Genomic DNA, 144179 nt, shown 5'->3' on the forward strand with positions numbered 1-144179 from the left:
TAATGCACCAAACCCAAGAGCTGGAGGCTGCCCTATATTAAGATTAAAATGTCTGCATGTGCAAATCTAGATGTCAGAGGTCTTTTCTAGCCTCATCTTTGTAAGACTTGTTTTCTATGTGCAGTGATGTCTCTGTGTGTGAGAGAGAGGGAGGAGAGGTTCAAACATACACCTTCTAACATTACCCCTATAGTTGGACATCACAATTCAGAATTAGTTTGAGCACTTCATCTGCTGTGAACTCTTGATATTTATCTTCAGAGGTTTCAGAGATGATGATATTATGATTGGAGGGGACACTCCTCCTTCCCAGCCTTTTGGTTTCTTTGGTTGCTGCCACCACTCAAACTGAAAAGATCACCAGCTGTTTGGGAAAATGGTGAATCCTTAGACATGTGCAAAGTTCTAACAAATGGCCAAGCAGGAAGCCTATGGGTGAGGCTTGGACACAATAACTTAATAAAAAAAAAGAATATTAAATACTATGATGATATATAGGAGGTAGGGGCAGAGGCAAACCCCCTCTAGCGCCTTCCTTCCTCCATCCTTGATGAACCACATACACAAAAGGCAGCAGCCCTTTTTAAACGCTCTTCCCAGAGAGAGGAATGCTCTCTCCTTCCAGGTAGTTAAAAGTGATCCTCCATGGCTAGGTCCTAACCTAGTAACATCTCTTACAGAGCTTGTTTTATGATGGTACCCCAAAGGCTAGAACAACATATATTTATCTATCTCAGGATAAACAACCCGAGGAGAGGAGTCAGTTAGAGCAAATGGTATACTGCTCTGGCAAGCATTTATAGCCCCTCTTTCCTGAGAAGAGGTTCACTTTCTCAGAGCTGAATTAGAAAAGGTAAATATAGGCCATTTTGATATCTAAAAGCCCTGCCTTATCATGACAGATGGTAGTAGATCTGACAGAAGGGCTGTGAGGGAAGTAGATTTACGAGATGCCTGACAATAGTGGGCAATCCCTTGATGATCAGTAGGAATAGACAGGCCACTCAGAGAGTGCCTGCTGCTGGCAGGAACCTGGCAAGGAGGCTGGGGAAATGGACATGAACATGTACATGGGTTCTGATGACTACACACTAGGGGTGTGTGCTTCAGGTATCCAATTCGGGAACAATGCCCAAATTGGACCCGATCCGTAAAGATTCAGGAGTTCCGAATTGGGGCCAGCCAGCAAATCATTTTCCCGCTTCAGGTAAACCCAAAGTGGGAAAACCGAATCCCCCCCCCCTTGCACACCCCTACTACACACTTCTTTGGGGGGGGGGATGTAACTCAGTTCTCTCAGTTCCACAAACAATTTCTTCCACAGCTCAGTTCAACAAAAAAACTTTAAGTGCTTTCCCCAACTGTTTCTAAAGACTATTATAGCATATGTATATGCAGTAGCACATTCCTTGCATAGGCTTAACAATTTGTCTACCAGCCAATTACCAACTGTGAGGTAAAACATAAAGTAAAATATTTAGGAATAGAGCTTACTGCTAAAAATATTGACTTATTCAAGAACAATTATGAAAAGCTGTGGCAACAAATTGATAGAGACTTAATCAAATGGAATAAGTTGAATTTGTCGTGGCTAGGAAGAATAGCAGTAATTAAAATGAATGTACTTCCACGAATTATGTTTTTACTGCAAACAATACCAATAATAAGAGACAACAAGCAATTTGACAAGTGGCGAAGGAAAATATCGGACTTTGTATGGGCAGGGAAGAAGCCTCGAGTGGAGATGAAAGTCTTATGTGATGCCAAAGAAAGAGGGGGATTACAATTACCAAATATAAGACTATACCATGAAGCAATATGTTTGGTGTGGCTTAAAGAATGGATGTTGTTAGAGAATCTTAAACTCTTAACTCTCGAAGGATATAAAAAAATTTTTGGTTGGCATGCAACGATAAACTGATACGATAAAATTAAAGCAGACTCTATGTTTCTGCATCATTATATTAGGCGAAGTCTCTTCACGGTCTGGCAAAAATATAAAAAATATTTGGATGAAGGTATCCCGACGTGGGTGGTGCCAATGGAAGCCATTGACCCGAGGATAATTTATAATAGGGAACAATGTGTGTCATATAAAGAGGTATTGAAAATGGAGCAGAATATGATGAAGCTTAAAACAGAAGATGAAGTATCTTATTATGGATGGTTCCAATATAGGCAGATTAAAGATTTATATGATTCGGATCGTATAAAATCGGGAGTTTAAATGGAAAAATTCAGAATTGGAAGACTGTATACTACAAGAAGGCAAGAAAAAGATTTCTAAAGTTTATAAGATCTTGTTAAAATGGTATACAGAAGACGAAACTGTTAAAGTCCAGATGGTGAAGTGGGCTATAAACTGCAATAGAGACATAACAATGGAGGCATGGGAATACTTATGGAAAAATACATTGAAGGTATCGACTTGTACTAATATTAAAGAAAATGTTTACAAGATGATATATAGATGGTACTTAACGCCGAAGAAAATAGCATATGGGAATAACAAAATGTCAGATAAGTGCTGGAAATGCAAAAACCACGAAGGTTCATTATATCATATGTGGTGGACCTGTGAGGTAGCAAAGCAGTTCTGGGGAGATATTATAGAAGCTATGACTACAATTTTACAAATTCAAATAAATAAGAACCCAGAACTGCTGTTGTTAAACTTGAATATGGAGGGGATTCCCAGGCAATATAGAACATTACTATTTTACATGACAACAGCGGCAAGAATTTTATACGCCCAGAAGTGGAAGACAAAAGAAGTACCATCTATTGAAAATTGGATACAAAAATTGCTGTACATGGCAGAAATGGACAAAATGACAAGAAAGCTGAAAGAACAGAGTCCAGAGGAATTCTTTAATGATTGGGGGAAACTAAAACAGTATTTGGAAAAGAAGTGGGACATAAAGGGAGAAATGTGGGTGCTAGATAACTATTAATTTGGCAGAAGGGAAGAGAGGGTGATCTTTACAAGAGGAGAAGAGATAAGTTAAAAACATGTTGTAATTGTTAATTTGATATTAGGTTTTTTATAGTTTAACATATAATATCTATTTTAGTAGTATATTAGAATGAATAAGAAAAGAAAAAGAGATATAAGCAGTAGATTTAGACAGCGGGTTGGAAAACTGTTGGAAGTCTGAGATAAAGGGGGGAGGGGAAAGGAGGGAGGAATATGGAAATAAGGGTATTAATCAAAAAAATTGTAATATTAAATTTTACTCACCCAATAAAAAAATTTTAATAAAAAAACCCAATTTGTCTACCAGCCACTGAAAGGACAATGCAGCTCCATGGAGACAAAAAGAAGTTACAAATTTGCTTGTGAAGGTAGGAACATTGTTTTGAGGTGGACTTAATGCTCAGATTTGAATCAGAGGAAATGGCTCGCATTGGCAATTTAATGCTTTAATAATTACTCTTCACCTGCAAAACTATAATACTACTATGAGGATATAAATTCTCTTCTGTCTACTATTATTATGGTTTATGATATTTTTGTCACATGTATGAAGGAGGTTATGCTTTTCTTCCACTATCATTGTATGGACATGATCTTTATTCTTTGTTCAATCTGAAGAAGATATCAGAAGGATATCAAAATGAGTTTGAACCTTGGATGCCATCATATTATCCTGTATATTTCATTGTATATATGGGTCCATATTACTCTATTGCAAATAGATTTGGTAAATTTATACTTGTGTTTTGGTTCATACTTCATTGTCGTTCCATCTGGGATTTATATCAAATGAAATTTGGTTTATAAATTCCAGATGATTTTCATTTGATAACTCCTGCCTTACATTCTGGATGGTCCTGGCACTGCCCTAGTCTTTTGGCTTACCCAGTAGTATTTGCCATTAGCCCTTGGTCACATCAAGGATTGTAGGGAAGTGGCTTTACTTAAGTGATCTAATAGTTGGAGAACCCTGGGTATGGAATAAGTGTCAAAGTGCAGTGGGAATCATTTGGAGGTCTGTCACAGCAAGCAGGGACCAGGGAAGCTATTTGTAGGCTATCACGACTCTCGTACAGGTTTTCTCAGAAGTGCCTAGAGCACCCAACTGACCCCTTTTGGTTACTCTTTCCCAGTAGGTTTTCTGTTATGTGTAACCAAATGAGTCGTGAGGACCCAGGCAGAATAATAAACAACTTTATTTTAAAAGGTTTGGTGATAACTGGTGTTCAAAACTTTGTAAGATAAGGAAAACAGTAAAGGTTGGTGGACAAACAAAATAAAACATCCTAATGTGTCCAACTAGACTGTTCCTAGTAGTCTGGTGACTGACTCAACTGTCTCACCTCTTCTGGATGAGAGATCTCTCTGTCTGCAGCAGCATCTCCTCAGCTCTGCGACCTAGGAGTGAACACCCTCCCACTATGGTGAGGCCTTTTATCCCTTCTCTCAGCCACCATCCCTCTATTTCTCTATTGGTGCAATTTTTTCCTCCAAATCGCCTCTTAACCAATCACATGGTCCAAAGGGGACATGGGAAATGTAGGCCCTGTAATCATTTAAGTACAGGCTCCCCCAAAGCCACTAGGCCTCACTAGGCCCAGGCTCATAACAAGGTTTATCCTTAAAGTCCAGTCACAATCCATGAAGTGTCATTCTCTCTGGACATGCTGCAACTGGCTGTAAGGAAAATGAGTTCCTCTGAGTGAATTGCATCTTGGGAATGCCTGCCCTCCCTCCAGGCATCTCCACTGAAGGGTCATTGGATTCTTCCATCCAGTCAATTGGTGGGCCTACTGGAGATCTTTGAGGCAGGACATCTTGTTGATACATGGAGCCCTAACAACAAGGAGTGCAATCAACCAGTCATACCTGTCCTTGCTCATTGGTCAGACCATGTGGTCCTAAATGTTGGCATGGGGCTTCCAATCTTAGGTTACTCCTCTAATTCCCTCTGGCCATTTGTGACTCTCTCATTCACCAAAATTAATGGCTGCTGCTTCTGAAACCCAGTTAGGGTTTCCAGGTCCAGGTTGGGAAATTCCTGGAGATGTGAGGGGTGGAGCCTGGAAAGAGTAGGGATGGGAGGGGCCTCAATGGGGTATAATGCCATAGAGTCCACCCTCCAAAGCAGCCATTTTCTCCAGGGGAACTGATCTCTATGGCTTGGAGATCAGTTGTAATTCCGGGAGATTTCCAGCCACCACCTGGAGGCTGGCAACCCTAAACCCAGTAATAATTCATTAGGCCTGCCAACTGGCACAGCAATTTTGGGTGATGGCCCACACCCTGCTTCTAGGTGGCATCTGCTGTAAAAACTTCTGCTTCACTACTGCATCCATTACTGACTGACTCAGCTTGAGATCCCTTGGGTTTCAACTGTTTCTGGGCAAGCTCTTTTAATGCATAGGCAGTCACATATGGTGTCTGTTCTTTGGAATGTACATATGACCAGCACCATTACCTCTATCTCTCTGTGTTCACATGAACTTCTGAAAATGTCCTTCTTAAGTTTATCATAGTCTGAGGAATCAGCTACACTAAGAGACTGATAGGTGGCTAGGGCAGCACCCATCAAAGAAGGACCTAAGAGAGTGACCCACTGTGGCTTGAGTTGCAGCTCATGCAGCTCCTGTACAAGTACGCTCAAATGTCACTAGATTAGCTTCATTGTTGTTGGATGGAGTCATCTTTGTCAGGCAGAAAGGACCTGAGGTGAGTCCATTATGAGCAACAGATAGCAGTGATACAGGTTGAGGTTGTCCTTGAGGTAAATACAACTGCTGTTTTGGGCTGCTCTGGAGGGAAGTATAACCATGAGGAGGTGAGGTCCACCACGGCCCTTTTCACACTGCTTACCTTGACTCGCAACGACGTGGAACATCACGCTAAAAATGCGGAACATTGCATTTTTAGCACGAGATTTGCGCGACTTCGCACAAATCTCGCATGAGAAAATGCAATGTTCTGCGTTTTTAGCACGATGTTCTGCGTTGTTGCGACTGCGAGTCAAGGTAAGCAGTGTGAAAAGGGCCCAGGTCTGCCTCTCCTCCTTCCCCCCCTTTTCTCTTCTCTCTTTTCCATCTGTCAAAAGGCTGGCTTTCTCTCACTCTGGTCTCTCTGCCCTCCTTCCCTTTCCCCGATAAATTGTCTCCAGATTCTCTCTATCCCTGGCACTGAACCCTGAGGTCAGCCCCTCCTCCTCCTCCTCTCCCTTCTCTACTTATAGGTGAGCTGAGCAAATCTGGAGCAAAGCCTCCACATAGTTCCTGTCTCACACTAACACAGAATATACACTTAAATATACGCTTAAAACATGTAGGCCCAAGGACGAGCTGAGGAAAATGTAATATGTAGTTACAGCTCTGAGCTTAATATGTGGATTTCATCTGACTAAAATGTGTGCTGCAGGGCATTTTTTCTGGGAAAAGAGATGGTGGAACTCAGTGGACCAGCATGAGTTGCCAGCACCTGGGGCAACTCCTGGCAGGAGGGGGCACCCCTGGCGCCACATGTGTGCATGCGAAGCGCATGTATGCTCCTGAGACCATGCAGTGATGTCACGTCTGGGAAGTGATGTCATCACACAGGGCGTGGCTGCCCCCCAAGAGTGCTCCCACAATTTGGGCCCACTCACCTCCCCACCCCTTACTTGGTAGCCCTTCAGCACAGCCACCCACACCACCAGCTTGATGCACTCCTCAGCCAGCACCTGCTGTAGGAGGGCCAGTTCGGTCCCCAGCGAGCCAGCTGCCCTGTTGGTGCGGCAGGCAGCATGGGGTGGCCTCCCACGGATGTAGCGCAGGCTCTCCTCAGCACGGCACTCCCTAAAAATTTTGTGCCTGGGGCGACTGCCCCTCTGCCCCCCCCCCACGCTATGCCACTGGCCCAAGCAAGCCCATGAGCTCCGGTTGCCTGGATGCAGGGCTGGAGTGGAGGAGCACTGGGAAGGGGAAGTGCTAGTGCCTTGTCTTTGCGCCTGGGACAGGAATCTCCCATGCCAACTAGCCATGCATGCTGCTTCACTGCCCGGCATGCTCTTGTGGGCGGGGAGACTCCCTTCTGCCTCTGGCTGGGGGAAGCACTCAAGGAAGCAGTGGTAGAGGCAGCCCCTCTCCATCAAGTTGGGGGGCAGGGTCTGCTCCTGTTTCGTCAGCACTGAGGCTCAGCATGCCGCAAAACAGCTAGGTGCCTTGGGCTGCACATGGGTAGGAAATAGGATCAGGGGGTGGGGCCACCAAACACATAATTACTTTCAAGAGGTGCTGGAACTGCGTTCCACCATGTTCACACTGAAAAAAAGCCCTGGGGCTGCATTTCTATAGTGAGCTAACTGCTAAAAATATGTATATCTGGCAGCACTCTTAAAATAGTTAAATGTAACTGAGCATATTCTCCCTGGACACTGCATAAAAACTATTCCTTTCTCATCAATATGCCCATAATTAATGAACCAAACAACTATGATAAAAGTGTGGGATTGTTGACAGCAACAGAGAGCATAGAAAAGAGTGAGAAGAGTGACTTCTCTCTCTGCTTTTCTGAGAGCAGCATCAACTCAGAAGACGTTGATGGTAGGCTGTCAGTAACTGGAATACAGTTATCTGTACAGTTGCCAACTCCAGCTTGGGAGAATTGCTGGATATTTGGAGATGGTGCCTGAGTTCAGGGAGGGAAGGGAGCTCAGAAGAGGTGTATTGCCATACAATCCAGCTGTTACTTCTTTTAAGGAAGGGAACTGCTTTGTGTAGTCTGGAGATCAGTTATAATTCTAGGAGAACTGCAGGCCCCGCCTGAAGAATGACAATCCCAGCTATCTGGCAGAAAAGTTTGCCTGTAAATATTTTCATAAAATCAGCAATGTATCCTGCACTAAAAGAGTTAAAGAAATAGCACACATAGATAGAGAAATAGCATGCATGTATGACAGAGAGTAGAGATGCTGGATGAGTGTGCCACATACTCTGAAAAAGCCCAATGTAATTGTCTCCTACATTTGACCCTGCACTGTTCTGTCCCACTCCCAATGTAAGTGAATATCTGGAACATACACAATCTAAGTGCAATTAGAAACATTCAGGAGCATACTGTTTTGTCATAAATCTATCATGTCATGTCTATATACACTGAGAGAGTCCTAATCAGTACCTGATATAATGACAGCCACGAGAAAATTTTCTATCAATCCCACAGCAGTAAGAATAAGATTATAAGTATAGCAATACTCACTTTCAATTTCCATGAACTTTTTTATTTGTGAAATGCACATCTTGTTAAATACTTATAAAGGGGGAAAGTAGAGAGCAAGGGTGTACAAAATGAAACAAACGAGCCAGAAATACACCTGGAAATCGCTGTTTCATTTTGTCAAAGCAGCTTCCAGAATGCTGATCCAAATCTGGGAAACTAAATTGTAATGAGTTTCTTCCACCAAAAAGTTTGTGTGTTTCATTTTGGTTTTTATCTTGCAGCAGCAGGTAGGCACTGGGCTTGTCTCACAAGGCAGCCTCTTGTTTTTTATTCAGATAGGAGGGAAGTATTGTAGGGGGGGGTCTCAGATGCTTTGCTAATGAGTTAGGGACCATAGACTTCACCACTATGTTGCCTTGCATATTATCTGTTGCTTTGAATATGTGCTCCTATATACTACCTGTGCTTCATGTTGTCTAATGTCAGAGAACTGATTATGTTCTGTTTCAGCAGATTTTCAACTCTGTATTGCATCCTGGCTAATGCTATGTCTTTGTAAAATCCTATGACATTGTTTATGGCAATGTCCTTGACACTGTATGGAAATGTCTTTGATACTGATTGTACTAATCTCACACTATGTAATCCGCCTTGAGCCTCAGTGAGAAAGATGGACATAAATAAATAGTTTTCCTTAACAGCATTCACCAATCAGATCCCAAGGGGAGAAAGCCCTTACATTATTAATTATCTCTGTTGGTGTGAAGGGGAATGTGCACAATGTGCATGAGTGCATCTTTTCTGTCCATCACTACCCAGGCAATGGCATTGTATCCCTGCCAATCGTGTCCTCACAAGGGAAGACTCCTCCCTGCCTATCAGCTTTGGGGTGCATCTTGTTTTGTTTTGTGGAGCTTTTCAGATACTGACCTATCTTCCCCACTCCTATTAGGGCACTTGGGCACTTGGGCAGTCAATGTGAGGAAAAGTGCAACTGGGATGTGTGTGCAAGTAGTCTATTCAATCAATCAAACTTGATAAAAACTCTGGAACACTTCGATCAAAGGCTGCAATTCTCAATATACTTCCCCGGGAGTAAGCACAAGAAAACATGAAACAAACAGGCAATAACAGGCAATAACATTGCATAGGCACTCACTGGCACTGCACTAGGTTGGTAGGGAGGAAAGCCACAATCCGCCCATATCCCTCAAACCATGTTCATATTAACAACAACAGCAACATTCGATTTATATACTGCCCTTCAGGATGACTTAACACCCACTCAGAGTGATTTACAAAGTATGTTATTATTATCCCCACAACAAAACACCCTGTGAGGTGGGTGGGGCTTAGAGAGCTAGAAGCTGTGACTGACCCAAAGTCACCCAGCTAGCTTCAAGTGGAAGAGTGAGGAATCAAACCTGGTTCTCCAGATTAGAGTCCTACACTCTTAACCATTACACCAAGCTGGCTCTCATGTAGGGTTTGAGGTTTTTTTTTTAAATTAATGTATGGGGGTACTCACATTAGATTTTTGTTAGAGAAATCAAATACACACTATTTTATTTTGAAAGCTGGATCCAGATATCTGATGTGAACGACTTTGATAGACTTGAGGATTTCAGTGATATCAGACAGAATTCAACACTGATAATTTCCCCCAAAGAATTCATGATAGCCCTATTACCACTGAACAAGGATCTATACTGCCAAAAGCATTTCAGTTCTTATTTTACTTTTATTTATTTTTTTTATAAATTTTTTATTTTTCAGTATACTACACAACACTACAATAACACTACACAAGACTATCACAAGGAAAGGAAAAGGATGAAGAGAAAGGGAAGGGGCGGGGAAAAGGGGACATAAAGGGAAGGATAAACTACATTCAACACTACACTTCAATGTTTTCCCTTCATACTGCCATAATAGAAAAAAATAGCTCAATAAAATGATGATGGGGTGGTTAATCATACAGATTACACATTTCAAATTCTAATTAAACTTTCCTCCCCCTTCTGGGTCCCGGACGCAATTCTCTCTGTGCAACCGCAGCTGCGGTGCTCTCCTCCTCCCCCCCCCCCTCAGGCTTCTCCTTTTCTTCGTTCTTGGTACACTGGAATTCCGGGTTTTTACCCTCAAAATCCTTTAGTTGATCTTCTGATAGTATCTTATAGGCTTGATCTTTATGTCTAAACCATATTCCTTCCGGAAGTAACCATTTATACTTTATTCCATGGTCCCTCAGAAGAGCTGCGAACTTTTTGTACTTAAAACGTCTTTTCCGGACTAGAAATGGAACGTCCTTTAAAATCTTGACTTTAAGACCCATAAAGTCCAAATCCGCATTGTATGAGTTATATAGGATAGTGTCCCGAATCTTTTTAAATGAAAAGTCAATAATGATCTCGCGAGGCAACTGTCGCTTTGTTCGTTCTTATTTTACTTTTAAATGATAGTTTTTCCATCTGTTTGTTTAATGATTCACAGAAGCCTCATTGTTTCATTTTGCAACCATATATTTGGGGGAGAAGCAAGGATTATCCTACCAAGCTGAAATGGTTGCTTTATAACAATTGTGTGGAAGTTGTGGTCTGGAAAGAGGTCTAATTCCAGAAAATTATTCTTGTGCTTAACAAACCCATAAACATAGGAAAATCTTTCCTTGATGATGACAAGACCCTTTAAAGGACTACTTTTGAGAAGCCATTTTCTGATCTGACAGTTGTTATTGTTGTTTGGTGCAGAAAATACAATTTCTTTAACATAGTCTTCTTACTAGATACTGGGGTTAGAAAACCAAGTAGCTAGTCTCTTAGTGATGCATTAGAATATTTGCACCACTCATTGTTTACATTATTTATTGTCCGGGGCAGGCCTCTCCCGCCCCGGACTGGGCCCGCCCGGCTGTCCCGCCCAGCCCCCCGGGGCCCCGCCGCCACCTGCAGCACCCCCCACTCACGGGAGGGCCCGAGACAACGCCGAGCCCGGCCCGGGGGCAGGCCGTGAACAGAAGCCCAGCCAGCGCTCAACCGAGGGAATGGGCGGGCCTGCCGCCGTGGCCACGGCCACTGAAGCAGGAGACGAAGGGTCCACCGCCGCCACCGCCGGCAGAGCGGCCGGGGCCGAAGTGAAGGCCCAGCGCGCTGGCAGCGGCGGGGTGGAACGCCAAGAGCAGCGTGATGGAGCCGACGCCACCCCCGCCACCGGGGCCGCCCCGGGCTGCTACCTGAGGACAGGCGCGGTCGGACGCTGGCTGGGGGAGGGCCCGGGTGGAGAGGCCGGGGGCGGGGCAACGAACAAGCCGTCCCAGACCTGGGTTGGCTGGACGGCTCCTGGGAGGGCTCCCCTGTCTAAGACGCAGGTGGAGGCTGGCCTGCCTCAGCCAGGGATTGGCCGGGGACAGGGGAGGGAGGAACAGGGCTCAGGGGGACTGGGAAGCACGGGGGGTAGGAAGGACGGGCGGCAGGCCCAATGGGGGCAGGGAAGCCAGGTGCACAGGGCAGGGGCAGCGGAATCACTGGGGGGGATTGGGGCAGAGTCCAGGGGTGGAGCAAGGAGGGGCTATAAAAGGGAAGCTCCCAGTGACGCCGGGGAGGAATAGCTGACTGGAGCGTATACCAGAGAGAGAGCGAGTGACTTCCAGGACAGCAGGTAGGAGGCAGACCCTGGTGCCTAAACCACTGCCCCTGCCCAGTCTGAGGCAGAGGGAGCTCCCCACCTCCCCCTGGTGGCAGCTGGGAGGATGGCAGGACGAGGGGAAGGTGCGGTTGGCAGGGCGGGGCCTCACATTTATATACCACCTTTCTCTCCAATGTGGCTCACCCCGTTCTCACCTCCATTTTATCCTCACAACCCTGTCAGGTAGGTTAGGCTAAGTGTGTGTGACTGGTGGGGATTCAAACCTGGGCCTCCCAGATCCTAGTCTAACATTCTAACCCTACACTATTCTGGCTCTCTAGGTGGTTATGATTTTTATAGTACTGAACAAGGTCATGGCAATAGCTGCTAAATAAATAAATAAATAGCTGCTAACAATGATAAGTAAATCACGAGGCAGCAAGACTCTCAATAAAATATATTGTGGCAAAAAGCAGGAATCTTTATTACCTTCATGCTAGAAGTCAACATTGGAGGAAAGACTTTGGCCTCTGTACCCTGTTTGTTGGTCCTCCAGGACAGCTGATTATTCTCTGTGTTAAACACAATGCTGGACTAGATGGACTACTTGTCTCAACCAGTAAGGCTCTCCTTATATTCTTATGATTTCTCCATGAATTTCCAGCAAGGGCTGCTGTTGTAAACAGACAGCTGGATTAGACGGAGTGTTGTCCAATACAGCAAGACAGTTCTATTTTGTGTTTGCATAGGTATAACACAGGTGGTGAGTGACACAACACTTTTGAAGATTTGACTTGGTATCAGATAATTTGACTTTGCAGGTGTAAATATGCAAGTTAATGCCTATTTTAAAAAATATGCACATTTCTAAATTATAGTCCTTTATTATCCAGCTGAGACACAGAGATCTTACATGAAGGACCTGCCATTTTGTATTAAGTAAACTATGAAAAAGAGAGCTCTGGGCTGTGTTAATGAAAAACTATAATATGAATGGAACTGCTTAGCCTATCAACAAACATTTCATCATCCCAAGGAACCATAATTAAAAATTGTTCATTAGAGAACATATGACTCCCTACAACCAATATTCTGAATTATTATTGTTTAAATTACTGGCAGTACTGAAAAGGCTTATAGTCACAGTGATATTTTAAAAAAAGATGCTTTCCCAAAGATGCTTTCCCAGTAGCAAGTCTGCTACTGATGCTGATGGTACTGAGATGCTGATGGCACTAAGGGGATTCCCCACAACTGGGGGTTTAAACCATATCAATACATCAAAATTATCACAGACACAATGTACTTAATATTTATTTATTTTAAATGTGACCAAAAGCCAAGTGCAGAAATCTTAAAGTGCCAAGTGCTTACAAGAAATAACCTATCCTATTTGGGAAAAAAGGACTGTCCGAGGGAAAAAAATGGACAGTCCAGGGTTGGGAGGGGGGGGGGAATGGACTGTCTGGGGGGAAACCAGACACCTGACAACCCTATCTATATCCTTCCTATATTACCAATTAAACTGAAGAGGTCTAAGGCAAAAGCCTTTGGTGGCAATGGAAACTGTTTGAGGGAGTCAGGGAGGCAGCAATAAATCAGTCACATAAACACAAAAGGGATGGTGTTCTCGAGGTAACACCCTGAAAATCTTGTTGGTCTCTAAGATGGCACTGGACTCAAATCCTGCTGGCGTGAATGCATTTCCTATTGAAACCACTTTAAACAGCACCTAAATACAGCAATGATTCTAAACACATGACATAAGATTATTAATGTGTCTCTGATAGTGGCTGGGCATAGAGAACAAAATGGAACCTTGCATTATCTTCAAAACCATATCCTAGAGGGAGATTATGTCCCTTTTCTATTATTACCACCTTTTCTCAGCTTACCAGTATCAGCTAGCAAACTCCAGTCAGCCTGCCTCTCTTTGTTTCTATTCTATTCCATTCCTTCCTTGTACTATTTTAAATTATTTCAAAATGTTTGTTCAGGATGCAACATTGCAATGTTCAACAATATGTTATCTGAAATTTTACTGCTTACTAATATTTTCACATGATAAACATGGGGGGGGGTGGCCACTGAAGTTTTAGATATGAAAAGAAGGAAGAGACAAATAAACAATGCGCGGAGCTATTCTCTTTCTTAAGTATCACAACAAAATTATCTTTGCATTACCCAAATCATATTCCAAAATATATCTGACTGCGCACAATATTTAATCTACCCATCCCTTTTTTTTCTGGGCACAGAGGAAATCTATCTTTATTTGTCTGAAAGCTGGAAATTCTTTCACCAATATCTTCTCATCCTTTTAACCTCCCCCCCTTTGCATCTTTGTTATAGGAAAGCAATGACTCATAGCTGCTCTCAGTAATTCATGTTCATCTGCAGTTAACCGACTATAATCATGACATTCTCTCTTAGAAAAGGATGTGTTCTGTTTTTCTTTTCTATCTTTATTTAGACTGGCTGTCCTCTCTGCATTGCAAAAGGCTGTTACGTGTGTGATTCTGATCAGGAAGGAACCGTCTGTATACACAAAATAAATTCAGACACAGGACCATGGGCTCTGCTGCTTCTTCAGCACAGACCAGAGAGTGAAAGAGTATGAGCTGACAGAAGCATCTCAAGGGAAATACTCTCCCCTCCCCTCCTCACTTCATTCTTTTATTCATGAAATAATGTCAGGTTTATATGAATGAGGGGCTGAGCCTCATTCACAGGTTGAGTGAATAACAGATAAGCCAGAGAATGGCAAGTGGCTTCCTAGCTGCAGAACAGCCAGGAAATCCCTAACAGGGGATTTAGTTTTATTCATGATGACTCACCAGTATGTGACAGATGAAAGACTGCATGTTAAAATATGAAGGAATTAGGCCGTCTAGATTTTTTCATCTTTCAAGAGTGTGCATGCGGCACTGTTGGAAACAAAGAAAGAGAAATCTCTTTTGACAAATGCTGCTCTGTGAATTGTGGTTGCAAAGATGGAGCATAAAGGTCCCTAGCTCAATGAGGTGCATAAAACATGTGCTTGACTTTGAGCATTCCCATCACTGTTTATGAAACATACTGAATATTAAGCAGATGGAGACACTCTTGCAATGTCAATGGGCTGCAAACAAACATGCACTCAAATGCTTCCATGAACCAGGTTATGGAAAAACATTTGTACAACTGTATATACATCAGCTTGTGCATTTGTTGGCTCATGCATAAGACAACATTCTGTTCTGTTCTGTTCTGTTCTGTTCTGTTCCAAGTAGCCAAATAGCCCTGATCTGTGGATATTTAAACCTGTGGATTGGCTATAAAGCTTTTGCAGCCTTGGGGAACCCCCAGGGGTTGCAAAAAAAATCTGAAAACCACCTGAAATACATTGGGGGAGTTAATCCCACCCCCCATTATAGCTTTGTCTGCACAATTGCAGAACCAAATTAGCTCCGTCTTCTACAGCTCAGGAGGCAAAGTTGCTGCTGAAGACTTGAGTGTGGGGCCCAGCAGGGAGCTGCCACTGCCTCCACCACTGAAGGGATGAAGCTGGGGCAGGTGCCCAGCTGCCTAGGGAGTTGCTGCAGGTGGGACTAGTGTCAAGCCTGGCAGCAGTTGCCAGGAGCTCTCTCCCCTCACTCCTCACACTGAAACTATGTAGCCCCCTGGGAGAGTCAATGACACAGAGTAGGAAAGGGGCTCCTGGACTCAGCTGGTAGCATCAGTGCTGCTGAGGGAGGCAGGGAGCCCAGCATGACTCCTTGCAATTCACCCCCATGATTCTTGCCCCCCCCCCTCAACTGTTGGGAAAAAGTGGGTTAAAAATAGTTCTAAAAATCACAGCTGCAATGGATCTTGATCAATAGAGAGTCAGATGCTTGTTTGCTTTTAAGAAAACATTTAATCTGAAGGAAAAAAGGTACACGGGATTCCTACAAAAACAAAGAACTCTATTCCTTACACCTCAACTCTGCAAAGACCTTATGAGCAATATGGAGAATCTGCTTCTTCTTGACCTTTAGAGAGGAAATCACCTGACCTATTAACCAATAGTAGTTTCTCAGTTTCCCAAAATTTCAGATAGATAAGGCTATTGGCTGTCTCCCAGGTTTCCTGGCAGGGAGTACACTAGATAAACACATTAACCCCATAATGACTGAATGTCAGACCTTACAACCTATATTCCAACAGCAACTGCATGCCATTTTACAGAAGCTTAAAAATTGCTGCAAGGCCTTGATCCAGATTGGATACATGGCACGGCGCAGCATCAGGGCCTCACACCAACTTTTTAGCAGCTAAAAGCTCATGAAAAAGGCATTGCCAAGTGAAGCAGCATCGGGGTGCAACAACAGTAGCCAGCTAGTTCCAAGGGGTTGGTGGGAGGAGGTGATGTAAGAAGGGGATGGCACCAAGACTGTTCCATGCCTAGTGGGCAATCCAGCAACAGTACGTTAAAGGCAAGGGAGTGTGAGTGTGAGGGAGGAGAAGGATAATGGGAAAATTGTGGGGGACAGAGTAACAGGAAACGTTGGGGAGAGGAAAGGTAACAGAGGAAGGTTGGGTGCGGACAGATCAACAAGGAACTGTAGGTTGGGGGACCAAAGGGTAACAGGATAAAGTTGAGTGATAGAAAAATGGTATCAGGGAAAGGTTGGGTGGGTGGATAGAGTAGCAGGGAGATGTTGGGAGAGAAGAGAAACGGAAGGGACGGACAAAGCCAGGAGGAATTGGATTCTGCCTCCCTGCAAGTTCTCTTCCCCTCCGCTATCAATAATAATAATAATAATAACAACAACAACAATAACATTTGATTTATACACTGCCCTTCAGGACAACTTAATGCCCACTCAGAGCGTTTTACAAAGTATGTTGGTATTATTCCCACAACAATCACTCTGTGAGATGGGTGGGGTTGAGAGAGCTCTAGAAGAGCTGTGACTGACCCAAGGTCATCCAGCTGGCTTCAAGTAGAGGAGTGGGGAATCAAACCTGGTTCTCCAGATTAGAGTCCCATTGCTCTTAACCACTACACCAAATTGGCTCAACACTACCAGCACTCCAGGACCAGTGCGCTTCTCAGCATTGTCACACCTGCTGTGGCTTCCTTCCCACCCCAATATCACCATAACACAATCTGCAACATTTTGTTGCTGAATCCTACTTGTCAATAGATCTAATTCGCAACATGGTTAAGTCTGTGGATACCTAATTCAAGAGACTGGAGCCATGAACAGGCAAGACAGATTGTGCTGCAAACCTGAAAAAAACTGTAAAGCCTATAGAAAAATCTGAAAGAGTCCAGTAGCACCTTTAAGACTAACCAATTTTATTTTAGCATAAGCTTTCGAGAATCAAGTTCTCTTCGTCAGATGCCTGATACAGAGACTGGACAAACACAGAAGAGCAGAGGGCAGAGGCAATTAGGGGGGGAGGGGGAGGGAGCAATCAAAACATTCCTTTGCTAGTATATGTAAACATCTCCTTTTGGTGTGTGTATCAGTTGGCTTCAAAGGAGTTTGCCCTGTTAGTTTGTAGAAGCCAAACAGCTAGACCATCCAATTCCAATGCAGTATGGGCCTTTGATAACCACAGCTCTCCCTGCCAGATGCATCTGACAAAGAGATCTGTGGTTCCCGAAAGCCCACGCCAGGTACCACTGAGCTCCCCCAGACCCCACCTCTGTAAAGGAAATCTGTTATCTGTGGTAATGTGATAACCATTCATAGTCCCTATTCAGTCCCAGCTTGACAGAGTCAAATTTGCATATGAATTCCAGTTCAGCAGCCTCCCGTTGGATTTTGTTTTTGAAAGGTTTCTGTTGAACTACAGTGACCTTTAAGTCTTTGATGGAATGTCCTGGTAGGTTGAAGTGTTCTCCCACTGGTTTCTGGACGTTTCCATTTCTAATGTCAGATTTGTGTCCATTTATTCTTTTGCGTAGAGGTTGGCTGGTTTGTCCAATGTACAGAGCAGAAGGACATTGTTGGCACATGAGGGCATATATCAGATTGGAGGATGAGCAGCTGTAAGAACCAGAGACAGTGTAGTTGATGCCATTGGGTCCTGTAATTGTATTCCCTGGGTAGATATAGGGGCAGAGCTGGCATCTGGGTCTGTTGCAGGGCCTGGTACCTGTGCTGGTGACTCTGCTGGCTGATTCATGGTTGTGAGTGAGAAGTCGTTTAAGGTTGGGGGGCTGTCTGTAGGCAAGGAAAGGTCTTCCACCCAGGGCTTCTGAGAGAGAGGTATCATTTTCCAGGATGGGTTGTAGCTCACTGATGATACGTTGGATGGGTTTGAGCTGGGAGCTATAGGTGACAACCAGTGGTGTTCTGTTGTTAGTTCCTTTAGGTTTGTCCTGGAGTAGGCTGTTTCTGGGTACTAGTCTGGCCCTGTTGATTTGTTTCTTCACTTCATTTGGTGGGTACTGTAGTCCCAAAAATGCTTGTTGTAAATCTCTTAAGTGTGAGTCTCGGTCGAGAGCATTGGAGCAGATACGGTTGTAACGTAAGGCTTGGCTGTAGACAATAGACCGAGTGGTATGTTTAGGGTGGTAGCTGGAGGCATGTAGATATGAGTATCGGTCTGTTGGTTTCCGGTATAAAGTGGTATTTATTCGTCCATTATGTAGTTGTACAGTGGTGTCCAGGAAGTGTACCTGTTGTGTAGAGTGGTCCAGGCTTAGGTTGATAGTAGGGTGAAAGTTATTGAAGTCTTGATGAAATCTCTCAAGAGCTTCCTTCCCATGGGTCCAAATGATGAAGATGTCATCCAGGAATCTTAAGATGTCATCCAGGAAGATTCCAGGATGACATCTTCCACTCACAACCATGAATCAGCCAGCAGAGTCACCAGCACAGGTACCAGGCCCTGCAACAGACCCAGATGCCAGCTCTGCCCCTATATCTACCCAGGGAATACAATTACAGGACCCAATGGCATCAACTACACTGTCTCTGGCTCTTACAGCTGCTCATCCTCCAATCTGATATATGCCCTCATGTGCCAACAATGTCCTTCTGCTCTGTACATTGGACAAACCAGCCAACCTCTACGCAAAAGAATAAATGGACACAAATCTGACATTAGAAATGGAAACGTCCAGAAACCAGTGGGAGAACACTTCAACCTACCAGGACATTCCATCAAAGACTTAAAGGTCACTGTAGTTCAACAGAAACCTTTCAAAAACAAAATCCAACGGGAGGCTGCTGAACTGGAATTCATATGCAAATTTGACTCTGTCAAGCTGGGACTGAATAGGGACTATGAATGGTTATCACATTACCACAGATAACAGATTTCCTTTACAGAGGTGGGGTCTGGGGGAGCTCAGTGGTACCTGGCGTGGGCTTTCGGGAACCACAGATCTCTTTGTCAGATGCATCTGGCAGGGAGAGCTGTGGTTATCGAAGGCCCATACTGCATTGGAATTGGATGGTCTAGCTGTTTGGCTTCTACAAACTAACAGGGCAAACTCCTTTGAAGCCAACTGATACACACACCAAAAGGAGATGTTTACATATACTAGCAAAGGAATGTTTTGATTGCTCCCTCCCCCTCCCCCCCTAATTGCCTCTTCCCTCTGCTCTTCTGTGTTTGTCCAGTCTCTGTATCAGGTATCTGACGAAGAGAACTTGATTCTCGAAAGCTTATGCTAAAATAAAATTGGTTAGTCTTAAAGGTGCTACTGGACTCTTTTTGATTTTGCTACCACAGACTAACACGGCTAACTTCTCTGCATCTATAGAAAAATCTGAAATCTCTTTTTTAAAAGGGAGGTTAAAAACCCCTAAAATAATAGAAGCATCAACTATGCTTTTAAGAAACAAATGCCTTCAGTGACCATTGCTCAACAATTTTTGGTCTTCCAGCCATGGTTTTCTGTCAGTAAAAGGCAGGGGGAGGAGCCCTTTCAAGGTCTGTTTTGACCACTAGACAAGTTGCTACGATGCAACTTCCATAACTCACTCAGCTCTAGCTGCTTGCAACTGTTCAGCAGCAATTCCAGGAAAGTTAGTGCAGTAGAGTGGTTAGTTTCAGACTAAGATCTGGGAGATCTAGGTTCAAATCCCCACTCTGCCGTAGAAGCTCACGGGATGACCATGGGACAGTTACACATTTTTAGTCTATCCAACCATAGAAACTACATAAATCAACAGAAGGGATACCTGCCAGCTATGACTCAGAACAGTAACTGGTCTATTCAGGGCTTTTTTGTGACAGTATTCACTGATACAAGTACCAGCATGGGGAGAGGGGGTGGCTCTCCACTCCTGAGGGAGAAATTGGTGTAAATACGCGCAACCATATATTTTTTTAAAGCACTGGGTTTATTAATGATTCACAAATCAGAATGCAGCTACAAAAGCAATTCTTGGCATTGATGACATTTTGCTGGTGGTTAGGTGATTCTGAATCAGAATTTGCCTCATTATTAACTATTACCCCCACACACTCACACACTTTCTAAATAATTAAGTTTGTGCACAGTAATAATGAATTAGATCTTTTCATTAGGAGTGTAAACAAAGAAAAAAATGTTATTGATGAATAGAAGGGGACAGCAAAACAGTGTAAGGGTATTCTGAAGAACCTCAACAATAACCTAACAAAGCAGCTTCCACTTAGTCCTGTAATTGGCCATGATTATAACATGCTGAATTTATTTAGTTGTTTTATTTAAAACATTTATATGCTTCCTTTCCACCCAAAATAGTGTCCCCAAGGTGGCAAACAACAGATAATTAAAACATTAAAATAACTTTTGAAATGCATATATAAATACAGCAAAAACATATAGACACATAAACAAACATACACACAAACAACCAGGGAGGAGGACCAATAAAAGTTTATTGGTGGGTGGGTATGGTAGAAGACAATGACAGAGGGAGACAGCTGAATCTCCTTGGTGGGGGAGTTCCAAGTTCCAGTTCCACAACCAAGAAAGCCCTTTCTGAGGTTGCCACCTGTCTAACCTCAGAGCACCTGAAGCAAGGTCTCTGAAGATTACTGGAGTTGACAAGTTGGTTCATATGAGAGGAGAAGGTCCTTGAGGTATATTGGTGCCAAGCCATACAGGGCTTTAAAGTCCAATTCCAGAATTTGAATTGGGCCTGGAAGCAAATTAGGAGCCAGTTTAGATGGAACCAGTGCCGGATTTATGTATAGGCTAAGTAGGCTGAATCCTAGGGCCTCTAAATCTAGGGGGCCTCCACAGGCCTGCCCCCCCCCAGCAGGCCGTCTCCCCTCTCCCAAAATTGCAAACCAAGACTTCATGCGAGGGTAGGGGCCGGCAACTCGGGCCCAGCAACTATGAGACTCAGGGCCAGCCAGCGGGGCCCAATTTGAAGCTCTGGGGCCCAACTTGAAAATTTTTTGTGGGGCCCAGTTCATAGCCAAAGTCTGCAGAATCTTAGAGATATAAATAAAATCCATCTAGATTGCCCTGGTGCAGGGGCCCCCTTAGGAGTGGCCCGCAGGGCCCAATTTGGCCAAATTGCTCTAATTGCCTTAAGGTCAGCCCTGATGAGACTATGCAGGGGTTGGACTGACAAGCCCTGCCCCTTCTAGGTCCCTGGCACCACTATTCAGAGTACAGACTCCAGGACTCCAGAGCCAGTAGCCCAGAGTCAACAACCAGCTGCACAGCCTTCCCCAGCTCAAGGGTCAGGTCAGTAGTGGTATGTGCTGCACTTTAATCAGTGAGAGAGTGTGAGTGGGGGGCCAGCTGGGGCAGATAGACCAGGCAAGCAAACTCTCCCAAGTCCCTTCCCTCCTCCTTGGCTTGAACAGAGCAAGGCAAGCACAAGTGTCTGGCACTGGCCTCACTCCTCCCAGGCAGGGAAGTCTATCTTTCACACTTTAGAGAGCCCTGCCTGCAGCATGCACTTGCAATCTCTTTCTCAGAACTTCTTGAATATGAAAAGAAATATTGGTGTCAATTGTCATGCCAATAAATCCAAACAATACTGCTTCATACATTAATAGTAGATAAATTGTTCTAAAGCCATTGCAGAATCTAATCAAAGTTTTACATATTTATTTTATATAACATTTTTTGGCAGTTGGCTGTTTTAAATGGCTAGTATTGATTGTTGGATGGGAGACTGGTGTTTGCTGCTGCTGGAATTGTTAGATGAGAAATTATAGTTAATTATTAACCTATGTTTTTGCATCATTTTCAAGCCTCCTAAATGCATAGGAAGTTGGGCAAAACTCCAGGGTAGGCCTACAAATCCCAGATGCCTCTATGGCCAAAAAGTGCGGGAAAGCTGGGGGGCGGAGTCAGAAGATATAAATGCTCCAGCCAGCCAGGGAGAGGGGAGTCGTCCTGCAACCCTCAGAGAGCCCAGGAGGCTCTTGTTGCAGATTGCCCACAGGCAGAGAGAGGCCTTGGGGATCAGGGAAGGCAGCAGTGGGAAGGGATCCTCGGAAGGATCCAGAACTACCTGTAGAAGGCAGGAGGCCAGGCTGCAGGTTGGTAACTGAACCTCATCCTGAGGGAAAATAAGAATAGGGATCAGTTCAGGGACAGAGGAACTGCGTTTTGTCTTATTTTATTTGTGCCCGGTGGTGTTTTCCTTTCTGTGTTTTATTTAAAGTGCCTTTTTGTGTTTAAAATCCTGTTACTTGTAAATAGTCAATAAAATCTTTGTTCTTTGTTTAAAACCCCAGTCTGGCGCCCGCTACCAGTGCCTTAAGAAGGGTCTTGGGAGGGAAAAAACCCAAAAATGTGCAGGTGCCAAACAGAATTCTGTAAACCTTCAGCAGCAACCATCTATACCTTGTGCCAATAGCCACTGATGGACCTCTGATCCATGTGTTTATCCAGTTGAAGATTAATTTTAATTTTAATGTTTAGATTCTAATCTGAGCATGAGTAAAAGATTTGAAAGTGGTGCTAACAAGCGCAAGAGACAGAGACTTGAAAATGCTATGGTAATGAAGTTAAGACCAAGCACTGCTTTCGTGCATCAACCACTCATTGAAGCAACAAGAGCCAGCAGTGAAGCTATCCAGCCTGAGCCAACTACTAGCATGCAACCAGACAAAAACCTCCCTGGAAGAGAAACAGAGAAGCAGGATGTGGAACAGCAAGCTGACTACGAGGAAGCAGCCATGATGCTGGCTCAAACTGAAAATATAGAACTAATTCAAGAATCACTGGACAGGGAATCACAAGAATCACTGGACAGGGAGAGGCTAAAGAGCCACAAGTCAGATTCTGCTGATCACACCTGGTAAGATAGGCCAAGTCCAAGGTGTTCCAGATGCAGATAAAGATAATGCCAAACATAGATCTACTGTAACAGATGTTGATTTGTGGTCAGAATTATCATGAGGAAGTATCCTATTGGATAGAGAGGGGTCTCTCTCAAGTTCTGCATCATTGTGGACCATTTTCAAATTCTAATCGAGTGTACAAAAAGCAGTCCAGGTTTTGCACAAAAGCTTTTTTATTCAACAAAAGCAAATGGGGAAACATATAGCCGAGAGTGGCTTGTATATTCTCCCTCAAAAGGTTGGATTTATTGCTTTGTTTGTAAACTCTTTCCAAACCTTCCATCTTTTTCCACAGCTTTCGCTACTGAAGGGTTTGATGACTGGCAAAACCCCCATCTTATCCAAACTCATGAAAGAGAAGCATAGGAATGCCATGTTGGCCTACGTAATGAGGAAGCGAGGGCAAACATTAACTTCCAAGCTAGAGGAACAAATAAAAGCAGAACAGCAGTACTGGTGGCATGCCATGGAGAGAATTACTGCTGTAATATGCACTTATAGAACAAGGCTTACCATTCAGAGAAGACAATGAACACTTTGGATCTCCAAATAATGGCAATTATCTTGGTCTTTTAGAACTAGTGGCAAAATTTGATCCATTTTTACTTGCTCATATCAATCGGTATTGACATTCTAGATCAAGCAATCCCTCTTATTTGTCAAAAATTGTATGTGAGGAAATTATTCAACTCATGGCAAAAAAAGTTAAGGATGCAATTCTGGCTGATGTGAGAAAGGCTGGATATTTCAGCTTTTCAGTAGATTCCACTCCTGACATTTCACATATTGATCTGTTGACTTTAATTATCAGATATGTATCACATGAAGATGGTTTGTCAACTGAGAGATTTTTAACTTTCCTTGAGCTAAAAGACCACTCAGGAGAAAGCATGGCTGATTTATTGTTCAACTATTTCACTACTGAGCTTGAAATTGACTTTAGAAAATGCCGCAGGCAGTCTTATGACAACACTGCCAACATGACTGGTAAGTATAATGGTATGCAGCAAAAAATCATTGAAAAAAACCAATTTGCAAGATTTATTCCTTGCGCAGGTCACTCTTTAAATCTGGTGGGCCGTTCAGCTGTGGATTGCTGCCTTGATGCAGTGAACTGTTTTGGCATTATCAATAGGGGTGTGCAAAGGCACAGTGGTTCGGCTTTCCTGATTTGGGTATGCCCGAATCGAGAAGCCGATTCGGGAACAGCTGTACCCGAATCGGCAAGCCGATTCGGGTATAGTGATTCGGGGGTTCGGGAAAGCTTTTCAATGGGAAAAAGCCTCCCCAGGCTTCTCTGAAGCCTGGGGGAGGCATTTTCCCACCAAATCAAGCCAGAATTGGTGGGAGCCTTCCTCTAACTCCTCTCTAACAACCCCCCAAGATTCAGACCGATTGGACTTTGGGGGGCCATGTTATGGCCCCCCAAACCAGGTCTGCCTATCCTCGCCTATAAAAGGGCATAGCTTTAGGTTGCTGCTGCTAACCTCCTATTTTGTGCTTACTGCTGCTGATCTCCATTATTTCCTATGGGGGGAAAATGAAGAGGCAGGCTTCCTTTGCCAGGGGTGGCATTTTGCATGCAAAATGCCCCCCAACCCTCAGGGGCCCTTCTCCCACTTTTCCTCCCACCCCCCACCAAGGCTCAGCCTGCTCCCACTTGGGGGGGCATTTCATTGCCTCCCCAAGTAGGTGACCTTTTCTCTACAACCTACAGCTGGGGGAGGCTTGTCTTGCCAGGGGTGGCATTTTGCATGCAAAATGCCCCCCAACCCTCGGGGGCCCTTCTCCCACCTTTCCTCCCACCCCCCACCAAGGCGCAGCCAGCTCCCACTTGGGGGGGGCATTTCATGGCCTCCCAAAGTAGGTGCTCTCAGCCCCCAAAGTCCACCCCCTACAGCTTCACACATACCCAATACCCCCCCAGCTGCCACACAGACCCAAATTCCCATATTAGCCCCTCACAGACCCAAATCCACCCCCAGTAGCCCCACACCCATAACCCCAGGAACAGGCTTGCCAGCCCTCTCCCTTTGTTCCCTATGCTGGGATCTTCTAAACTCTCTTTCCCAGGGCAATTCTGCACAGACCAGGGGTGCCACAATGGTGGGCACACTTCTGAGTGCCAGCTTGTCCCTGGGAAAGGGCACCTGAACCACAGACACCCTCCCTCAAATTCCCCCACCACCTACAGAGATAGCTGGCCAGCCAGCCCCATTGTTCCCTATGATGGGAACCAACTGCACAACAAAGAATAAAACACGAACAACACAAAATAAAGTTTTTAAAAAATTATTTTCTCCCTTTCAAAGTACAAGTAGGCAAAGCATTATGACACATTACACCAGCAGTCCCCCACACAGAAAAATTAACACAACTCAGGCTTTTTCCCATTGAAAAGCAAGCAAAATGCTGCCCCGAATCCTTCCGAATCGATTCGGGGCATGCCGATTCGGGTTTCCCGAATCGATTCGGGAAACCTGAATCAATTCTGGTTTCCCCGAATCACCCCGAATCAGGGTGATTTGGGATTTTTTCAGGTTTCATTAACCCGAACTGCACACCCCTAATTATCAATGAAATTCATACCTTCTTTTCATCCTCTACAAAGAGATGGGCAGTTCTAAAATCATTTTTGCCACCACAGTCTAAAGAGCCTAAATATTTGTCAGACACTAGGTGGGACGCACACGCAAAAGCCACAGAAGCTGTTTTGGAAAGTTACAGTGCTATCACTGATGCCCTCAGTCATTTGTACTCTGATGTTAATGGGAAGGGGGAGACCAGGCTTCAAGCTAACCATCTTTTGCAGAAAATGTAAGAACTGGAATTTGTGTTTATGCTGCATTTTTGGACCCGTGCGCTAGGTCATTTTCACAAGGTCAGCAAAGCCCTTCAGAAATCAGACCTGTTATTGAGTTCTTGTGCAAGTTTGTACAGTTCACTTCTGGATTTTTTAAGGAAAATTACAGAAGATTTTGATGAGCTTGAGAAACAAGCAAAAGCCACCTTGCCCAATGTTAACTACAAAACAAGGAGACATAAAGTAAGGGAACGGCAAAGAAATGACAGAAGTGCACCTGATGCCTTGGATGCACTTTCTTCAAGAGACAAGTTTAGGATAAAATCCTTTATTCCTGTATTAGATGCACTTGAAGCCAATTTAAAGAGAAGAAGTACTGTGTACAGTGATGTTGCCCAATTGTTTTCCATTCTTGCTAATCTGACAGCATCTAAGCTAGAAATTCAGCAAGGTGTTGAACTGTTGATGGAAGCATACCCAGAAGATATTGACCTGAAACTTATTAATAAACATTTGCACTTTCACCTGTATGTGAGACAAAGCCATAGGCTTACAGAAGAGCACTCTGGGCTGAATCGGGTCACTGCGGAGCACAGGAGCACTCCAGGGCCCATTGCACCACCCCAGCAGCACTCTTGAGCTCTGCAGCGGCCCAATTCATCCCCTTGGGAGTTCTCCCAGAAGTGGCATGTGGCCTCTGTGGTGACATCACTTTCCAAGAGTGCATGTGTGTGCCCTCCCCAGCCTTCCTGTCCTCCAGTTTGGGCCCCGGGGGACCCAGTAACACAGATCCAACTTGTTAAAAAACTGAATGCATAGTTTGGCTATGGATGCCAGGCCTCCTGTGAAAGTGGGAGGCCTCCAAGGAACCTGTCTTATTGCTTGCGGGTGCTAGCAGTGCTAGCAAGAAGCAATGGGGGGAAGGAAAATGTGCTGGTGTCACACTGGCCCGCTTATATCACTTCTGGTAAGAAATGGAAGTGATATGGTAGGCTCTTTAACATTTTGCAAAAACTCTGGTATGGTATGGTATGGTATGGTATGGTATGGTATGGTATGGTATGGTATGGTATGGTATGGTATGGTATGGTATGGTATGGTATGGTATGGTATGGTCAACCTGGCAACCAATAGAAGACTTGGTGTGGGGGGGGACAACATGATGGGGGGCAGTATAGTGGGCATGATGATGCCACTTCCAAAGAAAACCTAGAAGTAACAGCAGGTAGCTCTAGGAAATGCCTGAACTATCTGCTGTCCTTCTGAGTTTTCCCAGGAAGTAACATTATCATGCCCATGATACTACTAGGTTTTTAAAAAAAATTCCCAGCCCACCGTTTTGAGCTTGAGGAACTCAGCAAGTTTGGGGCTGGGGATTCCCTGCCCCCAATTGGAGGGGTGGCAGCCCTAGTAGCAGGGCTGCCTGATGTTCTTGTACCCAAAGGCTTTTATAATTTCCCCTCTCTATTTACACTACAGAGCTGTCATTTTGTGGTTGCTGCTAGTAATGTGACTGAGAAGGAGAGGTTACACAAAGAACAAGAAGAGATTTAGTTTCTTTCTCTTTCCCATAAAACTATAGAAAGTTTAGGGGTAGTGATTCATTTAACCAAAGGAAGTCCATATTTGGTGTCTCAGCCCCAAAGTTAGAAGATAACCACCATGTAGGTCTACCACTTACACCAGAATGATCTTCTCTGACAAGACACGTCTTAATGATCCCTCATTTAAGATCCAAATTTATTTCTTCTACCACAAACCCTTCATTATGACAATTTTCTTGCCCTAAGTTATATGCTTTAAGAATACCCAACATGAAGCTCAAGTCCCAGCAAACAGGTGGTCAGGATTATGAAAGCATGAGGGTGTTTGCAACTATTTTGGTGCAACATGCCTGTTTTTTAACTCTATATTCATTAAGTTTGTACTATGCATCATTATGGAGTCTCTTTTTTCAAACCATGGAGCTATACCAGTAGTTGCCCTGGAGAGCTTCATTCATTAATTCTGTAATGATCTTACTAAGACGAGGTGTATCAGTTTTCCTAACCTTATTGCTTTGTTTATTGGATATCCCATCCTATTGATTGTGTTTGACTTACACTGTGTAATCTGCCTTGAGTTTTAGTGAGAAAGACAGACTATAAGTAATGTAAATAAATAATAAATGAATAAAAGGTAAAGACGTGTGCAAGCACCACGTCATTAGTGACTTGTGGGGGGGGGGGGGGACATCACATCACAATGTTTTATTGGCAGACTTTTTATGGGGTGGTTTGCCATTGCCTTCCCCAGTCGTCTACACTTTACCCCCAGGAAACTGGGTACTCATTTTCTGACCTCAGAAGGTTGGAAGGCTGAGTCAACCTTGAGCCAGCTACCTGAGCCTGGCTTCTGCTAGGATTGAACTCAGGTCATGAGCAGAGCTTGGACTGCAGTACTGCAGCTTACCACTCTGCACAACGGGGCTCCTCAATAAATGAATAAAATAAAGAATTCCTTTCCTTACTTCCTTTCCACTTTCTCTCGGGTGATTGTTTGCTACTTGTAACATGATAACAGTTGCTGAGAAGAATGATCATCTAGTAAACTTAGAGTGAATCAACAGTGAAGTACTTCTACTGACAACATATCTAAAAATTACAGGCTAAATATATCAGATGAGTATCTCATCTTCCAAGTAAATAGATTATTTATATGGTTTAAGTAAATGCAAACCAATTTTAGCATTTTATTTTATTTTACCATTTTATTTTATCTTACTATAATCTCAATATTTTGCTACTTCTCTGCATATGGGTTGCAACAATAAAAAAAGAAAAACAGAAGCAATTTAATGACACCTAAATCTTACTTTACCAAAGAAAACCACATTGCATAACACAGAGTAATTACTGTGTGGTCACTGGAGATAAAATTTTCGAAACTAGTATTCTGTGCAAAAAGGTGTGATATAGGATTTCCTGCAATACAACGTCCTGCTTAATATAACTTTTCTTGGTTTACATTAATGTTCTATAATTAACCATGGGAATAGTATCTCTTCAATTATTTGCTATAGAATGTTCCCGAGGAGAGGTTTTGGTCCCCCTTTGACTAACTCTTTGAATTCATCTTCCACCTGCAGATGTAGTTGGTGGGTCAAGAGCCAAAAACATATAGTTATCAGATATAGTTATCAGATAACTTCTTTGTTTTTCTAAAAGATGTATGTTTATCTTTTGATGTGATAACTAGACATAGGCACAAACGGAAAAAAAACCCGAACAAGCTGTTCATTGTTTGTTGCCATCGACCACGAACAATGAACAACGAACATGACCCTGTTCACAAACATGTTTGTTGTTTGTTGTTTGTGGCCCTTTAAAGATCCCTTGTCAGCTGGCAGGTGGCAGGGGGGATTCCCCCCTGCCGCCTGCTGATAGTTTGAAGGGCCCTTTCCTGCCACATGCAAGCGGAAGGGCCCTTTAAACACCCTATAAACTGACCTTCCCAATGTCCAATACCCACCAAATTTGCAGGGGACATAGTCGTCACTGTCCTCCGAAGACCCCCCAAGTTTCAGAGATATTGCACCCCAGGAAAGGCATGATCCATGGGTCTCCCCCTTTGTTGTCATTTTCTCTTCACAGTGGCAAAAACGGGATTCTCTGCTGGAGGCTACTTTGAGGGGTTACAAACTGACCTTCCCAATGTCCAATACCCACCAAATTTGCAGGGGACATAGTCCTCACTGTCCCCCAAAGACTCCCCAAGCTGCAGAGAGATTGCACCCCAGGAAATGCATGATCCATGGGTCCCCCCTTTGCTGTCATTTTCTCTTCACAGTGGCAAAAATGGGACTGCCTGTTGGAAGGCAGCTACTTTGAGGGGTTACAAACTGACCTTCCCAATGTCCAATACCCACTAAATTTGCAGGGGACATAGTCCTCACTGTCCTCTGAAGACCCCCCAAGTTTCAGAGAGATTGCACCCCGGGAAAGGTCGCTTTCTTTTCAGTGGCAAAAACGGGACTCTCTGCTGGAAGTACTTTGAAGAGTTAAAGACAGAAGGAAAGCCAGAAGGAGTACAGACAGAGTTCAGTCCCTGCCTTCATTGCCAGAGGAATTGATGGAAAGGCGCCAGACTGTCTGGCTTGATGAACAGCTGACGAAGGCAACGAACAAGGCTTGCAACGACCACTTGTTCGTTTAGAATGGGCCCTCATGAACGGCTTGTTCGTGAACAGATGAGTGGGCTGTTTGTGGGTTTTTCCCATTGGTAATGCTGTTTGTGCCCATGTCTACTGATAACCCACTCTGATTGGTAGCTTAAGCTTTTTAGGATGTCATCAAGATGGCCGAACCCAATTTTTGCTAACTTTTCTAATTTAATCTATAACTTGTGAGCCAAATTTCAAATTTTAAAGCACTGTTGTAAAGCTAAGATCCAAATTAGTACAAATAACTAATACTAATGCTTCTATCAATTACCGTTTTTGTCTTAAAAGGTATAAATCAATGAATAAGTCCATTTCCTCCACATTGTATAAGGTTTAATGGCATATGTTGCTTACCCTGATACAGTCACCTAAAGCATATTAGACAATTGTAGCTTATTCTTTTGCCTTTCTAGTGAGACACAGCATAAAGAAATTCATTATGATATGCCACAGTTAGGTACATGAGAATGGATTGCTCCCATATTTTCTTTCCTTGGCTCTTCCTTTTTCCCTCATGCATTTTTCTGTGACTTGCAACAATTTGCCACTCTCAGTCATGAATGCGAGTGTTTACACACCAGGATGTGATCTACTGCCGGCACCAATAGCAATTTCAAATGGTATTTTCTGGAAACTGATGAAAAGCTGTAAAAAATGATGGAAAATAAATATAGGCAAAAGGAGCAGAATGAAGAATTTTATCAGCATTATAAACAAAACAAAAAAAGGAAGGAAAAGAATCTTTACATTTGGGAGCAGGGAACAGACTCCTTTCATGCAACGATTTCAAACCAGAATTTGTGGTTTGGATATATTACTGATGCCCCTGAGAATCAAAGACCTAGACTGAAGCCCTCCTGCAAGGTCCCCTGAGGCTCACTTTGCCTTGCCCAGGATGTGAGCAGGTCACAGACTGTGCCAGGAGAGAGTTACGTAGTGCTCGAATTACAGAAGGAAACAACAGATCACCCACCTAAGTTTTGTGACAGTTCCTTTACATATTTTGTTTAGAAAAGTGGGGGGAGGATAAAGAGAGATTGTGGATTTCATCTCCCCCCCCTCCCAATAATTTAAGTACCAGACTGTCAGGTATGCAGGGTTTTTTTTCAGCGGGATCTCCTCGGATCTGAGATCCGGCACCTCTGACAAAAGATCATGTGACTGGTGGCCCCGAACCCGGCACCCAAAGACCCATCTCCTCAGGTGGGCCGTCTCCCCAGGTGGAGCTTCTCCCGAGCCACCTGCTTCCCCAGCCTCTTCCCCAGCCTTCCTCTTTCCTTCCCTTTCTCTTTCTTCCCTTCTTTCCTTGCTTCCTTCTTTCTTTCTTTTCCTCCCTCCCTCCCTTTCTCTTTCCATGTCTTTTCTTCTTCCCTTCCTTCTTGAGGCACCACTGCTGCCTGGCTGGCTGAGAGGCAGGCCAGGAGGGAGAAGAAAGGAAGAGAAAGCTGCCCTCCTGTTGCTCTTCCTGCCACCGCCACACCAAGCAAGGGGCAAGAGAAGGAAGGAGGCATGTGGCTGGCTGGAGACAGTAGCGAAGGAGCAGCTCAGTGGGGCACTGCCCTCTCTGCCATCCCACAGGGAAAGAGCCCCATCCTACCCACCAACTTCATGGAGGTGCTGGTGGAGGCACCTGCCAAGGGGGAGAAGAAGGAGCGCCCGGGGGGACAACCACCACTGCCACCCCTGGCAGAACCAGGCAAAGAGCTCAGCAGCGGGAGCCACACCAGGCAAGGTCACAGCGCCTGGCAGTGGCAAGCCAAAAGCAGCTGCGTGGAGTGAGGCGGGGGTGAAGGTGAGTCGCGGAGCTTCTGCACTACCTGCGTGGGGTAGGTGAGGCAACCACCTGGGCCGGCCCTTGTCAGAGTTAACAGGGCATGCAGCCACTTCCCTCCCCCTCCCCACCCCGGTCTTTGCGAGTGGAGTCCCTAATACCCTCTAGCAGTTGCCACTTCATGTGGCAGTGAACTCCATATATTACAGATGTATTCTTTAATATCCAGAGGAGTTAGCCGTGTTAGTCTTTAGTTGCAAAATAGTAGAGTCCAGTAGCACCTTTAAGACTAACCAACTGTATTGAGGCATAAGCTTCTGAGAACCACATGCATAACTGGGTGTCATAAAAATGTGAATCAGCACTCTACTGGTTCAAATCCTACTACTGCCATGAGCTCAGCATGTGGCCTTGGGTAAGCCACTCCTCTCAGCCCCAGCTCCCCAGCTGCATTGTGGGGATAATAATAACACTAACTTGTTCACTGCTCTGAGTAGGGCACTAATCTGTCTAGAAGAGCAGTATATAAGTGCAGTTATTATTATTATTATTAAAATATTGATGGCACCCAGTACCAGTGCCTCAGACAATCTAATTCAAAAGTCTTTTAATCAAATGGATTCTGGTTTTGGAAAAGGTGTGACCAAACTTGCAATTTGCTGCTCACAAAGTAGATTTCTGGTTCACACCGCTTAGAGGGAATATTGCAAGGGGCAGGGAGGCAAGTGGGCCCGAATCGAGGGAGCGCTCCGGAGAGTGGGTGCGCCCTGCACAATGACCTCGCTTCCCGGAAGTGAGGTCACTTCCGAAAGTGAGGTCACTTCCTGGAAGTGACATCATCATGTGTTTCCGGTGGTGCACGTGTGCTTTGCTCACGCACATGTAATAATAGAGAGATCCACCACCTCTTTTCCCAGAAAAAAAGCCCTGGGGGATACAACTGGAGGCAGGAGAAAGATGAAAAGATTAATTAAATCTGTAGCTCAATTTTCTGCCTTGCTTACTACCTATCAAGGTACAAGGGGCAACTGCAAAATGTTGAACTTTGGATGGAGTTTATTGTATAATATGGTTTGGAATACTTTCCTTTACAGTAGACTAGATTTTGTTTGAACTCTAATTGCAGTATAATGTATAGCTTGCACTTGATTATGTGAGAGAGGCAGAGCAGTTACAAGACTATTTCACAGTACGTGGAAGCACATGAATGATAATTACTGCATTTTCTTGATCAAATTACACTTTCTTTTAATAGCTTGTCTTCTTCCAACATAATCTTAATGCCTCCTATAAATTATAATACTAATGATATTGACTACCAGAATGGCAACCATTCAATGGAAATTCAGAGGAAACACAGTAGCCAGAATGACATTAATTTGCAGTGAAATCAATCTAATTCTTAACATGGCCAAATATGTGGATACTTAAATTTGGAGACTGGAACCGTGAATTGACAAGACAGATCTTTCTACAAACTCAAGAATAGCCCCAAGTTTGCAGAAAAATCTGAATCTACACACACACTGGGGGGAGGGGGAAGATCCAAAATAATAGAAGTGTCTGTAGCTTTAAGAAATGAGTACCTTTAGTGCTCATTACTAGGCAACGATACTAGTAGTACCAAACCTTCTAGCCTTGGTTTCTGTCAGTAAAAAACAGGGAAGGCAGGGCTCTTTCCAGGGCTTCTTGCTACTACCAGACTTGTATGACTAACCCAGGTCCAGCTGCTTGCTACTGTTCAACAGCAGATACCACATGCAAATCAATGTGGTGTAGTGGTTAGAGATTCAGAGTAGGATCTGAGAGACCCAAGTTCAAATCTGTGCTCTGCCATGAAAGCTTGCTGGGTGACCTTGAATGAGACACACTCTCAGACTAACCTACCTCACTTGGTTGTTGTGAGGATAAAATGGAGAAGTCTCCATTGTGGAGAATGTTAATAAATATACCTGAAATTGGGAGGTAGGGTTGCCCCAGGCACTGCCACCACAGCTGGTCACTTGGACAGTAGGGAGAAATAGAAAGGAAATGGGGGGGGGGGGCAGGCTGGAACGCAGGCCATTTCAAGCATGACCCAGAAGTGACAGGTCACATCAGGCCAATTCAGTAAAAATCATCCCCCAAAAACTATTTTGGAGCTGATTTTTATTGAATCAACCCTGGTATTACTTGTTGCTTCTGGGTCGTTAGGCTGGAAATGATGTCATCATCCAGGGATGCAGGAGCACATGCATGCTTCTCACACATTCGCAGGTAATTATCTGTTACCCCTGCCCCATCACTCCTCCCTTCATTTTTAGAATGGGGGACCTGGCAACCCTAGTCAGAGGGATCGAGAAAAGAAAGCATGAAAAAGTGAGGGAGGGGGGCTGCCAGTCAGAGGGGAAAACAGTTTGGGCAGAGGGAGATAGGAGAAACTGAGGTGACCTTGCAGATTCCCCACTGTGCAACTGTGCCCAACCTGTCAGCTCGCACTGCTCAATTTGGACATATTTTTTCCAAGGAAAGACTAGTGGGGTTAGAGAAGGAGGAAAAACTTAAGATAGGAGGGAGGATAAAGGTAGGTTGGCTGGTTTGTGGCAAAGAGAGGAGGAGGCAGGAAAAGGGGAGAAGCTATGGGGGCTCTGCTGGTAACAATACTTATGTTGTCAAGAGTCTGGGAGGCCTGGGCTCACTTCCCCCTCTGCCATAAAGCATGGTCCTGTCACTGTCCCTCAGACCATAGGTGTAAACTACGGGGGTGGGGGGCTGAGGGTTTCAAGGCACCCCAGGCAACTAGTGAACTACAGGGGGGCTGAGGGGATCAAACCTCCCCAGATTTGGCCAGGGGGGCAACCAGTGACAAACTCACATGAGGGACTCAGTTACAATGGCAAATGAAGCACAGGGCTGTCCACCTTTCCTGTTGTATTATAATACAATTTCCATGATTCTTTGGGGCTTTGTTCCTGTTTTTTGCTCGTATGTATTTGTGTGTTTATTAAGAAGTTATAATTTAAAAAAGGAATTGTGGTTAATATAAACAATTTACAAATAAATGTTACAGAAGAATTAAGAGACTGACGGAAGAGAGATAATTTTAAGTGTGTTTAATTATATAGAAATGTTACAATTGGTAGATGCTTGGAGGATCAAAAATCTGAATACTGTACTTTCTTTTGTGACAGACACCAAACACATTCAAGGTTTGCTATGTTCTGGATACAGCAAACCTGAGTTATTTATATTGTTTATTATATTATATGTTTACTTTCTTTTCTTTTTCTTTTGATGTAATTATAATTGTGCTGTCATTTTTATTTTCTTTTTTTTGTTCTGCTTATAGTTATAAAAATAAATTTTATATAAAAAAGAACTTATATGCTGCCTTAAAATAGCTATGGCTATGGCCCGCACTAAGTAGCTTAGTGCTTAACCCTGGCTGGCTCCACCCACTTTCAATGTAGCAACAGTCAGATTGCAAGGCCTCTGTTGGACATAATTGCAACATAATTGCTTGTCTGTAATTTACATTTGGAAAACAAAACAATGGCCTACAGACTGGAAATGCTCAGTTTATATTCCAATTCCAAAAAAGGGGATGCCAAAGAGTGCAGCAACTATCGGACTATCATGTTAATTTTCCATGCAAGCAAAGTGATGCTCAAAATTCTACAGCAAGGACTCTTACCATATATGGAACAAGAAATGTCAGATGTTCGAGCTGGATTCAGAAAAGGAAGAGGCATCAGAGATTACGTTGCAAATTTTAGAACATACCAGGGGATTTCAGAAGAAAATCAGCCTGTATTTTATAGATTACAGAAAAGCTTTTGACTGCTTCCTGACCTGCCTGGCCGATAACTGCCTTTTTCAAAAGGAGGAGGAAGCTACAAGGGGCTACCCAAGAAGATAGAATTAAAATTCAACAAGACCTGAATACTCTGGAGAAGTGGGCAGCTGTGAATAGGATGCAATTCAACAAAGACAAGTGCACAGTATTACATCTGGGCCACAAAAATGGGAAGCACAAATACTGGATGGGGGATACACTTCTGGGCAGTAGTATATGTGAAAGGGATCTTGGTGTAAGAGCAGACTGTAAACTAAATATGAGCAATCAGTGTGATGCGGTGGCAAAAAAGGGTAATTCAGTCTTGGGTTGTATCAAAGGGGCCATAGCATTGAAATCGCAGGAGGTCATAGCCCCTCTCTATACTGCCTTCGTCAGGCCACACCTGGAGTATTGTGTGCCGTTCTGGAGGCCTCACTTCAAAAAGGATGTGGACAAAATCGAGAGGGTGCAGAGAAGAGCGATGAGGATGATCAGGGGTCTGGAGACTGAGGAGGAAAGGCTGAGGGCCTTGGGAATGTTTAGTTTGGAGAAGAGGAGATTGAGGGGGGGACATGATTGCTCTCTTTAAATATTTGAAAGGCTGTCATTTGGAGGAGGGCAAGGAGCTGTTCCAGTTGGCAGCAGAGGGTAGGACCCAAAGCAATGGGCTTAAATTACATGTAGAAAGGTACCGGCTGGATATTAGGAAAAACTTTTTCATGGTCAGAGTAGTTCAAAAGTGGAATCAGCTGCCTAGGGAGGTGGTGAGCTCCCCCTCACTGGCAGTTTTTAAGAAGAGGCTGGATGAATATTTGTCAGAGATGCTTTAGGCTGATCCTGTACTAGGCAGGGGATTGGACTAGATGGTCTGTATGGCCCCTTCCAACTCTATGATTCTATGACTATGTGGATCATGAAAAGCTATGGAGAATGTTAAAAGAAATGGAGGTGCCACATCTGATTGTTTTGATGCGCAACCTGTACTCTGGGCAAGAGGCTACTGTCAGGACAGAATATGGTGAAAGAGGATGGTTTTCAATTGGCAAAGGTGTCAGACAAGGATGCATTTTATCTCCCTACCTGTTCAGCCTCTATGCAGAGTATATCATTAGGAAAGCTGGATTAGATCTAGAGAAGGTGGAGTGAAAATTGGTGGATGGAACATTAACAATTTGAGATATGCAGATGACACCACATTACTGGCAGAAAATAGTGAAGACTTGAAACGACTACTGATGAAGGTTAAAGGAGAAAGTGCCAAAGCAGGATTAAATCTGAACATCAAGAAGACAAAGGTAATGACTACTGAGGAGTTACACATTTTTAAAATTGACAATGAGGAAATTGAAATTGTCCAAGATTTTCTATTTCTTGGCTCAATCATCACCCAAAAGGGAGACTGCACTGAATAAATCAGAAGAAGAGACTTGGAAGAGCAGCTGTGAGGGAGCTAGATAAAATCCTTAAAGATAAAGTTATCTCTCCAGAAACCAAGATTAAAATAATCCAAACTGTGGTATTCCCCACTACTATGTATGGACATGAAAGTTGGACACTGAAGAAAGCTGACAGGAAAAAATTGATTTATTTGAAATGTGGTGCTGGAGGAGAGTTTTGCGGATACCATGGACAGCCAAAAAGACAAATAAGTGGGTGCTAGATCAAATCAAGCCTGAATTCTCCCTAGAAACTAAAATGACAAAAGTGAGGCTATCGTATTTTGGTCACATCATGAGAAGACAAGATTCTCTGGAAAGGTCAATAATGCTAGGAAAAATAGAAGGCAGTAGGAAAAGAAGACCTAAAACGAGATGGCTTCTCAATAAAAGAAGCCACATCCTCCAGTTTACAAGATCTGAGCAAGTCTGTTAATGATAGGACATTTTGGAAGTCTTTACTTCATAGGGTCACCATAGGTTGGAGGCAACTTGACAGAACATAACAACAACAACAACAACAACAACAACAAGACTCCACTTCTAAGGCTGTCCCTTTCCTCAGGTTTCAGAGGGGGAGAAACCAGAGAGTTAGAAAGATAGACAGGTCAGGGCATCTGTTTACAGTTTACTCCTTTACTGCCCTGAACTATCCTTTGATGTGTAGATTGCTAATCTCAGGACTTCCTCCTCAGAAATGGATCAGTAGATAGGAATTTGTCTCTCTACTTTCTTATCAAAGTATGGTGGTCCTATAATAAAGAACTCTTACTTCTTTTCTAAAACTAATGCACAGGTAAGTTTGTTATTTTCTCTTTCTCTTTCACACTCACACCAGCCAGCACTCTCCAACCAGCCATCATCACATTTTCTCTGCAATCAATGCCACTCTGTTAAGGACCAATTTCTGTTCCTTTTAATAGGGAAAAATGAGTCTCTATTTTATTTTACTTTTCAGTTACATTATCATTACATTGTATTTTGGAAATGGAACACGGGGAAAGGGTAGGCCCTATGGTTCCTTGTTGAAATAGCTTTGTTTGTTTGCTTGCTTGCTTGCTTGCGGCTCCTGGTTTGTTTGTTTATTGTTGTTGTTTTGGCTGGGTGTGGGAGAGCACTTAATTTTTTCATGGTAGTGGCGGGGGGGGGGCTCCTTCAGCCACTCCTAAGCTCCTCTTTCAATTTCCTTTCCATTTTTAAAGGGAGAGATAGTATCTATTGCAGAAAAGGACAATGCCTAAAATGGCAGCCTGAGTACTGTCTCTCTGAAGCAATGAGAAAGCTCATCCGCATGAACAAGGTCGGGGAGGGGGGATGCAGATCAGAGGCCTTTTTAAAATTTCCTTTTGCCCTGTGTGCAGCCCAGAGAGAACATTGGCAAGGAATGTGCACTTAATTATGTGATTTTGTTAATAATGTGTTCTGAATGTCTGTCTTTTTAAGGTAGAGTTTTTAAGCAGTGTGCTAAGAAAGCAAGGTATATAAAATCCTAGATAGTATAACTGTGAGTTTTCTTTGGGGTCATGACTAGCACTGTCCTAAATTGCCTCAAATTGTGCTCATATTCACTTACAGGATATGAGTTCAAAATGAGAAGGAGATTGCTACTACTCTGAACTCCGTACATTGATCAGAAATCGAGTACACAGCAACTGTTTTGTATTCTGCCCTGGTTCAGATTTCAACCACACATTTGCCACAAGAAAGGCATCTGCGATGCAACAATTTAGTAAATGTCAGTACTAAGTCATCCTTATGAATAAGGCAGAATCAAGACTCCTGTAAAACATCCAGGAAAACTTAAAAAATGTTTCCCTACAGGCTTTTCTGTGTTGCCTTTCTTAGTGTCAAATTGTGACCATTAGTTCGTCCTATACACATGATATGCATATTTGTAGATTTTAAAGTGACTATCCTAAGAGTAAATTTCAAAAACAGGACACAACAGGAGATTGCCGAGATAGCATTATAACCATTGGCCAATTCCCACTTTTTCCTAGGTTTGGCCCAGCCCCGGGGGAGTTGTTAGGGGGGTCCCCATGGGTGCCCAAGTCCCCCTAAATTTGTGGGGAGCCCCTCCCTAAATCCCCATGGCCCTGTCTCCATAGATGGTGGCAAAGAAAGCCCCCTGCCCCCCCCCCCTCGATCTGGCCCTGCATTTCCCTACAGCAAAGTCTCTAGCAATGCAATCCGAAGCAGAGTTACACCCTTCTAAGCCCACTGAAATCAAATGAATTGCAGTGTAAATTTGATACTTGTCTTCCTGGAAAGCCAGGCACTGGGACGAGTGAGTCATCAGTTTTGGCCTACTGTTCCAGAAGCTTCAGACTCAGGCAGAAGTAGTAACTGATGAAATGGTAGGAAGCCGAGTTTTGTTTTTGAGAGGCTGTACTCAAAGAGATTTCCTAGAAGAAAAGAAAAATGCTGCCTATGTTTGTGTTTCCATGTAAACCGGCACAAGGAAATCCACAGACACCATATGTGGTTGAGAAATAGTAGGTGTTTTTTATCCCCATGTCTGCATAATCTCTTGCCTTTGGTATGCAGTAAACATTCCACATGTTTAAGGGAACCTCCTACACAGCTATAGTAAGTACATTCTTAAAACGAAAGATCTGTCTTTTCACAAACAGTACTAAGTAACAATCATTCAATGTACAAGTAAATAAGCTGATATTTTACTTGCCCTGCATTCTCTGCAATTGGCACATACACACATTTTTGAAAAAGTGAATTACACATATTTCCAGGTCTTCCATAATGTTATAATGATATTCTCATATTAGCAGTGGATGAAGATGAAATGTTTTGCGTGTGTCCCTCCTGACATCTGTTTTTGCCCACTTTCACCCGTGAAAAAATATTTAAACATCTGTAAGTAAAACAAGAGAAATATTGGTGCCAAAGGACACCGGGATAGTATAGGAAATACTTCTGAATTCTGACAGAATTATAAATCTGAACAATGTTTGGATGAAAGGAACTAGCCCAGGCTTTGGTTATGCAGCAAAATCCTTCATGCCTAGATACCCACGGGCTAGCCCAAATCATCCAGATCGAGGAGGTCTAAGCAAATGTTACAATGGATTTTCTTTAAAACAAAAAAAACAAACAGGTGATGGAGGCTGCAGAAGGATAGATGGGAGAAAGGCAGTGATGAAAGGGTGAGGGGACATTCTAAGGAACCGCTTTTATAACTTGTTGAGAACACTAAAGCTGGGATCTGTTCAGGCACAAAATTAGCTAGTTATAGTTTAGTTGCCAACCAGTCTTGCCTCACAGTGTTATTTCAATAGCTACAATTCCATTCAGTTTGTATTATTAGACTGGGGGTCCCCAAACTCTTTGAGTCTATGTGCACTATGAGCACTTGAGTACTGGGTATTAACGCAAAACAGCTGTGTGGAGAGGTGCAATCTCCAGTTGATTAGGTAGAAGGTGATGTGAAAGACCTCTTACTAGACCCTGGTGAGGTGCTGCTAGTCTGAGTAGACAATAAAAACATAAAAACATAGCACTGGAAGGGATCAAAGAGTCATCTAGTTCAGCCCCCTGCACAATGCAGGAAATTCACAGCTACTCCCCCTCCCACCTCCCTCAGTGACCCCTGCTCTATGCCCAGAGGAAGACAAAAAACCTCCAGAATCCCTGGCCAATCTGGCCTGGAGGCAAATTCCTTCCTGGCTTCAAAGTGGCAATCAGCGTTACCCTGGGTATATAAGAAAGGGTCATCATGAGAGCCAAGCACTGGCTCATCCCTTCATGCACTCCCTCTCCTGATCTGTGTCCATTCTTATCAAGTCAGAGAATCATCATAGCTGTCAGGTGACCATCTAGCCTCTTCTTAAATACCTCCAAGGAAGGAGAGCCCACCTCCTCCTGGGGAAGCCTGTTCCACTGAGGAACTGCTCTGTTAGGAAGTTCTCCCCAATGTTTAGTCAAAAATTCTTTTGTTTTAATTTTAACCCATTGTTTCTGGTCTGATCCACAGGGGCAACTGAAAACAACTCTGCTCCATCGTTTATTTGACAGCCCTTCAAATTCTTGAAGAGGGCTATCATATTACCTCTCAGTCACCTCCGCTCCAGGCTAAACATGCCCAGCTCCTTCAACCTTTCCTCACAAGACTTCATCTCCAGATCTCTCACTATCTTTGTTGCCCTCTTTTGGACACATTCCAGCTTTTCAATATCCTTCTTACACTGTGGTGTCCCAAACTGTACACATTACTCCAAATGAGGTCTAAGCAGAGCAGAGTAAAGTGATACCATCACTTCACATAATCTGGACACTATACTTCTATTGATACAACCTAAAATCGCATTTGCCTTTTTAGCTACATCATCCCATTGCTGACTCATGCTATACTATTATCTACTAAGACCCCTAGATCCTTTTCACATATACTACTGTCAAGACAAGTCTCCCTCATCCTATAAGTATGCCTTTGATTTTTCCTACCTAAATGCAGAATTTTACATTTATCTCTGTTGAAATACATTTTGTTAGATTTAGCCCAGTTTTCTAGCCTATCAAAATCACCTTTTGTCTTCCATGGTGTTTGCAAGCCCTCCCAATTTAGTATTATCTGCAAATTTAATGAGCATCCCCTCTATTCCTTCATCTCAACCATTTATAAAGATGTTGACCAACACATGGCCGAAGACAGGTCCTGATGTCTATCCTAGGTGGCAATTCTCGTCCTTCCTCATGTGTTCTTGTTTTGCCATAGTTTGCAAGTGAAGACTGAGACAAAGTAGGAATTGAGCAGTTCTGCCTTCTCTTTATCATCTGTTAAAATATCATTCCTTTCCCCACAATGGATCTAAGATTCCCTTATTCTTTTTCCTGCTCCGAACATAACCAAAGAACCCTTTTTTCTTGTGTTTAGCATATCTCGCTAGCCTATGCTCATATTGGCCTTCAGCCTTTCTAACACTCTCTCTACAAGCACTGGCAAGTTGTTTATATTCGTCCTGGATTATACAGCTCTCCTTCCATTTCTTAAATGTGTCTTATTTAATTTTCAGTACATTAGAAAGCTATTTATGGAATGACACCAGCTTCTTTAGGTTCCTCCCATTTTTCTTTCTCATTGGAATAGTTTGTGATTGTGCTTTTAATATCTTGCTTTTAAGAAGCTCCCACCTATTTTGAACTCCTTTCTTCTTGAGTTTTTCTGACCATGGGATTCTCCCCAGCATGGCTTTCAGCTTGTTAAAATTAACTTTTCTAAAATCCAACCTATACGTCTGACTATGGTCGCTTCCACATGTACTTAATAGGACGGCCTGCCAACGGAACTCTGATGGGTTATCTCACTCATTACACATGTCATCGTTTCTCATGTGCGAATAAGTCATAATGATCCTGGTTTTTCAGCATTTTTGTGAGACCTGTTTTGGCTCATCTTTATTTTTGATGCAGCTTTTTCCATGTGATTATCTACCATATCAATGCATGTGGAGGCATTTTTGCACTTTTGAAGTGCCCTCCCACAAATATGCAACCCCTCCTCTCGCTATTACTCCTCCCACACATGCGCCTGGCTTGCATTTGCGATCATATAATTCCCCCCCCCCTTTTTTTACTTTTTCTAATGGTCCTTGCGCTATTACGCTATCTACGTATACAAAGGGAATCATACTGCAGTGCTTGCTACATTGGATTATTCAGCAATCAGACTATCAGTCTAGGAACAACATTGAGAACAGAATGCCATTTCTGGTTTTATTTTAAACTAGAAATAAGGCCTGTCGTTTGAGAAAATATAACGAGCCCTAGCAGCACTCCCCCCCCACGCCTCCCCCCACGGCATCAGTCAAGGGGGGATTGGGGAAGAGAGCAGGGGCTCCCTCCTCCTCCAGCCCCTCGGCTGCTGCTTGGCTTGTGCGTGGCCCTCCCAAGGCCCTGCAGAGGCGGTGGGGAGTCTCGCCCCCACTGCTGTGGGAACTTGAGGGAGCCTCGTGGCTGAGCCTTCCCGCAGCCACACTGGGCCCTTCTGGGCTTCTGGAGGCCCCAAGGAGGCGGCAAGGAGGCAAACCATTTTGCTCCCCACTTGCTTCTTATCCCTGCGTACAGTGTCTCTGTGGGGATAAGGAGTGAATGGTGGAGAACATGGTTTGCCTTTTATATAGTAAGATATGAAATCACACAATCATGCTAATCTACTGTTCGCATAATTATTAAACACTTTGAGCAGGAAATCAACAGTAGAGAACAGAGTACTACACGTGCTCAGTTTCTATGGAAGCTGAAAGACAGGACAACAGTATAGCACAATCCTGCATGTGCTCAACAAAAAAAAAAGGAAAGTTGGGCGGGAATGCGCCAATGTCATTTGTGGTGAGATGCACATAAAGAACACTTTTCTGTTTTGGGACCTTTTTTTCTGTGACAAATACCCACAAAACATGCATGCGGACAATGCATGTGAAAGATGAGTTCTCAAAGCGGATTGGGAAGACGTGGCTTTGGGACAGGCAAAACCTGAAAAAAATGGAATGTGTGGAAGCAGCCTATGTTCAGCTTTTCCCTTACCCAAGATCTTAAACCCCAAAATTACATGGTCACTACTACCCAGAATGCCCACTACTTTCGTTTCATCAATCAGTTCTTTCCTGTTGGTGAGAATTAAGTCCAAAATAGCAAACCCCCTTGCTTCCATCTCTACTTTCTGGAAGATGAAGTTGTCAGCAAGACAAGTTAGGAAATTATTAGACTTTATGTTTTTAGCAGAGTTTGACTTTCAGCAGATATCAGGGTAATTGAAATCTCCCGTGATGACTATGTTCTGTCTCTTTGAAAATTTTGATCTAGAAGTATATCAACCAAGTCCTCTGCCTGGCCTGGTGGTCTGTAGCAGACTCCCACCATAATATCACTATCATTTCTTTCTCCTTTTATTTTTACCCAGAGGCTCTCAACTGACCCCCCATGCTCAGATTCAGGTATTTTCTCACAAGTATATTGTGCTAGTTCTCCACCCTTCATTATTGGTCTATTCCTTTTAAACAAGTTGTATCCCTCAATCCTAATATTCTAGTTATGTGTCTCACTGTCATCCCACCAAGTTTCAGTAATGCCTATTAGGTCGTATTTCCCTTCCTGTATTAAGACTTCAAGTTCCTCTTGTTCATTTCCCATACTTTGTACATTAATGTAGAGACATAAGAATCTGCAGTTTATGTGCCTGGAGCGCTTCATATTTGTCCTTAGCTGTTGATCATTAGCAATCTTATCACCAGTAATTGTTATCATACTAGTTCTGAAGTTTTTTCTCCCTCCCCCACAGGATTTAGCTTAAAGCCCTCCTTATCAGATTTGCTAGGCTCCTTCCAAACACATTTTTTCCTACACTGGTGAAGTGCAAACCATCATCCTGAAAGCGTAGTCCATGGTCCAGGAAACCAAATCTTTCCTGATGACACCATTTGTGTAGCCAGTTGTTTATTTCTAATATTTTGCTCTCTCTTCCTAAACCATGGTCTTCAACAGGAAGAAGTGACAAATTCACCACTTGTGCTCCCAGATCCTTCAGCTTTCTACCCGGAGCCTCGTAGTCTCTTTTAATACATCCTGAACTGTGCCAGACAGTATCATTTGTCCCCACATAGATGAGCAAGTAGAGATAATAATCTGAGGGTTTGATGGGACTTTGCAGCCTTTCTGTCATGTCTTGGATGCAAGAGCATACCTCTCGAGATGACAGGTCTGGTCAACACACTTTACCCTGTACTCCTCTCAGCAGGGAATCCCCAATCACCACCACGCATCTCCTAATTTGTGGGGCAGAAGCACAAGCCCCCTCATCCAGGTTTCTCAGCCTGAGACACTTCCTTTTAATTCTGTGGAGTCTTGAATGGTAATTCTTCTTCCAGTAGTCCAGAATTATTCTCTATGGGGAGGACTTGGATCCAATTGCTCAGTAATAAAGGATCAGAATGTCTCCTGATTTTCATGTCCCTGAGGCTCACATTCTCCCACTTGCCCTCTTCTTGCATTTGGTGCTCTTTATTTTCCTGAGATATCTTCTCTTCCTCCTCTTGTTGTTCTCCCAAAAGTGCTTCATGTGTTTTTCCAAGAACTTTTCACACTCCCTGATAAGCTGGAGTGTGGATAAGCATGCTCAAGCCCTTGTATCTTCTCTTCCAGAAGAGCTACCAGCTTACCATTGCTATAAGTGTAATTACCATTACCCTCTGGTAAAAAGACAAACATGGAACAGACTTTGCAGGTCACTACTTCAGCTCCCTCTCCAGTCATGTTGTTTGGATCCTTATAAGAAGTAGACCAGACTTTCCTGCACTCCCCTCAAACTCTCTTACCAAAATTCCCTGTTCACTCACTCCAGATCACTCACTCCTTTGTGTGAGGCAATTTCTACAGCTCTGCAATTGCTAGCCCTGTCCTCAATTCAAGTCAGGTGACTGACCTTACTCAGAAGTCAGGTGACTACGCAACCACAAGAGAAAGGGGGGCGGGAATGAGGGAAAACACACACTATAGTGTGTGATCTTGATGGATCAACAGTCTGATTAAGTAAAAGGCAGCTTCATGTGTTCATGTAACCTAAGTATAAAATACTGAGAAGATCCAAACCACATGACCTCCTATTATGGCAGCAGTTGCTTCCTGAATGGGTGCCCCCTGCAGTCTCCCGGGCTGCCCTGAAGATTCTCCTTGCTTCAGGGGGAGGGAAGTCAAGACTGGCTCTTTGTTTGAGGAAGAGAAACAATGGGAAAGAAGGAAGCAGGTACCAAGAAACCCATTGGTGTGCACCATTGTGCCCACAGCTGCAACACTGGGGATCATCACTGTGCTAAGCTATTTCTAACGGGAGGGAATTAAACCATTGTATCTGAACCAATACATTTTCCTTCAGGCGCTAGTTAAAGATTCATATTTGTCTTTTAAGGCACTCTTTGGGAATTAAAGTCTTTTACTGCTTGGGCGTGGAAGCCAGAAGAAGGGATATAAAACTAGCAGAGTAGGATTCTGAACACCTTTCCCACCCGTTGAGGTGAGGCAGCGTTGTTTCATGGGTTGCTTAGGACACAAGTCTATAAGTACTGCTTTATTTCTGCTGCAACACAAAGCATCTTTTCATATCATCCTTCTGTGTCGAGGTTACACAGCAGTTGGACACTGTGCTATGAGCCTTTCACAATGTTTCCTAATTGTAACACAATTTATTATGTGTTGGAGACTAGTCAGGTGCTTTTAAGATGTCTGCAAATCCCAAATGCCGAACATTTACATTCCTCACACCCTGTGGAATGAAGATGATGTACAGAAATGCCTTCATGTGAGTATTTGTGGTCTGGAGGGACTGGATAAACAATGCAGGCATGGCCACCCTGGTAGCAGCTTGTTCCATGACTAACACTACACGTTTTCTACATAGTTTCATTATTGCAAACAGTGGGTGTCACATTTTTTGTGATGGAATAAAGAAGACAGACAAATATAACAGGAAGCTACAAAGAAGACCCAGGGGACTTTAAATAAATTGTCTGTTTAAGTCCACTTTCCTGTTTGTAGCCATAACAGCAAACAGCAGTTCTACCAAGAGAATCTCAATAGAAAGGCCAAGTTTTGTTCATTCCATTCTTCATTCTTTCAAAGAGGTTGCTAAAGTCTTTGAAAGGACAGTTCATGAGAAAATATTTTCGCAAAATAATTAACCGAAAATAAGAAACCATGTATTTTTGCTAGTGAATGGGAGGACCATTGCCCTTCATTAATTTGTGCCTGAGGGCCAAGCTACACATGACGAATGACACTTGAACGGCAAGTGGATTGAGTGGAGGGCAAGTGAACAGGGAGAAATACACTTGCTGTTCAAGTGTCATTCGTCATGTGTAGCTTGGCCCTGAGTGTCAGTTTTGCCATTTGTTCTCTGCAGAACATTGGCCAACCACTTGGGATGACCTTGGGCCAGTAACCATGCAGGCCATCCTGAGATTCTTGGGGGGGGGGGGGTGTAAAATGTACTTGGTCAGGGGTCCCCAACCTTTTTTAGACTTTGGAATTCTGACACAAGTTGATGGGCACAACCACAAATGGCTTCCATGGAAGTCAGGGCCAACCACAAAATATCAAGGAGTGAGGTTATGCATAACTCTAATAGTAGGTTTTCAACATTTTAGGTAGCAGTTCTGTTTAATGGGATGCTTTTAAAATTAACATGTTGTTTAAAAGTATTTTCTTGCATACATGCAAAAAACAAGTATACATACTGAGCTAAGAAGTACTCATCTGACAGCATCTGTCTTCACTTTGCAGGCATCTAACACACTTGAGCAAAATGAAAATGAAAAAATGCTTCTTCTCGCAGCTATCCCTTTATATGAGCCCTTCTCTCAAGAACCCAGCCATTTTTAGCCTGCACTATATTTGCCACACTGGCAGTTAGTACTGAAGGACTGGTGAGAGCTATTTGCGAGTGTATACAGTAAGAGACAGATTCTAACCAGATTTCATTAGGCGCATAAATGGTTTTTGAAAAGTGAACACAATTTGATGTATTGATGTTATTATCAACTTCCACCTAAATTATTAAATACATCAAAACTGGGAAGGTCTGATGATTTCAGTAGAAGTTCCAATTAGGTGCATTAAGCATTTAAACCATGCTGCTCAATCATGTTTAGTCAGAATCAAGTCCCACTTTGCACTGACTGCATTATGCCATATAAAAAACCTCAAAAAGATCCACCAGGCTAAAAAATGCTTAGCAGGTGCCAGAAAAGGTGCTGGTGGGCACCATGGCACTCATGACCCCCACACTGGGGACCCCTGTCCTGTGTGTGTGTGTTCTATATGCAGCAGAACCAGGTAATCCTTTTCATAGATATCAAATAGTGATGATGACTGCTTCCCATGATACTGCTTAATTGTGGAGAAGTTTCTAATTCATGCTGCTGAAATAGGCTTCTTTAGTAACAGGCATCTTTAGTAACAGTGGAAAATGCTCACCGTGAAGAGGCAGTTTAAAGTAGCAGCCATATTGTGCAAGGTGGCCCTAAGGCCATTTTTAATAAGCCAAATTAAGTTTGTGTGGTATAAGCGGAAATTATTGGAATAGTAATCTGATCTACAGGGCTGTGATGGATGTAAGAGAGACTGAAAGAAAGAAAACTTCATTCTAAGGATATCAATACACATCACGTTAAATTTAACCTGCGGCCCATTCACTAGTGCCTGCTGGTAGTGGGAGGTAGGAGGTCTCCCACCACCAGCAGGCAATTGGAACCCCTAGGCCGAATCCACACTTCCCTACCTTGTGCTTTTCATGTGCATTAATCAAGCTGGATTCTATCCCGTAATGTCCCAGTCTGTGTTCACATTCCTTCTCTTACTGCCGCTGCCTCGCGCTATACTTCATCCACATCCCTGGTAGAATTGCGCAATACGGGGCGGATTTAGATCCGACGTCGCCGATGACGACATCACATTCATTTTCCCCCCATTTTTTCATCAGATTTCCGCTATAGCATGTTTTTGCTAAATTGCTATGGTGCCTGTGATTGGTTAATGTTATTCTATGCCTTCTTCTCTGAAATCCATTGGACCATTATTCTGGCTGGCTAATTTGAACTGATATTTAAGGAGGGGGTGATCCAAACTCTCCAAACGGGCAGACTAATTATTTGACGTTTGAATGTAATATTAGAATGATGGATTTCCACTATAACGGTAATTTCAACAGTTTAAAAAAAATTAATTTTAACAGCTACCGATATTTCCGACTGTCTGGCATCCTAAAAATGACACAGAAATGGGAAATGATGCCACCTCTTGATGTCTCCATGGGAATTTTGGAGCACCCCGATTAAGATTTATGGCCAGGATTGTGCAACAATGCTGGGAAAGTCCCCTTTAAAAAAAAAAAAAAAGGGAACGGGCGGACAGGCAGGCATGCTGGGGAGAGAGTGGAAAAGTTTGATAATTGCACAGCAAAGAGGGATGGTGTTCCGGAAAGGCTGCAAACACGGAAGTGGGGTGGTTTGAAGGGGGCGGTCTCCTTGTGAAATGCTTCTATTTGTCCACATCCATGGTGAGAACCGCGTAAGAGAAGCGTTTGAATGCATGACAAATTCGTCTGAGGAGCACCGCGAAAGACGCGAGAGAATGGTGGGATTGAGGTAAGAGTATGTGAACAGCCCTCTGAGAAGCGAATAATGGGCGGGAAAAAAGCGGAAAACTTGAGATGTGTGGATTTGGCCCTAGTTCAGATGTTGGGGGAAGAGGAAGTGGTCTCTCCAAGTGCCTGTCTCCACAGAGCCTATCTGTCCCTAGCCCAGATCTGTAAATTGTTCTCCTCTAAGCAAGTCTAGATTAAATGGAACCCAGGCTATTCCCATCTGACCTTGCTAGAGGCAGCTTAATCTCCAAAAGGTGAAGCTTCACGTTCAGTAGAGTCTGTTTTCAGCAAGCCTTGACTATTCTAGCATGAGCCTGAAACATTTTCTTAGGGATTTTTTTTGGTGCAATCCTGGCCCTCACTGGAATGATTTTCAAGCTTTGGAAAAGAAGTAGGGTGGTTTGGGTGTTAAATAGTACAGCATCATGCCCCACTTTGAACACTGTTTATGTATGTAAAAGCTGCTTTCCAACACACTTTAAAGTGACCAAGATACATTCTTAAAGTTTAGGGATCATCCAGAGCAGTAAACAGGTTTAGCCCTTATCCTGATGGAACTCCTAAGTGGATCCTTCCTCACACATAACTGAATGGTTGCTGTTCATTCTAATGAAAAAAAGTAAGGCACAGCACTGACTATGGGGGAGGGGAAAGACAGAGGGAGAGTTTGGAGAATTTAGAGAGTAAGAATGAGAGAGAGCTTGTGCTGGGGAAAGAATGGACAGAATTAGTCACCTTTCTTACAGGTCAGCTAAACATTTTTATAGTACTTACTGCTATAGGATGCATTGATGCCAAATGACTCTTATCCAGCTGGACCCAATCATGAAGAACAGTGTGTGTGTGTATGGCTGTATTGGTTAAGGATTAAGCCACATCTTATAAGTGATCTCCCTTCTATTTCTATGGGTTCCTCTGTGAAAGTTTTTGCAGACCAACAGTGGGAACTTTGAAGCCAGATACTGTAATAGTAACTGTGGTAGTGCTGTAGTAAGTAAGTCATATTACTCACAGGACTAATAGAGGCTGAGGGTACTGTTAAGTTAAAATGTATATTGCTAAATGCAATTACAACTATGTAGAGATGGAAACTGAATAGAATGAACTCAAGAAAAAGAAACTGACAAAATGAGGGTAAATAGGTATGGTGTGTTTCGACTTTCCTGCCACTTGATTTAAGGATTTTTATTTTAAAATGTATATAATATTATGCTCCAATGTGAATTAAATATGTTATTAAATTAACTCTTGAAGATATATATGCCCTTTTATATATATTGCCAATGTGAAGGGACTCTGCAGTGCAAAAAAGACTGATCTTTAAATTAATTAACTTTATTTATTTATTTATTTATTCAGTCTGTATCCCGCCCTTCCTGTGAATGGGCTCAGGATGGTTAAAATTAATGATAGTAACAATAAATACAATTTTAAAAGCAGGAAACTATAAGAGCAAGTTACAAATCACAATAATTCAATCTCAATTTCAGGAGTCATCAACAGATTCCTTAGACCACTATCAAAAGTATAAAAAGCTAAAAATTCAGCAGAGGTATAGCATTCAGGGCAGGACGGAGCAGGGCAAGGTGGTCAGAAGGAGAGACAGAACACCTTCAACCAAAGGCCCTGTGGAACAGCAACAAATTCTGCAGGGACAGATCTCCAATGGGAGTGCATCCCACCAGGCCGGAGCCAGAGCCAAAAAGGCCCTGGCCCTAGTTGAAGCCAGGCAAACATCCCTGGAGCCAGAGACCACCAGTAGCTGCTTGTCCACAGAGCACAAGGACCTGCAGGGGACATAATGGGAAAGGTGATCCAGTAGATATGTCAACCCCAGTCCAGTCCACCTTTCTCCTTGATAAGAACCCTCTCCTCTCCTCCATTTTATCCTCACAACAACCCTGTGAGATAGGTTAGGCTGAGAGAATGTGACTGGTCTAGGTAGAGAAGGGCATGAACAGCAATACGAACCAAAAAAAGCCACGAACAGCCCAATCTGCTGTTCGCAAACAAGCTGTTTGTGAGCCCCCGTTCTAAATGAACAGGTGGTCGTTGCAAGCCTCGTTCATTGCTGTTCGTCAAGCCAGACAGTCTGGCACCTGCAATCAATTCCCTTGGCAACTTAGGCAGGGATTGTCTGTCTGAACTCCTGCTGTTGCCCTAAACCCCAATTTAGCTTGATAGGCAGGTCTTCCTTCCAAGTGTGGAGCTCCAAATTTGTTACAAGAGAGCAAAGACCATGGGGGAGAGGGGGGGTCCCAGCTCTGGCTAGTCTTTGCAGACAGTGGAGAGGGAGAAACAGCTGCTGTTGGCATTTTGATAGAGAGACAGGGAGAGTGCACTGGAGCTTGAATTTTCTTTGTGTGTGGTGGGATATGGATCTACCCCTTCAGGTTCCAGGGCTGCTGCCAGGCTCTAGGGCCAAGCTATTATTTACTATTGGTACCTTTCCTGCTGCCTGCTCAGGTAGGGTTTCTGGAAGTGGTGTGGTAGGGATCTTGACCAAACTTGGATGATGTCTGGAGGAGAGCTCACTGGTCCCTACGGCCAACCACAAACATGTTCGTGAACAAGGTCATGTTCGTGGTTGTTCATGAGTCCCTGTTCGTAGGTGGCAATGAACAACAAACATAATGTTCTTTTTTTTCTGTTCATGCCCATCTCTAGTCTAAGGTCACCCTATGAGTTTCCATGGCAGAGCAGGGAATCCAACCTGAGTCTAATGTGCTCTGCAGTTCTGAAACCATCATTAAGATATATGCAACATAAAGCTACTGAAGATAGTTGCTTAACTGAAAAGTAGCATTAGTTGTATGCTATAACAAATATTGTATTATATTTTTGCTTGGTCTTTAAAGGTGCCATTTATAATAGGATTTTATATATGGATGGAAATAAAATTCACCATTGGATTTTAAGGGCATTGTAATACTATATTTTACATTTTGATGTTTAGAGAATTTTTTTTATTCCTAACTTTAATTTCATACTGCTAAGAAGAAAAAAAAAGTGGCACCAGCGGAGTGTGGAGGGGTGGGAATAGAGACAGAAAGAGCAACATATTGGTAGGGGGAGAAAGAGAACCAGAGAAATATTTCCAGTATGGAGTTGGCAATCCTCCCTCCCTCCATCCCAGCCTTGCCTCCCGCCAATGAAATTTTATGAACCTTTTGCTAAAATATTAATAACAATATTGTTAATGCTCTAGGAACTTAGGAGATCTGGAGTTGCAGGTGTGTGAATAAAGGGAAGATATCTAACAATAAGATTAAGATTGCTTTTTCTGTTTACGTTTACATTTTTCTTTTCTTTTTTTTCTTTTGTTTAAAGAACTTCCTTGTACTTAGTCAATCTGTTTGCTTCTTTGTTTAGTCCATATATTCCGCTTGAACTGGCAGTGATTCTCAGGCTCGCAGGCTAGGGTCTTTCCAGCCCCGGGACCTGTGGAAGCAATGGAGAGGGGTCTGAGTTTGGGGCCCTTTCCATGCACTCTGTCCTCAGCAGTGTTCTGATTTGCTTCTCTTCGAACCTATCACTTTGTCCTGATGCCAGACTTGCCTTTCTGCTTTTAAAAGTAAACTGGCGCTTCAGACAATAGCAATAGGAAATGGGACTCCTTTTATCTTGTTCTTCTAAACCACTTGTAGATGCCAGCATGAGATAATTTATCTCCATAATGGTAGGATCGGAAGAGACTATATAATTCAGAACATAGCAATTGCTCCCCCGCCATACTTTTTTTCCAGTGTGGATAATAACATGTTAGAGACACAATAGCAGTCCAAAGCAGTACGCGATTAATAGCTGCCCACTGCCGAAAGTGCACACACAGAAGGGCCATTCAGCAAAGGCAGTTTCATTCTGTGTTCCACCTACTGCTTTTAACAGAAAGTGATCAGAAGAACAATGACCCATTTTGACAAGGGGACGACATGCACACAACATTCACTACTCCAATCAAGGGACATTGTGTCGCTTCCAGATGCTGCAGTTCTGGTTGCCCAAAGAGCTAAAGTACAAACCTTGGCTTGGCAGAAGGGGGGCGGGGCGGGTCTTAAAGGCTACCAATAAACTTAAAGTCTTTCCAGAACAAATGCCTTAATAGTGAATCAAAAGGCAGTCTCCTGCTTCTAGTTACATTAATGGGACTGTTGCCATTGTTTCTGCCTGGAGAACAAGGGAAGGCCAGTAACAGCTGTGATTGGTCAGCTCGCATTCTCTACCTGTCATCTTCTGAGTGGCAGCTTTGGTTCCTGTGTACAGGAAGTTGCTCTGAGGTCACTGAGAAACTGAGAAAGTCATTGACTATGCTATGCTCTTTTTTTCATCTTTTATATAAAATCATATTCAGACATTTTACATCATCTAGAGACCTATTATTTAATGTAATTAGTGCATCAAGAAAATGTAATATCTTGTTTGCATTCAAAACTCCAATGTAGGGGGACTCTCTTGAATCAGCAGTAAGACATTCAGGTACAAAAGCAAGTATTAGTTTACATGTTTGCTCTTAATTAGTTGCCATATGGAAGCTAACCACATTCTTACGGTCTGGAATCTTAAAGGCTGTCCTGAGAGGAGGGTAGACTGTGAAGTCTCTGAGCCAAGCTACAAGTGACAAATTACACTTGCATGGCAAGTGAATAGATTCAAGTGTATTCCTCCCTGTTCACTTGCCAAGTGGAGCGTAAGTGAATGGCAAGTGAACAGGGAAGAATACACGTGAGTCTGTTCACGTGCCATGCAAGTGTAATTTGTCACTTGTAGCTTGGCTCTCTCCTGACTATTATCTTTCCCTGTGCTTTGAGAGGAACAGAGTTCTAACTGTTGCATGTTGACCCTCAGAGGGCCCTTCTTGCTGGGTCTCATCTTTCTTTCAGGAGCAGTGTATCTTCTAGTCTTCCCTGTCCAAAGGGGCAGACAATGTGAGTGAACTTTAAGAATTCCAAGCAAGCAGAGCAAGGCTGATATCTCTTCAGTTATAAAGCTGTGCAATCTGGGGTTCTTGAACCAGGTAAATAGCTGGATTTATGCTGATCTGACATGATGTGACTGTGCCAGATCACACAGGAGAATCCTGGATCTGATCCAAGAACCCTCAGCCCTCACCTCATGGAGAAAAAAGCACAGCCAGCCCAGCAGAGGTGGAGCAGCAGCAAGCAAGAGGGCAGCAGTGCAAAGTGGAGTCAAGCTTTGTGCTGCAGCAGGAGAGCAGCACAAGGCTAGAGGGAGATAGGATGCAGCAGGCAGAGTGGATTCCCATCCCACCCCTCCACCACACCCAAGCTCCAGGAGCCCTTCAAGCTGCTACTGGCCATCTTTTAAACTCCACTGCTCTGGCAAGACTCACCCCCCCCCCCGCACACACGCACACACACAAGCTTCTGTTTAGGATTCTCTGGTTTGACATTGGGGCGGTCTCTAGTTTGAAATTGGTGTGACATGCATTCTCTTTGGTTCTGTTGGACTTTTTTGTTCAGCTTACATTGGGAGTGGGACTTGTATTTGGGACTGCCTAGTTAGATAAATTTGAAATTATCTAACTAGATTAGAGAATCTGACCTGGATGTCAGGATGTCCAGGGTCTGAGTCCCCGTCCCCGGACTTGCTGGGAGCCAAGGCCAGGAGGGGGCCTAGAGCCACTGCCCCTACCCCCTGCGCCTGTCCCACCTTCACCAACATCTCGGAAGTTGACATCCCTGCCCCCCATGCCGACACCTCGGAAGTCCACCGAAAAGCCGGATGGAGGGCAGCCACCATAACCGCACTTGGGGAGATCCAAGAGAAGGAGGGAAGAGGCAACACTCTGGACCGAGCCAGGCAGAGAAGCATGGTTGCTGACGCCTCTAGAGAAGATGGAGGCGAGGTAAAGGAGGACAACAACATGACCTACACAACAGCAGCTGGGACCGGCTGACAGCTGGACCAGGATGTGAGAGCAGGCTCCGGCCTAGGCACCCTGCCCAAGCTGCAGTGAGTCAGGTGGCGCAGATGGAGGCCAGCCAGCCCCGCCCTCCAATGGGATGCGAAGAGTCCAGGCTGAGTGAGAGAAGGCAGCCAACCACAGGAGGGAACCTGGGAGCAGCTGCAGCTGCCCATCAAGCCTGAGAAGGTGAGCTTGTGAGGTGATAGGGCAAGACTGGAAGGCTAAGGTGGGCACTCCTGCCAGAAGCCCCATAAAAAGGCGAGGGAAGAGGGAGATGGGGTGAAGAGTTGAGGAGAGTGAGTGAGTGAGTGAGTGAGTGAGTGAGTGAGTGAGTGAGTGAGTGAGTGAGTGAGTGAAGAGAGAGAGAGAGAGAGAGAGAGAGAGAGAGAGAGAGAGAGAGAGAGAGGACAAAGACCTGGGGCGAGATGGGGGAGGCTGCAATATAATTATGTGGAAAAATTCAAGGATACTTCAATTAATATATCTGCCATCTTATAATATTTATAGGACTTTTAAAACTCATGTTTGAACAACATATTATTATTACACTTTCCACCTCCAGTCCTACCAGTGATTGTAGAATACTGAATAGGTACAAGAAAATGTCATTCCTGCCACATCAATTTTCAGCTCCAAGTACTTTACTTCAAGACAAATATGAAGATAGCGTAATGCAGAGAGCCTACAGTGTTTATCTTGATCTCTAAAGTAAGATGTGACTCCAAAGGACATGTCATCAGTGACTGATATCTTTTGCCATTCCCATGTTCCATTCTTTCTACTTCTATGTTCTAGAAGAAGAAAAGTCATACAAAAACAGATTTTTGAACGGATTCTAAAACTTAGTCTGAATGAACGAGTAACCTCAAAATGTTCTTCTGTGCTTTATCAAGAAGCAGGTATGTCTGCCAAGTTCATAAGCTGTGGAAATAGTTAGTCCATGTCCTTGGTGATTCACTCTGGAAACTAAAAAAAACCCTTCTACTTTTAAATTATTAATTTGAAGAGTAAGTTTTTGTTTTCAAATATATTTTATTCACACAGATATAAAATAAAAATTATTGGAATACAAGAAAATCCTTCCAGAAAAAGTTATTTACTTATAGGAGTATACAGAGCTGGTGGTCATTTCAAGTTCAGTAAGTAAAAGTAAATATGAGAAATAAGTTATTTACTTATAGGAGTATACAGAGCTGGTGGTCATTTCATGTTCAGTAAGTAAAAGTAAATATGAGAAATAATCCTGTGTTTTCAGGATGAGTAAGGGAGTACAAAACAAAGGGTACAAAATTCCAGGGCTTGTGGTCATCTCAGGGTCTCATGGAACTGGACAAGAAGGGTAAGGTATAAATGATGTGATGAGGTATAAAGTCAAGTGATTTGCATTCAGATGGTGTTTTATTTGGGTCTCAGTGCAGTGTCCAATGGGGATTTTCATCTGGGAACCTATGGTAGTTGTCAGAAGCTCTATGTGTTCGTTATCATGTTAATTTTTATTTTCATGGAGACAATGAGTAAAGAGTGGAGGAAGAAGAAGATAAACAGAAAGAAAGGGCCCTTTCTGGCACTACCTTCACAGCATGGGGCTGTCCGCTTGCATCACAAAGTTAATGTCAGAAGCCTCAGGTGCCATGGGAGGAGTCGATGATGCAACTTCTTCTCACAGCAGCATTGTTCTTGCATTGTAATGGTCAGTGCTCAGTGGTGAGATCCTTGTTTACCAGGGAAGGATACAGCCAAGCATATCAGATAGCATGTAATTGATAAAGTTTGCTGCTGACCATAGACACCACCTGTCGTTGTAACATCACTGATGGAGCAGTACAGTGAATGTAGTGTGTTATTTGCTGAGTCTGTAAAATAGCCCTTTTCAAGTAGCAAATCTTATTTTCATTTGAGCTAAGTTAACTACTTTTAAAAGACAATAGGGTCTTTAACACAATTGCCAGTGAACTGTTTGGGAGACTTATCTGTCCACAAAGTCAAAGCTAATGGATGACTTGGATGAAATCCAATAGTTAAGGGGAAATCAAGTATAGCTTTTGGAAACCATACCCTTAGGTATGTAAGAAAGCACTTGCACCCGAAGATGGTGGTGGAGAACAGCAATTATCACTCCATGAGCAATAAAATATGTGATCCATTCTTAACCAATGAGGCATGTAGCTTTAGTGTACTTCACAGTGGATTATTTTTGCCTGAATTTTTCCATTATCTAGTAGCAGTTTTTGTAATCCACCACCAATTCTGTGGCGTTTGAGTGGCTTGTTCATGTATCTATAATTACTTACCAACAGTCTATCCTAGCCCAGCAGCGCCTTTCAATGCTCCTAGAAAATAAGGAAGCTCATACAACTCTTTGTTTGCCTTACCAATAAAAAGTGATGCTACTAAGACACTCAGCATGCTAACATAAAACATCAGTGTTCTCATACATTAGTTATTTACTTAGTTTACAAATGTATATTCCATATGCTCACAATTTAAAAGATTCCATGAAAGCTTACCAACATTGTTAAGAATAATAAATCCAAAACTTTAAAACATTCCAAATCACCAGTGGTTGAAACGCTTACTAATTAGAGAACCAGCATTGACCAGTCATGATGAGAATGTTAATATGAACATGTGGCCAGACAAATTTACCATGACCTCACTACCTTGCTTGTATAATTTGATTGCTTCAGTGTTTTCTGTTGAAATTTGTATTCAACACCATGCCAAGGTGCACAGGCACAGGTTTGTGCCTGTGCAGTAGCCATTTGTGCCATTAGATGACCAACTCTGGGTAATAAGTAAGAAAAAAGTTGCAGCTTTCAACCCTGATTTTTTTTTTTTGCATAGTAGCCCTAATCGCCCAGACTAACCTGATCTTGTCTGAGCTCAGTAGCTAAGCAGGGTCTGTCCTTTGCTGGGAGACTGCCAAGGAAGACTGCAGTTGCTATGCAGAGGAAGGCAACGACAAACTACCTCTGCTCATCTCTTGCTTTGAAAACCCCATGAGGTCAAACTTCATGGGGTTGCCATGATGAGTCAGCTGTGTATTGGCAGCACACTTTACTTTTGTGAGGCACATATCTCCTGGGGTCATGGCTGGGCCATTTAAATGCCATAAGGAGCAATCCTAAGCAGGTCCACTCAGAATTAAGTCTCATTTTATTCAATGAGGCTTACTCTAGAAATGTGTTCTCAGGATTGCTGTCATGGAATTAATCATGGAATCACGTATAGATCATCTATTTGTCCTTGGTTACTCAACAGTTCCTAACTCTCCCCACGTGAAGACAGAGCCACCAGAAGGCATGTGCAGCTTATCAGGCTGCTTTTAGGGAGAGCTGAGAGAAGGCTGATGAAGATAGCAGCCAGCTGCCCTCCATAGGCAGCAAGTGAGGAAGGCAACAGGAGCGGGGGGGGGGGGAACAAGATGATGGAAACTACTCCCTTTTTGATTCTGAAGCCTTTGAGGGTTGCCTGCAGGTGACATTGGGAGGCAGACCAAAAGAGGAGTGGAACCCCACTGTCCTCCCTCAAACACACACCTAACCTCTGAGCACACAGGACAGGGCCTCTGCTCAAGTATTCCATTTTTGTAAGTTAGTAGAACATATATATTGGGAAGTTACTTCTCAATAGTGATGAATATTTTAATAACTATAAATGAATTCCTACACTGAGGACAATTATACACATTGCTGTTTCCTATGTGAAAATAACACTTCCTCTATTAAAATCTATATACAGTGTAATATTTCATTGTGAGACCGCCATTTTTTGATCCTGCTAATATACCAGTTGGTAATCTGAGAGCGTAAAATGGCTGTTTGTCTGGTGTACTAAAGCTGGACAACACATTTTTACTGCATTTCAAATGCTACTTTCCACACCTGTTTTGCTAGCCTGAGAGAAGTTCTGAAAGGTTCAAATGACTCTTGTTAGTTCTTGGTGAGCTATTTATTCTCTGACATGATAATTTTCTTGTAAAACACACACCCAAAAAGATTTCAAACTGCAGTGAGCAATTCTACAACTTGAGATGTAGTTAATGCAAATCACTGATGTATTGTACTGGGGGGAGGGGGAGATCAGTTTAAAAACCCTGATCTACAGAAAAGGTGCTGGACCAAACTGTTTAAACTGCAGTGCTTGATAATGATGCTGTTTTTTCCACATTAAGTATCATTGAATTCAGTAGACTGAGTGTGTTCAAGTGTTGTGACTTCCCCAATGTCAAAACTTAACATGTGCTTGATTTTGTGGATCCTCCCAATAGATTTCAAGGCAGTGCCACTGCCCTGCTACAGCACATGACCATTCTTTTCAGACTATTTACTCACTGACTGGTAGATCAAGATGGGTAGCAGTGTAAGTCTGTCTGTAGCAGTAGAAAACAGCAAGAGTCCAGTAACAACATTTGTGGCAGGGTATGAGTTTTTGTGAGTCACAAAAGCTCATAGCCTACTGCAAATTTTGTTAGTCTTATAGGTGATACTAGACTCATTGACTGGTAGTGTGCCATCACGTTACTACAAGTTTATTGAGTCTGAGCTCTTGCAACAACTTGTACAGTCAGTGTCTAGCACAGCAGATCCTTTCTGAGCTTCTTGAATTCACTGCAATTCTATGATAATAAATTCATTATCATTTCCAGTGGACTAGAGTGTTCATTAGTGTTCATTAGCTAGTAATTGGTTACTAGGATAACGGTCTTAGCAGAGAGGCCACAATTTCAGCAGCTTCGTGAAAACTGAAGTAGCCTCTCCAGCCCTAGGTTATATGTGAAGTATCTTGCTTGTGCTGACCTGAATGGATACATCTATTGCATCAATTCTGTAGATGAATAAACCAGCCTCCATTTCTTGCTGTGCAATTTCTATTAGTTGACTTCAGTTAGAAAATAAAAGAATATATCAAAACTAAAGTAAATGTACTATTCTGCTTCCCTATTCAGGATCAGCACCCTTCCTTGAACTGCTGTGCACAACATCAAAAACAATCCTTAACTTGACAAAGAGAAATACAGCCTTCATGGAATAAAGAGCTCATGTATGCTCAGGGGCGGCGCAAGGGTTTACCTCGCTCGCGGCCGGCCGGCCGGGCGCCCCAACATGCGCACGAGCGCGCGCGCCCACTGGCCTGCGTGATGATGTCACGCGTGACGTTATCACGGGAGCGCACGCGCCGCCGCCGGCCCAATTGCTGCGGCGGGCGGCCTCCGAGCTCTCCCGCTCGGTTGCCTGCGCCGCAGCAGATGCCTGCCCGCGGTGGCTGCGCCTGGCCGGGGGCTTGTGCTGGCGGTGGCAGCGGTGCAGGGTGGGAGGGATAGGAAGCTGGTGCTTTGTGGCGCGCGCTCCCGCCTCCTCCGGTGCTCCCTCCAGCACCCCGCACCTGCGGCCACCGCCTACCTGGCCTCAATAGGCCCGCCGGCCCTGTGTATGCTATTTTATGCATGCACATCAGCCACCCTATGCCCCACCACAGCAGCTTCTCTCATCTGAACAGGACCTTCCACAGGTGCCATCCTGCAAATGGACACTATCAACAGCTGCCCACACATGCACCCACTTTATGGACCCCACTTTATGGAACTGCCTTTCTGAAGAGGTCAGGAAAGCTCCCACTCTCCTAGCTTTCCATAAACTGTGCAAAACCAAATTATTCAGGAGGGTGTTCTTTCACAGGTGAGAGGCTGAACCGGAAGGAAATGGCTCCGAGACGCATTACTGAATGTAGACTACTACAACGACGACTACTGTGTACTGTCTGCTACTGTAAATTAGAATTAGGGAACTATTAGAAGAGGATCACTGAGGTGGCAAATTTTAAATGAGTAGGTAGAGCCACACCAATAAATTGTGGTGCAATTGCCACAAATGATATATGAATGGTTCTAGATGATCAACTGTGGTACAATAGCCATAGATTGTATAAATAGTTATAACAGTGGTTCTAGATTATATCAGTTACGTACTGTTCTCCAGTTCTTTTCCTGTTATACCACCTTTGGTTCCAGGAAACCAATCTGGTATGTTTTTTTGTATTGTTGTGGAATAAAAGCACACTGTTGTGTGAATGGTCTTTGTACTATTAATCTACCATACCCTCACGGAATGACATATGATTAGATGCGACTCAGGGGCATGATGCCCAAATATGTGCCCAAATCACCCTATTTTCATATTGATCAAGTACTGCTTGATACTATTGGGTGGGGGAGAAGAAGAATTTGAGAATTTTAGGAATGAGACTGTCTGCTTGGCATGCAATCCCCAACATCTCCTGCCTGAGACTGTGGGAAACCACTGACAGAGTAAACAATAGTGACTTTGCTAGACCAGTGGTCTCACTCCGTAGAAGGCAGGTTCTTGTATTCATGAGCTGTGCTCAGGACATTGAAAGGACTGTAAAGTGCTTGTTAATTTGGACTATGTATTTGTGGATATATTGTTCATCTGATTTCTGCTTTTGTAATTTTACTGTGCCCAGGCTAGCCCAACCATATCTTGGAAGCTAAGCAGCATTGGCCTTGATTAATTTGGATGGGAGCCCACCAAGGAATACCAGAGTTGCTATGCAGATGCAGACAATGGCAAGCCATCCCTATTAGGCTCTTGCCATGAAAACTCCAGCAGGGATTGCCATAAATTAGCTATGACTTGATGGCACTTTCCACCACCAGTTTTACTATAGTCTCTTTGCTTGTTGCCTATCTTGAGTCCCTACAGAAAGGTGTAAAATACACTTCCTGACTTGTTAACTTTAAGCAGTGCAGCAACTGCTACCACAGTCTCCTTTGTAAAAAAAAATCTTTGCTACTAAGAACTAGCATTATTCCTCACCATACGTACAACTTTCAGGCATTACAATGACAGCTGCTGCAGTGACAATTTTTTTTGAAAAAAATGCAGTTGGCACTGTACTGCCATTGCAAACTATTTCTTGGTGTGGCATTTCCAATGGGAAAAATTAAATTTGAGAGGCAGAGCTTAGAGTTTCTAGCTTGCTGAAATGGAGAGCCAAAATTCACAATACATATGACCTTACACAAGTAAGGTCAACAGCCCCTCTTCCCCAGCCATTTCCACTGGTGAAAACTGCACTTGAGAAAAGCCTGAAAGCTCCCTCTCACAGCATTGCCAACCTGAATGGAGCAATGGGACATTTTGAAAGTGAGTTCCCCCATCGTACGTGTGACTATAAGTCAAGTTGGGTACTTAGGGTCATGTCACATGTATTGTGTATTTTGGCCCTGAGGTGCAGCTGAGACAGGGTTGTACAAGTTGCTCCCTGAGAACTGGATGCAGGGTAAGCTGATGACCACTTAATAGGAGTGTGGAGTTGGGGGAGTAGTGATATGGTGCCATGATGTAATAGCACTAATTGACTGACTAAAACAAAAACATTGGGGAGGCATACCTCCTCTCATATCAATGAGAAGGGAGAAGAGGCAGAATCCTGACCAGAACAGAAGCAGCCTCTGTGTAGGTAGAAAAATTCAGGAGGCAAATTATTTCAGTAGTACAATATCCACTGATGTGTGGATCCTCTGTTCCAATTTTACTGGCAGCTAATGCTGGAAAAACATTGACTGATTTCTGGAGAACAGTCCCAGTGTGGTACCAACATGAAAAAAGCACAATGATATGGCAAGCAAAATGTAGACTGATACTCAGGAATGCAATGCCAAATAGTTTTGCTCACAGTATTGCCTTTCTGAAATGTAGATGGAAAATCTATTGCTTTGGTAATTTAGCACAGGTCTGGACAAAATGGTAAGTGTGTACACTGGGGAGGATATACTGAAAGTTGGACAGAGTTGTACAGCATTAGTTTCCTTGTCTAGGTTTTTTATTACTTTTGTCAAAGAAAGTGGGAGACTTTCTATGATGGAAAAATCAGATGGCCAGTTTTTGCAGCTTGTGCTAGTACATAAAGCAGGAGCATTGGAGTGGACAAGCAAGCAATTGAATCAAACAAAATCCCTGCTATATATTTCCTTGGGTCTACAGAGATGGTGCACTTTCAAAGGAACACCTAAAAAGAAGAGACTTTTGCATATATCTTCCCCTTTTCTCTTTGAATGGTTTTAAATAATAAATGGACATTATACTTTAATTTAGTCTAAACGAAACACCTTGGGCATTGCGCTACGGTAGCCGGCTCAAGGTTGACTTAGGGCCAAGCTACAAGTGACAAATGACACTTGAACGGCAAGTGGATCGAGTGGAGCGCAAGTGAACAGGGAGAAATACACTTGCCATTCAAGTGTCATTCGTCACTTGTAGCTTGGCCCTCAGCCTTCCATCCTTCTGAGGTTGGTAAAATGAGTATGCAGTTTCCTGGGGGTAAAGTGTAGATGACTGGGGAAGGCAATGGCAAACCACCTCATAACAAAAAGTCTGCCAAGAAAACGTCGTGATGTGATGTCCCCCCATGGGTCAGTAATGAATCAGTGCTTGCACAGGGGACTACCGTTAACTTTTTAAATTCCTCCTGGTAATGTAGTTGTGCATGGTCAGTTAGCAGGATGGAGGTGCCATTTAGGAATGCATAATATGCATCTCTTCAGCCTTGCAGCACACTTGAGGCATCTCCAGATTCCAGAACCAGGAGTCTGTGTACAGGTTAATTCTACAATCTATGATCCACATTGTCTTTAGCCTCCATACTATTCATCCTCTTACAGTGCAATCCTAAGCAGAGTTACTCCAGTCTAAACCCATTGATTTCAATGAGCTTAGACTGGAATAACTCTGCTTGGGATTGCACTGTTAGTCTTCTACACAAGCAGCACCAAATTAATTGATGTCAATAAGAAGGAGCATTCAGTTATTTGGCCAATATTTTTGCAATGTCATGTCTTGTAGTGTGTTCTTTGTATTCAGTTCTTTCCTTACTTATGTTTGAGCTAACTTCTACTAAAGGCTAAAGTAATGTCCATGAGCTGTGTTTTTGAATCTTTTTGCCAAAGCAATGTTAATGGATGCTTTGGCTAGACTCCAAAAGCTCAGTCGTATACCTATTTGGACTAAACCTGAGAAATTTCAGCACTTAGTAACAAAATCCAGACTTGGTATCCCTACTGAGAGAGAGAGACTGATGCAAAGGAGAGATATATTGTGAAGCCTATTCTCTGAGAACTTAAATAATACCTACTCATCAAGCAAATCCTTTCAAAAACTGCAGGACATTCCAGGTACTAGTGGCCAACCCATATTTTTATCACAGAGAAAGGTTATGTTATGGTCAATGTTTTAAATGTTTAATTTAGTAGCTTTAATAATAAAAATATCTTTCAATGCTCTGCAGTGAAAAATCATCTTTCATTTCCAACTAATTTTCTTTGAATGCACCAGAAGAGTTCTGCATGTGTTGCCTGGTTTCTTGCCTTCTCTATTTTGTCACCTGGGCACCTCTGTAGATCACATAGACTTAGATCCCATGGGGGATTTCCCCAGATAGAAGGAGGGTGGTTTTCATTGGTTCTGCCCTTACACAATAAACCTCTTGTGCTGTTCTTGGGGTGGAGAGGTCTCTTTCCCCCCAGGAATAACATTTCAGGGGGTATTTTGGGCTGCAGCAGGAGGGGGGGAAGGGGAACCCACACTCCACATACAAAAATCTCTTCTATCCATTGAAAACCAACATGAGACCTAAGCCATACAACACTATCCTTAGGTTAGCATACCTAACATGTTCAGCAGCCAACTAGCAATTGCGACTCTGTGTCAAAGTCATTATTCTGTTAATGTGGGTATTATCCATGAAATGCTGATGGTCTCTTGAAGAGTAAAATGTGTGTCTAATACTCTTCTTATCAAGTTTTAATTTGACCTCAGGGAATAGATAGTCCTGGTGTACTGAGAAGTCTCTCTGTGCTGTTCGTGGCCAAGGATTCTCATGATGCCATCAATCCGCTGTGCCACAAGACTGCTGAGAGTCAGTGTGATAGACTCGTTACAGGGCAGGACTGTAACTGGGGACTTAGCTTCAGTTCCCTACTTGACCATAGACCTCACTAAGGGCCAAGCTACAAGTGACAAATGACACTTGAACAGCAAGTGGATTGAGTGGAGGGCAAGTGAACAGGGAGAAATACACTTGCCGTTCAAGTGTCATTCGTCACTTGTAGCTTGGCCCTAAGTGACCTGGGAACAACACTCATTCTCTCTGCCTAACTCACTTCATATGACAGATAAAGGGCAGGGAGAACCTTTTATGCTGTCCTAAGCTCCCTGGGAAAACGGCAGGATAAAATGATCTGAGTAATTTTTTTCAAACTGATTATTGTAAACATTTATTTATGTATTTGATTTATATCCTACTTTTCAACCATAAGGTCATCAAGTTGGAAGACCCCATGCAACATTTGGAACATTTCATTTTTTGTATTTCTTCTATACAAACGTACATACGTACAGTTTCAGGTGGGTAGGTAGCCATGTTGGTCTGCACTGCAGCTGAAGAACAAGGTTTGGGTCCAATAGCACTGTAAAAAATCAACTAGATTTCCAAGGTATGAGCTTTCAAGAATCAAAGTCATAAAGTTGGTCTTTAAGGTGCTATTGGACCTGGATCTTGCTCTCTATCTCTCTATTGCTGAGACTACTAGTAGAGTAACAAGCTTCAATGATATATCATAACAACGGTTGTGCTAAACACAAAATGAATGTAAAATTAACATTCAACCTATGGGGTTTTTTTTACTCTTTTTATTATTTTTAAATATAAACAAAATACTGATAGAAATGTGAATTATCATATAAATGCAATATAGTTATACAAAAACAATACAATGCTATATATAAATGCTGATAAATTCAAGGAAGGGAAACAACTTTACTTTAGTAATTATTTGTCCTAAAGACTCCTCTGGGTATACCAGCCCCTCCATACTCCCCCTTTGGAGCTTCTTCAAAGCCTAGCAATGGCTTTCATAATGTGGTTTGGAAGAGTTCAGTTTCCAGTGGGAAAAGAGCGAGTGGAAAAAGTGTTTTTAATTCTTCCCCCACCTTCCACTTTTTTCTCTCCTCCATCCTCCCCAAGCTACTTTTCCCTTAACCCAGATTCTTCAGTTATGTTTGCAGCAGAAGCACTGGTCCCTGAAATGGGGGGAAAGTAGCTGGAGTGGGGGAGATGAAGTGGGAAAGTGGCCAGTTTATCTTGTCTTTTCCCACGAGAAACCACCCTCTTCCAGCCTTACTTTGCATTGAAGAAGGCATGGCTGACATATGAAACATACAATTGTTCCCTGTCTTTGGGTTGGTCAGGATGGTGAAACAAGATACTATAACTGACTCCGCAAAACATGTAGGCTGCTCATTCAAGGGCTAGGATATTGGGTTGCTATTGCCAAGTGCCTCTGAGGATAAGGTCTACACTAACCTTAATTACTGGACTCATACTGGGGTAGAAGGTTTGAAGTTTGCAATAGCTATGGATGACTGAGCAGTGCCAGGTGGCAGCATTCCTTAGAAGCATATGCAAGCTGCTCTTAGCTCTTTGGCAGAAGAATGGAATAGAATTATAGCTAATAATAATAATGGCTTGGATCCACCAAAAGAGTTCTATAAACAGTAGGGCTTGCTGTCAATGAAAAACAAATTCTTTGCCTGCCCCTCCCACTGCAGCCCCAAACGCCTCCCAAAATGCTTCTCCTGGGGGACAGAGGACCCCCCCCCACTTCCACTTGTGGCATCTCTAGTGGATCCAAGCCAAAGACATATTTACTTCATTTATACCCTACTTTTCTTCCCAGTAGGAACCATCCTCCTTGCCTTATTTTATCTTCGCAACAACATGTGGTAGGTTAGGCTGAGAATGTGTAATTAGACAAAGTAAGTTTCCATGGCAGATGGAGACTTGAACCAGGATCTCCCAGATCTTTGCCTGACACTCTAACAGCTATGCAACACTGGCATACCACGAGTACAGCAAAGTGTATAGCACCATAAGCAAAGACATTTTACAATGCCATATGAAACCCACAATATAGTATTTGCACATTTTTCTACATTCTTACTGATCCATGTGGGACACAAGGTTTGTTCTCTTTAGTGCTATACGGTATTATATCAAGCAAATTACTCTTCAGTAAAGTAATTCAACATTAGAATCGGCTGCCTAGGGAATGTGGTGGGTTCCCCCTTGTTCACAGTCTTCATGGTACAGCTGGACTAATACTTGTTGGGGATGCTTTAGGCTGTTCCTGCATTGGGTGGGGGGGTTGGATTAGATGGTCTGTAAGGCCCCTTCCAATTCTATTATTCTATGATGCTAAGCTGGTAGAAAAATGTTGAAAGAAATGAAGTAGAAAAAGCATAGCAAAGTTAGACATAGGATAAAGAAAAGTTTGGCTATCTAGATTGCATGCACAATTTTTGGGTTTTGGTTTGATAGACATCTACCACTCTTGCTTTCTTGGCACATGAATGAGATATTGCATGCCTTTTCCCCTGTGGAAAGCTATGAGGGTCAGGTTTTTTCCAGGGTACTGGGGGAAAGTACCTACTTAAATCCAACCAGGTTGGCTGTTGTGGGTTTTCCGGGCTGTATTGCCGTGGTCTTGGCATTGTAGTTCCTGACGTTTTGCCAGCAGCTGTGGCTGGCATTTTCAGAGGTGTAGCACCAAAAGACAGAAATCTCTCAGTGTCACAGTGTGGAAAAGATGTAGGTCATTTGTATCTACTCAGGAGGGGTGAGGTTGAGCTGAGTCATCCTGTAAGAGTTTCCCAGGGTGTGGAATGCTAATGGCGGGAGGCTTCACTGTATCCTGAGGAGGTTCTTTTGCATATGGATTGGTACTTGATGTGCTAATCTTCTCTGCAGGGCTATTGTCGGGGATAGAATGTTTTGTTAGCCTGGTGTTTTTCAGAACTGGAAACCATGCTCTGTTCATTCTTAAGGTTTCTTCTTTCCTGTTGAAGTTTTGCTTATGCTTGTGAATTTCAATGGCTTCCCTGTGCAGTCTGACAAAGTAGTTGGAAGTGTTGTCCAGTATTTTGGTGTCCTGGAATAAGATACTGTGCCTTGTTTGAGTTAGGCTATGTTCAGCCACTGCTGATTTTTCAGGTTGTCCAAGTCTGCAGTGTCTTTCATGTTCTTTTATTCTTGTCTGGATGCTACGCTTTGTGGTCCCGATGTAAACTTGTCCACAGCTGCAGAGTATACGGTATACTCCTGCAGAGGTTAGGGGGTCTCTACTGTCTTTTGCTGATCGTAGCATCTGTTGTATTTTTCGGGTGGGTCTGAATACTGCTTGAAGGTTATGCTTTTTCATAAGCTTTCCCATCTGATCAGTAATTCCTTTGATATATGGCAAAAACACTTTTCCTGTAGGAGACTGTTTTTCCTTGGTTGTTTGATTCATCCTGGGTTTGATTGCTCTTTGGATTTCATTTCTGGAGTAGCCATTTGCCTGAAGTGCGTGGTTTAGATGATTAATTTCCTCATTGAGAAAGTGTGGCTCACATATCCGTCTTGCACGATCCACTAATGTTTTCATTATGCCTCTTTTCTGTCGGGGGTGGTGATTGGAGTTTTTGGTGATTGGAGTCTGACAACCAGTTACTTCCAATGGGACAATGAATTCTATGAACAGATGGATGGGGTGGCCATGGGGAGCCCACTCAGCCCAGTTATAGCAAACTTCTACATGGAACATTTTGAAAAAACAGCTCTAGAATTAGCACCCCACAAACCTAGTGTATGGTTCCGGTTTGTGGATGATACATTTATCATTTGGAGCCATGGGGAGGAAGAATTGATGGGGTTTTTGAATCATCTCAACAACATCCACCTGAACATACAATTCACAATGGAGAAAGAAATCGAGGGAAAACTCCCATTCCTGGATACCTTGGTCATCCGCAAAGCAAACTTTCAGTTAGGTCACAGGGTCTACAGGAAACCAACTCACACTGATCGGTACTTACACATCAAGTACCAATCCATATGCAAAAGAATCTCCTCAGGATACAGTGAAGCCTCCCTCCATTAGCATTCCACACCCTGGGAAACTCTTACAGGATGACTCAGCTCAACCCCACCCCTCCTGAGTAGATACAAATGACCCACATCTTTTCCACACTGTGACACTGAGAGATCTCTGTCTTTTGGTGCTACACCTCTGAAGATGCCAGCCACAGCTGCTGGCGAAACGTCAGGAACTACAATGCCAAGACCACGGCAATACAGCCCGGAAAACCCACAACAGCCATCGTTCTCCGGCCGTGAAAGCCTTCGACAATACATCCAACCAGGTTGCATTGTGAAGCCCTGCTACTTCTTTGTTTTTTCATCTTATATGCGTTTTTTTCCTTGAAAGTGACTTTTTATCCAATTGACAATGTGTTGGACAGACTGATATAGAGAGAGATCTATACTTCAATCGAGGTCTGTCGGTCTGTCTGTGTATTAAAACTTGGACCTGCACCACAAACTCTATCCACTAGCATTAGCCTCCTTTGTTTCTGTCTGCTCCTCTGCTGTCCATTCATGGTGCAATCCCAAAAATAACATGAGAAAATTCTTCATTTGCTATTTTTGGCATTGCCTCCCACCAGGGAGAGGGAAAGATTACACTATGGACTATTCAAGCAAATTGGCAGGCAGGCCACAAGAAACTTCCTAGCCCATATGGTTTTAATGATCATTCTTGGTCATGCTTAGCAGAGTCTCAACTTCAGAATTCACCCTTCTGCTACTCCTAAGGCCAAACATCCAGAATGTGGTGATTTGTTTATAAAACACTATGATAATGCCTTGTGTTGTGTGCATGGTGTCTCAAATATTCAAGTATCAGTTTTGCTGCCAGGCTGTATCCGTTGATTTGTTTCCTTTCAAAGATCAATAGCTTGATGGTAGCATTTGGTATTACACAGAGTTCTATATCAGCTCAGAGAGATGCAAATTCATCACATTTGACCATAGAAAGAAACCATATAAAGAAACAGCCTATTTCAAACCTGGAATATCTTGCAAATGCAGATCGGTTATGCAATAGAAAAATATCATTTCTTCCTCCTTTTTTTAGTAGGAGCTTCATCTGTTAAAACCTCACAATCTGTCTTGATATGGGTAATTTATCAAATTATCTGCTCTTAGGGAGATTGAATTGTGCTGATCTCTGTACTGGAGAAACATTGTACACAATTAATTCCCAAAGCATACAAGTGCCAATGTCTGCCTGATCATGTAACTAACTAAGAAACCAACCTCAAGCAAAGAATGTAGAGAAAGCTAATTTAGGACTAGTTTTGTCCCAGGTAATTTATTTGCAATTCCTATCTCAGGCTTTTCTCCAGAAAAATTATGGCAGGAGGGATTGGGGTGGGGGAACAGACCTGCAAAAGGGCCCTGCCTCCATCCCTGGCCTTCTGCTAGCATAAAGAGTCTTCCTCTAACTTAAGTGGCTCTTCCGCCAGAGAAAGAGCCACTTAAATTGGAGGAAGGCTTCAGACTTTGCTGATGGAGTGGTAAGATAAATAGTCATATTCCCATACACCGCTAGGCATGAACCCCGTAGTCTCTATGTGTAGTCACAATCATATGGTTTTGAAGAGCTGTGCTATTTATCAAGTTAAAAAAATTAAAAAACATGGAAATTATCTGCATACTAAGTGTAAAATATAGTTGAGCTTTTAGTGCCAACTATTATATCTCATCTCCAATTGACATGAACAGTAGTTGCTACAAATGGTCAAAGAAAAGTCTTAGAAGAAGCCATATATCTGCAATATGGCATACCATCAACTATCCAGGAAAAAGTGATGTGCTTATGATCATACTAGGAGTCTTTACTTGATTTAATTAGTATACCAACGTACATTCTTCTCTCAAGAGATACTGTGACATAAGACTGTTTGATAGGATTTAAAACTGCATTGGGAAAGCTGAAAGGGGAGGATTTATTTATTTATTTATGTCATTTACAGTCCATGTTTCTCACTGAGACTCAAGGCAGATTACACAGTGTGAGATTAGTACAGTCAATATCAGGAACATTTTCATAAACAATGGCATAGAGAAAATCGATAGAAGTTCACAAAGACATTAGCAGGTATCCAATACAACATAGTGATAAGATCTATGGTTCCTAATTCATTAAAAGATCACTTGAGATCCTTTCCCTACAATACAGCTCTCCTATCTGAGTGAGAAGCCTTTTTGAATAATTCAGTTTGCATCATTTGCGGAACGCTCGGATAGTGGGGTCTCCTGACTTCCTAAGGCAGGCCATTCCACAGGGTGGGGGCCACCATAGAGAAAGCATGTGTACGGCCTGCTGTCAATTTTGCCAATGTGCAGGGTGGCACCTGCAGGAGACCTTGTTCAAAAGAGGAAAGCTGCTGTAGAGGAGCATAGGGAGGGAGGCGGTCCCATAGGTATGCCGGACCAAGGCTGTGAAGACCAAGGCGTTGTAAGGTAACTAATGGGTAGCAATGGAATGACTGCAGGATGAGAGTGATGTTTATGCTCCTGCTTGCTCCTGATAACAGTCGAGCCACAGCATTTTGCACCAATTGGAGTCTCCGAGTTAGTTTAGATGGGAGACCTATGTGTAGTGCATTACAATAGCCAAGACTTGATTTTACCATAGCATGGATCCAGGTGACCAGGTTGAGGTAGAAGCCATTTTCCAGGCTAGGGAGAGGTTGTAGAAAGCATTTTTTGTGGCTGCCTTAACTTGTTTTTCTAATAGTAGTATTGGATCCAGTATAACCCCATGGCTCTTAACCGAGTCTGCAAGAGTCAAACAAACTCCAATGAAAGTGGAGAGTACAATGTCCTTCAAGATCTCTGCCTTCTCAATGAGCATCACTACCATTTTGTCTGGGTTCAATTTCAATCTGTTTGTTTTCAGCCATTTCACCGCAGCTGTCAAGCAGCGATCCAAGATCTCTACTGAATCTTGTGGGGACCTGGATAGTGAGATGTAGAGTTGAGTGTCATCTGCATATTGATGACATCCACCTCACCAGAGCTATATCTTTTAAAGTAACAGTTATCAGTTTGGATGTTCATTGATATTATTTCAATACAGTGGAATAAATAAAAAGCTATCATTTAAATAATTTGAAATCCTGTTTGGACCTTGTAGATGAACTGATTCACATTTTTCCACAGAGATCAGAGTTGCAGGGATCCGAAAATATGCCCCTCTCTGGAAATGGTTCCTTTATGTTTTTACTTCCAACCCAAAGACCCTGATCTAGCTAAAGGATATACATAAGTAACTTCCATAAGTGTATACCTAGCTAGAAGATATGCTGATTGGGCAAATCAGTGTTGCATGCAAAGTTCCTCCCTGGATTAACCCGAGAAGGCTGCGTTCATTTAGCTTCTTTAGAACATCAGCAATAGTGTTAATGCCTGAAACAAGAAGAGAGGATTCAGGATTTAGTCCTACTGCCACACTGTCCTTTAATACCAAACAAACATCTGTTCTGTGTGATTTGCTCTGTGTGCTGGACAGGGCTATATGCATGCAGCTTTAACTGAAGCTTGTGTTCACTGCTGATCAGGCCTAGGAATGATAAAATAATACTAATGAGAGTAAATTAATGGTTGTTGTGGATTTTCCAGGCTGTATAGCCATAGTCTTGGCATTGTAGTTCCTGACGTTTCGCCAGGTGTCTTTTGGTGCTACACCTCTGAAGATGCCAGCCACAGCTGCTGGCGAAACGTCAGGAACTACAATGCCAAGACCACAGCTATACAGCCCGGAAAATCCATAACAACCATCATTCTCCGGCCATGAAAGCCTTCGACAATATAGAGTAAATTAAGTTTATTCATCTTAAGGGTTGTTCCCAAGGGACAAGGGGAAAGCTATTACATACAAGCCCCAGTTGTGGGTTTCAAAAGATAACTCAGTGGCCACTGTAGCATATGCTGGACTAGATGACTGGGTCTGGGTCTAGGTCTGCGTCTGAACTAGCTGTGATATTCTTACATTCTCACAGCTACCATTAGTAAGGGGCTACAGATACTGCTGATAATTGAGCAATGTCTGAACAAAGCTTCTTAAAATAAACTTCCAGCTGTAAATAACTTGATTATCTTAAATTTAGATGATTCGCATGAAAATATTGTTTTACAAAAGAAGCTTAGTTACAGTTCGTAACTTGAGATATAGTACCAAATTATAAACATTTCGACATTAGCTGATTGAAATTATGTAAAAAGAAATTATAGCCAACCAAGGATTTCTGGGTTGAATTTAAACAAGAGCTTCTTTTAGTATATATTTTACAGCATGGTCCCAAAGTAGCTTTATTCTGAACAAAAGCACTATGTTTTATAGGAAATATAATTGAGAAAGCAGATGTTAAATTTATCACAAAAGAAACGCTACCATGGAACATAATCTGAATGAAAACATGAAAATGAACAGACTACTAAAATGCTTTACTTGGCTGGGAAACATAGTAAGTATGTGGAAATCTGTTATATTTCCTTCATATGAGTGCTATATCATGAAGTGTGTGTTGCAAAAACAAATATTAGCATTTTGGAATAGGCACAATTAGTTCCTCATAATTTTTCATTGACAAGAGTCCATTGATTTCTATGTGTGTTAAACTGATGTGTCAAATTTGGACTAATTATATTTGGCAGATGATTATTTTATAATAAGTAATTGAGACATAAACATGACTTTAATTAACAAACTAATGGTTGTAAATCTTTGAATATTTGCACCCTGTTAATGACTTAGTTGATAATCTTCCATATCTTTCAATATCAGAAGTTTATTACAATTATAAAGATATAATTATACAAAGATATACAGTCACACACATCCAGGATTGCTATATTTTAGTCTGTTTCTGATAATTTATTGTCATTAACTGTAGTTGTCCAACCCACAACACCCTTAATTTGTCTATATGGTGAACAGCTTTACGATCACTCTTGCCCTGAGAAGACTCAGATATAATGCTTAGTTGATGTTTCTATTTATCTGCTTATTTTCTTAGCTATTTAAATATTTATTTCTCCCTAAAAGTGGCTCATTATCAAATAAAATCACAATAAAATAAAAACATGCTATATCAAAGCTATATCAAAGTGATCATAACTTTTCAATAAACTGTCTTGGATAGGAAAAATTTCTGAAATTAAATTGAATATTTTACCAAAAATTAACTTTCTATTTCAAATGTTACCAATCAATATAAAAGATAAGACATTCCAAAGCTGGCAAAGACAGATACATCAATTTATCTGGAACGGCAAAAAACTGAGAGTAAGATTTAAGGTACTACAAGATGAAAAAAGAAGAGGAGGATTGGCAGTCTCAAACTTATATTATAAAGCAGCCAGCATGGTTTGGATCACAGACTGGATTAAAAACCCAAAGGACAGATTAATACAACTAGAAGTGTCTGATTTACATGAAGGTTTGCATAATTAACTTTGGATGAAGAGTAGAGCAAGGACACTACATAATAGTTATGTGATAAGAGACATCTTGATTCAAATCTGGGGCTCAGTAAGAATGAGGATAAACCCTCCGTTATCACGAATAATGTCACCAAATAATGCCTTTTGTGATAAGAATCAGAAAAAAGTGAATGATTTTATAACTTATCAAGCTATGATTAACTCTCAAGGAAAGATAAAATCATGGCAAGAAATTTGCAACGAAGGCAAGAATTTACAATGGCGGATAAACCTACAGGCAATCTCCAGATTAAAGGAAGATCTCAAGGATTATATAGGCCAATCTTACTGATTTTGAGAAGATAATTACGTGGAATGAGAATCATATTTTGGGCCAAATTTATTTTATAAACTCTTACTTCAATATGACACAGAAACAGAACAAGTTAAAACCTGTATGATAAAATGGATGCAAAATTTTGGAGAAGAAATAACATTTCAAGAGTGGAAAAACTTATGGACTAAGGGCATACAATTTACAGCAAGCCAAACACTAAAAGAAAAATGGTATAAGATGTTTTTAGATGGTATATTACGCCAAAAGATATTGAAAAAATTGATAAGAAATATGTAGGGTCATGTTGCAAGTGTAAGGAAGTACACTTTTATCATATGTGGTGGACATGTAAAAAAGGTAAAAAATTCTGGAAAGATGTATATGGAGAGATGCAGAAGATTTTGGAAATTAACTTTTTCATGAAACCCCAGACTATGTTGTTGGGAATAATACCAGATAATGTTGATAGAACATTACATGAACTATTTCAGTACTTGTTGATGGCTGCAAGAGTCGTAATGACAAGTAAATGGAAAGAAGAAGAATGCCCAGCCAGAGAAATTTGGAAGGACAAAATGTCAGAATACTTGGTGATGGCAAAATTGATGGATTACATAAATTACATAAATAGAAGAATTAAATTAAAGAATTAAAGAATTTGAAGAGAAATGGGGAAAATATTTCACTAATGGATAAAATCTGCAAGATGTTTTAGTCCTATAAATCTGAAATTTATCACATATCGATACATTTTATACTTTGATTATAGGACAATTAGTTATATAAAGATAATTGGAAGAATAGACTGTATAATATCAAAATATTGGCCAAAAGTTAACATTGTTTTTGTTAACTAAAGAATAAGTAAAAAGTAATGACAGAGGTGAAATTAAGATTTTTTTATTAATAGGTCAGAAATAGGTCAGAAGAATCTTCAATAGTACTTTATATCAATACTCTTAAAGGCTATGATAATCAGTTACATTAAGTAATAAGCAATGTTATTGTTAATAACTGTTATTGTTTAAAAATGGAAAGGATAAGTTGGAGCAATATTGAAATAATGAATTTTTATCATTAAAATAATGAGTAGAAATTGGTTTGAACCTTGTATGTGTAGTATATGTGGAAAAATATATACTAATCAGGCTTAAACAGGGGTCATTTCATAGAAAAAGAGCTGGAGGAACTCATTAGCATAACTCACTAGTATATACCACGCCCCTTGCCATCACCGGAAGTGTGTCATTAGTATAACTGATTTGCATATGCCACACACCCCTGACATCACCTATCCTGGCTGTTTTGGACCCAATCTTGGCCATTCAGGGCCAAAATTGGGCCCCAAATGGCAAAAAGGGGCTGAAAATGGCTGAAAAGGGGCCCCAAATGGTCAGAATCGAGCCGCTGCTGAGTGGGAGAGTGATCTGCCACCTGTCAGAGGCTAGATCCGGCCCATTTTGGCCCCAATCCAGGCTAAGATGGGCCCAAAATGGCCAAGAGTCAGGTGGGCGGGGTCATCTGGCATGTGACCTCTTTGGGGAACTGCTAGAACTGCATTCCAGTGCGTTCCCTCTCGAAATGAGCCCTGGGCTTTAATATTATTTTAATTACTATTCTAATATCAATAAAGGTTATGATTTTTGTACTCTATATTTTAACAAGCCTTGTAGCACGCAGCTTTACATTTGTCTTGTTTGTCCTCCTTCTCCCCTCTTTTTTCTATATTTCCCTTTTGTTTTAATAAAATAAAAAATACACAAAAAATAATTTTTCAGTAAACATAAACTGAAGTTTTAAGAGGTCTAGTATATGCCAAGAAAGGTGACTGAACCCATGAGGAATCAGTCAAGCTTGCTTTTTTATCATGAAAATAGGCCAGACTGTCAGCCCAACTATATAAGTAGGTGAGACCCTTTGTTTAACTGTCACTTGTATGGCTGCCAATATGTCTGTTGGTGCGTTCATATTAGCACCAATCAGTAGACATAACTCCAAGTCTTACAGTACAATTCTAAATAGAGTTATGCTTTCTATATCTATTACAGTCAATGAGCTTAGAATAGTATATCTTTGTTTAGAACTGTAGTATATCTTTGTTTAGAACTGCACTGCTAGAAAGCTTGTTCTCAAAAATCCTACTAACTTGAATAAAACTACTACTCTTATCATTTGAAAATTTAGGACTAGTTCACTCATGTAGCAGAATGCACTGTTGTCCCCACTACTGAATTCATTCCAGTGTCTGTGTTATAGCACGTTCTGCTATGAAAAAATACCAGTTGGCAGCCTGTTTCTTTTCCATAGTAGGACTTAAAAGAGTAGTCCTAAAGTAGCAGTAGCTATGACAGCAAGAAACAGTAGCTACTGTTACCTCCTCAACAAAGTAGCAGAGGCGCAGAAGTAAGGGTACCCATTGGGGTTGCTTTAAAAACTGTAGCCTGGGAGAAGAGAAGTCCTTCCCTTCTTCGAGCACATACCCTGAGCATGTGCCTCTATTTTCTAGTGGTGGGAAAACCTGTTTTAAAGTTTCTAGTTTGGACCACCAAGGCACAGGGGGAAAGGGGGCTCCTGCCTCCCTTCACACCATTTTTCTGACCCAAAGGGTGGGGGAAGGGAACTGCAGACACGCATCCCCAGTGCCATTTTGGTTTGTGCAAAAAACACAGGGGGAGGCAGGGACCCCTCCTGTGCCATAGTGGTCCCACCAGAATTGGGCTCCCACAGCACTCTTGGGCATTCCAAAATAAGCATTTCAAAATGGAAGCATATCCCCAGGATGAACTCAGGAATAGCATCGTGTTTAGAGGTATTCGATTCAGTATATCCACTCCAAAATTTTACCCCCAAATAGTATTTTTGTTATATTCCATAATTAGGATTCTCAGATAAACTGGTATCACTGGTCCCAATTAATCCCAAAAAGATTCAGAAATGACCAGAACCAGCCTTTTAAAGGTTGCAGGAGCTCTTCCCAGGCCAAAATATATATATATGTGGAGGAGTGAACAGGAGTCACACAAGCAAATGGAATCACACATTATGGAGAGCTCAACTGTCTCTCCACTCATGACAATTATCTCATGTGGTCTATGAGAGAATTGTTGTGATTGGACAGACAGTTGAACTCTCTGTAGTGTGTAATTCCATTCACCTGTGAGAGTCACCTCCCCTCCCCCCTTGTTTTGCTCAAGAAAGTGGCTTACAGTAAAAGAAAAGCAGCTGCAACTAGCAGTCAAACCAAAGCATTTTTGGAGTGTGTGCATTCTGCTGCCTAATCGATTCTGGGATTCCCTGGTTTGTTTTCTTGAGCTTCTTTGGTTCTGTTTACTCTGCATGTTTGTTTGTTTGCTAAATGCTTCTGTGCCCTGGATAAAGCATTAGATTTTTTCCTCATAGGAAAAATGGAGGATGGCTGGGGGCAACTTGCACAGTGGGCCCATAACATTGCACACCTTGACCAAAGAGGGGCTATAAATCTGTCTAAATTAATTAATTAAGTCCAAGAAATTCTGCTGGGGTTAAACCCTCCCCCGCCCCCGCCAGTGCCATGACTCCAGTCCAAATTCCCTCCCCCAGAAGCTGTTTTTTTGAGAACACTGGAGACATCAGGAGACCCAGTCACAAATGTGCTTGAGCTCATCTACTTAAGCTTTTATATGACTGCACCCTTCGATATTTAACTATGGAGACTACAAGGCCCATATCAGATGCCATCATTAATTTCTCCTGACTTATTGAGGTCCCTGCTTCAGGCATGGCTTTTCCAGGAAGATATTGAATTAAATTTATGAGTTCTATTTTTGTTTTTGTTTTGTTGGGACCATCCAAGCAATAATGCATTCTATTGAATTGCCATACTAGAGATTCTGTACCATCAGGAAGTTGATTTATTGTGATCTTTTGAATAACTAATTCTAGCTTGTGTGTGCAAATGCAATTGTCTAACAAATTGTATTAACTGTTGTTCATGGATCTAAATAGCAGCTGGTGGCAAGGGAATATTCTTTTCTAAAAATTATCTGTTTATTCTACATCTTTCATCAAATCACTTCTTATTGCTTTAAGGAAAGATCATACATAATTTGTTCAGTTTCACGTGTCAAAAGATGCTTCTGCCGTCAAAGCATGAAGACTCTGAAAAAGATTCTGTTGGGGTGATTTTATAAAATTAATTACAAATAACTCATGCCCCAATGATTTCAGTAAGACTTCAATGTGATCAACTTTCATTTAGATCAAAGTCAGAGACCCCCATATTGGGGGAAGGGTACACTTTACTGGAGCCCGGAAAGCACACACGTGCTCCTGGCCTGCATGATGATGTTACTTCTGGAAAGTGACACTATCACGCAGGCCATGTGCCATCCCTGGGAGCGCTCCCACGCTCCACAGGGATCCAAATCAGGCCCAATTCAATCTGAATTGGGCTGCTGTGGAGCATAAGAGTGCTGCCAGGGTGGCACAACAGGACTTGGTGTGTTCCTGCACTCTACAGTGGCCCGATTCGGCTGGAATTGGGCTGGAATCAGGCCCATTTCTAACCAAAATTAGTCTACTGCGGCACGCAGGAGCATGCTGTGTCATGCAGGAGCACAGCCTGAGAGGCGCATTCCCCCACCTTTTCCCCCGCTGGCCAGGTAAGCGGGGGGTGGGGTGGAGGGTGGGAGCAGGGGATCCCCTGCCCCCAGTGTGGGACTGCCAACCCTATAGAGCTAGCTCTTAAAACAATGTTGTTCTTTAGAATGCATATGTTTATAGGTTCTCTCCTTATCAGAAACACTGTTGCTGGCAAATACAAATTTTAATATGAGAAAAACAAAAAAAGGCCATTTAGCTACTGGCTTCTCATTTGACCTTTAACCTGACTGATCAGTCTGCACTTGCTTTTGGGTTCCAAATATTTCCCCCAAATTCCAGTACCAACACATTTTAGGACTTTTCTCCATGCATTATTAAATTCCAAAAAGAGATTTAGTGCTTTGAAATACATTCTCATTAACTATAATTAAATCTTAAAATATTCCTCCAAGTCTGGTTCAAACATAAGTCCTCATCAATTTAAGTTCTTCGCATTTTTTTAAATGGAAGTTCTACTTTTCATAAATTGACCGTACTCCCGTACTCAGAAGAATTTGGGAACTAATATCCTCTGCAAAAGGCCGAACCAGACATGGCATTGGGAAACCTATACAGTGGGACTAAGCTTCCCAGTTGCCCACCAATGATGGGCAATCTCCCAGGGGTTTGCCCCATTGCCTAAAGAGAGGTGGCAAGACCTCTGGAGATCACCCACCATTGGCAGGCAACCTGGAAAAGTGCACACCATGTGCACTCTCAGTGGGGCACAATGACTTCACTTCCTGAAGTGGTGCTGTCACACTGCCTGTGGACATGCCACCACACTTTGCTGGGGCCATTTTTGTCCCCAAATGGGTCAGAATTAGCCCCACACAAAACATGGGAGCACACCCATGGCCAGATTGATGACATCACTTCAAAGAAGTGACATCATCACGCAAGTGCCAGGAGCACATGCATGTGTGAAAGAACACGAACAAGGCACAAGGTAAGTGCTGGGAGGGTATAGGGGCGTGGCAACCCTAATTGGGACCACAATGCTGTGAAAGGGCATTTAACACTAGCCCATTCTTGGGGTTTTGCCAGGCTCTCTCAGAGGACAAGAGAGGCCCAGCCCACTTCTAATTTTTGAAGCCTCTAGCCATAATAAAATTAAAAATGCCTGCTAGGGAAATGCATAAAAACAAGTTGTAAAACTTATTTAAATGCCAAAATATTAATGTGTCCAAATTTGAGGCCCTGTTTGAGCTAAAGCCATAGGTCAAATAGCAATCCTGCTGCCTCCCCCCCCCCTTCTGATTGGCGCTGTGTTTTGCTGATAGAAACTGTCCATCCCTAGCTGTTATTAATCCTGGAAGGAAAAGAAAAAATGTCCTCTCTGTGAATGTCTTTATTTTCTCTTCCAGGACTAACAGAAGTGGGGGACAGTGTTGATCAGTGAAACTCTGCAGGAACTCTTTGGTTCCTGAGTACCACAGCATTTCCAATAGGGTTGCCAACCTCCATGTGAGAGTCTGGAGATCTTCCAGAATTACAACTGATCTCCAGATTACAGAGATCGATCTCCCCCAGAGAAAATGGATGCTTTGAAGGATGGTTTTATGGCATTACACCCAGCTGAAATGGGGAAATGTCACCCCTCCTCACTTTTTGCACAGGGCAAAAAACTTCAGAGAAAGGCAGGAGCTCTCCATTCCCTGGCAGCAGCTTTCCGAGCCCATTTGCACTCTCTTTTTTAAACAGAAGCCAATTCCCAGACCTGACGTGTGTCTGCACAGAGCACGAGTTGGCTCCGTGGAGAACTTGTAAAAGAAGTAACATGGAGAGTGACCCAAAGTTTATGCACAGAAGATTCAGGACAAACAAAAGGAAAATACATTTTCACTCAACCGGTAAGGAATTCCATGCCAGAAGGTTTAATGATGGCCACTAACATAGATGGCTTTGAAAGGCGGTTAGGCAAATTCATAGACCATAAGGTCCATCAGTGGCTACTAGCCAAGATGGCTAAAGGGAGCCTCTACATCCAGAGGCAGTGAACCTCAGGAGGCAATATCAGGGAATGCTTTGGCTTGTGTGCCCTGTTTGCACTCTCAGGTAACTGGCTAGAAACAGGATGCTGGACAGGATGGACCACTGGTCTGATCCAGTACCTTTTATGTTTCTATAGGCTATAGACAAAATTGCTCCATTTAGGAATAGAGTTGTCACCTCTGAGTTGGGAAATCCCTGGAGATTTTGGAATGGAGCCTGGAGTGGGCAGAGTTTGGGGAGTGGAGGATATAATGCCATAGTCCACCCTCCAAAGCTATCATTTTCTTCAGGGAAACTGACTTCTGTAGTCTGGAGATCAGTTGTAATTCCAGGAGATCACCAGGCACAACTTAGAGGTTGGCAACTCCAGGAAAAACATCTTTTGCATTAATTTTATGAAGTCTTTCAGTTTGTGGTAAATTCTTCCTAACTGGCTGGTTTGTGGCAACCCTGAGAAAGAGCAGCATATAGCAGAGAAGCTGGTAAAACACTGACACTGTGTTTAGTACATTTCTGGTATTCAATCTGAAATGGAATAAACTGCTGCCAAAAGCAGAATTATATCTTTTTATAAAGTGAAATGTGTAGCTTCTTCCGACTAGAAAGACTGGAAACAAACAATCATTCGTTGTAAGTATTCCTGTCATGTGAATGACTCTGGGACTGTTTCGTACATAGATTTCCTGTTCATTCATACAAAGAAAGTTATGCTGAAAATGCCTCATTTACATCATTCCCCATGTATGCACCATGGGCTATTTGTGAATTACACAATAAATAAAGTAGAAAAAATATTCCATGGTAACATCTGTCTCTATTTTTACTGAGAAATGGAACAATCCAGTGTAACAATTTTATCAGCTGATGTAAATCAGCATAGCTTCGTTACAGTTAATTTTGGTGGTTGATATCAAATGAAAATCTGGCCCTGAGCCAATTAAAAATCCATTGTAATCTTTGTACTGCATAAAGCTTAACCAATCTCCCTGGAGTTCCCTTGTTTAATCTAAGGTACGTTCATGTCCATATAAGGACTCATCATGATCTGGGTATTGTGTACTGAACCTGAAGCTCAAAATGATTGCAGCCCAGAGTGATTTCAGCCAAAACAAGGTTCTTTATTGCAAGCCAGAACAGACAGACGACAGCAGACACTACTCACTAGATGACACACAAGTTGAACAGAAGCCCTCAATATATACACAGAAACCCCACCCCCAGAATAGCCAGTAACCAATAGGAACATGTACTTTACGATATCATCATTTGCATGAACTATATACAATGTATAAGATAGGCAGGCCAGTGATTGGTCTTTATTCCTCAGGACCGATTGGCTACTGCCTATGGAATGTAACCAATGAAGTGCAGGCAAATGTAACCAATGAGAGTGCAGGCATTAGGAACCTTGACATAACCTGAAGCTAACAGTGCATAACATTCAGTACAGTAATTACATTAGAGGCCTTGCTTGGCCTAACTCAACTCAATACACAACACCAGATATGACAGAACCTTACAAATTGTTTTGCTGGCTATCCAGCCCAGCATTTTGTTTTGAGCAGCACCCAAACCAGCCAGGTGCGTTTTTGTGCTCAAAAGCAGAATATGAAGGGACTTCTTTCATGTCATTCTTCCCCAGCATCTGATATTACCATAACACATGGTATTGTTCAGAAATATTATAATCAGGTCTGGATCTTTAGCAGTTCATTTTTCCTGTCTTTCTCCTTGCTTAGTGAAAGAAGCAGGATTCCAGTTTTGCCTTATTGCCAGAGACGTGGAGAAAGCAAACCACTGCAGCAGCAGAGTACGGATTACCATTCCAGAATAATTTTTTACTGCCCAGAAGCTACTAAGGGGTCAGGTATTGCCTTTGATTCAGGAACTGGCAGCCCTAAAATCCCATCACTGTTGTATCCTGTGTGGACTTTGTTTAATGTAGCTACTCTGTTTGAAAGGGCTATGCATCAGAATTTTAAACTAAGGCCAAGGCTGTTGAGGAAATCTGACTGTGACTATAAGGAGAATCGTCTGTATGTCCATCATTCACTGTTCCATCCTGTCTACCTTTTGATACACGTGAACTTTTAAAATGCTGTGTTTTCCATTTTTTAAATGAGGCTAGTTGAGTCATTTGATCTATACCAGCTGGGCTCTGGGCCTCTAGTATCCCCCCCAAAATCTTTGTTTTAAGTATTTTCATTTGTTCTAATCTAAAAGTATTAAGAATCCAAAAGGGCATTCCACATCTGAATTGGAAAAAAAGCTTCAAATCCCTCAATGTTATTGTTTAACCAGCTTTTGTATTATTTTAAAAGGATTTATGGACTGCTCCTGATTCACAAGGTTTTCCCATAAATGAACATTCCACTGTTTCTTGAGGGGGTTAAGGTGGCAGCCTAAAAGGAGTATGGAAAAATGAAAAAAAGTTTAAAATAAGATTCCCCCCCTCCCCGTCTGCTAAAATGCAGGATTGTGGCAGGAAATAAGGTTTTGCAAGTTATATGAGCCAAAGTTTTCACTGTAAAGTATGTAGTCTCCAGGCTCAGTAGAAACCAGGACTCAGCCAACTAAAAAAACTGGAAAAAACATTATGCAAACCATAATGACAAAATTCAAACTTTATGTCCAGGCCTTCTGACTAAAGGTATAACCATACCTTTTGCAAGACCTCTGGACTATACTCTAGTTCCTTGAATATTAAACAAGAAAATAGCCCATGCCATTTTTTAGCCAAGCTGTTCCAGAATTTTTTTCTTTCTCTGTTCTGTGGGTGTTTAGAATCTTTCACTTCTGTGGGCAGGAACTCATCAAATCTTATTACACTTCAGAGTTGTTGTTTTTTTTAAAATGTAATATAATTCTGTGATGTTGACAAGTGGTGGGCTACTGCCCAGCACTTCAAATAATGAAATAATAGATGTCAAGCCCCCTTTTTGTGAAAAATGGGCAGAAATATGGTTTCAAGCATTGTGCTGTATGTCTTTCCTAGAAGACCATCTTTTGGAATGTACTTTCTCTGAGCTGTGTCCTCCCCCCCCCCCCCCCCGCTTTTTGGCAATAATTTACAGTGTATCTCTTCTCATTCTGATTTTTTAAAAAATAAAACAATGGCATAATTAAAAAGATAAATAGAAACATAAAATTCTATGGTTTGTTTTCTGTGGTCAGGGGGAGATGGATTGGGGACCACATTAGGGTTGCCAGCTCCAGGTTGGGAAATTCATGGAGATTTGGGGGATGAAGCCTGGAGAAGGCAGGCTTTGAGAAGGAAAGGACCTCAATGTAAGATAATTCCATAGAGTCCTCCCTCCAAAGCAGCCATTTTCTCCAGAGGAACAGATCTCTGTGGCCTGGAGATCAGTTGTAATTCTAGGAGATCTCCAGCCACCTGGAGGCTGGCAACCCTAGACCACATGGTTGCTTGGAGACATGTCATTCTCACAACCGTCGGACATTTGCTTCTGAGACATGATGCAGTAGATCTCAGTCAGGATGGTCTGAAAGGCAGTTTACGTGTTTGTCGAGTCCAAAGCTGAGGTCACAAAAAATGCTCAGGTTCCATCTCTGGGAATGGCACACAGTGACACAAGTCACTCTTGTTTCCCACCAGCATGATGATGATGTTGTCCATGTGGTCCCTCAGCTCTTTCAGCCACTATTCCACATTCTCATAGGTGAGGTGCTTGGCAATGTTGTAAACCACAGCACCAGGATGTCTTACTGTCCCGTTGTAGAAAGAATATCGGCTTGGATCCACGTGATAGTAGGATTGCCTGGTTCATCAGGGCTGAAACTGGGGGACAGGGGAGTTGGAGGGCATGTGCCAGGAGGACACTAGCTTGGAGGCTGATTTTTTTTCAAATCACCTCCCCCCCCCCCCGCACAACCCATTGATTCCATGTTGAGCTGGGAATGACATCATTCCTAGAGTGACAAGAAAGTGCTCTGAAACTTGCCAGAGCACACTGCAGGGCTCTCAAGCCCGTTTCCACACCTTTTATCCCTGCCTGCCAGGTGAGAGGTGGCAGCTGGAGGCAGGGAATCCTCCACCCCCATGGGGGAATGGGATCTCTACCTGAAGGAACTGTTTCTGTCCGTGGAACATGACTTTTTTACCTCCCCATTATGCTGCAGCCGAAAATGAATCATGCAATGGGGTTCCTGCCAAGGGTCGCCAATCTCCTGCTGGGGCTGGAGATCTGGAACTACAGCTGATTTCCAGATGACAGGGATCAGTTCTCCTGGAGAAAATGGCTGCTTTATGACATCACATCTCCACTGAGCTCCCCCCTCGATTCTGCTGTCTCCAGGGTCCACCCCCTCATTTCCAGGTGTTTCTCAACCTGGAGTTGGCAAACCTATTCCTACCCCAGAAGCAGTATTTCTGGGCACATTTTGGGCTGCAGCAGGAGTGGGCGTGTGTGAGAAAGTCATACTGCACAGGAAAAAATCATTCCACCCATAGAAATACGTTGATCCAAACCAAGGTGTTCAGCAATATACACATATGTATTAATTTGCTTATCTGAATAGCTGCAGCTTCCTGAGGGTTTGTGGTTTAAAAAAACACTCTCTGTTGATAATTTAGAGGATAACATATCTGTCACTGTGATAGACATTTTTGAACCAAAGCAGTATTGTTTTATCTAAAATGACCCTTACCTACAGCAACAAATTCACTGTCTCAGTAGTAGAGATGGGCATGAACAGCAATACGAACTTTAAAAGGCCACGAACAGCCCAATCAGCTGTTCACGAACAAGCTATTCCTGAGGACCCATTCTAAATGAACAGGTGGTGGTTGCAAGCCTTGTTCCATTGCTCATTGTTCCTCAAGCCAGACAATCTGGCACCTGCAATCAATTCCCTTGGCAACCAGAGGCAGGGACTGCCTGAACTCTGTCTGAACTCCTGCTGTTGCCCTGGAAATCCCAATCTAAGCCCAATTTAGCTTGATAGGCAGGTTTTCCTTTCAAGTGTTGAGCTCCAAATTTGTTACAAGGTGGGGAGAGGGACTCCCAGCTCTGGTTTTGCAGACAGTGAGGGAGAGACAGTTGCTGTTGGCATTTTGAGAGAGAGACGGGGGGAGTGCATTGGAGCTTGAATTTTCTTTGTGTGTGGTGGGATAGGGATCTACCTCCTCAAGTTCCAGGGCTGCTGCCAGGCTCTGGGCCAAGCTATTATTTATTATTGGTACCTTTCCTGCTGCCTGCTCAGGTAAGGTTTCTGGGAGTTGTGCAGTAGGGATCTACTCCTTCAGGTTCCAGGGCTGCTTGCAGGCAGCCCTGTTTTTAAAAGTTTATTTAGGTTTTTATTGTTTTAAACTGTATGTTATCAATTGTATGTTGTTACACCGCCCAGATCCTGTCCAACGGGGAGGGCGGTCTAGAAATGTAATAAATAAATAAATACGCTATTATTTATTATTGGTACATTTCCTGCTGCCTGCTCAGGTAGGGTTTCTGGGAGTGGTGCAGTAGGGATCTTGATGGTTGGAGGAGAGCCTGCTGGCCCCCACGAACATGTTTATGAACAGGTCATGTTTGTCAGTGTTTGTTGTTCATTGTTCGTGGATGGCAACAAACAATGAACACCATGTTCATGATTGTTTTTCTGTTCATGCCCATGTCTACTCAGTAGCCAGAACAGCTCAGGAGATGAGACTATGTTAAGAGATCTGGCATGTCAGGACAGAACCCTGAGGTTGCAGCTAATAGAAAAGTCTCTCAGAGACCCAAAGATTAGTTTCATGCCAGCCCCTTTTGGCTAGGTAGCCATAATCTTTGCCCCTGAACAAAAAGATTTCATGCAGACATAGCTCATTAAGGTGACTGAGTGAGATTAGCAGCGCCTATCTGTGCTACTCGTTGCCATGCTCAGTCTGAGAAAATGGAACAGGCTTCAGTTACCAATTCTGTTTATACATATGATGGCTCCTGTGCTCTTTGATTTCTTGTACCAGAGAGCTGTGCGGCATTACTATTACTAAACTCTAATAACAGGGTAGACACAGCTTAAGGCACCATAATAGCTTCCCTTTGGGGTTTGAGTTTAATTTTCCATGCAAATCAAACACATGAGAAAACCAGATTTTAAAATAACAGTGATAATGAAGCGTGAAAGTGTAGCAGGGGAGATGTGTTTAGTAGAAGCAGGGATAGCATGCCCACTTTGTGGCTACCTCAAAAGGCCTATTACAGTGGTACATCATCACTATCTAATTGGGCAATGCCTTCTTCCAATTACTTTACTCAAGGGGGTGGGGAAAAGCAGGGCCTTTCTATTTTAAGGCACTTTGCAGTCAGTCATGCCATCTATGCTGTTCTATATTGATCAGCATTCAGCAGCCAAGCACTTTAGCAGGGTATTGCCAATATCAGGGGCTTTGTCAAAAGGAAACCAAAAGATTTCTTCCTGACCTCGCTCTTGGAAGAAAGTGTAAATCATTGATGAAACTGCCATTAAAAAGCATCTGTTCTCCAAGAGAATTTAACTGCATCTTGGGGCCTCGACTGTTGGGCTTCTACCAATAATGCATTTTTACTTGAGCACTGTAGGTTTGCCAGACAATATGAGTGCCAGGTCAGTCTGAAATTTAACTCTTGCTCAGTTTGTTACAGGGGCCAAGGAGGTTGTGGAGGCATGGCATTGGTCCAGGCCCCATAACTTCAGAGGTTCTCAATGGTTTCCTCATATTGGTTTAAGGTTAATTAGAATCCCTTTTATACACACAAACTTACATGTGTATTCCTCCTGAAATAAAGTACATTCTAATTTGTGTAAGACACAAGGTAAGCTTAACATTTGCTTGCTTATAGTGGGCAAATTCTCTGTGGGTCATCCCTTTACCCACCACCACTCCAAGTGGCAGCAGAATAAAAATAAAGGGGAAAGGCTCCAGCCTATTTGCTGGCCCATTACTTCTAGAAATGACAGTGGGTAGCTCTAGGAATTGCCAGAAAGGCAATAGCTCCAGATTCCTGGAGCTATTAATTGTCACTTTTGAGTTGCACAATGGCACCCACTGGCCCGTTTCCTGGCAACCACCAAGTGTTTTTGGAAAGAGAGCAAGGCTACATGAGGCTTTTTGAGTTCTTGATGTTTATGGTATAATGCAGACGGTGAATGGTGGGACTTGATTCTGACTAGACACAATTGAACTGCACAGTTAAAATGCTTAATTCACTTAACTGGAACTTTTACTGAAATCATCAGAGCTTCCCAGTTTTGAAATATTTTAATAATTTAGGTGGAAGTTGATAATCACATCACTACACAAATTTTGTTCACTTTTCAAAAACCATTTATGCTCCTAATGAAATCTCGTTAGAATCTGTCTCTTACTGTATACACCTGCAAAGAGCTCTCACCAGCCCTTCAGTACGAACTGACATTGTGACAAGTATAATGTAGTTTAAAATGCCTGAGAGAAAAGCTCAGGTAAAGGGATAGTCAGAGAAAGAAGCATTTTTTCCCTTTTTCTTTTCTGTGTGTTAGATGTCTGCAAAATGAAGACAGATAATGGGTTAGGGTTTCTTAGCTGGCTCAACATGTATACTTATTTTGTATATAGGCAAGGATATATTTTTAAATAATTTTAAAAGGCATATGATTGAACAGAGTTTCTGCTTGAGATTTTGTAGACTTACTATTAGAGTTATGCATAATCTCACATCTTTATATTTTTGGTTGGCCCCACCTCTTTTGACAGCCATTTTGTTGTTGCTTCCACTTCCTAGAACAACCATTTTGTGATTGTGCCAATCACCCTTTGTCAGAATTCCAAAATGCCTGCAGACTGAAAAAGATTGGAGACCCCAGTATAAGATTTTGTAATCATTCAAAAAATGTAAAACAACCAAAGAACATTTTCACATATCTAAAAATGACATTATGGAGGTTGTATATGGCAGTTCAGCCCCATGTTTACTCTGCCTCTCTCCTCTAGTAGCATCTAGTCAACTAGAACTTTTAAATATGCCATCCTTGAATTATAAGTTTCCCCAGTTGCACAACTGATGAATTGGAGTGGGGAAACTTGGAAGGCAGTAGTGTCACTTCACACCTTTTAGCTGATTTGATGTTAGGGGTAGAGTAGAAGAGACTTGGCTTCTACTTTCAGTAGCTACTATACAATCTTCTAATTTTTACCCAAAGAAAATTCAAGCTAAAGGGAAACTAAACACGAAAATCATGCATGCCTTTTAAAGTGCAGAAAAATGAAATCTGATTATGTATCAGCCTTCCTCCTTGGCCAACAATTGACTGAAAAATCCTGGCATACAAACAAGCACATTCAAAACTACTGTGAGGTTCAAAAGCATCCAAGCCCCTGTTCTTAGCAGCTCCCTTATCTGTTCCACTTGGGCTTACAGAGCCTCAGAACTGGAGAGGGGAGGAAGTTTGCACCACCTAGTTCCTCCTCTTCTTTGCTGGGTGTCTCTTGCAGATAGGGTTGTCAGGTCCCCTGGAGCCCAACCTGGGGGGGGGGTCGTGGGGGGGTTGTGGGAGGGGGAGGGGGAACTTCTATCAAATCAGCCCTGCACAGGGAACTTCCCTTCCTTATCATGCCGAGAATTATGTTATTCCCAATGCAACAAGGAAGAGCTCCTGGATGCTCCAGACCTCCTGGGCCCATTCCCTGTACTTTGCCCCCTGCCGGCCAGGTGAGTGGTGAAGGAGGGCAAAGGCTGGGAGCGGGGGATTCCCTAATCCTACCAAGGCACTGGTAATGCTACATGCAGACCTGGAACGAAAACCTGGCCACCTCCTCATTGGTCTGCTTCTACATAATGGACAGGTAAAGAACACCTTATACCAACTCCACCGACCGATACTCATATCAACATGCTTCCAGCTACCATCCAAAACATACCACTTGGTTGACTGCCTACAGCCAATCCTTACATTACAATGGTATCTGCTCCAATGCTCTTGATTGGGACTCTTACTTAAGAGATTTAAAACAAGCATTTTGGGGGCTACAGTACCCACCAAATGAGGTGAGGAAACAAATCGACAGGACCAGACTAGTACCCAGAAACAGCCTGCTTCAGGACAAACCAAAAAGAACCAGCAACAGAAGACCACTGGTTGTCACCTATAGTTCCCAGCTCAAACTTATCCAACATATCATCAGTGATCTGCAGCCCATCCTGGAAAACGATGCCTCTCTCTTACAAGCCCTGAGTGGAAGACCTCTCCTTGCCTACAGACAGCCCCCAACCTTAAATGACTTCTCACCAACAACCATGAATCGGTTAAAAGAGTCACCAGCCCAAGAACCAGACCCTGTAACAGACCCAGATGCCAACTCTGCCTACATATGTACCCCAAAAAATACGAATATAGGACCCAATGGCATCAACTACACCATCTCTGGCTCTTACAGCTGCTCATCCTCCAATGAGATATCTGTTGTGTACTGAACCTGGAGCTCAGAATTATTGCAGCCCAGAGTGATTTCAGCCAAAACAAGGTTCTTTATTGCAAGCCAGAACAGACAGACGACAGCAGACATTACTCACTAGATGACACACAAGCTGAACAGAAGCCCTCAATATATATACAGAAACCCCACCCCCAGAATAGCCAGTAACCAAAAGGAACATGTACTTTACAATACCATCATTTGCATGAACTATATACAATGTATAAGATAGGCAGGCCAGTGATTGGTCTTTGTTCCTCAGGACCGATTGGCTGCTGCCTATGGAATGTAACCAATGAAGTGCAGGCAAATGTAACCAATGAGAATGCAAGCATTAGGAACCTTGACATAACCTGAAGGTAACAGTGCATAACATTCAGTACAGTAATTACATTAGAGGCCTTGCTTGGCCTAACTCAACCCAATACAGGGGTCGCGGGGGCGCAACGAAGAGGCAAGAACATCTTATAGGATGTTTATGAAAGCCTATGAGGTGGCAGTGAAAGCAGCAAAGAGGGATTTCTTTGCTACTTCCATTGCGTCCGCTAGCTCACATCCAGCTCAATTATTTCAAACAGTTCGGTCCTTGGTCTCCCTCTCTCAGGGAGACCACCAAATTCTTAATTCAACGATTGGCTGCGAGGCTTTTGTGAGCTATTTTGCGGGCAAAATCCTGTCCCTTCACCGTGGCCTGCCACCCACAGTTGATACAGTAAGGGAACTGGAGACCCCTTGGCTGTCTTCTGGGTCCGTATTAGATCATTTCAGGCTGCTCTCCCGGGACGATGTTGACAGGATCCTGCAGGGGATGAGGCCAACCACCTGTCCTCTGGACCCCTGCCCATCCTGGCTGGTGAAGGCCAGCTCAGAGGGGCTACGGGACCATTTGGAGGCCATTGTTAACATCTCTGTCACGGGCTGGGCCAGCCCAAGCAGGGTGGTTCAAGTCCAAACCTTAATGGCAGAGTCTGAGGGGAGTTCCAAGAGCAAAAGCCAGGTCAAACCGGTGGTCAGAGCACAAGATAACGCCAGGAGTGAGTCCAGAGTCCAAGAGCAAGGTCAGGTACAATCCAAGGTCATTTACCGGTAGTGTCAGGTCCAAAAGCAGGCACAGGCACGGGCAAGGTTCACAGAACACGGAGTGGTTGCAGGCAATAGACATGTTGCTTCCACGCCCGGCAGTTCCTCCAGACTGGCTCTTATAGCCAGGCGTGGTTTTCAGCCAGCTGCTGGGGCTCCATCCTGACACTACTCCTCATCACTCTCCAGCAGCTGGCGTTGGCTCAAGAGGCGAGCACTGCGCCGTCTCTCCTGCAGTTCCAGTCTCTGGCGCTGCCTGCGGCGTTCCTTGGGCGTGGGTGAACCTGGGGGGGTGGAGGCTCTTGGCTGCGCTGCACCTGTAGAAGTCCCTGGCTGAGCTTCCCCTGTGGTGTAGGAGCTAGAGGGTGCTGGTGCCTCAGCTGCTGGCTGCAAGCTCTGATCAGCCAGCAGCTGTTGCTCCTGATTGCTGGCTTCTGCTGAATCAGGGCTAGGGCTGGCTACACAGGGCTCCTCTTCTCCTGAGGAGTCCTGGCTGGCTACACGAGGCTCCTCTCCTCCAGAGAAGACCTCACTCTCAGACTGGGCCATGACACCATCCCCCCTCCCAAGGCCCCCCCTCCTCTGTGGTCCAGGCAGCCCCGGTTTCTGCGGATAGGCCTGATGGAATTGTCGGACTAGGCGGGGGGCATGGATGTTCACCGCAGGCTCCCAAGAGCGGTCCTCCGGCCCATACCCCTTCCAGTCCACCAAGTACTGTACTTGCCCCCGCCGGCGACGGGAGTCTAGAATCTGGGCAACCTCATATTCTTCGTGCCCCTCAATGGTAACTGGAGGCGGAGGGGGCGGTGGCCCGGGATGGTGCGGGTCTGGCGGTGAAGCTGGGACTAGAAGGGACCGGTGAAACACAGGATGGACTGGGAGGGTTGGTGGTAGTTGCAGGCGATAGGCCACAGGGTTCACCTGGTCTGTGATTACGAAGGGTCCGAGGAACCGGGCATCCAGCTTTTTGGAGGGCCGTTGGCTGTGGATATGGCGGGTGGATAACCAGACCTGATCGCCCACGGACAGGGGAACACCAGGTTGCCGTTTCCGATCCGCAGCCTCCTTGTAGCTTTCCTTGGCAAGCTGGAGTTGCTCCCGTAACAGCTCATGCATGGATTGGAGTTCTTGGAGGTGATCATCAGCGGCTGGGATTCCCGACAAGGTTGCTGCGGTAGGGAAGAAACGAGGGTGGTGACCATAGTTTGCCATGAAGGGGGTCTGCTGGGTGGAGGAATGCACTGCATTATTATATGCAAACTCGGCCAAAGGCAGTAGAGCTAGCCAGTCATCCTGTTGATGGTTTGTGTAGCATCTCAGATACTGCTCCAGGGTCGCATTGGTGCGCTCTGTCTGCCCGTCAGATTGGGGGTGGTGTGCTGAGGATAGGTGAACTTGGGTGCCAAGGAGGGAGTGCAGGGCCCGCCAGAACCGAGAGGTGAATTGAACTCCCCGCTCAGAAATTATATGATCTGGACGTCCGTGGAGTCGAAAGACGTGCTGAAGGTACAGGTGTGCTGTTTCCTGAGCAGTGGGGGGTCCGGAGCAGGGAATGAAATGAGCCATCTTTGTGAACAAGTCCACCACCACTAGGATGCAGGTGTGGCCTTTGGAGCAGGGCAGGTCTGTAATGAAATCCATGGAAATAGTCATCCATGGGCCAGTGGGTGTGGGGAGTGGATGCAAGAGACCAGAAGGTTTGCCGGGGACGTCTTTGGCCCGTCTACATGTTTCACAGGCTGCCACATACCGGGCCACATCCGATTGCACCCGGGGCCACCAGAAGTCACGGGTCAAGAGGTGGGTTGTCTTGTGGCAGCCGAAGTGCCCGGCAGGTCTAGAATCGTGGACCAGCTGCAGTACCTTTGTTCGTAATGAGCCTGGGGGTACATAAATCCGGCCTCGGTGGGTCAGTAGCCCCTCTTCCTCTGCAAATTCATCTGCCTGGGGCTGGGGAGACCCCCGGACGTTCTGGAGGTATTTCTGGGCAACTGGGTCCAGTAACTGTTGAGTCTGTATCTCCTCCACCAGCCCCGGAGGGGGTTGCGTGGCGGCGAAAGTTTCTGGAGCCAGGATGGTCATTGGAGGTGGTTCCAGGTCGGGGGATGTGTTGTACTCCGGCTTCCGGGACAGAGCATCGGCCTTCTTATTCTGGGAGCTGGGAACGTAGGTGATCCTGAAATCAAAACGGGAGAAGAACAACGACCAGCGAATCTGTCTCTGTTTGAGACGGCGTGCAGTTTGGAGGTGTTCAAGGTTCCGGTGGTCAGTGAGCACTTGGACTGGGTACCGAGCCCCCTCCAGATGATGCCGCCAAACCTCGAAGGCTGCCTTTATTGCCAGCAGCTCCCGCTCCCAGATGGTGTAGTTCCTTTCGTTGGGGGTCAGCTGGCGAGAGTAGTAAGCGCAAGGCTGTGGAGTGCTGGAGGGGGTTGCCCGTTGGGAGAGCACTGCTCCGATGGTGGTGCTGGAGGCATCTGCTTCGACTAGAAAGGGTAGCTGGGGATCCGGGTATCGCAGGACTGGTTGCGTGGTGAAGCGAGTCTTTAGGGTCAGGAATGCCTCGCTGGCTTCCGGTGTCCAACGGAAAGGTTCTCGAGGCCGGAGAAGTCAAGTGAGAGGGACGGCTATGGCTGCAAACTGGGGGATGAATTGCCGGTAGTAATTGGCAAACCCCAGAAACCGCTGTACATCCTTCCGAGAACGGGGGGCTTGCCAAGTCTGTACAGCCTCGACTTTAGCTGGGTCCATTTGGATTCCGTGGGGTGATAATACATGGCCAAGGAATTCCACAGTAGGCCGGTGGAATGCACACTTTTCCAATTTGGCGAACAGGCCATGCTGCCGGAGTCTTTGCAGCACCGTGCGCACATGCCGAGTATGTTGCGACGCGTCACGTGAATAAATTAATATGTCATCCAGATAAACGATGACGAACTGATCCAGGATATCTCGAAAGATGTCGTTCATCAGTCTCTGGAACACAGCTGGTGCATTAGTCAGGCCAAAGGGCATTATCAGATACTCGTATTGCCCATATCTGGTACTGAAGGCGGTTTTCCATTCATCACCTTCCCGGATGCGCACTAGGTTGTAGGCTCCCTTGAGATCCAGCTTGGTGTAGATCTGGGCTCCTTTGACTTGCTCCAAGAGGTCAGGGATCAGAGGCAGCGGATACCGGTCTCGGATGGAGATTTTGTTCAGGGCCCGGTAATCATTACACAGCCGGAGTTCCCCGTTTTTCTTTTTAACGAAGAGGACTGGGGCAGAGGTAGGTGAGGTAGAGGGGCGGATGAACCCTCGCCGCAGGTTGGTGGTGAGAAAGTCCCGGAGTGCTGCCAACTCTGGCTCAGACAACGAGTACAGGCGTCCCACCGGCAGAGGGGCATCAGGAATCAAGTCAATGGTGCAGTCATACGGCCGATGAGGGGGGAGTTGGTCTGCTCCTTTTTCCTCGAACACATCTCTAAGATCCACGTATTCCTCTGGCAGTGCCGAACCCTCCGGTGCAGCGGCCACCATAGGCCTTGGGCACGGATTTTCATGTGGGCATGGTTCCCGGAAACGAAGGTCTAACTGGCCCCACCGAACAATTGGATCATGGCGGCAGAGCCAGGAAAGTCCCAAGACCAGCGGAAACTGGGGAATGCCCACCACATCAAAACAGAGCCGCTCCTGGTGCCGCTGGATCTGCAACAGGAGGTCCTGGGTTTCCTCAACCACTGGCCCAGAACGCAGGGGCCGCCCATCGATGGCCTCAACAACAGTGGGATTCTTCTTTGCCCGCAAGGGAATCTGGTGTTGTGCAGCGAACTTGGCGTCCATGAAGCAGCGGGAGGCCCCCGAGTCTATCATGGCATACACGAATAGCCAACGTCCATCAGGCAGGCACAACTTGACTGGCACAAGGAATGGTTCGGGGGGGTCACCGGAGGCACTGGCTGTTCCCACAAGTGGTTTAGGGTACGCCGACTCCAGGCTTATGGCTAGGGTCCTTCTTTTGGCAGGGCAGCCATCAGCATAATGGCCCACCCCACCACAATACCAGCAGAGGTTGTGGTTTCGGCGCCTCTCCTTTTCCTCTGGGGGCAAGCGGTTACAAGGTACCCCCACTGGCGTGGGCTCAGCCGGCTTTTCAGGCAAGGACCGGGGTGGAGGTGGATGCCTTAGCGCACGCGCTTGTCTCCGGCTCTCCAGCCATCCATCTATGCGGAGACATAGAAGAATGAGCGCTTGCAGTCCTCCTGGTCGTTCGGATCGGGCCACTTCATCCAACACTTCATCAGACAGCCCTTCCAGGTACTGGTCAACCAGGGCCGCTTCATTCCAGTCCAAGTCCTGTGCCAGTAACTGAAATTCGGTGGTATATTGGGCTACAGTCCCATCCCCCTGGGTGAGGGCACGGATCCTCTGGTTAGCTTTGATGGCTTTCAGGGGATTAGCAAAGGCAGCAGTGATGTGAGCCACAAAGCTTGGAAAATCCCCTAGCAGAGGGGATTTGGCCAGTAACAAGGGTGTGGCCCATCTTGCTGCCTGCCCCTTTAACAGACTGAGGATGAAGCAGACTTTGACTTTATCCGTGGGGAAGTCTCTGGCCCGGAGTTCAATATATAGCTGGCATTGGGCGAGAAATGCTGGGAATTCCTCCACATCACCCTCAAAGCTGTCAGGAGGCTTCACTGGGCACTTTACAGGCAGAGGTGCAGCAGGTGCAGCAATCTGCTGCTGCAGAGTCACCAGTGCATGAGTTAGTTGCAGTACCTGGTCCTGCAGCAGTGCCAGGCTCCCCGGGGTGGGCGTTGCCGCATCCATGCCGGGAAGTTTGGGTGGAAGCAATCTGTCACGGGCTGGGCCAGCCCAAGCAGGGTGGTTCAAGTCCAAACCTTAATGGCAGAGTCTGAGGGGAGTTCCAAGAGCAAAAGCCGGGTCAAACCGGTGGTCAGAGCACAAGATAACGCCAGGAGTGAGTCCAGAGTCCAAGAGCAAGGTCAGGTACAATCCAAGGTCATTTACCGGTAGTGTCAGGTCCAAAAGCAGGCACAGGCACGGGCAAGGTTCACAGAACACGGAGTGGTTGCAGGCAATAGACACGTTGCTTCCACGCCCGGCAGTTCCTCCAGACTGGCTCTTATAGCCAGGCGTGGTTTTCAGCCAGCTGCTGGGGCTCCATCCTGACACTACTCCTCATCACTCTCCAGCAGCTGGCGTTGGCTCAAGAGGCGAGCACTGCGCCGTCTCTCCTGCAGTTCCAGTCTCTGGCGCTGCCTGCGGCGTTCCTTGGGCGTGGGTGAACCTGGGGGGGTGGAGGCTCTTGGCTGCGCTGCACCTGTAGAAGTCCCTGGCTGAGCTTCCCCTGTGGTGTAGGAGCTAGAGGGTGCTGGTGCCTCAGCTGCTGGCTGCAAGCTCTGATCAGCCAGCAGCTGTTGCTCCTGATTGCTGGCTTCTGCTGAATCAGGGCTAGGGCTGGCTACACAGGGCTCCTCTTCTCCTGAGGAGTCCTGGCTGGCTACACGAGGCTCCTCTCCTCCAGAGAAGACCTCACTCTCAGACTGGGCCATGACAATCTCCCTGAGCTCTGGGGTTTTTCCAGGAGTGTTAAAGGAGGCGGTAGTGCGGCCCCTCCTGAAAAAAACATCTTTGGACCCCACCAACCCGTCCAGTTACCGCCCAGTGTCAAACCTCCTGTTCCTGGGCAAGGTGATTGAGCTGGCGGTGGCGGTACAACTGCAGGAATTCCTGAATGATGCTCTAGTCCTGGACCCATTCCAGTCTGGCTTCCATCCTGGCCATGGGACGGAGACAGCCTTGGTTGCCCTCACAGACGACCTTCGCAGGCATCTGGATCGAGGCGGGTCAGCGCTGCTTGTGTTACTTGATCTCACAGCAGCGTTTGACATGGTTGACTATGATTTGTTGGCCAGCCGCCTTGCCGACGTGGGGATTAGGGCGACAGCCTTACAGTGGCTGGTCTCCTTTCTCCAGGGTCGGGGACAGAGGGTGGCGCTCGGGGGAGATCTATCGCCCCGTCACCCTTTGGTGTGCGGGGTTCCCCAAGGGGCGATACTCTCCCCGATGTTACTTAACATCTATATGCGCCCCCTCGCCCAGTTGGTGTGGAGATTTGGGCTGGGTTGTCATCAATACGCGGATGACACCCAACTTTTTCTGTTGATGGACACGGCCCCAGACAATCTGGCCAGAGCTTTGGAGGCTGTGACAGCATGGTTGAAACAGAGCAGGCTGAAATTGAACCCAGTGAAGACGGAGGTCCTGCAGCTGGGACGGGGGCTGCCAGATGTTGGGATCCAGCTCCCTGCCCTGGATGGGACACCACCGGCAACTTTGCCAGTGGTAAAGAGTCTGGGTGTGCTCCTGGATGCCTCCCTATCGATGGAGGCCCAGGTCATGGCGGTTGCCAAGTCTGCATTTTTCCATCTTCGTCAGATCAGGCAACTTGCCCCCTACCTGACGCCCCAGGACCTGGCTACAGTGATCCATGCAATGGTCACCTTCAGGCTAGATTACTGTAACTCACTCAACGCTGGGCTACCCCTGGGCCTGATCCGAAAACTACAACTGGTCCAAAATGCAGCAGCGTGGGTCCTGACTGGTATATCTTACCAGTCACATATTACACCTGTCCTGCGCCAGCTGCACTGGCTTCTGGTTGAATTCCGAATCAGGTTCAAGGTGTTGGTTCTTACCTTTAAAGCCCTGAGCGGGTTGGGACCGGCATATCTTCGGGACCGCCTCTCCCTGTATGTTCCCCGGAGACCGCTTTGATCAGCGGATAAATGTTTACTGGTGGTCCCCGACCCTAAGGAAGCCCACCTCGCTTCAACCAGGGCCAGGGCCTTTTTAGTCCTGGCCCCAGCCTGGTGGAACGCTTTGTCAATGGAGACCCGGGCCCAGCGGGACATATTATTGTTCCGTCGGGCCTGTAAGACAGAGATGTTCCGCCAGGCGTTCGGTGTTTGAAGGGGGCGGTGCCATGTCAGCCTCCCACCTTTGGGGTGGGGGAGGGTTCTCCCCACCATTGCACTTGGTTAATTTATTTCATTATTGTTTTGTATATTGATTTTAGTATTGTTGTTTTCTTGTTTTTATCGTTTTTAAACTGTTCACCACCCAGAGCCCCTGGGATGGGTGGTATATAAATTGAAATATAAATAAAATAAAATAAATAAATATATACCCTCATGTGCCAACAATGTCCATCTGCTCTGTACATAGGACAAACTAGCCAACCTCTGTACAAAAGAATAAATGGATACAAATCTGACATCAAAAATGGCAATATCAGAAACTGGTAGGAGAACACTTCAATCTACCAGGATATTCCATCAAGGTCTTAAAAGTCACCATAGTTGAACAGAAACATTTCTAAACCAAAATCCAACGGGAAGATGCTGAACTGGAATTCACATGTAAATTTGATTCAGTCAGACTTAGATTGAATAGACACTCTGGATGGTTATCTCGTTATCAGAAGTAACTGCCTTCAGGCATTCTATTCAGATTCAGCAATGGAGGGAAGGGATCACACCCAGTCTGTCTGGATTACAACTGATTTACATTTACATGGCCCTAACTCAGGGCCGGCACCACCGTTGAGGCGGTGAGGTGGGGGCCGTGGGCGCCACGGGTGCCACGGGGCCAGAGGGGGCACCAGAGGGGGTGCTGGGGACAGAGGCGTGTGTCCCACACCACTGCCAGCCAGCCTCGCGCCGCCACTGGCCAGCCCCGTGCGGCCACCACCGCCCACCCCTGGGCCAGGGACGACAGGCAGCCGGGCGGCGTGCAGCATGCGGGAGGCCTCCTCGCTCCGCCCCAGCCACCTGCCACCTGCATGATGATGTCATCACGTGATGACATCATCACGCAGTCCAGGGAGCACGCGCACAGAGCGCGCGCGCGAGGCTGGCCTCCAGCACCAGAAACCCTGGCACCAGGGCTGCCCTCACTCCTGCACCCTCTCCCCCCTCCCCTCACCACCTATATATCTTTGGCCAGTTTCTTCATACCCTCCGGCACCAGAAACCCTGGCACCAGGGCTGCCCTCACTCCTGCACCCTCTCCCCCCCTCCCCTCACCACCTATATATCTTTGGCCAGTTTCTTCATACCCTCCATGCATCTAATGAAGAGAGCTGTGGTCGATGTATTGTCGAAGGCTTTCATGGCCGGAGAACGATGGTTGTTGTGGGTTTTCCGGGCTGTATTGCCGTGGTCTTGGCATTGTAGTTCCTGACGTTTCGCCAGCAGCTGTGGCTGGCATCTTCAGAGGTGTAGCACCAAAAGACAGAGATCTCTCAGTGTCTCTCAGTGTCTCTCTGTCTTTTGGTGCTACACCTCTGAAGATGCCAGCCACAGCTGCTGGCGAAACGTCAGGAACTACAATGCCAAGACCACGGCAATACAGCCCGGAAAACCCACAACAACCATAGAGCTGTGGTCCTCGAAAGCTTATGCTACAACAAAGTTGGTTAGTCTTAAAGGTGCTACTGGACTCTTTACTTATATATCACAGAATATATAAATGATGGAGTGTTCCTCTCCTCCATCCCTTTACTTACTTATATTAAAATACATTAAAATACATTATATTCAACATGTTATAGGCCGTTTTGTTGGAATAAGACACTGTGGCCTAAGAGTAAAGAGTGTTTGCAGGTGGAGAAGGGGCTTGATACTTTGTATAGTTTCAGTACGGTGTCTGTTTATCTGTTGCTATGGAACTGGCCCCTCCCTGCAGGGAGTGAAGATTCTTTTCTGTGTCAGTTAAGATGTCTGCTGCTGTAACTGCCTCTCTCTCCTGTGTACAAGTCATGAATATGTATCTCTCACAGTTTGTTGTTTATTTTACTGTAAATAGTTATTAAATGAAGTTTCTACTTCTTACATGATTTCACACTGGATTCTTCTGCTACACAGCTGTATATCCTGAACTTGGTGAGTGAAGGGATATTGCCCCATCATGAGGGTTGTCAGGGATATTTAATTATCTCTCCCCCCCCCTCACAGTTTTCACACGCCCATAACCTTTAGAAAGTCGCACAAAACTCACGGCACAAAGCATCTTCCTAGTGCAATTTCCCATCATAATCCCGTTTAATGGCGCGATTTCTGACATCAGTGCACCATGTCGTGAGTTTTGTGTGATTTTCCAGAGTGTTACGGGGGCATGTGAAAACAGACATAGTCAACATTTGAAATTACTGATTTGATAGTTAATCCATTTTACTGATAATTGTTATTAGTTTCTCTTAATTTTCAGCTACACAATCAAAAAAAAGTACCCCATTTTTTCTAAATTACTAGGATTGGCCTATTATGTATATATAAGATGTTAATTTTGCCATTGATGCATATTCATATAGTTTATTCATCCATTCTGTTAAATCTGAACAGGATTTTCTTTCCATTTTGTTGCTGTCACCATATTTTTAAATAGTTTGCTATGTATTTTACAATGTTACCTGGTAAGATGTTTAATAACATATTTTTAGGATTCAACACAAAGCAAACCTTTAGTATCTTTTGCATCTCTTCATGTATTTTATCCACTATTTCCTCACTTTTTTACATGTTTACCACATGTGATAGAATGTTGCATCCGTGTATTGACATTTCCAGCACTTTCCACTGTAATCCTTATTAGCTTTTGCAATGTTCTTAAGAGTAATATACCATCTAAAGAACATTTTATACCAATTCTCCCTTAATATTTGGAAGTCTGTAAATTTGATTTCTTTAATCCATAAATTGTCCCACTGACTCATAGATATATTTTCTCCAAAGTTTTGCATCCATTTTACCATACAGTTTTTTAACTTGTTCTGATTCTGTGGCATAAGATTTTACATACTTTTTCTAATAGGTGTTTTGAATCTCCAGTGATTAGTTGTTTAAACGCTGTGGCTCTGTAGTGGTCAAAGCAATTCACCACTGTGCTTTTCGTTGCATAAACTCCAGATTATCCAAGTAAGACAAGCCACTTGTTAGAAGGGAATGTAAAAAAAGGGAGGGTCTCCAGATAGAGGTGCACATAGCAGCTGCTGGAAGCAGTGACAGCTGTAGGTGAGCAGAGCAGTCTGTGCTCCATGTGCTAAAATCTTGATGAACTTTTGTTACTTGAGACATTTTAATTGCTCTTTTTTCTTCTACAATAGCTCTCTTTTCTCATCCAATGGGAAATTGGCTATACTTTTGCCCTTGGCTACTTCTCCTGAAAATGTATCTATACTCTGTTCAAGTTGGCAAAACACACAGCACCTTCCTTCCTTCCTTCCTTCCTTCCTTCCTTCCTTCCTTCCTTCCTTCCTTCCTTCCTTCCTTCCAAGAATGGCTCAGATTCCCGTTCTCCAATTTTTTCCTTAAAATGTTTTTTTAAAAAGGGATGGAGAAGGGTACTCCAAAATGAATTTTAAACAGAAACGTTTCAATTTAAAATTAGTTTGTATGTTACATACCAGTCTAATCAAAGTAGGGCTGCCAATCCCCTGCCCGGGGCTGGCAATCTCCTGTTTCCACCTCCTTCCCCCCAACCCCACTTACCTGGCCAGTGGGACGTGCGCCCTCCGGGGTGCCCCCTGGGGGTGCAGCGCACCCCCGCACCCCACAACAGCCAATTTTGGGCTGAATCAGGCCCATGGACGGCAATTCAGCCCTTCAGCAAGCGCGGGAGCACACGCCAGGCCGCCCTTTGACCCGCTTGATGATGTCACTTTGCACATAGCATGCATGTGAAAAAGGACACTGGACACCATGGAGGGTAAGTGCAAGGTTCCCAGTCCCCCACCATTGAGTCTCTATTTTCTTTTCTTTCCTACTGAAGATGCATGTTGTTCCTTTAAAAGTTCAGATATTCTTTAAAAAGTTCTTTAAAAGTGCTGAGACATTAGTATTTGATGTGCATACTTCTCTTGGTCTTAAGTGTTCAACCTTATCACTGTATAATTCACTTCCCTGTAAAATTCTTTTGTATATGAATGTAATATCTAAAACGGGAGAATACAGACCACAGGACCACAACTTAAAGGATATGGCATTCAACGTTATTTAATAGTCTCAAATGCAATATCTTGGGCTCCTTAGATGAGTCTTGGATCTCCATACCACAGTGACCTTGACATGAGACTATTTAATGCACTTCATATAGATCTGCTGTCATTAAAGTTGATTCATTGGTACAGAAGAATGGTGTGCAACTAGATATTGCTGTGTGATGTTTCTCCCTTGCCCGACCCAGCAGCTGGCCTTCCACCATCTTGTCAGATTGCTCTTGGGCTCCCTACATCTCAGAATCACCTTATTTTTCTCTTCCCAGTATATCTGCCTTTCCAGCTGCCAGGTAGCCTTCACTATTTCCTTCCCAGCCTGTTGTAGGAGCGTACCTTTTATGGGGTGTGTCCAGCCACTCTCTTCCTCCTAATCTTCCCTCTTGCACTCAGTCTGTTGGTTATTCCTGGAAATGGAAGGTATCTATTGGGAAAGTGTGACATGGACTATTATGTGCATGTAAGTATAGAGAATGCCATACAAAATTATATTATGAAGCAAGGGTGGTTTATAATTATTAATACCTTTATAAACAGAGAGGAGGCCAGGATGAAGGGAAACCGAAACGAGCAACTTTAAGCTGGAGGGCTCGTTGCCACCTACCTGGAGATCCAGAGGGATCCTATGAGGCTCTTCTGAGTTGGCTGTTTTGAAATACTTATTGTCGATTTCTGACATTGACCATCTTGTTGGTGTTCCCACTTATACGGATTGTGTGGACAAGACGAAGATTTAATCCAGGAACTTTTACCCCTCCAGTAATTTTCATAGTAATTTTCATAGGAGGTTATACAAAAGAACTGCCATTGATTTTTTGCAGCAACTTTGGGACACATGTGTGTATTTATATATATGTATGTATTGTAAGAATTTTGTATGATTGTACACCTTTTGTATTCACATGGTGAACTAGACGCAAATAACAAAATATTTTGATATCATAAGTGAAGATTTATTGGGTTCCTAGGGCGTTTGCCTGCAGTGGAGTTAGATATTCCTGAAGGTCGCCTGAACTGGGGTGCCCAATCAACTGGCACAGCCCTGTTTCCTGTGGGCCCACCCTTACCAAGAGATCTCTGCTGGGCCTTTATCTTTCCTGCCAATGTCCTCCTAACTACTCTGGAGGTTGCAGTCCCTGCTGCCCTGGCTGTTATTGTCTTCCCTTTTGTCAGGCTGGGGTCTGAGGCCCATGGCTGAGGTTCGGCTCATTGAGGTAAGCACAGGCCTGGGTCTGCTACAACCTGTTCCAGGCCCAGGTGCTGTTCCTGGGGATAAGGTGACTCTGGGCCAGTGTCCTCACTGTTGACTCATATAGTTGTCTAACTTTCAAGTCATGCAATCAAAGCAGCAATATATACTCAATGAAAAGTTTCCAGAATTGGATTGGAAGGTTTATTCTCAGTAGTAGACCTGTAGTTTTTGTTTCCTATATAGAGGAAAGAGAGGCAGGTCTCCTAGCCTAGCCAGTCTGATGACAGGGGGGGGGATTAATAGAGCTGCCCTTAGCTAATCACACTGTCTTGTACAGCAGTTGCCCTCCAACTGCTCCTTGTATATCTCTGGCTTTTAAAGCCTTGGGTTTACTTTGAAGGCCCATGCCTGGACCTTGGTTGGTATGTGCAGACCCTGACCTGTATCTTAAACTCCTTCTCTGGAGCCTCATCTGGACTACAGACTTATTTAATTTAATTTGAATTAATAGTGCTAGCAAGTATTTCATAGATAGGAAGGAGTAGGGTTATGGAAATTTTGATGTCATTTGGTAGGGGGGAAAGCTGCTCCAGAAGCCTGTTGAACTTCTGTTACTCTGTAAACTGTAAAACAGAATTGTTCAGAAACATATTTTTATAAATAAAATTGGACTGTAGTATAATGGTATAGTTCAGGAGGACGTTTTATGATGAGAATAGGATTGTAGTCTATTCTACTGTTTATTGTATGTATTATCTTGGTTTTACTGCATTGTTTTCTACTTTTGTCATTCCATTTCTTTGCATTGACATATAATAACTGATCCTTTTTTTGCATTGTTTCTAATTTTTGTAATACTGTTGTATTGTTTATTTGATGTCTCATGCTATTTGCATTATTTTAGACATGTAATTTGCCTTGACTTTCAACAAAGAAGGTGGAATATAAATATAGTGGCTCAATAAAATACATCGGTTTAAGGTAAAGTGTATGTGTGTACCACTGAGATTCACATCAGGACCATGAAAGAAAGCCACAATTTAGACTAGGGGTGTTTGGTAAGGAAAGAAGAGATTTAATCCGTAAAACATCACTGAATGTTGCTAATTGAAACCAGTTCCCCATGATACTATTAACAGCTCTAAAGGAGGAAAGACACATCCTTTAAAAACATTTTTTCCTTTGAAATGTATACTAATAGTAATAATATTAGTTGAGAAATTTGGTTTCAGTTAGCAAAACTGAGTGATTTTAAAAGGGTTAAATTTTCTTCCCTTCCTCTGCAGCCCAATATTAATTGCAGCTGCGTTTGCACATTTGATTTACATTTAACAGACTGAAGGCAATCTGTGATTTCCGACACATCTGCTTTGGTCCTGTTCCTGTAGTTAGCACCTGAGGAATAACTGGCAAGTTTGTCTCTGGTATTAAGCGCAATCAAAGACGTCAGACAGACCTCTTGCATTATCTGATTTGTGCAGTGGTGATTGAGGGTTTTGTTATGATTTATGACAGGTGACTTCAGAATATCCTTGTTTTCAGTTGCTATAAAACTATGCACTAAAAAGAATCATGGTTTATTTATGTGCCTGAGGTGTGTTCTGTGCCATCTAGATTTACTTGTTCAACAAGCTCAGAAACAAAACAATGACTTGTTCAGAATCTGATTAGCAGATTAGCAGTTTCTCACCAACAGCCAGTTACCAATAATTAAGCAAAACGTCCTGGAGGCTTTGACTTTACAGCACCCAATAGCTGACTTCCAAACTTTGTAGAAAAGACTTTCATTGCATTGACTTTTACAGTGCAATCCTAAGCAGAGTTACTCCAGTTGAAGCCCATTGAAATCAATGGGCTTTGACTGGAGTAACTGTGCATAGGATTGCACTGCCAATGTCTCTGTTGCCTAAGTGTATGAATGAAGACAAAACTTTAGTGGAACCAGTGAAAATTATGTCATCAGTAGCAGAGATTTACAGGCTGGCTGTGTGTGCGTATTTAACATGGATTTTCAGTCAGGGAACTTCAGATTTGAAACTGAAGGACTTTGTTTCTGTCTCTGAAAAGCTTAGCCCAGGCTACTGTATTGAGTGTGTTCCCAGATACATAGTGAAGCCAGCAGCCTATCTGTCCCTCTTGGAGGTGCATAGTCACAAGAGGGCCTTTACACTTGCAAGGTGTGCTGCACTCCCTCTGCTGTTTTAGATGGGCGGTTTAACAGAATTCCCTATGAGAAAAGGCTTTGCCCGTGCAATGAAGGCGGAGATTGTAGATCACATTATTCTACGTTGCCCCTTCTATCAAGATGCTTACTCACATCAAGCTCATTACGCCTTTGATCAATAGAATACCTGGAAGAACGAGCTTGGAATATGCTAGGCTACTTCTAGAAGACAGAAATCCGACAACTACAGCCTCAGTCGCAAAATTTTGTGCAACAGCCTATAAAATCCATCAAATACTCTCATTACCAGGGTTTACGTAAATACCACCCTTTTATATTACTGTTTTAATTAACTATTTTAATTTTGTGCTATTTTTACTAATAATTTTAACTCTGTAATTTTGTAGTATTACCTCTATGCTGATCTTTGACCGTATAATAAATTTGATTTGAGTGTGTTCAGTGTTTTATGAACTTGTCTCTCCCAGGACCAGGGCTTTTTTTCCGTCGGAACGTGGAGGAACGGTGTTCCGGCACCTCTTAAAAATGGTCACATGGCCGATGGCCCCACCCCCTGATCTCCAAACAGAGGGGAATTTAGATTGCCCTCTGCACCGCCGAGCAGTACGGAGGGCAATCTAAACTCCCCTCTGTCTGGAGATCAGGGGGCGGGGCCATCAGCCATGTGACCATTTCATTGAGGAAAAATTTAAACTTTAAAAAACTCCCCCCTTGTTCCAGCTGACCCAAAGTGACATCATTGTGCGGTCTTGAGTTCCGCCACTGAGTTCCACCACCTCTTTTCCCCGGAAAAAAGCCCTGCCCAGGACCTTTCCATTTTAGCTACTTTGAAACGAAGGGAAATCCTACTTACTATTATGTCAAAAGAACCATATACTCTGGTCTAATAAATTGCTCTTCTACATGCAGGATGGATGAACATGCCAGACAAGCAAACCCTATGTAAAATAATGTTAAAGTACTGCTGTGAAATGAAAATGTTTGCTTTTAAACTTTATGACAATAACAGCAATTTAAGAAATGTATGTATTTTAGGATGAAGTATTTCTGTATCTGCTTTACTAATAGTGTGTTTTTTTGGCTTTGAATCCCATGCCAATGAGGTTTTAAATAGCTAATTCTTGATTTCTCTGAAAAACAGAAAATCACCCTGATCCTTTCCCATCCTTCAAAGTCACATAAATCATTTGACATTTATGTAGATAACTGATCATTAACTGGTAGAGTCAGGAATGGAAAATTTCCTCAGGCAATTTATTAAGCGCTGAAACTGAAAAAAATGTAAAGGTTATAATTTTAAAACTAGAAGGGTGGAACTCACCAGCTTTAGATACTGAACAAAGAGCCAAGTAGTTTAAATCAGGCAAAAAGGCTTTCCCACAATAATACCACTTTTGGATACAGGTTATGCATTTTATGCAACAGGTAAAAGTGCTGGTGGTGCAGCTGAGGGCCAAGCTACACATGACGAATGACACTTGAACGGCAAGTGGATTGAGTGGAGGGCAAGTGAACAGGGAGAAATACACTTGCCGTTCAAGTGTCATTCGTCACTTGTAGCTTGGCCCTGAGATTCAGATTCCCACTCACTAAGGAACTGATTGGAGGGCCCTGCACCTTCAGTATCCGTCAGCCAAATCTACCTCTCAGGTAAGGATGTGCCATTTTTAAAATCCTACTTTTAATTTCAAAAGCTTGGTTTCTTCTCATTACATTCATTGTTACATGCATTCGTTTTCTTATACTCCATAGCTTTCAGTGAGAAACAACTTTTTTTTTGTTTTCAACAGAATTTGAAAGAAATTTTCAAAGATTACAGCTCTTATTGAAGGGATTCACTTTTGTAGATGATTAAAGGCAGAACAAGTTTCTAGCTGAAACTTTTTTTCCCATTGTGGTTTCAATTCTCAGAGTTTTGACTACTCAACTGAGGTATCATCTATGCCAAATTACAGAAAGGTTACCAATTTTATAAGTGATTAAAATTGTGAGACTTAGGAATTTGAAAAAAAAGGATATTGTAGCATCTAAAAAAGTTACTTATGTAATAAACATGAATTGTAGGGAGACATTTGCATACACCCAAAGGAAATTATTGGATGGCTGAGATGGCACACGGAGGTATTTAGTTACCCAAAGAAGGTAAGCAGCATTACACAATAGGCAATGGCTTTTATTTGTCACCCAAGGCAGCCCTGTTTTTTGCCTCTTCTAAATGAAATCATTTCAGTGTGACAATTTAATGGAAATAACTTTTCTAACAGAAAGAATTTTTGTGTCTGTCTTCACTATGAAAGATGAGAGGTGGTTACCTACCCTAGAACCACTGTTTTCAGAGATGGTGTCTTAAGAACTGAGTTAAATAGAGGTGACAAGAGATAAATTTACAGAGCTAAATGAAAAAAAATAAAAATTAGTCATTGGGTATTGATGGTATACAAAATGAAGGGTTCTTAAGGAACTCCAGTGTGAAAATGTTGATCTTGCAAGAACAATATGCAACTTGCCAATAATATCTGTTTAACTACTGCCTTTAAAAAGAAATACAGGAAATTAAAGGCCAATTAGCCTAATATATGTTCCAGGTAATCTGGTAGAAACCACTATTAAAGACAGATCAAGGCCTACTAAAGAGGAATCAACATGGCTTCAGCAAAGAGAACTATTACCTCTAACCATTTGGAATTCTTCAAGGGTATATGAATAAAGATGATCTGGAAAAGGTCACAGAAGGGCAACCAAAATGGTTCGGAATTTGGTCTTTTCAGTCTATAAAAAGGAGAGGATATAAGAGAGGTTTATAAAATTATTCATAGGATGAAGAAACTGGAATTTTTTCATTCTCTCCCAGAGTGCTTTATGCTCCATTTCCTTGTATTTTTTTTAAGTTTTAAATTTTATTTGAAAGAAAAACAATAAACAATAAAGACAGTAAATGACTGATAAATAATAAAAGCAAAATATATAACAATACACAAAGACAATAGAAACAGAATATATAACAGCCTATTATAGTTCAAAATTATTTCTCCTCTCCATCCCCTTACATACATACACTCAACATTTATAATCAAAAATTTAAAATGTGAATTTTACTGTTGGTCTACTTTAATAATGGCTATTCTCAGTTTTTCTTAATTTTCAGCTATGTAGTCAAAAAAGTCTTTCCATTTTCCCCAAAGGGGAAGTGAAATTGACAGAGCCTTTGGGGAGGCGAAGATGAAATTAACAAACCCTCTGAGGAGCAATCTCTTTGTAAACTACCCTAGTGTAGAGAGGTTAAATTGACAGAGCCTTTGGCTAACATCGCGTCTCCACTTGAGCATCCTCATGTAAGATGTCTCATGTAGAGAGACTCAATTTCAGGGTCTTTTAGAAGAGACTAATTTTCAAGACCCATTCCAATCTGGCTTCAGGCTTTTGACTGATGACTTTTATCAAGAACTAGATGGGGAAGTGTGATCCTGCTAATCCTGCTAGATCTTTCAGCTGCCTTCAATATCTTTGACCATGATATCCTACAGAGTCACATCTCAGTGCTGATACTAAGGGGCACCATTTTATGATGGTTCGAGTCCCATCTGGGTGATTGGTCTCAGAAGGTGGTTTTGGGGGACTCCTGCTCTGTCCCTTGATCATTGGCCTGTGGAGTCCCATAGGGCTTGATTTATCCCTCATGATATTTATTAGTTACAGGGAGCCACTGACAGAGGTTATCAGGAGGTTTGGGCTGCAGTGTCACCATTAGACAAATGATATTTAGCTCTACCTTTCATTTCCATCTAATTCCATCTATACAATGTTACACAGTGATTACTGAATGGATTCATGAATAAGCACTTATCAATAAGATTTATGAAGGATTTACTAACTGTGTACTCTTTGACAAAGATTATATGAAATGGGTCACATAAGGAACTAGATAACCCGTTGGAGGACCATACAATTTCCCATTGGACTCGATTTTGCACAGCCATTTTGGAATAATATATGACAAGGACTGATTTTATTAGAATTCTCACTCACTACTTGGACCTTTGCTATCTAGGACCTGTAAATAGAGATTATGCTGGGTTGTTACTAAGCATTTGCACCTTATGGATTGTACGTGCAATGAACTTATGTAGCACTTTGTAGCACTAGCACTTTATTGTCTCGAGGTACCTGCATTTTAGCAATTGTGTTAATGGTCTTCCATGTATGAGGTGAGGAATTACATGTATAAGTAGTTCCTTTACTGTGTGATTTGTGTATAAATGAATGTGTAAATAAATGTACTATTTGAATTGTTAGTTAGGCATACACGTGGTTGTTGTGGCTATATGAAACCAGAAATGACATCATCATAGTGGTGCAATGCTCCAAGATTCACCCAGGACTCAACATCAAACCCCTTGTCTCCATCCCCTGAATTCTCCCGCCAGGGTGCATCTCTAAATCTTAGTGAAGGGTTTGGATTACCACACACAGATTGTTACTGTATGTTTTCCATTGAGTAGTTCAGTCTCCCTGTCTTATACCATTATTATTTTTAGTCCCTCTTTTTCTGTTCTGTATCGGGATAAAGTAATAAATTTACTTGCTGGCTAAACATGGATTTCTCTTCTGTCTTTCCTTACTTGGAAGATTTTTGTGCTAAGCTGGGAACTGTGTATGCAAATAGACTCTAATGGGTCTTACCTAGGAATCCATGTTCTAGTTCTTATATGTAACAGATGTTGTTCATATGACAATCCTGACGCAAGAACTGATTAGGAGAATGGTTGATGGTTCTGGAGCTACTTCATCAGATTCAGGGAAAAGGCTACTTTCCCAGGAGCAGTTGGGAGGGAACCTGCTTCCTAGGAACCTGCTTCCTAGGTTCTTCCTGTCTTCAGGAAGATCTCCAGAGGAGTGTTTATTTTTTCCTGTTCTGGTTCCTGGACTCAGGCTTATTTGGCCTCAAGTCTTCACATCCGCTCTCTGACAAAGAAGGACCAGAGTCTTACTTCACGACAGAATGATACAAACATAACAGATAAATTAAGCAAGACCCTCTCTGAACTGCATATTCTTGTGCTAACTTCCCACAAGGCAATGGTTCTTTTCTATGAAAGAAGTTTCATGTTTGAAGCAGCTATTTGTCAAGTTATAGATAATACAATGTATACTAAAAAAGAGAGAGACTGCAGCAGTTTGCAGATTACCAATCTGTCTTTGTAAAAGATAGATGCTTCACTGAAAACAGAACACTTATTTTTAGCACAGTTAAGCAGATTAACACAATATATGCCTTTGAAGGAATCCTGAAGAACTGACAGGCATAATACTGGGAAGTTCAGTGTCCAAGCTGTAAAGAATGTTACTGTCTGATTTTCATTGGTTCAGCACCTACCGTTTTGGACAAAATTGAGCCAAAATACTAGTTAGAGAGTAGAAAGTGGAGGGAATATAAAACAATTCAAGCATAGACATTGCTTCTTCTAGCACTCAGGATCTGATCCCAGTTTAGAAATGGGGACTTCAGCTAATTACCTCATGGCATCAAAAGACATATCCAGCCAGTTCAGTGGGACTTGATGCAGATAGAGATGTCTGTCAAGATCCACATTCAGCTCTAGAATGTGTTCTTGTATACAACACGAATCATTCTTGTACAGAGATGGCAATATTTATAGTGCAAGCCACAGCAGAGTTGCATCCTTCTAAACCCAAAGTCTTTAATGGAGTTAGAGTGGTATAACTCTGTTTAGGATTGCACTGTTAATATAACTGATGGAAGATTTCAAGGCACTACCTTTATTCTGTGTCATCAAACTATTTTTGCCTGATCCTATGCAGCTGTAGGAGGTTTGTCTTGGTTTTTTTTAAATCCAAAACTGTATTGTCTCAAGTCAGATGCAGATAAAAGCAAAATAAGATTAGAAGAATGATTTGACATTTTTATATATTACATTTAAGCATATGATAAAAACAAAATTGGTGGTGACTCTTTCAGTTTTGGTGAAAAAACTCCATTTATAAAACAAAACAAAAATGTCGATTATCATAACTGACTGGTTATTTTCTGCCTTTGCTTACAGAAACCATTTTACTGTCATGCATTGGCTGAAAATTATCGGTGCAACATAACTTTACTCAACAAAATACAAAATTCTTACATGGAAGAAAGTTCAGGTGTGTGTGTGTGTATGTGTGTTTGTGTGTGTGCGCGCACGTGCTGTCAAGTCACCTCCAACCTCTGGTGACCCTATGAATGAAAGACCTCCAAAACGTCCTATCATTAACAGACTTGCTCATATCCTGCAAACTGAAGGACTTGGCTTTTTTATTGAGTCAAGCCATCTCATTTTAGGTCTTCCTTTTTTCCTGCTGTCTCCCACTTTTCCTAGCATTATTGACTTTTCCATAGAATCTTGTCTTCTCATGATGTGACCAAAGTACGATAGCCTCAGCTTTGTCATTTTAGCTTCTTGGAAGGATTCAGGCTTGATTTGATCTAGTACCCACTTATTTGTATTTTAGTTAAGGTAAGACATAGGTACTTCATGTGTGATTATGGTACAAACTCTTTTTGTTCCCTGTAGATATGCTTGGAAATTCTGTTTTGCCATGTTATAGCAATATAAGGGAACTAGGTTGTGTAATTCAGTATATCCATCCAAAAATATTTTTAGGAGTATTTAGGAATCCTGATCATATCTGAGATTCTTGGATATACCATGTTGACAGTCCTGAAAAATCCCAGAAATATTTGGGACTAACCAGGGCCACCATTCCAAAGTTTGCAGCAGCTTGTTTTTCTCCTTTTGCAAGTTTTCTGGGCAAAGTAAAGGAGGGGGAGGGAGGAGGATCTCACAGGCAAATGGCATCACACGTTAGGAGGAGCTAAACCATCTGTCTAATCACTGCAATTCTCTCATAGCTCACAAGTTGCCCTCCTGGCAGCAGCTTAAGGGTGATATGTTTTGAAGTGCATGCTCTTGGCTGCTCTAGTCTGGTCTGTCTGAGCCTTACTTCTGGTCTGTCTGAGGCCTGGGCTGTTCCCAAGTTGATTCTGCTGGGATTCTCTGGGTTGATATTGATTCTGTTGGGCTTTGTTGGTTCTTTTTGCATTGGGTGGCTTTTGGTCAGTGGTTGCTCTTGTGTGTTTGGCTAAGGTTTCTGTGCCCTAGAGAAGACTGGATTCCCGCCCCCCCCCCCCCCGGGAAACAATGGAGAGCATCTGGGGCATTTTGTAGAATTGGACCCCATGACTCAATCTACTTGAAAACTGGAGTTCCTTAGAGGACAGGTAGCTCTCTCTCTGTTGTAATTTGCATGAAAAACAACCCCTCCATCCCCCCTGGAAAGATTCCCCTATAGGGAAAAATGAAGCTAAATAATTACTTAATCCTGAAAAAAACGTATCTGAATACAAAATTGTTATGGGAGGACTCAAATACTGGATGGGGGATACACTTCTGGGCAGTAGTATATGTGAAAAGGATCTTGGGGTAAGAGTGGACTGTAAACTAAATATGAGCAGTCAGTGTGATGCGGTTGCAAAAATGGCTAATTCAATCTTGGGTTGTATCAAAGGGGCCATAGCGTCAAAATCGCAGGAGGTCATAACCCCTCTCTATACTGCCTTGGTCAGGCCGCACCTGGAGTATTGTGTGCAGTTCTGGAGGCCTCACTTCAAAAAGGATATGGACAAAATCGAGAGGGTGCAGAGAAGAGCGATGAGGATGATCAGGGGTCTGGAGACTGAGCTCTACGAGGAAAGACTGAGGGCCCTGGGAATGTTTAGTTTGGAGAAGAGGAGATTGAGGGGGGACATGATTGCTCTCTTTAAATATTTGAAAGACTGTCATTTGGAGGAGGGCAAGGAGCTGTTCCAGTTGGCAGCAGAGGGTAGGACCTGAAACAATGGGCTTAAATTACATGTAGAAAGGTACCGGCTAGATATTAGGAAAACCTTTTTCACAGTCAGAGTAGTTCAAAAGTGGAATCAGCTGCCTAGGGAGGTGGTGAGCTCCCCCTCACTGGCAGTTTCCAAGAAGAGGCTGGATAAATATTTGTCAGAGATGCTTTAGGCTGATCCTGCACTGGGCAGGGGGTTGGACTAGATGGTCTGTATGGCCCCTTCCAACTCTATGATTCTATGATTCTATGAAATGTCAGGAATGCCAATAGTTATGGCCTTTGTAAAACCCAAATCTGAAAAATACTTTTTTAAAAATGCACATCCCTAAAGATAACTTTACTTTACTGGTGAGTGTAATAGTCATACATTATAATTCATACGCTTTTGTTAATTCTTATGGTAGTGTTTTCTGTTAAGTAGCACAAAGCCTTTTGTCTGGGCTAAACCCTGCCTCTTCTTGTACTTCACCTAACCCATTTTTCTTGCAGCCTGACAGACAGCTTCTAATATCAGAGCCATTATGTGTGTCTGTGAAATAAACTGTTAAAAATTTTCCTCACAATTAATAAGTGAAATATTTAGAAGGTGCTAGAGGTTTAATGAGTTAAAAGCTATAGCAAGTGGTGATCAGCTGGGCTGAGAACCTCTTGAAAAGATAAAGTGGTTCTGCCACAGGAGAAAGTAGAAATGGAGAAATCTTCCTCCAGAAGTGTGAAAAGAGGAGGGTTTCATCACAAATGATGTTGGTGGTGGTGGGATATGAATAAAAAGAATAGAAGAATTCTTAAAGAAATAAAAATATTAATGTAGTGATTTTAGAGTAATTTACAAGTAAAGTTCCAAGGGTAAAGTAAGACCCAAGAGAGGGATCTGAGGTAAAGTTTGGAACATCAGTAACAGAATGCTACAATAATAGTGTAAGGTAAAGGATAAAAAAATCTGAGCTAAAACTTAGGGAAATGGTTGAGTTTACAGTAATGAACAAGGCAAATCTAAAAGAACACTGTAAGACACAGAAAATCCAATTTGAATGGAAGACAGTAAAAGAACTTAGGCTCAAAGTAGACATGCAGGTTTTTAAAGAGTTGGGTCTGAGGAAATGTGTTCCCTGCAGCTGTGGGGAATGACTATTAAAAAATAAAGGAGAGTCCAAAAGGCCTCAGAATGCCATTACAGGGAGAGAAAGAGCTCTTGTCTCCCTTCTCCAAGCCATTTTCCCATGTCAGAATAGTATTGAGGGAAAGTATTTCCCTGTTTTTACCATTTCATGTGCAAGAATACTCCACATGGAGCAACAAAAACAGAGACCACCCCCACTTGTTATTTTGGAAAATGGTTTAAGGGGGAAGCAAGGTTAGGGGCTTTCTGGGAATAGGGAAGGCACATAAGAGGCTACAAGCTAACTTTCACTGCCCAGGCATAGGATGGAATGAGATTATATACTTTTGCTGTAGCACGGTGGTTAAGTGGTTCGACTACGAATCAGCACTCTACTGGTTTGAATCCCACTACTGCCATGAGCTCAGTAGGTAGCCTTGGGTAAGGCATTCCTCTCAGCTCCAGCTCTTCAGCTGTATTGTGGTGATAATAATAACACTAACTTGTTCACCACACTGGGTGAGGCACTAATCCATCTAGAAGAGCAGTATATAAGCGCAGTTATTATTATACTGCCATTCCTGGAAAGCATCCCAGAAAGTTGGGAATAGTGGGCAGAAAGGCCAAGCACCTTTACAACTTCTTCTAATTAATGACCAAGTGTTTTCCAGGGTTGGAATGGATATTGTTGGCTCTTTTATCAGGCCAGTTAGAAGGAGGGGGGAAAGTATATTCCAACTGTAATAAATGTTGCTGCTTACTGCAGCACCACTTCAACATCTGACAGAGGAAGATCCTGGTTGCCTGCTGCCCAGATACAGCATCAGTGCAGTGCAGCAGCTAGGGTTGCCAGTCCCCCTGCTGGGGGCGCAGGATCCCCCTCTCCCACCCTCCACCCTGCTTACCTGACCAGCGGGGGAAAGGTGGGGGAACTCACACTCCCAGATGGTGTGGCACGTACCCATGCTTGGCAGTGGGCAATTTGGGCCCCAAACGGGCCAAATCAGGCCAGTTTGGGGCCTAAATTGGTCCATTGTGAAGCACAGCAGCACTCCAGGACCCTCCCAGCAGTGCTCCTGCACTCTGCAGCAGAATGAATCAGGCCTGTTTGGGGCCAAAATCAGTCCACTGTGAAGCTTGGGAGCACTCCAGGACTCACCATGGTGCCCAAGCGGCATTCCTAGATTCCACAGATGGCCAATTTTGGCCCCAAATGGGCCCAATTCAGCCTGCTGCGGAGAGCAAGAGTACTGCCGGGAGGGCCTGGAATTGCACCTGCACTTCGCAATGGACCAATTTAGGCCCCCAACAGGCCCGATTTGGCCCTAAATGGGCCAAAATTGGCCCACTGCAGAGTGTGGAAGCACTCCAGGGGCAGCACAAGGCCTGGTGTGATGACATCTCTTCCAGAAGTGATGTTATCACGTGGCCCCCGGAATGGCATGAAGACCTCCACAAAGGTCACGGCCAGGCCTCCAGCCTTCTGCCCAGAGGGTGAGAGGACCTGGCAACCCTAGCAGCAGCATTTTGCTCTGGTGCTTGCCACAGCAGAGCCCAGGGCTGCCAGTTACTGCAGGCCATGTCCAGTCCTGCTATACCATGAGAGGGCTGGCTTGGTACCTTTCCATTGCTGGCACAGACTGCTACTCTATGCAATCACCTAGCACTGCCTAGTGACAGGCCACCCCAGATCTCATGCAAAAAAGGCTTTTGCCTCTCGAACTTGAGGAGGTAATATAATGACTAGCGAAAAGTGGAAACACTGGAGAGATGCCAATTGGGATTAACCTGTTGGCAAGCTCTATAAGGCAGGTTGTTATTTGAATTGTCTACAGGCCTAGTAAAAACTTCCCTGTCCCTTTAATAGTAGGCTTGCCAGGTCCCCTTACCCTCCTGGTGGGAGGGTGGGGACCTGGCACTCACTTGTTTTCTCCTTTTTGTGCACACACTTTGCACGCACGCGCTCCCCAACGTGCACAATGACATCACTTCCAGGAAATGACATTATTCCGCAGGGCCAGGAGCATATGTGTGCTTCACACCAGGCCCATTTAAGCCCCAAATCAGCCCTGTGTGAACCATGGTAGCACTCCCAGGATGGCATGATGACATCTCTCCCAGGAGTGATGTAGTGTGCCCAGGAGGTCTGTTTCCATGCCATGATGGCAAGGTCTGTTTGACCCCTGATGAAGTGTTCTTCTTGGAAACAAGTGTCTTTGATGACCGGTTCCTTGTCAGGTCTATGGTCCTTGATAGCTTGCCAACTCAGTTCACATTCAAGAAAAAAACAAAGACATAAAGAAAAAGACAAAGACAATTTTCTTCTTTATTAAGAAATAGACATACCACTTTGAATGTTATTGTTTCTTACCTTTTCAGCTTCCTTGCACCTATGAAGGACAAATTCTGTTGTATGTGAAGAATAATTGTATCTGTACTTATTTACTGTGTACTATTTGGCCAGTTGCCTTTACTTGTCTATGATAACCTATGTACTATTTGAGAATCTATTTTTGTACTAAGCTATTTAATTGCACTGTGTCACTTTATATGGTTTATAAACAGAAAGGATTTCTTTATATACAGTACATGTTTCTTTAAATCCCTTAGCTGTGGGTTTCCACTACGTTTTCTGCTTGCTGTTACTAAGGGTGCTTCTCTTGTTTTCGTTGTTCCATAAGAGGAATGGCAACCCTATTTAATAAAGGTTTAATGTGTGAAAATGGGCAGCCAAAGCTTTTCATAGCATGGAGGTAAATAATATCACTTGGTAAATAACATTCTATTGAAAGGACATCTTTCTCCAACCCTGTTAGCAACCCTAGGGCAAGCCATTATAACTAGCATCATATTACGTATGGAAGATTGTGGCTGAAAGCTCCTTGTCTAGGAAATTTTGGGGTGAAATGGCTTCTTTTTCTAGCCAGTGTGCAACATCAGCTTCTCCCTTATTTCTCTTGGTTCCGTCAGCTGATTCTTACAAAAATTTGTATTTATAGATTTTTTTGTGAGCCACAGTTCTGTCCCAAAGCGATATAATCAATTTAAAAGCAATGTAATAAAAGGCATGATTTTTAAATCAAAGAATGAAATAACAGCCAGTTTTCTATTTAATAAGTCCAGGGTAAAAATATCTCAGAAATAGTTCGAAAAAACTAAGATGTCTTACGTTATCCTGGGAAGGCATAGAGGTTGAGGGAGCACAGAGAGTGTAAACTCTTTGGGGCAAAAAGTTTTGAAAATCTGCTCTATTAGGGCATTATATACATTTATTATATATGATAACAGTTTTTTGTATTCATCTGAGTCTGTCTAATTTTGTGTCTAAGCAATTTCACTTTTTAAACTGGATTCTCCAAATATTTTTATTCATTTCCTTCAGTCTTCTAAGCTTCCTTTAAAACTAAAATCCAGCCTGCATGTCTTTTATTGAGATTCAGCGCATGAGTAGCATCCTGTTAGTTCTTTGTTTAGCCAAGCTAAAGATCTTTCCCTACATCTACTACAATCTGTTGAAATTTTTCCATTGTCTACAATAGACCCATGATGTGTTTACTAATGTGAAAGCCACTTTAAGCTGCACTATTTGGGAATATAAAACTCACATTTAAAAACCACCACCATCACCCCTCCTCTTGTAAATCTATTGCAGGAGTGCTTGTGGGAGGTAAGGGAAAATACAGCAGAAGCAAATCCGCATAAGTGTTAGGACTGAATGTTTGCAGAAATATTTTAGTGGCATTTAGACAAATTTCACTATATAGCTGGGAAATGCTCTTTTGCCTTCCAATAGCAGAAATTGTGAAATACCATCATTTCTTTTCTTTCCCCTTTGTATTTAAAGAGACAATGTCTTAGTCTGCTGCCTACAAAAAAGAGTGGGAAATGAAACTGCTTACTAAAGATGCAAGGAGCCTTGTGAATGGCTGAGAAAACAGGCGACTTTATTCTTGGTGCTTTTCTTCTGAGTACAAGAAGTAAACTGGGATTGGTGTGAAATGAATAAATTCAGTCAGAAGATAAGTACAGACACCTGAAGGTTTCCTGCTGCATGTAGGGCTGGTGAATAGAAAAGGAGTTTTCATTCAACATCTCTGGAAACTAACTATTATAAACCAGCTTTGCACTCAAACACCTTGAGACAATGATGGCACCAGGGGAGACTGCGGGTCCCAGTTGTAAGCAGCAGAAATTCCAGCCTCCAGCTGTGTTTCCCTCAATCAGACACTCCACAGGAATAGAACATAAATGCTTGGCGGGTGCACAAAAAAAGGCCTGGGAGCGAGCAGAGGTCAGAAGAAGGGCTCGTTTCACAACTGTTCCTACACTAGAAGAACAAGGAGCTCCGCAGACATCCTCCTCCTTTTGAAAAGAGATGAATAAGGGGAGCATATCAGATACATTGTGTTAGTGAAGTAAAAGAAAACAGAGGTATTGGTGGTACAAAATTATGTTTTTGAAACCAGCCACAATTAAGATTTTCAAAGTTGCTTGTAGGAATTGTAAGGCCCATTGGAGTTGAAAGAAAGGCAAAGTAGGAGTTTTAGGTCTGATTGATACAGAAGCCAGGTTTCTCAGAGTTATCCCTTGAATCAATAATACTTCCTAAATGAACAGAGAACCAGGAAAGTGCATGCATGTGCTATTATACAGGTCATGTAGGATAGGAAGGATCATTGTAAGCCAAGTAGCAGAAAAATGAATACTATTTATTAAGATAAATTGGCATCAGGGAGGACAGATTTCCACTTCAGTTTCCCACCCCTCTACCGCTGCCACCTCTCCCTGCTGCTAATGCAGCTGTCAAAAGTGCTGTAGTGACACTTTTGCCCCAGAACTATATCTTTTAAAGTGTGGTCAGGTCTACATTAGGGTTGCCAGCCCCCCAGTGGGGAGTGAGGGATCCCTTGCCCCCATCTTTCGCCTCTGACCCCACTCACCTGGGGGGGGGGGGACAGGTAGGAAGGAGGCAGGTTGGGTGCCACAGTGCATGTGGCAAAATGGTATATGTGTACTCCAAAAGCCCTCCAGTGGCATTACTTCTAGTTGAAACCAGAAGCAACAGAGTTTCTTTGGGGCCAAATCAACACCAACCATAACAAAACACTGTTTGGGGCCAATTTTGCCTCAAAGAGAAGTGATGTCATCAGATAGCATCCAGAGCACATGAGCATTAGATGAATGGATTGGGGCCTGCTACCCGCCTGGAGATCTCTCATTCCCTGGTTTCCAGGTAAGTTGGGGGGAGGGGCTGGCAACCCTAGCCTACATAGGAAAGTAAGACAGTTGCCTTATAGATAGGGTTGCCAGGTCCAGGCTGGGAAATTCCTTGAGATTTGGGGGGGGGGTGGAGCCTGGAAAGAGCAGGGTTTGGGGAAGGGAGGGGCATCAGAATGGTATAATGCCATAGAGTCCACCCTCCAAAGCAGCCATTTTCTCCTGGGGAACTGATCTTTGTTGCCTGGAGATCAGTTGTAATTCCGGGAGATCTCTAGTCACCAACTGGAGACTGGCAACCCTACTTACAGAGGAATTACCTCTTTCCAGGCTTTCCCAAATGTGTGGCTGCTCAAGTTCAGAATAATTTCCAACAACCCTTCCTCCTCTTCCTCAGTCCAAATGGGATGAAATTCACCCCTCACCCAAAGATCCCTATCAAATTTTAGACAAATAAGAGAAAGCATCTCTATTCTGCAGGCAACTATAACTCTCACTTCCAGAGCAGGCCTAGACAAGCATGAACTGGCATGTGAGCAGGACCCTCAAATAGTAGGAGGAAGGAGTCCATTTTGGTACAAAATGGTACCTAACCCCTTGCCTCCTGCCTTTCTTCATTTTTTTCAGCATTTTTCTTCCAGACTATCTTTTTATTTGGAGCCTGCTCAGGAGAAAATATATTTCACACTCTGGATTAGGCTATAGGATAGGGCAGGTCTAGCTCCCCTCTCCCCTGAATTTGTTTAAAATGCACATCATAACCTTAAAAAAAAAACTTTTAAGACTCAACAACAGAAGGGGGCAAATAATGGAAGCAAAGTAGGGAGAGGGAAAAGTGTGAAAAGAGACTCCCAGGGGGCAGTGAATGAGGGGAGGAGGAGAACAGAAGCCAATAAAAGTAGATATGGGGAAAAGTGGGAGCTGTTAGGAAAATAGAGACAGTAGGTGTGAGAAGGTATGGATCAGCAAGATGTCAGAATGCAGAAGACGAGGTCTGTACCAAAGAGAAAGCAAAAGAACAATAACACAAAAAAAGAATGGTGCAATGAGGAAAAAATAGTTTTATTCAATTGTACTGCTCTCAAGTGTTTCACCTATGCTTCTTCAGGGGGATTTCCCTGAAATTCTGTTGCTGTAGAAACGGCTGGATACACAGATCCCACCCCCCCATGAAGTGTAGGCAAAAGATATAGGGGCAGTATAATTGAATAAAACTATTATTTTCCTGTTCTTTTCAATAAAACTATTCAGTTCTATGAGAAAGCAAGTGAGGGAGAAACTGGAGCTAGAGCAGAGGAGGGAAAGAAAGCAGAGACAGAACAGGAAAAGGAGGCAGAGGCCAGCAGCGGGGAGGAAAATCCTCTTCCCCACAGTCTTCATGGGGACTTTTCCCATACTATTCTACTGAACCGAGTCAATGGGCAACCCACTCCATCATTTGTATTGATTGATAGCTGAAGGTGCTCATCTATTGTTGCAGGCTACTTCAAGCCACTGGAATTTGAACCTAAGTGGGAGCTGATGGAGATAGTGGAGCAGTTTGAACCTAGCTAGATGGGCAAAAATCATTTTGTGGCTTGCTGGCAAGAAGCAACTACTGGGATACTGATGCTAAGGTTTCATCTATGCATTATAAAGACCGTGTGTTGGAAACCAACATGAGGACTTTGTATCACACATGGAGTAGTTTTTTGCCTTCCAGATGTGCACTGGCTTGTTTCTATTTGTGACCACAGCATGCAGGAAGAAACAATTTTAAGCTCCTTCCCCCTGCTGTTTCCACATCCTCAAACTGCCTCATGGAGCCACTATTGGCTCCTTTGTAAAAATCACATTACTTATCTGGCTAAACATAAGTTTCACAATGGAACTAATAGCAGCTTCATGCGGTAATTTGTGGACACTGAAACTGCTTGAGGGGAGGCTAAAATTGCTTCTTCTTGCATGCTGTGGTTGCAAACAGAAAAGAGGTGGTCTGCATCGAGTAGGCAGAAAACTCCTATTGCACATGTGATACAAAGACCTCATGTTGTTCCCCAACAAACACAATGACTTTGTAATGTGTAGATAAACCCTTACAAGGTTGTTTGAGTGCCAGTCTGCTTCCCTCAGCTTCCCTCAGGTATTTGTAATGAAACCAGTGCTGCAAAATCATCTTAAACATCCATTATTTTTCCATCATAAGAAAAGGGGAGTTATAAATGCTTCTCTCAAGCTTCCTGCCTTTCAGAAAGGTATGAAAACAAGAAGTATGAGCAATTGTGCTTTCTGTTCTCCCTGTAAAAGTACAACATCTGACACCAATGAAAGAAAGATAGCAGGGAAGGCTTGCAAACTCTGTTCCTTTCACCATGTGAATAGTTATAGTGGATTTGGTGGATGCCTTGGATTCCCTCTATGTCTAACCTGAAAGGGACTGTAGGGAATGTGTCTGAGCTAGAAATTTTTATTTGTCGAAGTTTTCTGTATCCTATGACTGTGAGCCTTCAGAAGAACCACACGTCTCTGCTGAAGCACGTTTTGTGTGGCTCTTAAGAAATCTCAGACTGCATGATTCTGGAGCCTGTGGTTTTCTCTCCTGTGGCGTTCCTGTCATGTAATGTGTGAGAAAGCGCTAATCCATGCCTTACTCTATTTTATGGTTCTGGTTAGGGATCATATCTGCTTTTTTCATATAAGCCCTCACACATACAACTATCATCTGTTTCCCTCCTCCTTTCATCCTATTCCTAAATAAATTCACTTGAAAGTAACCTTCAGTGGGGTTTACTTTCAAGCAAGCAAGCAGCCGCTCTCCAGTCTGTAAATGGGCCTGGTTTGTTCATTCCCTTTCTATCAAGAGTGCATAAATCCTTCTGTCCATAAGCCCTATGTGAAAAATTTTCCTTTTACTTCAGTCACAGAACCTGCACTATATCAACAGTTTATAGCTGACCTCTTTCCCAGGTGTTTTTGAATGCTCGATGACAAGTCTAATAGTTTAAGCTATGGGGGTGTAGATTGGTATACGGCTGCTAGTCCTCCAGCAGGAGCAGGGGATCCCCCCACTCTCAGCCTCTGCCCCCCTCCACTCACCTGGCTGGTAGGGGGGAAAGGCCTGGGGAACAGGCCCAGGAGGCAAAAAACTTCCTGGGTCAGCAGCACGCAATGGGAGCACTTCTGTCGGGCGTGATGACATTAGTTCTGAAAGTGACATCAGTGGCAACTCACTCCCATGCTTCACAGGGATTCAAATTGTACAGTTCACAGGGACCCAAACAAGATCACCTCCAGTAAGCACCAGGTTCCCCCCTGCCCTTCCTGGCAGGAAGGTAACGACATGGCAACCCTAGATGGGTAACAGGTAGTTTTAACTATCTATACAATTTAGACTAGCAAATTATAAAATGTGGAACTCCATTTAGGGATGCCAGCCCCCTGGCTCTGTTCACCTGGCTGGAAAGGAGGGAGGAGAGGCCGTGAACCCTGAAGCACACAGTGAAATGGTGTGTGCGCACTCCAGAGGCCCCGATAATGTCATTTCTGGTTGAAAACTGGAAGATATGGGGTCTCAGTGGGGCCAAATCAGCATCAAACGTAGCAAAAATGCAACTTGGCCCCAAAGAGAAGCCATGGCTTCTAGTTTTGAAATGGAAGTGACATTGATGGGGGCCTCCAGAGTTCATGGAAGAGACAGAGAAGCCCATATCAGGACCTGCCCCCGCATCACCTGGTTTAAACATACGGCAGGCTGGCGACCTTAACTCCATTATTTTATAGTAAAGAGACCAGTAGCATCTTTAAGACTAACCAACTTTATTGTAGCATAAGCTTTCAAGAACCACAGCTGTCTTCATCAGATGCATAAAGAATATGAAGAAACTGGCCAGAGATACATAGGTGTTGAGGGGAGGGGGTACAGGGAGTGAGGGCCATATAAATGTAAATCAGTTGCAAAAGTCATGAAAGTGGTGGAGTGCACAATCCAGACTGGGTGTGACTCCTCTGGTTCCATTATTTTAGGCTTTTGAAAATAAGTTAGGCAATCATGTACTGGGAGCTGTGTATGAGGCAAACAGAATGCTGATTGTAGTCAGCTGGGGTATTGTGAGCCATCAACCATTTCTGATTCAGGAACTTTCTGCCTTAAATACAGGGAAGACCCTGTTCCTCCACCCAAATCCCACCCTTGCTGACTATTGATAGGGAATTAACCAATAAACTTCCACATGCTAGGACTAGAAATCAAACTATTACGTTATGTCTTTGCTTAATAGGATTTGAACAGGGAATTCCCTGTTCAAATTCCCATAGAGTCTCTGAATAACATTATGAGCACTCAGGGGCAAGGGGAGGCCACATACTTATATATGCAAGTATGCACACACCAGATTTGAAATGGAAAATTGATCAGCATAGATTAAATTTCAGAGGACGTCACACAAACCAGTGGTGTATGTTTAAATGCCTTAATGGTTTTATTAAACTATTTATATCCCTGTTTAGTCTAATCTTCCCAGGCTAGTAAATCACCACCCTTCAAATAGACATGGAAGGAAACATAGGTAAAAAGATGAGCAGATGTAAATTGGTCCGAAGAGCTATGTGTAGGACTGGGACCCAGATTCCCAGATATTTTTCAGGAACCATGCACTGAGGAAAGATGTCAATGGAATGCCAATAATGTCTTAACAACACAATTATTGCATGTTGATCATCTGCACCTTAATATGTATGTGATATCTGAAGGACCACATTATTTTTTTAAAAGGATGCAATTCGTTTGGTATATCAGGCACACTGTTTGCCTTGGTGAAATGTTGCCACCATATATCACATACCGTCTCTCCAGTAGTGCATCTAGCTTCTGCCTCTTAATATGCAATGCTCAGTTAGTTAATACAGTACATGCTCGAAAATATGGGCTGTAAATGGTCAGGATTGTAAAGGATAGTCTTCTGGTTTCCAGTATCAAGTAATAATCTCCTCCAGGTGACCAGGAAGGGCTACTTTTAGTTGGTGGACTCTTTATTTTTGACCATAAATGAGTGACAAAAGCATACATGGAAGTAGGTTAGTTAAAATATTTGTGGGGTCTTGTGAACTTACAAGGTTGGATGGTTTGTTTCCAACTATGCCAACATCAGTGTCTCTATGGAAGGCTGCCAGGTCATTGATTGCCATTTTGATTTGTGTCACCTCCTTGCAATAAGCATCCTGAAGTCCTCCATCCCTTGCACTTAAGAAAATTATGCATTCCATCTCTGTCATGCAAAAATTTCCTGCACATGCTGCAAAAGCAAGAAACAAACCCTGATCCAGACTGCTTGTCTGTCTGACGTAACTTCATCAACATAATGATACTGATGGATAAGTGCAAACCTTGTAGGCAATATACAATTACCATTTTGTTGGAAAGCAATGCAAATTTGGGCTCAATATTGTTCAAATGAGGGCTGATTTACACAAGTAGTTTGGTTTTCTTTTCTATGAGATAATTATTGCAAAAACCTTATGATGACATCCACATGGAATGTAAGTTTGTCAAGGAGTCCAATGCCTGTGGTGTCCCCCTGTGGTGTCGCTATGTGCCTAGCAAATTACAAAAGAGGGTAGTGTGGGTAGGGGGAAAGGTGGGTGGTGCTCATGTATGTCATGCCAGAGGGACTGGAGGCATGTTAGAATCATTCACGAACTTGCCTTCCAAGTGATTCTCCCTAGGAAGTGATTGTCAAGAATTGGCTTGGAATAAACGTTCATGTAAAGCAAGTTCATGTCTGAACGTGGGTGGAAGACAGAACCATTTCAGTTAAACAAATTGTTCTATTGAGGGAAAGGAAGGAAGGATAATATCATTTAAAAAGATATACACACCAGTTTTTGTTTAGGAGAAAACGTTTCATCCTGTAAATGAATGTACAGTCTGTTAATCAGGATGCTCTTCCAGATGGTAGCAAGCACAAACAAAGCAAAAAAAAAGGGGGGGGAGATGAAAAGTGTTTGGTTGGTTTCAGATTTATTTATTCCATTCTTCCTAATCTAGGCTATTGGACAAATAGGATTCACTTTTATGCAAACCACAACTATTTCACAGGTACTCTGGATGCTGCTACCACCTCTTTTGGCCTGGGAGAAGGAATCATCTGTACTGACTTCCATCAATGGAAGCACTCCAGCTCATATTAGCTCATGTTTTTGAGGTCCTTCATTCATAGAGCCAGTCTGGTGTAGTGGTTAAGAGCACAGGACTCTAATCTGGAGAGCTGGGTTTGATTCCCCACTCCTCCACTTGAAGCCAGCTGGGTGACCTTGGGCTAGTCATGGCTCTCTGGAGCTCTCTCAGCCCCACCCACTTCACAGGGTGTTTTGTTGTGGGGATAATAATGACATATTTTTTTAACCACTCTGAGTGGGCATTAAGTTGTCCTGAAGGGTGGTATATAAATTGAATGATGTTGTTGTTGTTATAGGGTCGCCATAGGTTGGAAGTGATTTGACAGCACATAACACACAAAGAGTGCTAGATGAGAGCTGAGAACATACAAATTCATGAGAACTAGGAGCATTTCCAGTTTCAAATAAATAAAAGAGCTGTCAGACTAAACTAAGTGTTCTTCACAAAAACACTGTGCATTTCTGAGAATCTTTTACATTCTGAATTCTCAGCATTTGACTAATTAGGTCTTCTGGTATTTTGCTTTAAGGCTGCGATGCAGTATGTAATGAGTGCTCTCCTTTCCTTGGAAACTGATAATAACCATTTTACCTGTTCCAAAATGAATTTCTGTGCTGTTGTCCCTTCTTGTGCTTTGTTTTTCTCCCATCCGCAAATAGTGTTTAATGTCAGGTCCCTTTGATTGTGATTAGCCGTGGGCTATTATGGCTTGTGATTAATGCTCTTCTCTGTATTTGGAAGTTCAAAATATTTGCAAGTTCATTTATCAATTTATTTGATCAAAATGAATAGACAAGGATTTCCCCCCTTAAGCCTAGGAGCTTGAGGGGTAGGGTTGCTGATCCTCTGGTGTGGGCAGGGGGATCCCCCGCTCCCAGCCTCCTCTTCCTTCCACCACTCCTCTGGCCGGTGGGGGGAAAAGGTGTGGGAATGGGCCTCCCAGGATACACTCCCAGAACGGTATGACAATATCACTTCCAGGACTGACATCATTGCACAGGCCCCAGGAGTGCTCCTGGGCTTCACACTGGACTAAGTCAGCCCATTTGGGGGCCCAAATCAGTCCGGTGCAAATCCCAGGAACACTCCAGGGGCTGTGTGATGACATCACCCCCATAAGTGACATTATTGCGCCATGCCAGAAGTGTGCACAGGCTTTGCATGCACATGAAAAGAAACTCACGATAAGTGTGTCAGGTTCAGTGGGTATATGAGCTGTACTGTCTCCATTTTCTAATGCTTCTAGTGTTTAAGTGCTTTCCCCACAGGTGCACAAGTTCCCAAGCAGACTTCTCACCGAACGAGACTGTTTTGTCTAACAACGTTCCATCCCAGATTGGCCTTGACAGAGTCCAGCTTCCCAAGACTGAAAGATGTTGTTTTGAGAACTGTGGGGGGGAGGCTGGCTCAGCTGGGAACTGTTACTTTGTACCTCATGCTTTGCTCTTCATTGGTAACAATGCTCTTGTACCATCCTGGATCTCTTATTCAGGACAGTGGACTATAATGGGTCATTTCTACAGTAAAGTTTCCTTATTCAAACAATGGGCTCTTGTTTGCTTGTAGAGGAGAACCTGTAGGAAGGATATTATTTAGCCACAGTCTGACATTTTGTTACCAATCATGTCTCAGTCGGGCCCAGCGGAATCCAAAGCAGTCCCAGACAGGGATCCTTTGTTTGATCCGTATGCGTCTCCCGACAATCCACAAGTGCAACCCCAAGAACTTCAAACACCTGCGCCAGCAGGGAACGGAGCTTCAACTACTACCCCGCCTCTCATCGATCTCGGCAGTGGGGAGGAAAAGCCGATGGCCTCCAAGCCGACGGCCACCACCATCCCCTTGTTCTCGTTACCTACACCTTCGGAGTGGGGACCCAGACCCCGAGAAACGAGAGAGCGCAGGACCAGTGGGGTGCACCAGCAATTACCCATGGACGGGCGTCGAAGCCTAGAGACAGTCCCTGAATTGGACAGTAGCCAACCATGGCTGTTTTGGAATAGGACGACCGAGCAAACAGAATGGGACACGTCCCGCCGCGGCATCCTAAATTGGGATTATTCGGAACTCACTCCGTGGTCGGAGCAACCAGAGGTTTCCGAACAAAGTTGGGTGCAGATGCAAAATCGCACCCTTGCTGTGGATTCCGGCATTTCGGCAGTTACGGGACTAGCCAAGGGAATTCTAGCAGCGAGATCGCAAGGCGATCAGGGAGACCCTCCACCTTGGGGGCCAATTTCCCCGGTGGTAGCAGTCGCAGGGGGCTCCACGATGGACCAACTGGGTCCCAGTAGAATCCAATTGCTGGAAGCTAGGTTGGTCGATATGGAAGAAAGCCTAGCTCATGCCATACATCTACTCTCATTGATGGTGACGGGAGAGAGACCATCACCAGAAGAGATGGCTATACAAATAGCCACCCTACAAAGCGTAATTTCCAAGCCGAGGGAACCTGCCCCGTTGCAGCCGCCGCCCTCGAATAACCCAGGGAAGGAAGATGAAGAGGGGTCCTGCACCACTAGCCAGTGCCCTGACGAGCCTTCCGAATCGGAAGAAGAGGGGGAACCCTGCCCTGGAGAGACGGGAGAGACTCCAACGGAAACCCCTAGACCGGACGAGGTTCCGCATTCCGGGGATACTCCAGTGGAAGTTCCAGGAGGGAGTGGAGAGGAGCCAACCCGCCCGACAGAGTCGCCGGTGATACCCCCTCCAACTTCCCCGATAACGGTCCGGCCGGACCAGTTAGAAGAGCCTCCAGCTTCCCCAAGGGAGGGAACGCCACACCAAACTCCAGTAATCATCCCCATACAACAAATCCCAGGGGAGGATCAACCAATGCAGGTCGTACCACGAGAACAACCTCCAGGTCCCAGATTAACGACGCCGGGAGGGGCAAGCCCGCGCGGCCCAGCACCCATCAGGCCTTCGCCGCAGCGGCCCCTCCCGCTTCGACCGCAGCTAATACCACTACAGCAGCCGGTAAGATTACCTCCAATGCAACCGATATTACCACCTCCCGATCAACCGTTATGGCCAGCACAACCGGTGCTGCCGCCGCCAGCACAACCGGTGCTGCCGCCGCCAGTCCAACCGGTGATACCGCCGCCAGCACAACCGGTGCTGCCGCCGCCGGCCCAACCGCTGCCAACACCGCCCGCTCAGCCGGTGATGCCACCACCAGCCCAACCGGTAAGGCCCCCTCCGATACACCCCGTCCCGTATCTACCACCGCAGCCGGGGGGCCCCGGGCAACCATTACTACAACAACAGCCATGGCCCCAACAGCCTCCTCCCGCTCCGCAGGCGCCACTAACTATTCCGATGGACTATTACCCCGCACCAGCCCCAAGGCCAGACCTTCCAATGGGCTGGGTGAAACTGGAAGCTACTTTTGACGGAGATCCCTCAAAACTGGGATTTTTCCTGGTACAAGTAGTACAATTCTTCAACCGATGGGGACATCTTTTTGGGAGTGAGGCCAGCCAGATTGAACATCTCGGTTCACGATTACAAGGCAAAGCGGCAGACTGGTATGTAGGACTGTACAATATTGGGGCCCCAGAACTCAATACCTTACAAGGGTTGGTGGATGCTATCCGGGCACAATACGAAGACCCCTTAGAAGAAACCAGAGCCCGAACAGAATTGCAAGGTATTAGGCAAGGCAGCATGTCGGCAAGAGACTATGTTACAAAATTCCGACAGCTAGCCGCTAAATGCCCTAGATGTGAAGAATCCACTAAAATAATTCTGTTCAAACAAGGGCTGAACCCGAGACTTCTGGATAGAGCCCTCATGCAAGATAATCCTCCTACTCTGTTGGGATGGATTCAACTCACATGTGAAGTTGAAAATCGCATATTGGAAGTCCGTTTAGTTGAACAACAACAACAAACGGGACAAAGACGCTCCTTAACTTTGCAGAAGGGAGGACGAGGTGCTGGATACGCTACCCGCGGAGCGAGGGATGCTAGATGGCAACAGGGTTTGTGCTTGCAATGCGGGCAAGCCGGCCACTTTGCGGCACAATGCCCATATCGGCCTGTGCAAAGACCTCCGCTCCAACTAAGGCGTCCAACCCCTGCTCCATTCCCCACGTTACAACGCCCAACACCAGCTCCCAGATCGGGTAGAGGCCGCGGCATCTCCCAGCGACCTGCCCCAGACAGGGGATTGGAGGCAGAAGAACTTATGGAATACGACCCCGCTACCCCAAATGTAGAGGGGAATCCAGAAAGCCCCCAGTCGGGAAACGAAATGGATCTGTCGTAAAAGGGCCCAAACGACAGATCCACCCCCGACCCGTCCCAACCAGGGACCGGCCGCATGGGTCCATATTATTCATGCCAGTGACTTTGCTAAACCCCGAAAGAAAGATGCACATCCGTGTACAAGCCCTCATTGACTCAGGCTGTTCAAGAGACATCATCGCCCCAGCCCTAGTCAATGGACTAGTATTGCCAATCCGAGAATTACAAAACCCAGTCATTTTCGAGCAAATGGATGGCACCAACATGAACCCTGTCACTACAGAAACAGTCCCAGTGGTGACGGGCATGGGACAACACTGGGAAAAAAGGTCGTTTGTCATCAGTACAACAGCCAAATACCCGTTAATTCTGGGCAGCAAGTGGCTATGCGATCACAACCCCTACATAAATTGGGCAGAAGGAAGTATCACCTTCACCCACGCCAACTGTGAAAGCCATCGGTGGAACCAGAATTGGGTTAGTGATCCAACTCACACCGAAAAGGCTCTTCTCACCCAAGAAGAAATAAATCAAATACCCGAATACTACTGGTCCTATTTGAAGGCTTTCTCCGAGGAAGAAGCTGATACTCTACCCCCGCACAGACGAACTGATTGCGCCGTCGAGATCTTACCAGGAGCCTCACTACCCAAAGGCCGACTCTATCCTATGAGTCTCCATGAACGGGAAGAACTCCGTAAATTCATTGACACTAATCTTCAGAGAGGGTTCATCCGTCCAGCCAATAGTCCCCATGCAGCCCCCGTACTCTTCGTGAAGAAAAAAGACGGGGGACTCCGACTGTGCACGGACTTTAGGGGACTTAATGCTGTGTCGACCAACAACGCCTATCCCATCCCGCTCGTCCGGGACCTTCTCAACGTCGTGGCGCAAGGTAAGATCTTTACAAAATTAGATTTAAAAGATGCTTACTTCCACGTTCGTATCAAGGAGGGAGATGAGTGGAAAACCGCATTTAATACACCCCTCGGACAATATGAATACTTAGTTATGCCTTTTGGATTGACGGGAGCCCCGTCTGTATTCATGTCCATGATAAATGAAGTACTACATGAATTTCTATATAAAGGAGTGGTGGTGTATCTTGATGATGTGTTAATCTACTCAGACTCAGAGGAGGACCACATCCAACTGGTTCAAAAGGTTCTGGCCACTCTAATGAGTAATAAGTTGCCCATCAAGCTATCTAAATGTGAATTCCATAAAACTGAACTCACTTACCTGGGTTACTGTATATCCCAACAGGGTTTAAAAATGGATCCAACCAAAGTACAAGCGATCCAAGAATGGCAAACTCCCACTACCCGTAGAGAACTGCAGTCTTTCTTGGGATTTGCCAACTTTTACAGGGAATTCATTGCAAATTTCGCTCAGATCACGCTTCCCCTAACAGAACTGTTAAAAACCAAAGATAAAGGGGACCAAGCGAAAAAACCCTCCTCCAAATTGCTGTGGACACCTGATTGCCAAACAGCCTTTGAATGCTTAAAAATGCAATTCGTAACAGAACCCATTCTCCGCCACCCCGATGAAAATTACCCCTTCATAGTGCAGGTCGACGCCAGCGATACTGCAATTGGAGGAGTGTTATTGCAGAAGGGGGAGGACGGGACGCTTCGACCTTGTGCATTCCTATCAAAAAAGTTTTCTGAGGCAGAAAGAAATTGGAATGTGTGGGAGAAGGAAGCCTTTGCAGTAAAAGCGGCCCTTACGAACTGGCGGCATTGGTTGGAGGGGGCACGCCACCCCTTCGAGGTTTGGACAGATCATAAAAACTTGGAGGCCCTCCGAAGTCCCCGCCGGTTAAATGCCAAGCAATTACGGTGGGCGGAATTTTTCTCCAAATTCAATTTCACTTTGAACTACCTCCCGGGCAAAACCAACTTTCTTGCAGACGCCCTATCGCGCATGCCCCAACATAGAAGTAAACGGGAGGAGACTATAGATACAGTCTTCTCACCTACGCAATTGGGAGGCGTGGTAACTACACGCAGCCGCACAATCCAACCCCTTCAGCACGGCCAAGAATGGAAATCGAAACTTAAGGCTGAAGTGGAAAAGGAGGGGGATAAGATGCCCAAATCCAAGCTAAAACAATCCCCGCAGGGGGATTGGTTATCAGGGAATAGATTCTATGTACCCAACAGTCTACGAAAAGAGGTTTTACAGCGGTGTCATGATGCCCCCACCGCAGGACACTATGGGTACTTGAAAACGCTACATTTAATACAACGGCAGTTCTGGTGGCCGGGCATGCGCAAAGACATTTCCCAATACGTCGCCTCCTGCCCCATTTGCCTCAGCGCCAAAACCCGCAAGGGAAAACCTCCGGGTCTATTGCAACCCTTGGAAACGCCCAGCAAACCGTGGGAAACGATATCCATGGACTTCATCACTGATTTACCAATATCCAAGGGACATAACTGCATTTTAGTGGTAGTGGATCTGTTTTCCAAGCAAGCCCACTTCATTCCATGTACCACTATACCCACCGCTCGAAAACTGGCAGATCTATTTTTAAAACACGTTGTAAAATTACATTCTTTTCCGTCCAAGGTAATTTCGGATCGCGGCGGACAATTCGTTGCCAACTTCTGGCGGGAGCTTTTACAGATGTTAAATATTGAACAAGGAATCAGTTCAAGCCACCACCCACAAACCGACGGGCAGTCGGAAAAAACTAATCAGATCTTAGAGCAATTCCTTCGTTGCTACATCAACTTCCAACAAGATAATTGGGTGGATCTCCTCCCTCTAGCAGAGTTTTCGTACAACAACAGTGTACATGCCTCTACAGGAGAAGCCCCTTTCAAAGTTGTGTATGGGACCCACTTTAACCCTTTTCCGCTGGACGCTCCCCCTTCCTTTTCCCCGACTTCGCCAGATGTGTCTTCATGGTGGGGGGAGGCAGCCCAACAATGGACTCTCATTAAAAAACACCTCGAGAAAGCCAAACAGGATTACAAAAAATACGCCGATCGCCACCGTGCGGCCGAATGTGATTTGCAACCTGGAGATCATGTTTATATATCCACCAAAAATCTAAAACTAGCACAAGTCAGCCGCAAACTAGCCTTAAAATTCCTCGGACCTTTTACAGTGCGCAAAGTGATCAACAAAGTGACTATTGCTGTAAATTTACCCAAAAATCTACGCCATGTACATGATACATTCCATGTCAGCCTGTTGAAGAAGGCTCCAACAGATGATAAATGGCACGTCAAAGCTCCACCCATTCCAACGTTGATAGATGATCAAATACACTATGAGGTACAACAAATTCTGGACTCTAAAATCAAACGCAATCAGTTGTTTTACCTCATCAGGTGGAAGGACTTTGACTCTGGGTTCGATGAGTGGGTGAATTCTGTACATGTTCATGCTCCTAGATTAACCAAAGCTTTTCATACTCGCTATCCATATAAACCTGGGGGGGATTTATTTTAAGGGGGGCAGAATGTCAGGTTCAGTGGGTATATGAGCTGTACTGTCTCCATTTTCTAATGCTTCTAGTGTTTAAGTGCTTTCCCCACAGGTGCACAAGTTCCCAAGCAGACTTCTCACCGAACGAGACTGTTTTGTCTAACAACGTTCCATCCCAGATTGGCCTTGACAGAGTCCAGCTTCCCAAGACTGAAAGATGTTGTTTTGAGAACTGTGGGGGGGAGGCTGGCTCAGCTGGGAACTGTTACTTTGTACCTCATGCTTTGCTCTTCATTGGTAACAATGCTCTTGTACCATCCTGGATCTCTTATTCAGGACAGTGGACTATAATGGGTCATTTCTACAGTAAAGTTTCCTTATTCAAACAATGGGCTCTTGTTTGCTTGTAGAGGAGAACCTGTAGGAAGGATATTATTTAGCCACAGTCTGACAAAGTGCTGGGTTCCCCGCTCCTGCTGGGAGGTTAAAGGGACCTGGTAACCCTGGGAGGGGGAGCTGTTTACTAAAGACAAGTATGATATCCAGAGAAATAATATTGTCCTTGTAACTGGCTATGGCCAGCATCAGGACATGGTGAGGTTGGGGGGGGGCATTTCCAGGGCCCCTGGTGTCTAGTGGGGCCCACTGCTGCTGACTCTCTATTGACACATCTCCTCTGATGCCTGCACTCACACCCTTCCACTGCCTGCTTGTGTGAGTGCTTTGTCACCTTTGCTCCTAGCTGCATAGAGCTGCTGGAGAAGGGCATGCAAGTGGTACACAAAGCATCAGCATTCCTAGTGGCTATGACAGTGGCAATCCTACCTGTATCCAGGTACAGGTGCTACCCAGCACCTTCAGGGAAAGTGAGTGCAGGGCTGCTATGACTGCAGGTGGTGGGAGCATTTGTGTGTGGGCAAAGGAGGAATGCACAGGCAGGTTGGGACATGTGGATCAGACAGCAAGAAGGGGAGCCTAGTAGTGGGCATGGGAGGCCACTGAGCACTGTCTGCCCAGGGGCCCCCAAAACCTAAAACAAGCCCTGTAATTGGCTGCGTACATACATAGTGTCACCTTCCACTGTAAGTGATTACTTACTCTAATAGCAATGGCTTAAGTTTGCACAAATGACAGCCATCCAAACAATGGTGGGAAATAGCAAATTCAGTGTCATGTTAATAACCATTATTTTTGAAGCAGCTTCCAGAATGATGGCATCGGGGTTTTTAAGCATTTGTTCTTCATTCAGCATTACCTTTTTCACTTTCTCTCCCCAAATAGTTTTAGGCCAATAATTCTCAGGCCAATATTTCAAGTGGACAGGGTTGTCCCCAGTCCTAGTTTTTTATTAACTTGGCATGGATGTGCATGAGTAGGGCACCTCTACACAATACTTTTCTGCACAGGCATGCACTCATTTTGATGTGTTCCCTGCAGTCACATGACAGCTGCAAGGAACTGGTTCTTTTTTTAAAAAAAAGAAAAGAAAAAGGAGAGCCCAAATGGGCTTGGAATGGAGCCCTGGGGGGAGGATCGTGCCATCCTCCCAACTGTTTTCTCACATGAAAACCACGTGTGGGTAAGTTATTTCACTGAATTTATTTTATACTGCTCCACATGGAGAATCTGTGCACAGATTCTTCACATGGAGTGCAAAATCAGCAAAATTACTCCCCCATGCAGTTTTCACATGAGCAAAATTTCCCCCAACAGGAGATCAGAAGCCAACTCCCAGCTGATCCCCCATCAACTGGGATTTGGCTTCTGATGAATGCAAGTAGCCTGTTCCTGCAAATACACATGGACTTGTTGAGAACAGCCAAATAGTCTGTTGATTCATCGGTTGCCTGATTGCCATGGGTGAATGGGAAGTCAGCCAACTGGCAGGTGTTCCATCATCCCTAATAAGTTCAGAGTTTAACAGGATTCTTTTTAGTCAGTATAGCAAATATTGCCATTCATGTATTATTAGACTGAATATTCCCTTCCACAGTGATGTGAGTAAGCAATAATGGAGCCCTGTTTTTTATATAGATGTAAACTGAGGTACAGAGAAGCCATATTTCTTAAAAGGATAACCTATGTGCACTATTTAAACCTTCAGTATGATGGCTATAGCTAGGACTTTCCATGCCCCAGAAGGCTGCCATTTCCATATAAAAGTGATAATCATAATCTCCCTAGGTTGTGATGACTAGAATACAGACTGCATGAGGAAAGAATCTGTGACAGAACTTCACAATGTGAGAAGCAGGAAGTAGCCTGCAGCATTTATTGGCATTCCTACAAAACAGCATTCTCAGTGAACAACACTTTTTTATGAGTGGTATTTCAGTATATTGCAAAAAAAAAAATTAGTCTCATTGACAAATTTACATCACATTTTTTCTTTACATTTTTGTGTGTGTCTATTTTACTGCTCCAAAGAAGAATCCACAAAATCATTACTGTTTCTTACAGCTGTAGAAACTGGAGTATCTGACTAATTTTTCTCAGGTCAGTCAAGGAGTCAGCAAGCAGCACAGCTGTCCTAATGACAGGTTTTCTACCACTTTCCCTTCTTCTGTTTTAAGTAGTTCTCATTTTCTTTTCTCATGAGCTTTAACATGATCAAACAATGGGAAAAGCCAAGCCCATATCCTCTCCTAAAGACAACTTTCCGTTTCTTTTGTAGCTTTGCAATGCAGGTTTCTGCATAGTTTGCAGTTGGCAGTGCACATCCAGTTCTAGGAAATATTTTGACTTCATCCACGAAAGGTCAAAGGGACAACTTACTGGATGCATAATGTCTTGTTTTTCCTTCTTCTACAGGGCCACATTGCTGGGTGTTGTAATTGTCACACAGGAAAAAAGCCTGTAGATTCAAAAACTGTCAAAAGGTCCCTAAATTTTGACTCGCCTTGGTAGTCAAACCAAGTTTGTAGTCATCACAGACCTCCTCCTTCAACTTGCAAGAGGTCTCTTCCCAATATTGCCATGAATTTCCTAGACATGAGGAAGTCCCAGTGCCTCTAAAGCCTAGCAGTGTAGAGAGCTTTCTCCTGGGAAAGGGGAAAGGGGAATAAAATTACTTTGATGGGACAAGACTAACAAATGCAGCCTGAAAGGTTGCTATATAATTCACATTCCCATATCAAAGGTGTCTCTAACAACAGACAAAATAATTTGTCCAAGGTGAAGGAGTAAGTGTGCACATCAGAGCAGTGAAGGAAAACATTCCAAGACCATAGCTGTGCCTAGAAGCTCTTTTTAAAACATTTTCTAATTGGATAGGAATCCTTATCTGAACATTTGACTAAGGTATTGGATAATTAAATCAGAGGATATTATTATTCAGAAATATATTTAATGGTTTATATTAATTTATAGCCAATTGGATGGAAGCTCCCCCCTCCTCTTCTTTGTTTTTCTTTTTTCCTTTTTTTGTGCTTGGTAACAATTACATAATATGATGGCATTAACTATTAATTGGATAAGAAGTTACCAAATGATTGTGTATTGTTGTATTTTCTGGTGTGGTATTTGTTGTTGTGTGTATATATAAAACAATTTTCATAATTTTAATAAGAGAAGTGATGTAGGAGTGGGATCACACAGCTTGTTTACTTTGGAGAAAGACTCAAATTTGTGTGGGTGAGTTGCTTCTGACAAATATATGTAGAGTTGTTGAAGCTCTTCTCATTCTATTTAGATGCTCTGACAGTTATCTTACTTATATCCAGTGATTAAAATCTTCTTGCAGAGATTGCTGTAGGCTTTTAAAAATTCATTTGATAAGAATGACAGAGAGAATCTTATACTGTTTACATTTCTTAATTTTTGCATTTGCTTATTTTTTTATACCTAAAACGTAGTGTGGACACCCGATCTGTAGAGGGTTAGGGCACTACTGCCAGAAATCCTGAGTAGGGATGTGCGCTTTGGGTTTCAGCAACCCGAATCAACTCCGATTCGGGTTGTTCTGTGTTTCCCAAATCAGCCCCAGCAGTGCTGGCCCAATTCAGGAAACCTGAAGCAGAGCAACCCAAAGTGATTCAGGTTGCTTTGGGTTGCTCTGTGAAGCCTTTTCCCTTGCCGCAGCAAGGAAAAAAGGTTTCAAAGAGCTCTTCTGTTCCTTCTTCCCTCCCCTGTGTTCAGGAGAGGGAGGGGGAGAGGGAGAGTGGGGAGTCATCAGGGAAGGGACTTGAGATTGGCTAAGATAAAGAGCCAATTGCTGCAGCAGCAAGCAGCTCTTCCCTTCCCGATTGGTGATTTTCTCGGAGGACATTATTTTTTTGAATTTTTTTTCAATGCTGCTGCAGTGACTGGTTGGTTTGAACTGGGGGCTTGTCCAACTTAAGCCATAAATTGGCAAGCTTGCCCTTCTTAAGCAATGTGCTTGCCTCTCTCTGGTCTGGCTGTGCTGCTGCTGCTGAGCAACCTGCTGCTGCAGCTGTGCTGTTTCTGCTGCTTCTGCTGCTGGACCTACTGAACCTTACTGGGCTACCCTGGTGGACCTAGACTGGACTGTGTAACAGGTTTGAGAGTCACTGGACTCACACTGGGTTTTTTTCCTATTTGGGGAAGAGGGTGGTGGTTGACTCTGTAGTCTTGGTGGCTTAAGGGAAGGGGAAATTGTGAGTAGTTTTTAAATCTTCTGTTTGATTATTGCTTCTTCATTATTGCTTCTGTTTAATCGTTGCTGTGTGTGTGTTGGAGAGGGAGGGCTGAATTTTGGCCTTGTTCTGTGGAGCTCTGCTCCAGGAGGAGTGTGCCTTCACTGCCTTGCTTCTCTGTTGCTGCATTTTAATCCAGCTTTGCTCACCAACTGGGAGCAAAAAACATTTTTTTACTGCTGCTGTGCTGCTTTTGGTGCTGCCTTTGCTGTGTGTGGGCTTCTTTGGTGCAGCTTTGCTTCTGGGGGTCCACTGAATCATTTACTTCCTGTTCACTGAATTGCTTGGCTGGGTGCTGTTGACTGGAGAGGGGGAGTGCATATATGGGAGGTTTCTGAGAGTGTTCTAAAAAGGGGTTTTAAAAGTTTTTTTTTTTAGTTGTAGGTCTCTTTATACTTTTGCCCTCTGAATTAAATTGTTAGGGACCAAGGCCTCTTCTTCCTGATTAATAGGCTTGAGTAGGGATTAGCAAGAGTTCAGGTTCTCAAGTCGTGTTGATAAAGCATTTGCGCTTTTTTAACTAGGGTATTCCTGCCCATCTCTGGCTCCCTTGGAACCAGAGCTGGCACATTTAGAAGAAGGCTTCTCATTACAGGCTTCTCTATAGATCTTTGGGGTTCAGGGCCAGCTTGATTCCTGAAGAGGAATTCAGCTGTTTGCTAGTGTAATGCCTCAAAACGAAATTGGGCCTTGAAAAGACGTTTCTGTGTCCATCCCCAGGAACAGAGCCACAAAAAAGCAAGTTTTCAGAGAAGGCAGGCAGTTAGCTCTTGAGACTAAACTCCATTTGTGGATAGGTGCTTTGGTCAGTGGGCCTGCTTAATAAGGTTAGTAGATAGTGGGAAGAAACATGAGTGACAGTAGATCAGAGATGGGTCATGGGGGCAGCCGGGCGTGGTGGCGCATGCCTGTAATCCCTGCTGTCGGGAGGCTGAGGCTGGCGGATCGCCTGAGGCCAGGAGTTCGGGGCTGCAGCGGCTGTTGGCAGAGCTGGGTTCGCACTCCCCCCTCGATGGGGACCTGCTTGGTTTGGGATATCGTCTGTCCATGAGGTTGGACCACGAGGTTGGGTCATGGGGGAAAGATGAGGGAAAAAAGAACATGGGCAGAGGGGTTGGGGGAGAGGGGAGATGCTACAGTTCTCCCCCCCCCCCACACACACCTGAGCGGAGGAGAAGGAGCTCCACACTGCTGTTCACCAGCCTGGCTTCTGGTGGTGACAGCAAGAGGGTTCGGAAGGCTCTCTTTGCTGAGGCGGGTGCTGGGGGCCCACCCCAAATCCAGGTACTTGAGGCAGAAGCTGGCACTGGGCAGGGGCCTGCTGCTGAGGCTCCCGCTCCTCCAGCTGTGAGACCCATCAGCGGGAGGAGGGGCAGCATGGAAAGTCCCTTGAGGTGGACATGGGGAACATGACTTTTCCATCCTCCACGTTCACCCCAGGGACTCAGAGAATGTTGGAGGGCCTGGGGGAGAGGCCCACCATCAGTGAGACTTCCCCGGTATTCTCTGAGGCCAGCAACAGGCCTCTCATGGCTATGCAGGAGGAGAGGATGCCGGAGGAAGAAGAAGAGAGTGTGGAGGCCACATCTCTTCCCCTTCAGCCTCAGCCATCTTCATCTGCAAAGCCGGGGCACAGTGTGTCCTCCCCAGCACCTCACAGGAGGTGTCTCCTGGGAGGCCCAAACATGCAGCCTCAGTGCGGCATGGGTCCTCCATTTCCTCTGACATCTGGAAACATTTCCAGAGGTTGGAGGACTCCCGGTTTGCTCAGTGCAAGCATTGTAGGGCACAGATCAGTCGAGGGAGGGATGTGAATCATCTCTCCACATCTGGCATGAGGAACTATGTGATGAGGCAACACCAGGTGGTGCTTCTTTGGGGGAAGAGTTCAAGTGACACCACACGGCTGCCAGCTAGCCAGAAGGAGGCAGGCTCCTCTGGTGCTCCCCCCCCCCCCACATGGTTTCCTGTAGGGCAGGGACACCAAGCCTCTCTGACATAGAGGCTTGGTGAGCAGGGCACTAGTGTCCCCAAAGGGGGGAACCAGAAGGCGAGAAGGCGCATCATATGCCGTATCATCAAGATGATTGCCCATGATGGCCAGCCATTCTCCCTAGTTGATCAACTCAGCTTCTAGGAGCTGCTCCAGGATCTCGCTCCCTGGTACACGATCCCTGTTTACTTGATGTTGAGCAGGACTGTGGTGTCCTCGTTTTACAGGGCTGCCAGGGACCACGTGATGGTACAGTTGTCCCGTGCTGCCGGGAGGACTGTGCACTTCACATCTGACATATGGACCTGCTCTAGTGTGCAGCATGCGTACCTCTCGCTCACTGCTCACTGGTGGCAACCCGAAGACGTTTAGAGTAGGGGTGGGGTGTCCAGTGTTAGGCAGGGATGGATGGGAGACCACGGGGCCAGCTACTGCAAGGCTCTGCTCCATGCCAAGGTTCTCAATGTAGCACACATGGTGGAGAACATGGCAGCCTCCTTGAGGAGGGAGTTGGATAACTGGATAGGCCAGAGCGGTGTTACCATGGGATGCATGGTGACAGACGGTAGCACAAACATGAGGGCAGTGGTGGCGCTGGTGGGCCAGGAGTGCATTTACTGTGTGGCCCACAAACTTCACCTTGTGGTGAAGGATGCGCTTGGTTTGGGCTCCCCCAGGGAACCCCAGGACCCCACAACCCATGAGCTCCAGTGTCTCCTGCAGAAATTTCGGCGACTCATGGGTCACTTCTCTCACAGCGTGAGGTCCACTCACGAACTGTGCCAGAAGCAGCCTGGAACAGGTGTGCTGGAGCATTGCCTGATCACCGATGTGGCAACTCGCTGGAAGTCCACCTGTGCCATGCTTGAGTGATTGGTGGAGCGGCAGGCCGCCCTCCAGGCGTGGCTCTCAGAGAGTGACACTTGGAGGCAGGTGGGTGAGTTCAGCCGAGAGGATTGGCTAACCGTCTCCCAGACAGTGGAGGTCCTGAAGCCCTTCAAGGACTTCACTGTGGTGGTCTTGTCTGACACAGCAACCCTGGGTCTGGTCAATCCTCTGATGCACATGCTCCAGAGTTCAATGGTCTCCTTTGTGGACCCAGATGCACCATGTGCAGACATTGTTCCAGGAGTGCATGTGCTCATGAGAAGGCTGCAGCAGGGCATAGATGTCAGGCTAAAGCCTGTCACGGAGAAGGAGTCATACATGTTGGTGACCATGTGCGATCCGTGCATCAAGGGCACTTTCGCCGAGTGGGACAGGAACCTCGCATGCGCCAGAGATGCCCTCTATGCATGGGTGGGGTGTAGGCAGGCCAAGAAGGGCCACCTGTCATCAGTGGGGATGGGCGGGGGGACAGCTCTGCGGGTGCCCCTTGCACCCCTTCTGAGCAGGCTCCCCCCACGGCCACCACCAGGATGTCCATGGAGATGGAGGTGCTCTGGCGGGCTCTCAGACTCTCTGGGATCATGAGTCATGTGAGACAGGATTTGGTGGAGACAATGGTCAGGGATGACCTTGCAGAGCCCTGCGAGTTTCTGTCCACCGAACCACTGAGCTACTGGGCCAAGAAGGAGGCAGTATGGCCGGACCTCTCCCTCAAGGTGCAGCAGCTCCTCTCATGCCCTCCAACGAGCGTGGAGAGCGAGCACATCTTTTCTTTTTTCTTTTTTTATATCAGGTTTTATTGGGTTTTTAGTAAACAGGGAAGGGTTACAACAAGACACAAACATTTAGCAGATTCATATACAAGACATATAGCCATCAATCCAAATACAAAAAGCCACTAAATAAGTAATTAACGCCCCCTATACCTTCAAGTTTCCCTTTTATTTTCTATAGTCATTATTTAATTTCTATGCTTTTTAATCCACTTACTCTATTCCTTATGTCATTTCTAATAATCTTTTCTTTTGTGTATATTATAGATAGATCACCTTTCCCATCTTTTGGATTTTGGCCAGAGATATTAATCCCTTAGTCATTCCAGGAGTAGGAGATGGAAATAGTAGAACAAAAGATATCAGCAAAACAATGGTATACATCAATATATAAAGGGAGCATTTTTGTGCTAATTTTCCCTCTTTCTTACATTTGTTCTGGCCAAGCCTTCCAAACTTGTGTACTTGGGTTTTCATAGTAATAAGGGTGGGGAGGCCAAATCAATATCTGGTTTAAAGACAATTTTATATTCTATAGGAAATTTCTCTTTCCTCTATTTTGTTCCAGCCAAACTTATTTACTTGTGTTTTCATATTGATGAGGCTGGAATGGCCACATAACTATTTGGATAAAACAGTTTTACATTTTAGAAAGAGTAGCTCCTTCATCTGTTTTGTCTTAACCATCTGCACTTATTTACTTGGGTTCTCATAATCGTGAGGTTGAGAAGAGCAGATAGTCGTTTAACCACTCATTTATATTCTGGAGAGAAGAGCTATAATTTAAGAATAGTTAAAAAGCTCCAAGGGCCCAGTTATCACATTATCACTATCCCTTTGACAGTAGATATTCAAAACCTATTATAATATTGAGCCTCTAAAACTTTCATTAAATCTGTATTGCATATCATTAAACATATAGAGGAAATCTAGGTAATAATCTGTGTTTCTCCTTCCTAATCTGAGTCTTATCCATATTTTTTCTTCTTTCTTCCTGTAAAATGGTACATCCAGTCCTTATTCCATCTGCACCACCGAAGGTGGATTTCGTTATCTTCCAGCCAATTCTGACGAGGGTCAATAAAAATGTTGTAACTTCTCTTTATTTTTCTGCTTTAAAATCCACTGCACTCTTTTTTCCCCTTTCAGTAGTAGAATGCTAGGTTCTTTCTTTGCAGGTCTGCTTCGTGGCTCCACCTCTTTCTTGCTATGGCCTTATATCTTCAAGAAGACATACTGGTACAGTCGTCCATTTTGTAGATTATATTTTTTCTCATTTCACTCTATTTTTCTTTCAGTTAGATCTGTCTCTTTAGAGATTTCTTCTGTATTGTCATTTTTTGTCTTACT

Source organism: Eublepharis macularius, chromosome 4, assembly GCF_028583425.1.
Source record: "Eublepharis macularius isolate TG4126 chromosome 4, MPM_Emac_v1.0, whole genome shotgun sequence".
Taxonomy (NCBI): Eukaryota; Metazoa; Chordata; class Lepidosauria; order Squamata; family Eublepharidae; genus Eublepharis; species Eublepharis macularius.